General features: G+C 44.1%; 2 long non-coding RNA genes across 2 annotated transcripts; one reads left to right on the forward strand and one right to left on the reverse strand.

Annotated features, from left to right (window-relative positions):
• Nucleotides 1–10,934: 10,934 nt before the first annotated feature.
• LOC132536867 (uncharacterized) lies at nucleotides 10,935–33,263 on the reverse strand. Its single transcript, XR_009548415.1, has 4 exons — nucleotides 33,200–33,263; nucleotides 32,486–32,640; nucleotides 16,256–16,451; nucleotides 10,935–11,798 (listed from the first exon to the last, which is right to left on the reverse strand). It is a non-coding gene; the product is annotated as an uncharacterized LOC132536867 (long non-coding RNA).
• Nucleotides 33,264–33,345: 82 nt separating this feature from the next.
• Nucleotides 33,346–101,068, forward strand: LOC132536866 (uncharacterized). Its single transcript, XR_009548414.1, has 4 exons — nucleotides 33,346–33,593; nucleotides 64,763–64,920; nucleotides 78,702–78,853; nucleotides 100,896–101,068. It is a non-coding gene; the product is annotated as an uncharacterized LOC132536866 (long non-coding RNA).
• The last annotated feature ends 43,111 nt before the right edge of the window (nucleotides 101,069–144,179 follow it).

A 144,179-nucleotide genomic window follows, 5' to 3' on the forward strand; every position in this document is an offset into this window, starting at 1 on the left:
AAAAAAAAAAAAAAAAAGCACAGTACTGTAGAGGAAAAGGATGCAGTTCTTGGCCTTGTGACTTGTTTTTGGCAGACATCAACTTTAATTCAAGAATGGATTGCTTTTACTAGTGTCCTTTGCATTCTATTATCTGTAGTCTGAGGATTGCTTCTCCAGGTTTTAATACTAACAATATTAGTTCAAACCAGGAAAAAAAAAAAAAGAGAAGAAAACTGTATAGTAGATTGTAAGACTTAGTATCTATCGTCCCTCCTGGTATTTTTTTTTTTTTTTTAGCACTTTCCTACTAGTAGGTACTAGTTCTAATTTCTAATCCACACCTCCCCCCAACCCCCAAAAGGGCATCTGCTACTGGGAAATAGACCAGCAGGTAGATAGTCCCTACCCTATTGTTTGTAAGACCCTGGGTTTAATTCATGGTATGACATGGAGGCATTGTGCACAGCTCTAGGGAGAGGTGCATGGGTAGAAGAGTGGTACCCTGGTGTATCTCCCTCTCTTCTCTCTGCCTCCCTACCCCCTCACTCTCTATAGAATTAAAGTTTTGTTCTATGGTAAAGAAGATGGCCATTGAGTGAAGGGCGAATGGGCTGACATCTATCTGGGAGACATATGAAAATTACAACACCGGTCTTGCAAATCAACATTTCATCCATAAGGTGATTTAGTTGGAAGAAAAAGAATACATTGAGCCAGGGAGGCAACATGGTAGTATCAGGGTGTAGTGGTAAGCCTTTGATTCATCCCCCGGGGCCGGAAAGAAAGTGTTTTCTGATTTCTCAATTCATTGTTAGTTTCCAGATGAACATGTGATAAACTATTATAGGGAAATGGATTCATTTAACACATACTGATATTTTTCCTAAGAAAAAAAATTCTATTGTACAAGCAAGAAAACCCAGAGATTAAGCATTTTTCACTTACAAACGTTCTTGAAATCTTTTTTTTTACAAGTTATCAAATATTGTCTTCAATATTTGCTGTGTAGTAGAGATAAATTGTTGGCGAAGTACATATTAGACTAAGAAAAATACTTATTGATATACTGTTATCAAAGAGAGCACAAATGATGACCAACAAATCAAGAAACCAAAACCAGTAAAAACGACTAAATAATAAAACACTTGATAAGACATTATTTTACTTTATCCAGTTGCCTGTATTTGGGACTATGATTTAGTGGCTTAACATCATTAATTACAAGTTAGTTCTAATCGTGAAAACATTGGCAATATTTCTTGTTAGCATCTAACTAAACTAGAGCTATGCAAATATGTTTTGCTGTATCAAAGAATTCTGTTGGGAGTAGAAAGGGTTGTGATTCTGTTACAGAATTAAAACAACAGAAGCTTTGCTTCTTGGGAACAATCAGTAGGAAGTAAATGTCACTGCTCTGAGATTCTAGATTCTCCTGGTCTTTGATATTCTTTTCTCTAGGGCAGTATCTGGGAGATCTGACACATCTAAGGAAATTAGATATTAATATAGGTAAAGTCTATTCTAAGACGAAAGGTAGTATGCAAAGTTCTTTGATTAATCTGTGTAAAATGAGCCATATGTTTCCTATATTTATGATATCTTGGATTGCAGCTTTGCAATGCAGCTCCGGAACTGAGAGTTGAAATAGTTTCACTCATTTAGGAACCAACAGAAACCATATTACTGCCATTTTTTACTTTCCAATATAGGAATGCGTAAAAATTAAAGGATTAAATTGAGCTCTAAAATAGGATAATCAGCATTTGGCACAGAACTTTTAGTCTCAAGGAGATTTCGATCAGTTGAGAGGAGATGTTTAGGGGCCAAATGGTGACTCACCAGGTAGAATGCACACATCACCATGCCCAAGGACCCGAGTTCAAGGCCCTAGCCCCCATCTTCAGGGGCTAAGTTTCATAAGCAGTAGGATACTGCTTCAGGTTTCATCCCTTTCTCTGTCAGTCTCTCTCCCTCTTTATTTCTCTCACTCTTTATCAAAAGAGAAAGAAAGGAGGAAAGATGGAAGAAAGAAAAAGAAAAAGGAGCAAAAATAAATAAATAAATAAATAAATAAACAAATGACTACTAGGAGTTGTAGAATAGGGCAGGCACTGAGCCCCAGTGATAATCCTGGTGCCAGAAAAAAGTAGATGTTCACAGTAGAATAATAAGGTCAAGGTAAGTACAATTTTAATACTTTAAGACAGATGATTTTGCACCACAATTATCTAGGGCTCAAGGCAGTTCTCACCTAAGATCATAAATTCGTTGATATAATAAAGCTTGATAGAGTGAATTATGCCTCAGATATTTTGACATAATTACTGGCCTTAAATTTAGAACACCACCACCGAGGGAGGAATCACAGGCTGTCCCCACCACCCTGCCCCAGAAGCCCAGCATAATTGTGACTGAACCAGAGTTGCAAGCTCTCACCACACACAGGCCTAACTTTGCTTGCTAAGGCACTGGTAGATGTTCAGCGAACTGGATGGATGCAGTAATTAATGGACAGAATTCTGGGTTTAATGTCTGAAAGAACACATGAACCTTCCACCCACTTCCAAAGGTTACTAGAACTGCTTGTTTCTTGAGATAAACCACATGGATCATTAAGAACGTAATTCATATTTTCTATTTCCAGCGGGTGCACTTGACAAGTTATTTTGACTTTAATATCATGTTACACTTGGAATAGCTCTTCTAGACATTCTTTTCATCGTAACGTAGAGTATGCGTGTGCACAGAGACACACAGAGAGACTCAGATATGCACACACACAGGCTCGCGCACACACACACGCAGCAGCTGAGTCTCTTGGAGTCTGCACCCCTATGAATACCTACAGGAGAGTGATTGGCTGTAATGACTTTGGTTAAGTGAATTGTGTTGCTGCCTGGATTAATAAATGACCCAGACAACACAGAGGTGGTATCCTGTTTCCATTTTCCATGAGATCTTTACTTCTTACTTGACATTTTCTATGCCAGTATCTTCTTATTAATTATCCTTTGGGCAACGCTCGGAGAGTCCCCTGCCCCCTTTCTTTGTTAGTGTGACCGCCCCCCAGTGAGAGGGGCCTTGCTACAAGTTACATTTGGTTGACTAAATGGTTTCAGTTGATAAAAAAGGAAAGGAAATCCTAACTCAGAACTTCAAACAAACAGCATTCAATGGCATTAATTCGGCTATAGAAGAGCATCAAGGGCAAGTCAGCCAAGAGTGTGGCTCATTTTAACCCAATGTCTAGCGACACTGTGGATCTCTTCTGCCCTCCTGAACAGAAGCCACCTCTCCTCTCTGATAGCCAGTCATTTGTGAGTCAACAGTCATAGGGAAGCTGGCGTCCATGTACATTTGGCACCTAGGCGTAGTGTTCATTTAGGATACATTTGGTCTTAGTGGTGGGCCTGTATTAGAGCTGAAAGATCTCAAGGGAAACCTAAACTGTCCCTTTTCGTATATTCAGCATGAGGACTGAGTTTGATGTCGGGTTGAGCTTCAGAGGTGAGGAAAGAGGAATATTTATTTGTCTGGAAATGCTCTTCATCGCTCACTATCTCCTGAAGGAAAGAAGTACGGCGACAAGGGGGCCGGGCGGTAGTGCAGCGGTGTGAAGTGCACAGATCCAGTGTGAAATCCCGGTTTGAGTCCCCCGGGGGCTGTGGGGGGGTCGCTTCACAGGCGGTGAAGCAGGTCTGCAGGTGTCTGTCTTTCCCTCCCCCTTGTCTTCCCCTCCTCTCTTCATTTCTCTCTATCCTGTACAACAACATTAACAATAATAATAACAACAACAATGATAAACAACAAGGGCAACAAAAAGGGGGAAAAATGGCCTCCAGGAGCAGTGAATTCTTAGTGCGGGCACCGAGCCCCAGTGATAACCCTGGAGGCAAAAAAAAAAAAAAAAAAAAAAAGAAGTATGATGACAAAACATCAGGTCCGAGCCCCGTGAGCGCTCTGGAGCAACATTTACAAACTGAACTGAAAGCTTTACAATGGTAGCATTTGGATATACTTCAGTTGATGTCTTGAACACATTACTGTACACTCTCCTGTTGCTAACAGTGAGAAATCAGTAGATCTGTGTGATCCAAATTCCAAGAGTGGCGCCAAGGTCAAATTGACAGCATTGGAACGCTGTTTTCAACAACAATGACGGTAACAATAGCTAGTTTTTTATTTTATAGACAGGTAATGGACTGCCCATTCAGCACGAGGAAAGAACGGAGTTATCAAGCCATGAAGTGACCTGAAGCAACCCTGAATTACTAAGTGAAAGAAGGAAATCTAGAAGACCTGGATGTGGTAGGATTCACAATTAATGACACCCTGGAAAAGAAAAGGAAAAAAATGTGGCAACAGGTGGAGACCATTGTTTTCCTAGGGATAGGGAGCAGGGAGAGAGGTGTCAGTGGAGTGGGAGTGTTTTAAGGGCAGTGAAGCTATTCTGTACGATACTATAGTAGTGGGTCCCAGTCATCATGCTCCTGTCAAAACTTATAGGACACACAGCCCAAGAGGTCTTCCCAGTGTTGAGACAGTCACGCTGGGTCAGTGGAGATTCATCAGTGGGAGCCATGGGCCCTCTGCAATGTAGTTTTGCATGGAACGGGAAGTTCAGAGATTCTTGTGCCCTCTGCTCAAATTTGCCTAGAGCTTAAAATCACTCTAACAGGGTTAAGCACAGGTGGCACAAAGCACAAGGACCGGCCTAAGGATTCCGGTTCCAGCCCCGGCTCCCCACCTGCAGGGGAGTCGATTCACAGGCGGTGAAGCAGGTCTGCAGGTGTCTGTCTTTCTCTCCCCCTCTCTGTCTTCCCCTCCTCTCTCCATTTCTCTCTGTCCTATCCAACAGATGACATCAATAACAACAACAATAACTACAACAATAAAAAAGACAACAAGGGCAACAAAAGGGAAGATAAATAAATAAAATAAAAAAGTCTGACAAAGCTTACTTATTAAACAAGTACTTCCTATATTATTCTCAGTGACAACCCTACAGCACTGTTCATGCAAGTCTTACACAGTTTCAGCAACGAGACCTGACAGCAAAGAGTGTTTGTTTAATGGACTTGACACAACTCTGTGGATTTTATTTCTTACCAGTTTGATTTAAAACTCAGGCTTGGTGATCTCACCAATGTGTCCCAGAGCCTCACCTCTCCAGAGCCCTGCCTCAATGAGGAAAGACAGAAACAGGCTGTGGGTATGGATCCACCTGTCAATGCCCATGTCCAATGGAGAAGCAACTACAGTAGAAGCCAGAACTCCCACCTTCTGCACCCCATAAAGAATTTTTTATCCATACTCCCAGAGGGATAAAGAATAAGGAAGTTTCCTATGGAGGGGATGGAACACGGAACTCTGGTGGCGGGAACGGTAAGGAATTGTACCCCTATTATCTTATAATCTTGTTAATCATTATGAAAGTGCTAATAAAAATAAAACTCAAGCTTGCTTCTTTTAATTTCATACCTGATGTACTTTTAGTTTTCCCCTCATCTTACAAGCTTCTTGTGACTGAGTCTCTACGGACAGAAGAGAGTAATCAGTATATAAGGCAAGATAAGCAAAGCATTCCCAATTTGAAAGTGTAAATGGTTATGCAAAGATACTCTCATGCCTGAGGCTCCAAAGTCCCAGGTTCAATCCCCTGCACTACCATAAGCCAGAGCTGGGCAGTGCTCTGGTTAAGAAAAAACAAAACAAAAAAAAAAAAGTAAAAGAAAAGAAAAAAATATATATATCTAAGTTTGGGGGCCAGGTGGTTGCTGCACCTGGTTGAGTGCACATGCTACAGTGAGCAAGGAGCCAGGTTCCAACCTCTAGTCCCCACCCGCAGAAGGAACACTCTGTGAGTGCTAAAGCAGTGTTGCAGGTGTTTCTCTCTTCCCCTCCCCCATTTCACCTTTCTCTCTTGATTTATGGCTGTCTCTGTTCAATAAATAAATAAAATTAACACTTTTTTTAAAAAAAATAAAGGAAACTAAGGTAGGAGATGCTATAGCAAGACAGGAAGAAATCAGTACAAGCTGTGATTTAAAATGTGAAATACTTAGAAATGAGACACTTTAGGATACAGTAATGACTTGGAAATACATTTTTTACAGATGAAATTGCTTTAACAACTAGAGTCAGGAGTGATTTTTTTAAAAATGTATTTCTAGTATTTCCATGCTAGATTTGACCAATATGTGATTGTTTATAGCTTGGTTGTTCAGTGGATCATTTTTTTTTTTCTTTTGGAAAAATGTCTTTTTTAATAGGATGTCTGGAAGAAGTTTAAAGAGAATGTGTTGATACTTAGCTCTTTTATACCAAACATTAGATGTGTTTAAAGTTATTTTGTCAGAATCAGTCTAGCTCTCACCAAGTTTATTTTTGACACAGAAATATACTTCATCTCCACAATTCCTTTATCATCAGGACCTGCCCCTGGTCTGGCTAAGTTACTTTGTAAATCCAGAACTTAATTCCTTTTGAATGTTCCGTTAAGATAAAGTTGCACCTTAAAAATTGAAATAAGTCCAGATGAACATACTAAAACAAACACTTGCCACTTCTCTAAGGCTCCACTGTAGCATGCTCCAGTTCTATCATATTTTAAAATAAACTCAGTTTCTTTGCTTTTGATTAGGTAGTATGACTTCTAACATTAGGTGGTAGAAAGAGTGTGGGCTTTGGAGTCCGAGTCACATTAGTTTGAATCCCAAGCCTCTACTATCATGAGGGACTTGGTCAGTCTCTGTAAACTTGGTATTTTCTCTATAAAAGTGGATCAGTAATAGCTGCTGTCCCAGAGAACTAGGTGAGCCAATCTACATAAGAAGATGGGGTTTATCAGGATATTGTTTATTGGAACAAGTAAAACCACCAGTAGAATTAGTGTTATTCAAGTTCCTTTAACAATACAGCAATATTTTTGATCATTCACATTTTAACCTTTACTTTCTGGCTATCATGATATATTTTTTTAAATCATCTTTTAACACAGGACTTGTTCAGAGACCTCACAGAATACCTCTCAACTCTTCTATTTATGTTTGAACCACGTTGGATTTGCGTATCTTCCTTTGGAGACAGAGACACTCTAAGGGCATTTAACCATGGGGCAGAGGCAGGAGGGAGGAGAACCAAGAAGATTAAACAAGGCAGCCTCTACCCAGATTACTTTCACCCTTTTCCTGATGTGAGTCATTACTGGTCCATGTTTCAATTTTTCATTCCAAGTCTTACTTATTACCCATGGCTTGCAGTTCAATAGCAGGACAATTAGTGTGGGGTTTTTGGTTATTCCCGTTCCTTTACATAATCCTGTCCTCCCTACATCTTGCCAGCAGTGCAAATGATTTCACTACAATAACAGATATTTGGTTACATTTCCAAAGTCATATCCAGTTTTCTGGCATTTTCCTTCTTATTCCCAACATCACCTTCCCCTCTCTGTAACGTCCACTCATTTGTCATTCACAAGAGTTTGAGCTCAACACCCTGCTCTTTCACATTAACCAGATTGTACCATGGATAGACTTCAAATGTTTTGCAGATTTTTCCAGGCAATAGAATAATTTTCTGGGATTCAGTCAGGCATTCCCTCACACATTCTTGTATCTGGTATAGAGAAGGAAACGGGCTAAAAATTCAGCTCGAGTTCTTGCTGCAAGTATTAGTTACAACAAAGACAGAGGGTCAGAAAACCTTGGTAGCTATTGGTTTTTAGCTGTTGATTTCATCTCACAGTTAAAAGAAAAAAATAATGTTCTTGAAATTTATAAATACACGGAGAATCGAATGCAATAAATAATCAGCAAGAATATAGCATGTTGATATCTGGATGCACCTGTTTTCCAATTTAACATTTTTAGATCATTTTTTTTCCCATGGGGGGGATGCTGACTTACAAGGTCACTGTGTTCACTGGTGTAGTTTCATTTCCCCTATGATCGAGATCCTTACACCTCACACCGGCATCTTGTCATCTTCTTTCACCATCATGCACTGTGTCTCTATCTCCCTTTCAGCCCTCTGCAGTGTTCCCCCATAGCTTTACCCTTTATTTCCCCTTCTTGTTTCCTTACTTGCATCCATGAGAGAGGTCATCTATCTGGCATCCATACTTACTATTATTATTATAATTCAACAGTCTACTTACCACTTCTTTCACTTAACATGATTGCTTCAAGTTCCACCCAAGCTGAAGTAAGAGAGATCCCATCGTCTGCTAAAGTTAGGAACCACTCCACTGTGCGTATACACCACACCTTCCTCAACTGATCCTTTGCATCAACATTTAGGTTTTCCCCAAATTCTGGCTATGACAGAGAGCTCTGCGATCAACGGTGCACACAGGTGTGAACAGACCGGAGTCTGAATAAGAGCTTTGTATTCTTTTGAGAGAGCTGTAAGAGAGGAATCGCCATACTGAATGGTAGGTCCATTTTCAGTGTTCTGAGGACCCTCCAGACTGTTTCCCACAGGCACCGGTTAAATGTACATTCCCACCAGCACTGTAGAAACTTTTTTTTTTTTTTTACCACGCTCTCACCAGAACTTTTTGTTTCTGTCCTAAATATATGACATTCTTACAGGTGTGAAGTGGTATCTTATTGCTGTCTTGATGTGTATTTCTCTTGTAATCAGTGAATTTGAGCATGTTTTTGTATGCCTGTTGTCCATCTGATTATCTACTTTGATAAAGAGTTTGATCAGATCTTCTCCATTCTTCTTCTTTTTTTATTTTTATTTTTATTTTATTTTGGTGGTTGTGTAATTCTAAATTGGAGAGAAATTGTTCCCCAAATTTGCAAACCACAGTTGTTTTAAGTTAACTAGGACACTTCTGAAAGACTTGCTAATGACTTAATAGGTTGTAACCACCTGCCTCGAAGATAAACTCAGGAGCTTCACACATTTCAAACCCTGCAAGCCACATCTGTATTCTTTGGAATAAAGTCCAGGCAACTGAAAGGATATTTCTGACTCTCCTCATCTCAACTGGGATAACCCTGATTGAATAATCTTGTGCTTGCAATTTCTTAAGGAAGAAAAAAAAAAAACATATGATTAAAAGACTGTAACTTCTCTATTTTTAATTTCCTATGCCTATCTTCACCCTCCCCTGTTTGAAAGTCTCTTCAGAAAGGTATTAATCATCCTCCAGAGGAATTTACACTGAATTCATTTTGGTCTGTCAATATGGGAAATCTCAACAAGAAATCCTACAAAAGGGCCACAGAAAATAATAGCAAACAAATGCTCAGCAGCAAACAGTTATTGAACACAGCAGAACGTCACGTTCATTTTCAGCCTCAAGGCCTCAAGATCCTTTTAATGGCCTTTGTTGGAAAAGATCAGAAGGCTTTCATGTTACAAAATCTGAAAGGTTGGTAATTGAGGCTTACTCTCCTCTCCCCAGCACACTCCCCCCACTGACCCACTCATCTGAGGATCAGTCTGACTGCAGACACACAGCAGCTAGGTCTGGGTGCTGGTAGAGGAGAAACTTAGGAAGTTGTCTCGCCTTGTGCCAGATGGCACCACAGGACTCCACAAACTGAAATTTTGCTACATGTAAATGTGTTCCAGCCCTTGTTTGCAATGTCCCATCAACTCAAGTCCATACTCTCCTGGATTCAAAATTCGCACCAGTCATTAACGATAACTGGAATTTGGTTTAGTGAAAAGAGAAGTACTGTCTAGAGTCTAAAAATTACATGCTGCTCTTATTGCCACAGGCCCATTAGCCGGGAGACCTCTGACAAAGCTCTTACCATGACTGGACCTCTGTTTCTGATCTATAACAGGAGAATGAGAACATGGCTTGACTGGGAGAGTTGTGAAGTAGATGCTCTGAACATTAGGATGCAGTAGTGGGGCCTGGCAGTGGCACACCCGCAAGGTCACACACATTACCATGCACAAGGAGACAGCTTCTATTTAGCCAGAGGACACTGGAACAGTGATTCAAAGGGACACAGGCACCCCTGTGTTCACAGCTGCATTATTCGCAATAATCAAAGAGAGGAAGCAGACCAAATGCTCATCAACAGGTGACTGGCTAGCGATATTGTGGGATATCTACTCCATGGGATACTACTTGGCAATCAAAACGCATGGTCCTGTTGTGCCTTTTGGGACAAAGCGTATGGAGCAGGAGGTGATGATGCTTAGCAAAATAAGTAAGGAGATGAGAGACAACTGCCAGATGGCTTTATTCATAAGTAGGGTCTAGAGCTCTGATCCACATAAGCTTGAAAGGAAAAAAAAATCAGAAGCAAACAAAGTGTTTCTAAAACTCTGTGAGAACTATAACAGTTATCTTGGGAGGTGGCAGGGAGAGGATACAGAGCTCTGGTGGGGGTGGGGGTGTTGTGGAACTATACACTATAATCTTACAATCAGGCCTTCCAGGAAATTCAGGAAGTACCTATGGAAACTAATGCCAGAGAAGTGCAAAACCTGGGTACAGGAACTCTGGGAGAACATTTCTGGACTTGACTGGAGAGGCTCATGTGGCAGATATGCCCTGGTGAGGGTAAGGCAGGAGGAGAAAGTGTGCATGGCAGCCAAGGGCGGGTAGAAGCGAGGCAGAGAGCTGGAGACGGAGCCAGCAGAGAAGCAACCTGGGAGAATTTGGGATAAGCCAGGAAATAGCAGAATCCAGGGAAATGGAAGAGATACTCTCCACTCTTGCATTGGGAAAATTAATGTCTTTACAGCTCCCAACCTACCCTACTAAAGCACTACACAGAAAACACACACACACACACACACACACACACACACACACACACACCCCACCCCACCCCACCACACACACACACACACACACACACACACACACACACACACACACACACACACCCCACCCCTTCCCACCCCACCCCACCCTACCCCACCCCACCCGACCACACACACACACACACACACACACACTCCTACCTCCACATACAGCACCAGGGAAGTACTCTGGCATTTCCTTCCTTCCTTCCTTCCTCCCTCCCTCCCTTCTTTCTTTTTCTAGCATTGTCTTTCTTTCCTCCTTGTGGCAGTTGGTCCAATCTGCCAGCATTAATACATCAACATAGCAAGTGGCTTCTAGTATTTCTTCACTTAGCACCCTGCAGAATAACCATTGCATACTCTGGACATCCAGGTCAGAAAAAAAGAGAATTGCAGTCTGATCTCTTGGATTCATGGCTTCCAGTGGCATAAGTGATTTCCTTCTTCTCTGCTCCATTGCTTGAATATACAAATACAGCCTGCCCCCCTTTTTCTTTTTGTATATTGATCCCTTACTATATTGGCATTTTGTTTCTAGTAGTTTCTTAGTGAAACCTAGGACTCTCATGTCATCTGCAAATAGAGTTTTATTTCTTTGTTTCAAATTTGTAGACCTTTTATTTCTTTTTATGGTCTAATTACTCTGACTAGGACTTTCAACACTATCTTGAAGAATAATCATGAGAGTGGGTATTCTTGTCTTGTGTTTAAACTTAGAGGAAAAGCTTCAGTTTCTCACCATTGAGTGTGGCGTGAGTTGTGGGTTTTGCTGAACGTGACCCTCACTATATTGATGCAAGTACAAGGAGGTCATTCTCAGTCTATACACAACGTGGGTAAATGTCTACAAAGTCACGCTGAATAAAGTTAATTAAAGAACAACAACAAAGAAGAATCTATGTGGTCTATCCCCACTTAGAGAATCTTCAGAAATACAGATCTGTAGTGACAGAAGGCAGGTCTGTGGTGACAGAGGAGCAGGAAGGGAGGGATTCTTAGTCCTCCAGTGTGTGAGAGGATAAATCTATCTGGAAAAACAAAAACAGATTGGATTTGGGTTGACCTTGAGGCCTTGTATTACAAATTCTCATTCTACTGAATTGAGATGAATGGAGGGTTCAGATCTGTGGCAGCACCCCTATGCTTACACTCTTGGGTGCATAGGCTTCCTGGGACTAGCTCTTTCTGTCATCTCTGAGTTTCCACCCCCTGGCAGAATCTGCCAGCATCTCACAGGAAGCTCTAGTTTTACAGCCCTTTCTCTGTTGAAGAGTTGTAAGTCATCCTTCAAGGTAGCATACCACTGATGTTTTATGGACTGTTGGGATTTTCAAGTAGCAGTTTTCCATACCAGGGCTGTTGAGTTTCTGTCCTGACAAGAACCCCTCTGGTTTTCATCTCAGCACACCAGATAGCAGGGATTGATTATGGCTAATATGTGGGTAGGATGCCAGATGCCAGGACCCTGAAATCCGATGCTTTAAGGGTTGAGCGAAAATAACTTCAGTCACTTCATAGTTTATCTCAAGAATCTGGAGGGACAGCACACAGGACACTTATGAATGGGAGAATATCAGGTGTGCTCCTGGTCAGAACTTAAGGCAGAGTATTGATAAAACCACATCAAAAGGAACAGGAGGATCCAAGATGCTTTTAGGTAAACACAACAAGAACAATGGTTAAAGCACAAATTACTGCCAAGGTAGGGGAGATGTTAAGAATGTGTTAAACCTAAACCCCACACCTATAGGCATCTAATTTTTGATAAAGGGGCCAAAATTATTAAATGGAGGCAGGAGGGTCTCTTCATTAAATGGTGCTGGGGAAAAAATGGGTTGCAAGATGCAGAATGAAACTGAACTACTTTATCTCACCAGAAATGAAATTCAAATCCAAATGGATCAAGGACATGGATATTAAGACCAGAAACTATGAAATACTTAAGAGGAAAATATTGGTGGAACACTTTTCCATCTAAACCTCAAGGACATCCTTGATGATACAAACCCAATTTCAAAGAAGATTAAAACAAAAACAAATCAATGGGATTACATCGAATTGAAAAGCTTCTGCACAGAAAAAGAAACCATCACCCAAATAAAGATATCCCTCACAGAATGGGAGAATATCTTTATATGCCATACATCACAAGAGACTAATAACCAAAATATATAAAGAGCTCACCAAACTTAGCAACAGAAAAGCAAATGACCTCATTCAAAAATGGGCAGAGGATATGAACAGAATATTCACTATAGAAGAGATCCAAAAGGCTAACAAACACGGAAAATTGCTCCAGGTCACTGATTGTCAGAGAAATGCAAGTAAAGACAACAATGAGATACCACCTCGCCCCTGTGAGAATGGCATAATACATCAAAAATGACAGCAGCAACAAATGCTGGAAAGGTTGTGGGGACAAAGGAATCTTCCTGCACTGCTGGTGGGGATGTAAATTGGTCCAACCTCTGTGGAGAGCAGTCTGGAGAACCAGTACAAGGCTAGAAATAGACCTTCCATATGACCCAGTAATTCCTCTCCTACAGATATATCCTAAGGACTCCATAACACCCAACCAAAAAGGTTATGTATGCACCTATACATAACAGCACAATTCATAGCAGCACAATTTGTTGTAGACAAAACCTGGAAGCAAACCAGGTGCCCAACTACAGATGAGTGGCTGAGAAAGCTGCGGTATTTTTATACAATGGAATACTACACAGCTATTAAGAATAATGAACCCACCTTCTCTGACCTGTCCTGGATGGAGCTAGCAGGAATTATGTTAAGTGAGATAAGCTAGAAAGACAAAAATGAGTACAGGATGATCCCACTCATAAACAGAAGTTAAGAAAGAACAACAGAAAGGGGAAATCAAAGCGGAATCTCACTGAGTTTAGAATATGGCACCAAAGTAAAATCTCTGGGTGGAGGGTGAGGGTTGATGTTCAGCTTCATTGGTGGGGGAGGGGAGGGGAGGGGAGGGACAAAGACCTTTGGTGTTGGGAATGGTGTTAATATACACTCTTATTAACTTAGTCTCACAAATAACGATTTAATTAATATGAGGGGGAAAATAGATTGAATGTCTCAAACTTTTTGATGCATAAGCCACAGCTCTGATTATAAATTCCTTCAATCCAAGCACTAAAGACTTCAAACTGGTAATCAGATTGCATTTTAACAGTGGGCTCAGATTGTTAATACATTTCTAATACTGAATTTTTTTTGACATATTAAGTCATCTATAATCTTAGATCAGGAAGAATAGAAGCAACTGGTGGCATTACTTTATAAGATACAGCCATATAATAGTATTAAAGGACATAAATTATGGTGAGGTCTTGTATGATACAGCAAATCCTAACAATGGGATTTTCAAAGTTAATCCAATTGCCAAATAATTTGGTTATAGCAATGACTATTGTCTTCTTAAACCCAAAGACAGCAAGAACCTACCCCATTCTCTACAAAACCCATACTTCCCCCAGTCCTGGAACCTCTGGGGTGGGGCTCACCTTCCTGCATGCTTCTCTCAATTCATACCAATTAATATTGCATCTGCTGATCTCAGCCTCTTCAATGCAACCAGTACCACCTCGACATGTTTCACTTTGGATAGTGTCCAGAGACATCAGGTGTGGAATGTCAACCCTCCAGCTTTACTACTCTGCGAAGGCCTTTCCTAGCTCACAGGACTCTAATTCCATTTAGGGTGGTGTAATTTCTGACAAAGCCTCAGAACCTAGGCCCCTGAGATGGGCTCATGTATACATGTATCCACAAGTTGGGGGAAAATATATACCTTAAAGCAATAGCACACAATAGTTTGCAGTGAGTCAATAAATGAAGCAAGCAAGTAGAAAGACCTAAAAAAGACACCAGAAAGTACCTAATCAAACAGTTTCTACTTAGACCTAGACATCATCCTCACCTACTTCCTATTTCACTTCCCTCAATCGCTCCAAAGCTAACTTTGTCAGACAAATTAAGGATTACAAAAGCTGGATAAGGGTAAGAGACTGACACACTTTAATGATGATGTCAGGCCACCTGGGACCCTAGTCAGGGAATCCTGGAATTCCCACACAGACATAATGGGCCTAGACCTCTAACAGATCCCTCTCTCCACTGACACTGATCATCTCCATCAGGAACAACATAATGGACTCCTCCGTGGGCCCCTATAGGACCTTGCCCTCAATGTGGATCAACAATGGTAGGGACAGCTCCATTCTCTGAAGGGAGAGTGGGCAACATACTCTACCACTCGAAGAAGATGGGTCCTGAAATTAGTGCAGCCTGGAATGTTCCTAGCTATGACCACAGAATGTGAGCTCAGACCTACAGGGATGCAGAGGTTACACAGGCTCCTGTGGTGAATAGGGGACCCAGTCCACATCAATGGGGTTTACAGTTAACAATATTCATACACTTTTCCCGTATTTGGGAGCTACTCTCTGCCCTGATCCAGCTTTCTATTCCCAACTATGACACCATTTCCCCAGACAATACCTTGGGACCACCTGCATGTTAGTTGTCAGACGTAGGCAAAAACTAGGAAAGTCATGGGCCCCTTTGGAATAGACCTAAAATAGACCTACTAGCTTTTCTAAAACGGAGACCCCTAGTCTCCATCTGCAATATTCTTGCCTTTAGATTCATGATTAATCAACAATTTGTTCTGCTTTATATCTTAACTCCTTTTCAGCCAGCAGGTTCCAGTTGCTACCATGATGCCAGCCTGACTTCCCTAATGACCCCACTAATGTGCCCTGGAGCCCTGCTCCAGTAGGGAAAGAGAGAGACAGGCTGGGAGTATGGATCCACCTGTCAACGCCCATGTTCAGCAGAGAAGCAATTACAGAAGCCAGACCTTCCACCTTCTGCATCCCACAATGACCCTGGGTCCATACTCCCAGAGGGATAAAGAACAGGAAAGCTGTCAGGGGAGGGGATGGGATACGGAGTTCTGGTGGTGGGCGTTATGTGGAAAGTACCCCTCTTATCCTATGGTCTTGTCAATATTTACATTTTATAAAGAAATAAGAAAAAATGTTTGAGACAGGAAAAAAAAAGTATGTGTTAAATCTTGATGACAATCGTCTTTGTCTGAATGTCATTAGTCAGGTACAATCCTCTGATGCCTCAAGAAATATTCAAGTCATTCTATTGTGCACAAACTTCAAGCTTTTCAGCAAAGCACCCAGAGGTCAGGGTTACAGAGACGCACTTTGTATAATCTCAAGGCCTGTGGGCTACCAATGAACTCTATTGACACTCTTCACACTTCTGCAGTAACAAAGGGGAGTTGAGACACGAAGGAGACCCTGGAGCCTTAGACACTGGGAACCTGTTAGCAACCCACCAGACATATTTTGTGAACACGGAGTCTTTAGGTAAAAATCAATAGAATTTCTAACAACAGCTATTAAGACATCTGGGATCAGAAGATTTCTTCAACAATTGAGTCTTTACTTACTTGATTCTTCATGGGGGAAGTGGGATGGTGTTCACCAAGCCAACTGCTATGCTCTGAATTCTGTGCCCTTCTTCCTCTCACCTCCAACTTTCTTTGTTGAAATCCTGCTGTCCAGTGTGACACATGAAGGCATGGCCTATGGGAAGTGCTAGTGGTGGTGTGGTGGTCTCCTCAGAAGGGTATCCAGGCTCCAATTCTGTGGGGTTTCAAAACATACGGTCATATCAATAAAATGAATAAAATTTTAGGGGGGGGATAGATAGCATAATGGTTATGCAAAGAGACTCTCATACCTAAGGCTCCAAAGTTCCAGGTTCAATCCCCTGTACTACCATAAGCCAGGGCTGAAGAGTGTTCTGGTAAAAAAATAAGAAGAAGAAGAAAAAGAAAAAGAAGGGGGGTCGGGCAGTGGCGCAATGGGTTAAGCGCATGTGGCACAAAGCGCAAGGACCAGTGTAAGGATGCCGGTTCGAGCCCCCAGCTCCCCACCTGCAGGGGAATCGCTTCACAGGCAGTGACGCAGGTCTGCAGGTGTCTGTCTTTCTCTCCCCCTCTCTGTCTTCCCCTCCTCTCTCCATTTCTCTCTGTCCTATCCAACAACGAACAACATCAACAATGGTAATAATAATAACCACAACGAGGCTGAGGCTACAACAAGGGCAACAAAGGGGGAAAATGGCCTCCAGGAGCGGTGGATTCATGGTGCAGGCACCGAGCCCAACAATAACCCTGGAGGAAAGAAAAAAAACAAAAGAGAAGAAGAAGAAGAAGAAGAAGAAGAAGAAGAAGAAGAAGAAGAAGAAGAAGAAGAAGAAGAAGAAGAAAGGGGAAGGGGAAGGGGGAGGGGAAGGGGAAGGGGAAGGGGAAGGGGAAGGAGAAGGAGAAGAAAATAAAATAAAAAGATAAATTCTTAGAGAATGGGGAGAGAAAATACAGTGCTTTTGCAAAATGTACTATCATGTCTGAGGTGTCTGAGGTTCCAGGTTCAATCCCTGGTACCATAAACCAGAGATGAGTAGAGCTCTGGTCTTTTTTCTTTGCATCTTTCTCTTTGTATCACTCTCTCCCCTATTAAAATAAAATGTATTAAAAAGATAATTAAAAAAAAAAAAGCAAAGCAAAGCGTTTCTAAGCATGGGTGTTCCGTTACAGCATCCTTCCTGGACTTAGACAAGACAACCACTGGCAACACAGGCACATACATCCTTCACTGCTGCACTCTGCTGAGGGCAGCACAGGAGACGGGAGATCCTGCCCGGGGAGCATGGGCATTTTGTTTTCCCTGAGTTTGCACACGTGAAACTGGGATCCATGCGCCGCACTAGTAACACAGGAAAGGTGCTTCACACTGCGCCATGAAGTGGAAGTGGGAGGAGTTTGTTTCAGCAGGCCACTGGAAAGCTGTCCCAGGTGTGCTGTAAGAGGGGGTGTGTGTCTGAAACAAGAGGACTTTTTCATGGAAAACTTTTTTTTTTTTTTAACTTATTCCATGGGCCCTCAGGGAGCCTCTCCCCCACCCAAGCTTTAAGTCTCTAATTTCACTTCTGTATGAATCCTGCTTCAGAAACCAATAAAGGAAGAGTTTAGAAACTGCATGTCTATCATACCTGTTCTGTTGAAATTCTTTTTAGTTATTTATTATTGGATAGAGAGACACAGCTATAAATAGCTGGTTGATACAATCTTTGGTCATTTTCTAAATAAAGACTATATTTAAACTGTTGGATTGAGGGCAAGGTTGAAGAAGGTTACCTATTTTGACTATGATAATTGAGTTAGAAGTATCACCTTGTTGTTATAACTGCTATATTGAGAGAGACATATCACTGCTGTAAATGATCCCTGACCTTTCCTTATTAGTGAGAAGTTCCCGGAAATGTAACTTTTATCTGAAGAGGAATCTAAACAAATACAAAGAGAGGGCAGGGTGTTGTTACATTCCATACACAGCAGGAACACAGAGCTAGCCAGAATCAGCTTCCAAAGGGTGGTTGTCATTGGAGGATTTTTTTTTTCATTTTTCATAATCTCAGTGCGTGTGAATTACTAATTTTTATTAGTGATTTAATAGTATAAGATAACAGGGGTTTAATTTCACACTGTTCCCACCGCCAGAGCTCTGTGTCCCCATTCCCTCCACTGGAGACAGCAGTGGTTCTCCCAAGGTCACAGGTCTAGGTTGACTATTATTTCTTTAACTATATATCATATACCAAGTCATATCTATCACTCTATCTATCTATCTATCTATCTATCTACTTATTATCTATACCTTTTGCCTTCTCTTTCCTTCTAAGTCACACCTACACCTATTACTACTTCAGAATCTCCTTTTTTTTTTTTTCTTCTCTCTCTGGGTCCTGATGGAATTGTTGTTCAGAGCCCTCTGCTCATCTTCCCCTAACATTTCTCCCTCTGTGGGAGTCTGGACTAAACTTCTTTATGGGATGCAGAAGGTGGGAGTTCTATTTTCTGTAATTGCTTCTCCACTGGACATGTGTTGGCAGGTGGATCCATACCCCCAGCCTGTTTCTATCTTTTCCTAGTGGGGCAGGGCTCCGGGGAGGGGAAGCTCCAGGACACATTGGTGAGGTCCTCTGCCTAGGGAAGTCAGCATAGAATTATAGTCACATCTGCGACTTGGTGGCTGTGGCTTGTTAGTGAGCAAAAATCAAGCCACCATCCACTGCAAGGAAGCAAAGATGTTTATTCACGAATTCGAATCCCGGCCGAGTGGTGACTGACAGCAGTCCACCAGCTCGACCCCGAACAGGGCTCAAACCACACAATTTATAGGATTTCTGAATACACTCAGGGAGGGGGAATGCATCACCTTATCAATCTATATACAATAATATGCTATAGAAAACACGGAATCCAATCATTTCAAACCTAGCAAAAAGCAGGATCCACTCAAAGCAAAGCGCGGGCTGATTTCAAGCATTGCAAAACCACACAAACAATAGAACCTAGCCAGGTAGGGTCACCACATCCTCCCGCCATGAGCTGCAACCTTCTGGTAAACAGTTTCCTTGAGCAAAGGTCCTGATAAGCCTTGCCTGTATGTGGGGTCTTGGTAAACAACTAGTGGCTTACTGATTAGGTCCTGTTTTTCTGGGGGAAAGGGTAAGGAATTTTCCATCTTACATGGCTGAGTGAGTTTCTGAAGAAATCCCAGTTGTATTTTGTTGAGTTTTCAGGTGATTTTTCATTATTTTTTCTAGTTTAACATGAGAGCCATCTGAAATAGCTCTGACTCCATATAACAATGATTTTCTCTGAATGTATATGAGCATTTTTACTTCTAATATGAAAATACGCCACTCTTTTGATTCTTGGCCCTGGTCACGTTCTCACTGAAGACCTAGCTGCCCAGCATGGATAGAAGCCAAGACGAAGGACCCAGCTCTAGAAAAAGAAAAAGGCATTGATTATCATGCAGGCTTTACCAGATAGAGATAGATAGGTAGAGAGACAGAGAGAGAGAGAGAGAGAGAGAACTGAGCTCAAGTCCCTCTTGGGTCTGTAAGGTTTTTATATAAGTAAGAAGAGTTGACTTGGAGAGAGAGCTGACTGGTGGGTTCTTTTATATTTAAGTGTTCAGTCTTCCTTGTTGGGGGACTTCTTATTTTAGAAGGCCATTAGGTTCCTAACTTGCTGGTTCTGCACTGACAATTGCACCCCCCAGCCCTGGCTGCCCAAGGTCATCTGAAGGCCTGTGTATGACCTGTCATGCCTGTTACCGAAGGGAAGCAGAATACATGACTGACATTTCCTGCCTGTGCCTCATGTTCTCACGCCTTCACCTTCCAGTAATCCCGTGTCCACGGGCTGATGCACATAAGAGTTATGCCAATTCACTTACTGTGAAGAGGGTAAACTTGAGTCTGGCGCCAGCTACCCTGACACATTAATTGACTTATTTTGAAATTTGGAAGAGTTGGTTGATGGATTAGGATGTCTTGGAGAAATATTGCCTTCCCTTGAGTTGGGTCCACGTGGAGGACTGTTATTGTGGAGATCGTCATTGTCAGCTCCTGTTTCCTCTGCTCATTTTCTGTTTCATGTACAGATGTATTCCCAGGACTTGAAACAGTGCTTGGCACAGTGAACCAAGGAAGGAGTTTCATGGATCTGACATGAAATTAGCAGTGACATCTGGGGGTGAGTAGGTTACGAGTCTCTACTAGGAACATGGAGCTATTAGGGCAGACTGAGCGGTGTCCAGATGGCTGGGAAACAGGTGAATCTGCAGGCCCCAAAAATGGATGGGGGGGAGGGCAGTGTTGCCCTGGGTTGAGTGTATATGTTACCATGCTCAAGGATGCAGGTTCAAGCCCCTGGTCTCCATGGGCCTGGGTTGGGGTGGAGAGCTTCACGAGTGGTAAAACAGTGCTACAGATGTCTCTCTCCTTTTCTATCCCCTTTCTCTCTTGATTTTACTCTGCCTTTATCCAATAAAATGAAAATAAATAATTTTTTTAAAAGGCTTGAGAGGATAGCATAATGCTTAGGCAAAATACATTGCTGCCTGAAGCTCTGAGGTCCGAGGTTCAATTTCCTACACCACCATAAGCCGGAGCTGAGCAGGGCTCTGCTTTCTGTCTGCCTACCTATCTATCCTTCTATCATCTATCTATCTAACCTATCTATCATCTATCTATCTAATCTATCATCATCTATCTATCATCTATCAGTCTATCACCTATCTCTCTCATTAAAAATAAAGATATTTAAAAATTTTTTTATACTTATTTATTTTCCCTTTTGTTCCCCTTGTTTTTTATTGTTGTCGTAGTAGATGTTTTTAAAAGAAAAATGGACCCAGGTGCATTAGAATTGGGGGGTCTCCACCACAGGAGTTGTAGGGAGAAGGGGTGCATGTAGAGGTATTGCATATGAATGGCAGGAAGAGGTATAAATACAAATATTGGATAGAGACAGAGAAAAATTGAGAGGAGAGGGGGAGATAGAAAGGGAGAGAGACAGCTAGACACCTGTAGACCTGCTTCATTCCCTCATGAAGCTATCCCCTTGCAGGTAGGGACCAGGGCCTTGAACTTGGGTCTTTGCACATTGTGATGTGTGCACTTCACCAAGTAAGCCATCAACTGCTGTCCCTATTATTTTATTTTCACGAGAGAGATACCTAGAGTAAGCTAGAGATTAGAGCATTAGAAACCAGAGCAATGCTTATCTATGGGTTAGGATGTCTTGGAGGCCTCTCTCTCTCTCTCTCTCTCTCTCTCTCTCTCTCTCTGGTTGGGTTCACATGGAGTATGATTACTGCTGAGGTCACCCTTGTTATCTCCTGTTTCCTCTGCTCATTTTTTGTTTCATGTACAGATGTACCAGGGATTGAACCCGAGGCCTTGGAACCTCAGACGTGAATGCCTTTTGCATACTCACTATGCTGTCGCTCTAGCTTGGGGAAGCAGTCTTCGGAACTACTTGTCCCTCATTAAGTTGAGCAAGGTTTTGTTCCTGTCATTGACCAACAGTCTCCAGAGTTCTCAGAGTTGGGATTCTTTGTCTCTGAGCACAATAAATCCTTGATACTCCTAGAGATCTTTGCTGTGAAACTTCTTAAGGAATTCCTATTGCCAGTAAGTGCTTAGCTGCCTTTGTTTACTGAGAAAAGCTGACTGCTTTCTCTATCAGAAGAATCTGGTTAAATTCTCAGTCCTCCAGAAAACAAACAAACAAAACCCACAAACAAATAAACAAATGGTTGAATTTTTAATCACAAAAAGCAAGCAGATCTCCAGTGAAGAAAGGTTTCTCCATCTGAGTCCTCTCCACACAGGAGGGGGATATTTTTCTGTATGATCTCTTCTAAATTATACAGCTCAGATTTATCTTCTAAATAAGGAATGCCATGTGTTGCTGGGAGAGCTGGAGGAGGAAGCAGAAGAGAAACAGCTCCGGTCTGCAGAGTGTCTCCAGAATGTTTCTTCAGAGAGAGAGAATATCCCGTTCCAGTGCATACATACCACTTTATCATCTATCAGTTTCTTCAACATGTCTACTTTTTCTTCATAAATATTGGAAATAGAAGAGTTCCCTCCCTGCTTCTTGCAGCTAAATAATTATGCCTGTTTCCAGTCAGGATGGATGCTTTTTACTTATCGGTGGTGCCCAGCCACAATGGCAAATTTTTCTTGTTATGATCATCACCATCAGCAAACATTTGTTCTTTGTGGATTGTTTTCTTCGGAAAATAGGAACGAGTTTGGGAGAAACTGGCATGTGTTTGTGCATTTGCAATAAGGGAACTATAAAACACAGGGCTTTTGAAAGTCATTTTGGTTTTGTTGCCCTATTGTCATTTTTTTAATGAATTAAATATTTATAATACTCCTCAAAGAAAATTAGAAATGAGAGAAGGAGGGAGTGAGAGAAGACTGAAAACTACTGCAGTGAATCCACTGTATGCTACATTTAGGAAGCAAACTAGTGGATCTGACTTTACACAAGATACAATTTACATTGTTTAATTAAGTGTAATTCTATTTCATGCGAAGAGTTGCTTTATTTTCTATCATTTGCTTGTTTGAGTATTTCTTTTTTTGTTTTTTTAAATAGGATTATGGATTTATAGATTTTTAGAATTCATCACTGGTGTCTTGCATGAAAATAAAACTATCACTTGACTGCATACTTGTATGATAGCACTGGTAGGGAATATAATTTATCTCTTTAGTTTTATTTAAGATATTTCAGGGGCTGGAAGATAGTTCACCCAGGACAGTATGTGTCCTTTATGCATGAGACTGGGTTTGAGCCCCAGCACCACAAGGGAGCCCCGTGGACCGTACTCCGATGGGCGTGGGGAAAATAAATAACAACAATAATAAATTTAGAGCCCAGGGACTCCTATAGACTTAGACCTAGGAGCGCAACTAAAAATATAACAGTGTATTTCTATTTCTATGACAATACATACACTAATAGCCAGGTTTTAAATATCCAGAAAAGACAGTTTAGTGAAGAATGTTTATATTACCTACACTGATGCTTAAGTTCCACATCCACCCACCACCCATGCTCTGTGTCCCCATCCTCCCAGCTCCCAAAAATCACCACCAGAGTTCTTAGGAGTTTTAGACAGCTCCCTCCTGTTTTTAAAAAGTGAATTATTTAAAATGTTAAAAAGCTGTGATGAATTCAGTTGTAGCAGACCAAGCGTATTTTTTCTGTTATCACATCATTGCTTCACCATCCCCGGAACTTGCCTGATTGCCATGTTATTTCCTGTGGTGCCAAGGGCTCGCATCTGGGGCCGTGCCTTTGCTCCATCAGGCACTCTACCTGCTGAGCTATCTACAGGTCCCTACTATGTCCTCTTATCTGTCAGTACCTATCTATCATCTGTCTGTTTGTCTATCATTACCTAGCATCTATTTATCTACCTATCTATCATCTATCTATCGACTTATCAATCATCTATCTTCTGTATCATCTACATTCTGTCTGCCTATCATCTATCTTCTATTTATAATCTTTTTGTCTGTCTCTCATCTATTTACCTATTGCCTATCACCTATCATTGTCTATCAATCATCTATCTTCTATATCATCTATCATCTATTTTATTTTTTTAATTAAAAAACATTTTTTATTATTTACTTTCCCTTTTGTTGCCCTTGTTTTATTGCTGTTGTTGACGACGACGTTGTTGTTGTCGTCGTTGGATAGGACAGAGAGAAATGGAGAGAGGAGGGAAGACAGAGAGGGGGAGAGAAAGACAGACACCTGCAGACCTGCTTCACTGCCTATGGCATGACTCCCCTGCAGGTGGGGAGCCGGGGGCTCGAACACGGATCCTTGAGCCAGTCCTTGCGCTTTGCGCCATGTGCGCTTAACCCACTGCACTACCGCCCCACACCCTATCATCTATTTTCTTTTTTTGAATATTCATTTATTTATTCCCTTTCGTTGCCCTTGTTGCTTTTATTGTTGTAGCTATTATTGTTGTTGTTATTGATGTTGTTGCTGTTGAACAGGACAAATGAAAATGGAGACAGGAGAGGATGACAGAGAGGAGGAGAGAAAAATAGACACCTGCAGACCAGCTTCACCGCTTGTGAAGCGACTCCCCTGCAGGTGGGGAGCCACCGGGATCCTTAGGCCAGTCCTTGCACTTTGTGCTGCATGCACTTAACCCGCTGTGCTACCGCCTGACTCCCCTATCATCTATTTCTATTTATCATCTATCTGTCGGTATATCATCTATTTATCTATTACCTATCTGTCATCTGTCCGTCTGTCTGTCTATCTATCTGTTTGTCTACCTATCATCATCTGTTTCTATCATCTGCCTTAAGGGAGAGCTGCTACCATTACATGGGTCTATACTACAGATTCTTCTCATTTTACACATGGGGAAAGAAACATTGGTTCTATACCTGATTGTAACCCATTGCTTTTATCTGCTGAAACATTCACTGTATGAAATCTCCTGGAGCCAAGTGAACTTGCCTTCTTGTTGGGAAGACAGGGGACACAAATAATAAACTGGAGAGCGCTTCTAATGTGATTTGTAGGAAAGAACGCAGTGATGTGGGGATAGGTCAAATGCTTATGTGCCAAGGAAACAGAGCTGGCAAAATATTTGCATGTCCGAACTGTCAAAGCAGTTTTCATAAAATACGTTATAAACCATCATACTGGGTTTTTAATATCAAAAAACTTTCTTTCTCTCTTTCTTTCTTTTGTTTCATTTTAAATTTTCCACCAAGGTTATCTCTGGGGCTTGTCATCTGCATGACAAATCCATCATTCCTAACAGCTATCTTCTCCCCATCCCTTTATTTGATAGGACAAGGAGAAATTGAGAAGGTGGGATGGTCAAGAAGTAGAAAGACAAGAGAGACGTCTACAGACCTGCTTCACCTCTTACGAAGCTTCCCCCCTGCAGATGGGAAGACGGGTCTCAAGCCCAGGCCCTTGTGCACGGTATCATGTGCACTTGGGTGCGCCACCACCCAGTCCCCAGCCACTCTAACTAGACAGACACCAATCTCTTGTGTCTTGAGGACAGAGATTGGTGAGATGTGTGAGTGGGACGTCTGATTTGGCAGCGCAGAGTCATGGCTTTGTACCGTGATAAAAAGCCTCCATATGACACTGAGGAGTTTTCGTTAGCTTTGAGGTTCAGATAGTAGGCTTTGAATTCCACTTAAGTGGCATTTGGAGAAAGCAGCTGGGCAGCTGTTTACTCAGCTGAGGGGCTGTTGTAAAAATAGGAGAGAGAGTTATTATGAGAAGAGTATGTAATTCTTTTTTTAAATGCTATTAATGATTTAATAGTGGTTCAGAAGATCACAAGGGTATAGTTCCACAACGTACCCTCCACCAGTTCTGTGCCCCCAACTTCATTCATATGCGAAGTTTGAAGAACTGAAACATGTCTACTTAGAAAAGCAAAGACACAAAAAGCAAAACCCAGAAGTAAATAAACTGTCTCTAAGACTTTACAAAGACCACAGTGATAACCACTTTGGGAGGGTGAGCGCATAGAATTTTGGTGGCAGGTATGGTGTGAAGCTATAATTTGTCATCTTACAATCTGTAAACCACTATTAATCACAAATTTAAAAAAATGGTTTCATAAAGATTTTTAAACATGTCATATCTCCTTTAGCTTTATTGTTATTCTAGCCACTGTATTTTAATTCTCTACTTATCTCAAATTTCATAACACACAATATGGATTGTTCCAGAGTCAAATTATTTACAGTTTCTACATATTAATTTATTCCATTATATTTCATTTCTTTCTGCATATTGAGTATCAACTTTCTTTAGCCTGAAGAAATCATAGCTGTTTGATGTTTTAGACTTTTTTTGAATGATTCTGTTTCCAATTAATTTTCTCTATTTTTATTTGCCTAATATAATGTTTATTTGCCCTTTACTATTGAGAAGTAGCTTCTGAGGAAAAAAAAATAGCAGTTAACAGCTATCTTGACTTACAAGTTTGTAGATATTTGATTTCAGTCCTGTTAAGAAATCCACTGTCACTCACTGTGGCTGTATTTCTTATCTTTAGCCACTCTAAATGTTTATCTTTAACTCTGACTTTCAGAAGTACATTTAGATGTTGTTTTCTTTGTATCTGTTTTGTTTTAGGTTCATAGAGCTCCTTAATTCTGTTGCTTGATGTCTTTAGTGAACTTTATAAAATTCTTGGCGACCACTTTCCGAAGGGAGGTTGGGTCGGCATACTCTGCAACTCAAGGAAGATGGGTCCTGCAACGGGTGCAGCCTAGAATGTTCCCAGCTGTGACCATGGAATGTGAGCTCAGACCTACAGGGATGAGGAGGTTACACAGGCTCCTGTGATGAATATGGGCCCCAGACCAAATCGATGGGGTTTACTGTTAACAATATTTATATACTTTTCCCATATTTGGGAGCTACTCTATTTCCTGACACAGTTTTCTAGTCCTATTCCCAACTCTGACACCATCTCCCCAGACAGTACCTTTAGCATACCTGCATGTTAGCTGTTGGGCTCATGCTAAAATTAGTGAAGTCATGGGACCGTTGGAATATGACTAAAAATAGACCTATTAGCATTTTCCAAAATGGAGACCCCCAAATCTCATCTGCTGTGGTCTTTACCTTTAGATTCCTGATTACTAAATGGTTTGTTCTGCTTTGTATCTTAATGCATTTTCAACCACCAAGTTGCAGATGCTACCACGCCAACCTGACTTCCCTGGGAAGACAACCTTACCAATGTGTCCTGGAACCCCACCTCTCCAGAGCCCTGCCCCACTAAGGAAAGATAGGGACAGGCTGGGGGTGTGGATCCACCTGGCAACATCCACGTCCATCAAGAAGCAATTACAGAAGCCAGACCTCCCACCTTCTGCTCCCCATAATGATCCTGGGTCCATGCTCACAGAAGGATAAAGAATAGGGAAGTTTCCAATGGAGAGGATGGGATATGGAACCCTGGTGGTAGGAACTGTGTGGAATTGTACCCCTCTTATCCTATGGTCTTGTTGATCATTATTAAATCAATAAAAAAAGAGAAAAAACAAAATTCTTGGGAAATTCTTTCAAATATGCCTATCCTATAACATGATAGATCTTTCATCATGTCCCTTATGTTTCTTACATTCTGTTTTCTTTTTAGCCTCTATTTTTAAATATTTTTATTTATTGAATTTGGGTAAAGACAGAAGGAAATGGGGAGAGAGTGAGTGAGTGAGTGAGTGAGAGATGGAGGGAGGTATGCCTGTAGTATTATTTCACTGCTCCTGAAATGTCCCTGCTACAGTTGGGGGTTGGGGGCTTGAACCCCTTAACCAGGTATGCTACTGTCTGACCACATTACATATTTTGAACTGAATTGTCTCATTTCAGTCACTTTTCTACTGTGTCTAATGTCGTGCTTTGAATTTTATAGAACATACATACCAATTGTAAAATTACAATTTGATAATTTTGTTACAGATTCCTATGTGCATAGCAGCACAATTTTTAAAAAATATTTATTTTATTTATTTATTCCCTTTTGTTGCCCTTGTTGTTTTATTGTTGTAGTTATTATTGTTGTTGTCGTTGTTGGATAGGACAGAGAGAAATGGAGAAAGGAGGGGAAGACAGGAGTAGAGAAAGACAGACACCTGCAGACCTGCTTCACCGCCTGTGAAGTGACTCCCCTGCAGGTGGGGAGCCGGGGTTCGAACCGGGATCCTTACGCCGGTCCTTGTGCTTTGCGCCACCTGCGCTTAACCCGCTGTGCTACAGCCCGACTCCCATAGCAGTACAATTTGTAATAGTTAATACCTGGAAGCAACCCAAGTGTCCGACAACACAATGGAGTACTACTCAGCTATTAAAAATGGCGATTCCACTGTTTTCAGCCCATCTTGGATGGAGCTTGAAGAAATCATGTTGAGTGAAATAAGTCAGAAACAGAAGGATGAATATGGGATGATCTCACTCACAGGCAGAAGTTGAAAAACAAGATCAGAAGAGAAAACACAAGTAGAAACTGAACTGGAGTTGGTATATTGCACCAAAGTAAAAGGCTCAGGGGTGGGTGGGTGGGGGAGAGTACAGGTCCTGGAAAAGGATGACAGAGGACCTAGTGGGGGTTGTACTGTTAGGTGGAAAACTGAGAAATGTTATGCATGTACAAAGTGTTGTATTTACTGTCAACTGTAAAACATTAATCCCCAATAAAGAAATAAAAAAATATGTGCAATTTATTACCTCTGTATTTCTCTGGTTTTACTAGTTTTACTTCTCCTTGGCTAGTTATCATCTTAGAAAATCGTAAGTATGGCAGTTAGCACAGTAGCTAGATATTTGGACTTGATGTGTTAGGTCTCAAGTTTGACCCTTAGCATCCACTATGTTAAAATGCTACTCTGGTTCTCTCTCCTCTGTATTTCATATTAATAAATAAATAAATTTTAAAAAACATATTTGAGGACTAGAAAGAGAACTGTGGGATCCTATTAATACATTTGTCTTTATCTTGGGATTTTTGTCTTTGCAAATCCTGACTATCAACTTTCCTCTCGGAAGTCTTTCATGAGTTGAATCATCCTAAGCTTTTTTTTTTTTTTAAAAAAACAACTTTTAAATATTTTATTTATTTTCCCTTTTGTTGCCTTTGTTGTTTTTTATTGTTATTATAGTTGTTATTGTTGTTATTGATGTTGTCATTGTTGGATAGGACAGAGAGAAATGGAGAGAGGAGGGGAAGACAGAGAGAGGGAGAGAAAGACAGACACCTGCAGACCTGCTTCACTGCCTGTGAAGCGACTCCCCTGTAGGCGGGGAGCCGGGGGCTGGAACCGGGATCCTTAAGCTGGTCCTTCCTCTTCTCGCTATGTGCACTTAACCCACTGCGCTTCCGCCGGACTCCTTCACCCTAAGCTTTTATAGCTGCTTTTTGTGGAAGAGTTTGCTTACCATAGTCAAGTTTACTTTTTTTTTTTTTTGCCTCCAGAGTTATTGCCGAGGCTCAGTGCCTGCACCATGAATCCACTGCTCATGGAGGCCATTTTTTCCCTTTTTGTTACCCTGGTTGTTTTACCATTGTTGTGCTTATTATTATTGTTGTTACTGATGTCATTGTTGTTGGATAGGACAGAGAGATGGAGAGAGGAGGGGAAGACAGAGAGGAGGAGAGAAAGGTAGACACATGCAGACCTGCTTCACCGCCTGTGGCATGACTCCCCTGCAGGTGGGGAGCTGGGGGCTCGAACTGGGATCCTTACGCCGGTCCTTGCGCTTTGCGCCATGTGCGCTTAACCCACTGCGCTACAGCCCAACCCCCCTCAAGTTTACTTTTTAAGGTAATTTGTTGGGCAACAATTTATTGACTTTCTTTCTTTTTTGGTTTTGTTTTAAAATCTTTTCCTTAATTCAACAATTCTACATTCATTGGGTTGTGTCTTTTATGGTACTGAGTTTCAGAGGATGTCAGATTGGATATATTTCCATAAGAATGTCTGCCTCAGTACTGGGGGAGGGGGGGAAACAGACATGATTACTTGATTTGTGCTATACTACAGTAATGTGATTTTTTTTTAGCACTATGTGATTATGTTTCTTATCTGTGTGCTTGCTTCTTGTGTGTCTTGCTCTAGAATGCTAGACTCACAGAAAAGACTGACTGTCCTATTCATTGCTAGTGCCTTCTCTGAGACCAGTGAGCATTATTAGATAAATGATTGCTTGGTAGATGAGTGTAGGAGTCTGTTTTCTGTGTCTGTCTTGTAGAGCTGCTGTGAGAATTAAATGGCATGTGGGAAACACACCACTTGGCACATATGTTTTCCTTCATTTCACTTCTTTGAAAACAATTTCTAAGCAGTGTAATGACCTGATTACTTCACTGACACATGGGAACCGATTTCCCCATTTTATGAAAGAGATATGAATACAAAATCTTTTGTTTCATTTAGTGACTGAGCTAGACTCTTAGGGCTATCAGGGGTCAGGTGGGTCAGGTGGTGGCTCAGCGGGTTAAGAGCACATAGTATGAAGCATCAGGACCGGAAAAAAGATACCGGTTTGAAACCCTCCCCCCATGCTTCACAAGCAGTGAAGTTGGTCTGGAGGTGTCAGTCTTTCTCTCGCTCTCTCTATCCTCCCCTCCTCTTTCAATTTCTCTCTGTCTTACCCAATAAAATGGGAAAAAAAAAATGGCCACCAGAAGCAGTGGATTTGTAGTGCAGGCACTGAGCCCCAGTGATAATCCCAGAGCCAAACAAACAAACAAAAAACAAGAAACAACAACAACAAAAAATCTCAGGGCTTAATGTGACATCCAGACAACATACACAGAGATCATTTTTTTTTCTTTTGATCAGAAGGAAAATCATTAAGCAGAACTTGGACTGGAGTTGGCGTATTGCACCGAAGTGAAAGACTCTGAGGTGGGGGGGGGGGGGCACATCATATTTGGAACATGATGGCAGAGGAGGACCTAGTGGGGGCTGAAGTGTTATGCGGGAAACTGGGAGATGTTATGCATGTACAAACTATCGTGTTTGGGGCCGGGTGACGGTGCACCTGGTTGACCGCATGTTACAGTGTACAAGGAGCCGGGTCCAAGCCCCCAGTCCCCACCTGCAGGGGAGTTGCCTTGCAAGTGGTGATGCAGTCTTGCAGGTGTCTCTCTGTCTCTCCTTCTCTATCACCCCCTTCCCTCTTGATTTCTGGCTGTCTCTATCCAGTAAATAAAATAAAAATAATAAAACAATTTAAATAAATTCTTTGAAAAATCTCCAGCTATTGTGTTTTACTATCGCCTTTATATCATTAATTGCCCAATGAAGAAATTAAAGGCAGGGAGAATAAAAGCAACTGGTGGTGTTCCTTTATAAGATACAGTTTTAAGTAAATAGCATAAAAGGACATAAATTATGGCTAGGTCTTACATTGTTAGGATTTACAGCAAATCCTAACAATGGGATTTTCAAAGTTAATCCAATTACCAAAAGATCTGGTTCTAGCTATAACTATCTATTGGTTTTTATGACCTAAGACAGCAGGAACCCTCCCCTTTCTCTATAAAGGCCATATTTCTCCCAGTCCTGAAACATCTAGTGCGAGGCTCACTTTCCTGCATGCTTCTCCCAATTCAAACAGCACCTGCTGATTGCAACCTCATCAACGCAACCAGTACCACCCCGAGGCATGTTTCACTTCGGACTGCATCCAGAGACATGGAATGTGAACCCAGCAGCTTCATCAATCTGCAGAGACCTTTCCTAGCTCATGGGACTCCTTAAATTCATTTTGGGTGGTCCGCTTCTTAACAAACCTCAAAACCCAGATATAGACCAGGGTCCATGAGATGGGGCGTAAGTACATATATCCAGGAGTTGGGGAAAAAACATATACCTTAATGCAGAAGTGCACAGGAGTCTGCAGTGAGTCGATAAATGTAGCAAGCAAGCAGAAAGACCTAAAAAGACACCATAAAGTACCTAATGAAATAGTTTCTACTTAGACCTAGAAACTATTTGTAGTAGCTCCCATATTTGGGAGCTACTCATTTCCCTGGTCCAGCTTTCTGGTCCTTTTTTCCAACTGTGACACCATCTCCCCAGACAATAGCTTAGGTCATCTTCACATCAGATGTCAGGCGCAGGCAAAAACTAGTCAAGTCATGGGCTCCTTGGAATAGACCTAACATAGACCTAGGAGCTTTTTCCAAAATAGAGACCCCCAAATCTCCATCTGCAATATTCTTGCCTTTAGGTTCATGATTAGTCAACAATTGGTTTCCGTTTTATACCTTAACTCATTTGCAGCCACCAGGTTCCAGATGCTACCATGACGCCGACCAGGCTTCCCTGGACAGACGACCCCACCAATGTGTCCTGGAGCTCTGCTTCCCCAGAGCCCTGCCCCACTAGGGAAAGAGAGAGGCAGGCTGGGAGTATGGATCCACCTGTCAGCACCCATGTTCAGCGGGGAAGCAATGACAGAGGTCAGACCTTCCACCTTCTGCATCCCACAATGACCCTGGGTCCATGCTCCCAGAGGGATACAGAATAGGAAAGCTATCAGGGGAGGGGAGGGGATACGAGTTCTGGTGGTGGGAATTGTGTGGAGTTGTACCCCTCTTATCCTATGGTTTTGTCGGTGTTTCCTTTTTACGAATAAAATTTTAAAAAGCAATGAAAGAAGATGATAGTAATAAAACAAATAAAATACACTAAAAAAACTTCTTGTCGGACTCACACCACGATGCAAGTTAAAGCTGCCTTTGCAACGTCCACCTCCTCACACCTGCGAAAACGGGGAAGCGTCGCTGAGGACACGGAGGGAAAAGGGGCCCCGGAGGTTCACTGCGTGCAAGGTGGAATGCAAAGTGGTGCGCTTCCTATCGAAATGGCCTGGCGAGTCCTTAAAAAAATAAAATGAAATAAAAGAAAAGAAAGTAAAATAAAATAAAATAAACATTAAAATGAAATGAAATGAAATATGGGGTCCAGGCAGTGGCACACTGTGCTGAGTGATCCAGCAGCAGATGCTCGGGGGCCCCAGTCCCCACCACAGGAGGAAGAAAGAAAGGGAGGAAGGGAGAAAGAAAGGTGGTGCACCAAAACAGAGTCAAGAAAGAGAGAAAGAAAAATGGTGCATTTCACCAGAGGAAAGAAAGAAAGAAAGAAAGAAAGAAAGAAAGAAAGAAAGAAAGAAAGAAAGGAAAGAAAGGGTGCACTGCACCAAAGTCTAGAAAGGAAGAAAGGAAGGAAGGAAGAGGGAAGGAAGGAAGGAAGGGAGGGAGGGAGGGAGGGAGGGAGGGAGGGAGGGAGGGAGGAAGGAAGGAAGGAAGGAAGGAAGGAAGGAAGGAAGGAAGGAAGGAAGGAAGGAAGGAAGGAAGGAAGGAAGGAAGGAAGGAAGGAGACAAGGGACGGGGTCCGACCTGCCGGGCGACCGCCGGCCTCCGCTGACCTGAAGATGCGCAGCCTGGTCGCAGCCCGCACAGCCCCTGCGGCTGCAGCCAGGCGACCCCGCGCGCAGGCCCCGCGAGAACACGCGTCACACGCCCAGGCCGCCGCGGGGCCGCACAGCCAGCCCTTCCCGGCACCTCTCCTCGCTGACCCCCGACCCCCGACCCCCGACCCCTGGTCCCGACTTCACTGCGGCGGCCCCGGACACTGGCCACGTGCCTGACGCCTGCCGCCATGGCCGCCATGGCCGCCTTCCTTCGCGCCTGCCCGTGACCTCGGGGTGACCTCGGAGTGACCTCGGAGTGACCTCGGGGCTACCTCGGCCGCGCAGGCGCAGAGAGGTGACCCCGCCGCCACCGCCGCCGCCACCGCCGCCGCCCTCCCGGAGCCCAGAGGTGAGCGGCCGCCGGCTCAAGTGCAGAAGCCTGGGCGGGGGTGGGGGGTGTGGGGGTGGCCGCTCGGCGGCTAGGGCCCCGGACCGGCGGGCCTGAGTGCCCGGGTTCGACCCCCGGCGCTGCCTGTGCCAGAGCTGAGCGCGCCTCGGGCCTCTCTCGAATAGGAAGACGTAAAGCCCCGGAATACGGGGCCCGGGCGGGGTGGCGCAGCGGGTTAAGCGCACGTGGCGCAAAGCACAAGGACCGGCGTGAGGATCCCGGTTCGAACCCCGGCTCCCCACCTGCAGGGGAGTCGCTTCCCAGGCGGTGAAGCAGGTCTGCAGGTGTCTGTCTTTCTCTCCCCCTCTCTGTCTTCCCCTCCTCTCTCCATTTCTCTCTGTCCCAGCCAACAACAACGACAACAATAACAACAATAATAATAACGACAACAAAGGGCAACAAAATGGGGGGGGGGGAAATACAGCCTCTAGGAGCAGTGGATTCATAGTGCAGGGACCGAGCCCCGGAGATAATAACCCTGGAGGAGGCAAAAATTAAAAGTAAAATGAAATATAAGAAAATAATAATAATAATAATAATAATAATAATAAAAACATCCGGGCCAGCAAAAGAAGAAGGCGAAGGGAGAAGGAGAAGGAGGGAAAGAAGAAGAGGAAGGAGAAGAAAGAGGGAAAGAAGAAGAAGAAGGAGGAGAGGAAGGAGGAGGAGAGGAAGAAGAAGGAGGGAGAAGAAGGGAAATGAGGGGAAGAAGAGGAGGAAGAGGAAGAAGAAGGAGGGAGGGGAGGAGGGAAAGAAGGAGAAGAAGGAGAAGAAGAAGGAGGAGGGAAAGAGGAAGGAGAAAAAGAATGGAAAGAAGAGGGAGAAGAAGGAGAGGAAGGAGGAAGAGGGAAAGAAGGAGAAGAGGAAGGAGGAAGAAGAAGAGAAAAAAGAAGAAGAGGGAGAAAAAGGAGGAGGAGGAAAGAAGAAGAGGGAGGAGGAGGAGGAGGAGGAGGAGGAGGAGGGGGAGAAGACGGGAAAGAAGAAGGAGAAGAAGGAGGAGGAGGAGAAGAGAAAGGAGAAGGAGAAGAAGGGAAAGAACAAAGGGAGACAGCCGCAGAGCAGAATGCGGCCAGTCCGGCGCAGGGCACCAGAGGGAGGGGCTCGGGGATGGGGACAATCAGACAGACGGACAGACAGACGTGCAGCTCCCCCGGTGGTGGCGGGAGTGGCGGCGACACGCGGGCTGCTCGTCTCAGCGGCCGGGGACTCGCCGTCGTGGGTGACCTGAGTGAATTTGCTTTTTTAATTAATTACTCATTTTTCATTTTATTTTATTTTACTTTATTTTATTTTATTTTATTTTTTGATCTCCAGCATTATCGCCGGGGGCTCAGTACCTGCGCTATGAATCCACTGCTCCTTCCTGGAGGCTGTATTTCTCCCCCCCCCCCTTTTGTTGCCCTTGTGGTTTTATTGTAATTGTTGTTATGATGATGATCGTTGTCATTGAGGCCGTCGTGGTTGGATAGGACAGAGAGACATGGAGAGAGGAGGGGAAGACAGAGAGGGGGAGAGAAAGACAGACACCTGCAGACCTGCTTCACCGCCTGGGAAGCGACTCCCCTGCAGGTGGGGAGCCGGGGGCTCGAACCGGGATCCCTCTGCCTGTGTGTGAGCAACCTGATTGAATTTTAACAGTGTGCTTAATTTATTATTTTTTTAAATAATATTTTTATTGGGAGTCGGGCGGCAGGCAGCACAGCGGGTTAAGCGCAGGTGGCGCAAAGCACAAGGACCGGCATAAGGATCCCGGTTTGAACCCCGGCTCCTCACCTGCAGGGGAGTCGCTTCACAGGCGGTGAAGCAGGTCTGCAGGTGTCTGTCTTTCTCTCCCCCTCTGTCTTCCCCTTCTCCCTCCATTTCTCTCTGTCCTTCCCAACAACGAACAACATTAACAATGGTAATAATAATGACCACAACGAGGCTGCAACAACAAGGGCAACAAAAGGGGAAAAAATGGCCTCCAGGAGCGGTGGATTCATGGTGCAGGCACCGAGCCCAGCAATAACCCTGGGGGGAAAATATTTAAAAATTAAAATAAATAAATAAATGGAAAAAAATTATTTATTATTGGGTAGAGACAGAGAAATTGAGACGGGGAGAGACAGAGGGAGAGAGAGAGACAGATACAGCTGAGACCCCGTTTCACCACTCCTGAAGCTTTGCCCCCTGCAGGTGGGGACCAGGGGCTTGAACCTGGGTCCTTGCACAATGTAATGTGAGCACTTAACCAGATGTGCCACCACCTGGCCCCGGCTTACTCTGTTAATACAGTTCTAGGACTGACTTTTAAAAAAAGTTTCTTTATTGGGGGGATTAATGGTTAACAGTGGACAGTAAAATACAGTAGTTTGTCCATGTGTAACATTTCCCAGTTTTCCACATAACAGTTCAACCCCCACTAGGTCCTCCTCTGCCATCCTGTTCCAGGACCTGAACCCTCCTCCTACCCCCAGTCTTTGACTTTGGTGCAGGACACCAACTCCAGTCCAAGTTCTGCTTCTGATCTTCTTTCTCTCTCTCTCTCTCTCTCTCTCTCTCTCTCTTTCTCTCTCTCTCTCTCTCTCTCTCTCTTTGCCTCCAGGGTTATCTCTGGGGCTCCTTGCCTGTGCTACAAGTCCACTGCTCCCGGAGGACATTTTTCCCATATTGTTACCTTTGCTGTTGTTATTGTTATTGCTATTGTTGTTGGATAGGACAGAGAGGAATGGAGAGAGGAGGGGAAGACTGAGAGGGGGAGAGAAAGACAGACACCTGCAGACCTGCTGTCTGTGAAGCGACTTCCCTGCAGGTGGGGAGCTGGGGGCTCGAACGGGGATCCTTTGTGTGACATTGTGTTTCATGCCGTGTGTGCTTAAGCCACTTCTCTACCACCAGCCCCCCACCCCATCTTGTTTTTCAACTTCTGTCTGTATGAGTGAGATCATTCCATATTCATCCTTCTCCTTCTGACTTACTTCACGTGATTCCTTCAAACACCATCCGAGATGGGGTGAAGAAGGTGAAGTCACCATTTTTTACAGCCGAGTAGTATTCCATTGTGTATCTAGACCACAGCTGCTCAGCCACTCAGCTGTTGTTGGACACCTGGGTTGCTTCCAGGTTTTGGCTATCACAAATTGTGCTGCTATGAACATATGTGCACACAGATCTTTTTGGATGGGTGTGTTGGGTTCCTTAGGATCTATCCCCAGGAGAGGAATTGCAGGGTCACAGGGCAGGTCCACTTCTAGCCTTCTGAGAGTTCTCCAGACTGTTCTCCACAGAGGTTGGACCCGTTGACACAGTGCAGGAGGGATCCTTTGTCTCCACAACCTCTCTTTTCCACTACGAGTCTCTCTATTTGTATGGTGGTTTCCTTTTGCCATGAGAAACTTTTCAATTTGATGTAGTCCCATTGGTTTATTTATGGTTTTGTTTTCCATGTGCATGAACTTGGGTCACTGAAGAAACCTTGAAAACTGAGATTGAAAAGCGTTCGGCCAATGTGTTGCTCTAAATATTTGATGGCTTCTGGCCTAATATTCAAATCCTTGATCCATTTGGAGTTTACTTTTCTGCATGGTGAAATGGAGAGAGTGGTCTGGTTTCACTCTTCAGTATGTTTCAATCCATTTTCTCCAACAACATTTGTTGAAGAGACTCTCCTTTCTCCATTTTATAATAGTCGATGAAAACTTCCTAGGAAAGATAACAGTGAGATACCACTAAAAAAAAAAAAAAAAAAAACTTCCTAGGGGTATAGCCTAGAGGGAAGGACAGAAGCCCCCCCCCCCAAATTCCAACTATCTTCTTGTGCTTTGTGAGAACTATGGTGGTTATTGGTGGGGAGCATCAAATTTTGGTGGTGGGGCAGGTGTACACACACACACACACACACACACACACACACACACATGTGACACTGCACCTCTGAAATCCTATAATTTTGTAAACCACTATTAAATCACTGTGATAAACATTACAGTGCATGTATTTTCTATATATATATATATATATATTATATAGTATATATGCGTAAAATTAGAGTACAAGAAATAGTTTCAATAGGATTAGAAAATATTTTGATATGTACTATATATGATAAAATTAAAGTAGTGTACATATCCACTTATGTGTGTTTTTATATCTAATTTTCTATGAACATAAACTATGATGTAATTTTCTTGCTGGGAGCTAGAATTTACAGCGTAGAATCTTCTGGGTTCCTCCTGTCTTTTGCGGTTGACCTTTTAATTGAACACACTGCACAACAAAGAATCATTAAAAGGAAAACAAAGGATTTCCAAATCCAATCTATCCTTCTGTAATTTCATTTTCAGGAAGTGGAGAACAAAGATTTGACACAAGGGAATATTGCTTCAAAATATGCTCTTAATTGCTTGCACATGCAAATTTCAGACATTGCCAAGGTTGAGGTACTTTATTTGGATCTCTGTTTAAAGATGCAGTTCTGGAACTCTTCCATGGGCTTTACATAGTCAAAATAATCATAGTCAAAGGGTCTTTATGCACATATTGAAGTTTCATAAAGCACATAAAATCTCTTGAATTCATCTTCAAAGCATTTCAAGCGCCCTATTAACGCTAGTATGACTTTCATGAAAACAGGTGTTGAAGGTTGGTTACATTCACTTTACAGACAATAAACTGGTTGTGGTTAGATAAAAGTTTACATAGAATTTATTGGATATCCAGGAAATACCAGTAAATCCAACAGGCCCTGCACTAGACTTGTCGTACAGCTCGGTCCTTTACGGTCTTCCGTCTAGGACCAGATACAACTGGAGTAGGATGTCTCTCTCCATTTACTTCTCTTCCTTTTAAAAAGGTGAATTTTTAAAAGTACTTTCTATTAGTGATTTAATACTGCCTTACAAAATTATAAGATAACGGTATAACTCCACACCGTTCGCACCACCTGAGTTTAGTGTCCCCATTCCCTCCATTGGAAACCGCAGTGACATGGGTTGACTGTTACTTCTATAATATGGAGGATTTACAGTAGATGAGCATTAAAATTCAGGCTGGATTCAAGACATAACACTCATTTTTTTTTCTCAAGAAGAAAGATACATTCCTTGAAGTGTCATTGTCCGTTGACTAGGAAACTAAGTTCAGTTCTGTGCTGTCAACACAACTCTTGGTGTAAAATATAGACTCCTTTTAGGAGCCAACAGTTTTTTTTTTTTATCCCTATATTTAATTTAAAAACAAAAAAAAAACACACTCATAGATGAGGCAGATAGCTCATTCAGCAGAGTATGCCCTACCGTGTACAGGGCTCTGGGTTTGAACTCCAGCACCTTCTGGGAGCTCCATGGCAGATGGGGCCATGTTGTGTCTCTCATCCTCTCTCTTCTCTCTCAAACAAAGAATGAGAAAAAATTGACTGAGGAGACCCCTTTAAAGTGGCATATTACATGAGGTCCTGGGTTCATCCCCTATTAAAAAAGAAAAAAACAAAACCAAAATAAAAGCATATTGATGGTCTTTGATATTTTTATTGTTATCCTTAGTATCTTAAGCAGAATGATGGAGAATAGAGAGATGAGATGAATAAGCAAACGGAGTCTCCTCTAGAACCTGAGCTGCCCGCCTCTGGTGGAGTCCCTCTTTCCATTGCATCTTTAATCAATCAACTTATTTATTTATTGGCTAGAGATACAGAGAAATTGAGAGGGAAAGGGAAAGTTAGAGAGAATGAAAGATAGACACCTGCATCCCTGCTTCACAACCTTGTACTAGGTGTTGGTGCTGTTGAGTGAAGGCTTCCTGGTGCCTTGTGTAAAGTAAACGGAAGGTCTATGATACAAACAGAGATTCATTGAATGCTTTATTCGGGAACACTGGATCCGAAGCCTCATTTAGGTTATTGGTCTGTTAAATACATCTCAGAGGAATCACAGAGATCAGAGGAGGGAAAAAAATACCTCTTTCTGTAGTAGGATTATCGGTTTGCTTCTGGTAGACCCTAGCACTGCTATTTGAGATTTCTAAGTGACATCTTTTTCCAAAATAGAACTTGTGGAAGTTGAGTGGTAGAGCACCTGGTCAAGCACTCACATTGCAGTGATCTAGGCCCTGGTTCAAACCCTGGGTTCCTGCCTGTAGGGGGAAGGCTTCACGAGTGGTGAAGCAGGGCTGTGGGTATCTCGCTCTCTCTTTCTCTCTCTCCCTTTTTACCTATTTCCTCCTTCCCTCTTAATTTCTCCCTGCCTCTATCCAAAGTATATAAACAACAACAAAAAAGAAGCCTGTGATTTTGATTGTGATGTTTATGCATAGAAGCTATTTGAATCTATCATTTTAGAATTGAAAATTCATATCAGTGCTTATTTGAAAAACTAGCAAGATCACTCCTGTAAATTCCTTCAAAAACAAACAAACAAACAAACAAAAAAACCCTGAGCCGTTAAAAGTCTGGAATAACTGGGTGACTCAGGTTCCTCATGGCTGCATCCTCTGAGAAGCTCCCTCTTGCATTTGGTTCCTGCTGTATACACGGGACAACAATGCATTTTACCCCAAAGAAGTAAGAAAAAACCAGGGGCTGGGTGGTGGTGCACCTGGTTAAGCGCACACAGTACTCAGTGCAAGGACCCACAGAAAGATCCCGGTTCAAGCCCCCGCTCCCCACCTACAGCCTGGTTGTTTCATAACGGTGAAGCAGATCTGCAAGTATCTTTCTGTCTCCCCCATCTCTCTCAGTTTCTGTCTGTCCTCTCCAATAAAATGGGAAAAAAATGGCCACCAGGAGCAGAGGGTTCTTAGTGCTGGCACTGAGCCCCAGGGATAACCCTGGAGGCAGGAGAGGGAGAGAGAGAGAAGTAAGAAAACACCAAGGACTTCAAACTTTTTTAAAGATTCATTTATATATCTATTTATTTTTTGTGAGAGAGCAAGAAGATAGGACACCACCACTCAGCTCTAGTATAAGGTGGTGCCAGGGGTTGAACCTGTAGCCTCTGGGGCCCCAGACATATGAATTAGTCCTCTTAACAGGCCCAGGAATCTTTAGGCTTCAGAGACATTTATGCAGATTCTGAGACTGAGCAGGTGACAAGGACCGTTAGATACGGATGCTGCAGGTTCGTTAAAGGAGTTATTCAATTTGAAGGGGCTCTTTTCTTCCTCCTGTGCGGGTTATGAAAGTGATGGTTCATTTCTACTGAATTCTAAACAAAGGTAGGAAATCGCTACTCAAAGGAAAGGAAACAAGCAGACTCATTGAAGCAAACATAAAGAAAGCTAATCTTCCAACTGGGACTTTGCCCGTTATGGGGGCCTGTGAGCTGGAGTATCGGCTGCTGTCAGCACCACTTCTGTGGAAAAATTGCATCCATGTCATGTAATTGGTTCTGCAGCCTCACTGGAACATGGCGAAGCAAGAAGGCTCATGAGGGGTACTCGGTGGCCGCATGGGCCAGAAGTCGAGACATGATGAAAACCCAAGAAGGGAACTTGAAAAGATAGGGGAAGGTGTGTTGGAAGTGAGTTTACCGAAGGTGTCAGGAGAGGAACGAAACTGTGAGGGTGCTGAGCTGTGAGTAATGCTCTGAGACTGGCTAAGAACCAGTGAGAGTCGTGGCTGGATTCTGGAGCCCTGTTTCCCTTCCACCCACTGTGCTGGGACTAGAACCCCCTGCAGCAGTGACAGACACAGGACCTCCACATTCGTATCTGGGCTCTGGAGAAACACACACCCGTGTTCAGAAATGGACGTTGTTTTTAGCTGCTTCCAGAGGCTCAGAGCCCACTGACAGCCACCTCTCCCAAGCAGTCTTGAGTCTTCTCTTTCCAGATTAAGAATCAAGGTAATTAGCTCTAATCCTCTCTGGCATTATGCTATTCCACTGCAGAATACTGTGCCCCAGGATGGTTCCGTAGCCCCCATGTCCACTTGGTCGATTCCAAATTATATTCCTCCATGAGGATCATTTCTGGAACCATCCGTTTCACCCCAGTTCCATGGCTGCCAGTTCTTAGCAACATCGCCCCGCCAGATATTCGTCGGGATGCGGCATCATCTAAGTTCATTTCCCACATCTACGCTCGACCGGACCTGCCAATATACTTGGATATCTTCGCCCACCCTGTCCAACGCTTGACGTCTCGTCACCCAATCTGGTCCCCTACGCCTACACTGAACTTCTCTGTTCCAGACTCTTGGAAACAGAGTTGGCAGTCAGCTGAGGTCAAGAACAAACACCTCATCACAGACCCCTGCGAGCGTCCACCAGGCTTTGACCTAGCACGCTATGATTGGGCCCGCCTCAATCACTATCGAACAGGCCATGGCCGGTGCGCCGCTATGTTCCACCGCTGGGGAGCCAGAGACGACCCGAACTGCCCCTGCGGCTCCAGACAGACTATGACCCACATAGTCAACGACTGCCACCTCTCCAGATTCAAAGGAGGTCTTGAAACTTGACATCAGGCTCAACCTGACGCTGTTGACTAGCTAGGGCAAACGCTAGAAGAAGAAGCTCTAATCCTAACCCTGGGGCAAGGGAGACAGCATAGTGGTTATGCAAAGAGACTCTCCTGCCTGAGGCTTCAAAGTCCCAGGTTCAACCCTCAGAACCATCACAAACCAGAGCTGAGCAGTGAGTGCTCTGGTAAAAAAAACAAACAAACAAAAAAAAACAAATGCAGAAGCAAATAAAATAAAATAGCCCTTGGGGAGTCTTAACTTGAGGTCCAAGCTTATTTTAGTTGGCCTGTCGGTATCTGTCCTGGGAGGGAAGGTAAACTGTGAAGTATGAGCCCTGGTCAGGTATGAGCTCCTGCAATTGTGGGGGCTTGAAGTCCAAGATGAAGGTGTGAGCAGGACTGAGATCTTCTCAGACCTCTCTCCTGGGGTTGTGGATAGCTAGCTGTCTTCTTGCTGTGTCTCCAGTAGCCTTCACTCTTTGTTCATGTCCTAAGCTCTCCCCCTCATAAGGACATCAGTAATAATGGCTTAGGACTGACTCTGAATTTCTTTATTGAATAAGGACAGCCGGAAATCAAGAGGGAAGGGGGTGATAGAGAGGGAGAGAGGCAGAAACACCTGCAGGACTGCTTCACCACTTGCAAGGTTCTCCCCCTGCAGGTGGGGATGGGGGCTCGAACCCACGACCTTGCGCATTGTAATACATGCGCTCAACCAAGTGCGCCACCACCCGGCCCCTAGGATTTCACATTTAGTATAGTTGAGGAGTAAGTAACCCATTGCATATATATGGTAATGATTTATAGTAGGGTCTTTGAACTTAAAGGAAAAAAGACAGTAAGGGTAAACACAAGGTAGTTATTTATTTGCTTATTTTACCAGAGCCCTGCTCAGCTTAAACTGGCTTAAACTGGTGCTGGAGATTGAACCTAGGAGCTCAGAGCCTCAGGAACCACAGTCTCTCTGCATAACCATTATGCTCTCTCCAGCAGTCTACTTTTTTTTTTTTTTTTTTAATAAAAAGGAGACAGTGACAAAAACCATAGGATCAGAGGGGTACAACTCCACACAATTCCCACCACCTGAGCTCCATATCCCATCCCCTCCCCTGGATAGCTTTCCTGTTCTTTATCCCTCTGGGAGTATGGGCCCAGGAGGACCCTGCTTTTTAACTAGTGATGTTTCGAACTCTAAAAACCTCCTCTCCGAATAAGGGCATATTCTCAGGGGAGGGCTTCAATATATGCATTTCGGGAGACATAATTCAGCACACAGCCTGGCTCATATCAAGGGCATGGAGAGCCAAAGAGCTGATGAAGATCACCACCGGGAAGTGGGTAAAAAAATATCATGACAGTCTAACTCAGCTTTAATCCTAGCGTGGAGTAATCAGGCCTAATTGAAGACAATTCTGTGAAATGTGACCTGAGCAAATTGGCTTTACTATATTTATTTATTTATTTATTTATTTTTACCTGAGCTCAGCTCTGGCTTATGGTGATGTGAGAGATTGAACCTAGGACTTCAGAGCCTCTAGCATGAGGGTCCCTTTGCATAATCAGGGGAGGGACCAGCACCTGTTCTTAGTCCAGCTTTTCCTCTCTAGCTGAGGTTGTGTTGAGTATCCTGAAGAAGTCAGGGCCTTTCATCGTAGAGGCCAGCACATACCCCCCAGCTCCGTAGTCAGAGTTGTTTATTAGCTATCCAGAGGGGTGGAGAAGGTCTGGCTTCTGCCTCTTGTCTTCGTGATACGTGTTGTTTGTGAACTAAAATTGGTAGCTTCTTCACTTTTATCATGCAAATGTCTATTGAGACACTCTCCTGTCCTGATCAAACTTCCTGTCCTGATCAAACACGTGCTAGAAAGGAATTGTGGGCCATGTAGTCTTCCAGCAAGTTGACATAGTTACAAAGCCACCACAAGCCTACTGTCAGCCTTGTGACGATATCCATTTTCTTAAACGATGTGTAAATCTGAGTATTTCACTTCAGCATGAAGACAGTAACAAAGCCATTCTCATGCCTAAATGACTCAACCATCCTATGGACAAAACAGATCACATGCCAGTCTTTGCCCCTCAAAAGGGGGAGCTGAGGGTATTTGTGTCTTTTGTTTTCATTCCTCTCATTCTTCACATACGCCAGAAGATAGCCTGTGGACTGGGGAGACAGCATAATGGTTCTGCAAAAGACTTTCATGCCTGAGGCTCCAGTGTTGGAGGTTTAATCCCCAGCACCATCATAAGCCAGAGCTCAGTAGGGCTCTGGTCTCTCACTTTGTCTTTCTCTCTTATTAAAATAATAATAAAACGAAGATAGCCTGTAACTTAAATTCTGAAGGCCACAGTTAACTAGAATCCACACATTTTATGCTAGAGAATGAGGGGATGAGAGAGGAGGAAGTATACCTATAAATGTTATATGTGCCAAGAGGCATATGCATGCATGTTTATACATATATAACATACAGTTATAGATGACACACATGTATCTACTAATATCAAACAAGGAAAACCTCAGATCCATCGCAGTCCTCATTCTTCAGTGGGTCAGGTATCATACTGTCGCTGGTATCATACTCCCTTTATTCACTGGCTGTTCTATATTTCTGCCCTCTCAGCCAGCCTCATCTCTGGTTGTGGTTCCTAGACTTGCCCAAACCTCCCTTCCTGGATTGTGTGGGCTGTTGGCAGCCCTGCCTGAATTGGGTTGTTGTGGTGGTTTCTCACTGACTGTGGTCATAGGACATGGATGGACCCAACGATGCTTAGAGGATCTTCCCAATTGTAGAAATACTCCTCCTTATCCTCATTCTAGGCTAACATATCTCATCGTCCTTTTGAAAGATTTTTCTAGCTTGACCATGTTTCCTGATTAAAAGCAGGTCTCCTTCTTAAAACCATTCTTCCGTGCAAAAATACCCATGTGTGTTTTTGTGTACACTTATGTGCGTAAATGCTATGTATCTGCACACATATATGACTGTGTTTGCATAACTTTCAAGCAAACCAAATGTTGGACTCAGTATACAATGAAATCCCGTGTTTGGTTTTCCTCATTTACTGCCAGCTTAACTGGAATCACATATGGTTTATATCTCTGTACAGTTAACACCTCCAAGAATATGTCTTACCTTTAAAAAAGTAAAGAAAACCCTGGGAGATTTTCTTAATAACTTTTATATGTGTCCCTACCATGGAAGCCACTCATGCTTAGAACCCTAATTGTCTATGAATATTTTGTCAATATCTATCTGTCTGTATCTACGTACCTATTTATCTACCTATTATCTATCTATCTATCTATCTATCTATCTATATATATATGTATATATATATGTTCAGGGAACTGTAAAATATTAATTTTTCTTAAAGATATTTTTATCATTTATTGACCATAGACAGAGAAATCAAGAGGGAAGGGGGCAACAGAGTGGGAGAGAGGCACGTGCAGCAATTCTCCATAGCCAGGGCCTTGAACCTGTTCTTGTATACAGTCATGTGTGCTTAACCAGGTGCACCACCACCCAGACCCTAAAATATTCACTTTATACATCAACTTGGCTAGGCCACAGTGACTAGATATGTGGACAGACATCCTGGAAATTTCCATCAGGGTGTTTTCGGATGACGTGAGTACTTACTATGGTGGACTTAGAATTAAGCTGATTAACCGCCCCCCCCCCCCCCCCGTAATGTGAGTGGGTCTCATCCCATTAGTTGATAGTTTCATATAAGTCGTGGGTTATGCTCTGCTTTTTCTTTTTCTTCTTCTTTTCTTTTTGATTGTCTCTAACTATCAAATGAAGCAGACTCCGTGTCTGCTTGAGCCAGGCAATGCAAATCATGTTTTGAAGTTATTTATGTGCTTTTAAGAATTTCATGGCACGTCAGCATGTTTCCTCACTCACCTACAGTGTATATGGCTAGAAGCTGTCCTTGTTATGTAGATTCACTGGCTCCATAGATGCTTAACATATTTGCTTCTTGCAGATGGGTGGCCTACGAAGTCAGAAAGGTCCCATTGATCCAAGAATGCATACTTATAGGACAACATTTGTTGGTTGGTTGGTTGGTCGGTTGGTTGAAGTCTTACAGTCACAGAATGAGCAGCTGTCATTAGATCTTCTACGATGTGCAGATGTGCACTGTAGGACAGTGGCTGCCTTGGGCAGGTGAGGCACCCTGTGACTGGGAACTGCTCACAGACAGAAGCCGAGAAATAATAACGGAAGGGGAAACACAAAGCAGAACTTGGGCTGGGTTTGGGGTATTGTACCAAAGGAAAGGGCTCTAGGGATGGTGAGGGCTTTCAGGTCCTGGTTCAGGATGGTGGAGAGGACCTAGGCATAGAGGAGTTGATATGAACAGAATATCCACCAAAGAAGAGATCCAAAAGGCCAACAGCATATGAAAAAACACGCTGTCTATATTTCAGTTTTTCTTTCTTTCTTTCTTTCTTTTTTTTTTTTTGCCTCCAGGGTTATTGCTGGGGCTCAGTGCCTGCACCATGAATCCACTGCTCCTGGAGGCCATTTCCTCCCCTTCCTTTGTTGCCCTTATTGCTGTAGCCTTGTTGTGGTTATTATTGTTGTTGTTGATGTCGGTCATTGTTGGAGAGGACTGAGAGAAATGGTGAGAGAAGGGGAAGACAGAGAGGGGGAGAGAAATGCTAGACACTTGCAGACCTGCTTCACCGCCTGTGAAATGACTCCCTTGCAGGTGGGGAGGCGGAGGCTCGAACCGGGATCCCTATGTCGGTCCTTGCGCTTTGTGCCACATACGCTTAACCCGCTGCCTGACCCCCTGTCTATATTTCTTAATTCTGAAGCCTCTATTATCCTGTGAACATATCTTTTTTCTAATTAGTTTTCACATTTTCCTCTCCTTTTCTTCCAAGTTTTATTTCCTTTTAGTGGTACTTTTTTTTTCTGAGATTTGGCTATAGAGTAGGATATGATAAATTTGACTATCTCTGTACACCCTACTTCTTTATTGGATAGAGACATCCAGAGATTGAGAGGAAGGGGAGATAGGGAGACAGAAAGACACATTCAATAGTGCTTCACCACTTGTGAAACTTTCCCCCTGCAGGTGGGAACAGGGGCTTGGACCTGGGTCCTTGTGCATTATAATATGTGCGCCACCACCCAGCCCCTATACTCCCTACTTCTCATTAGCTTTTATTTCATCTTTATATGCCTTGATATTATGTTATGCAGATTAGAAAATTAAAATATCCATCAGTTTTTCCTGGGTGCATGTGTTTTGCCCCAAATTAAAAAAAAAAAAAAGTTAACGATTTGGATGATCCTTTTAAATAATGGAAACAAGTTTTCTGAAGAAGAATTTGTTTGTACTGGGGAAAGAGAGACAGGCTGGTGGCTAACGGCTGACTAGGTAACATCCATGTCCAGCAGAGAAGCGGTTTTATAAGCCAGATCTCCTTCTTCTGCACCCCATAAAGGATTTTGATCCCTACTCCCAAAGGGACAAATGTTAAGAGAAGAGAACCAAAGAGTACTGGATCCCAATTTCACTTGGACCCTGAACTTTTGTGACAAGGAACCTTTGTTTTTGCACTATTTCTGAGAGGGAAGATAATTTGAAGAACACCTGAGGAAGGCAGGTGCTGTTTCTCTTACCTGAAAAAGAAGAGGAAAAAGAAAAAAACACCTGGAAATTGTAATAGGTATAGGTGTGGCTTAGAAAGGAAGTGAAGGCAGGGCCATACAAGTGAATAAAAATAGGCAAAGGGAGAACTCTTGGCGTTTACATCTGGAGAGAGATGGGGGCGCAGAATTTTAGTTGTAGGAACCGTGTAGAAATATACCCCTATTACCTTATTATTTTATAATCTTATAAAGTACTATTCAATTACTAATTGAAAAAGGTATAAGAGAGAGAGAAGAGAGAGAGAGAGAGAGAGAGAGAAAATAAAGAAGAATTTGTTTGGAAATCTGTACGCCAGGGTCATGGAGGTCCCCCCATTCAATGGCAAAGTTGGCTTGTGAGCACCTACCATGCTCACCTTGTCTGATTGCCCCCTGGCAAGACGCTGCCATGCTTAAGAAGTTTGCCACATTGCAGATACCTTGGAAACCAGACTGGTGCATCCACTGAGTAATTTACCTGTGATGATGATGATGAACTGTCAAACTCATCCTGCTAAATGAATAGCAACCTAGTTCAAGTTCACGATGTCTCTCAAGTCTATGATGACCAACACATCTTCTTTTTGTCATCAAGTTCACAAGAATGTCTGAAATGTTCACATGGGTCCTAACACTGTGTGGTGAAGTGAAACAGTCCTGAATGTGGAGTCGATGGCCTGGATGTTCGCCCTGGAAAATGAAACATTGTCACGATGAACTCTGTCTTGGGCAGTCTAAACATGAAGATTGGAAAATATTTGACCCACAGCGAAAGAACGAGAGTTAATAGCGATTGTCCTAACATGAATTTGATTTCTTTTGAAGTGGCCGCTAATTTTAAAGAATGAAGACCCTAGGACCGCTAGGAATAACTTTGAATTTAATTTAAAACCACCACATGACAGGCTGTCCTGCCAGCTATTGCAATGGAAATTTATTGAATTTTTTTTTCTCCAGAAAGCTTTTATTTATATAGGACATTTTTCAACCATGGGAGATGATTTAGATTGGTTTTATAGGAATATGCATAGCTATTGTTCAATCAGTGGCATTCCTGGTTTTAGTTTTTCTTGTCAATTGTTGATGACAGCATCCAGAAATGGGAGTGTTAGGTTTCTTCAATCCTGAAATTGTCCAGAATCCAGGCTTCTCTGATTTAGTGAATTGAAGGAAGGAAGGCATGTTACAGTCCCAATGGATTTCATTGTGAATCCTGACCCAGTTTAGTTTGGAATTCTTAAATGTTATTTTGTAGACTACTTTTCAACTTTAAGGATCATGGTTGTGTAGTACCTGACAAGTTTTCTTACTAATTTAGTACCTCACAGGAAGAACAGAGTTAGTTGATGGTGTAATTTATTCACCATGAATCATAGTGTTTTGATACCTGGTAATAATTGGCTCATTTTATAAGTTCTTGTTTCTGTTTTATCCTAAAGTGCCAGAGTTGGTAAGTATACGGAGTTGTTTATTTACTAATACAGAGAGGGTTCTAAGATGACTTACTTTGAACATGTATTATCAGGTCTAATTTGCAACTTTCTGATTCAAATGGGAACAATACCAATTGTAGTCTCCTGGCATTTGTCTCTCCCTCTTCTTCACATGGCAAAGAATACATGAAAGGTGGCCTGAGATTGCAAAGGACAAATATCTTAAAACATTTCATGATGGTGGCCAGAGAGGTGACTTTGCATGTGTGAGACTAGCTTTATTCATTTGTTTTTTTAAGATGTTTTTAACCCTTTTTTTTTTTAAATAGGGCAGAGAGAAATTGAGAGGGAAGGGGGATAGAGAGGGAGATAGAGACAGAGAGACCTATAGTACTTGCTTCATTGTTTGTGAAGGTTTCTTCCTGTAGATGGAGACCTGGGGCTTGAACCTGGGTCTTTGCATAGCTTGTACCTGGGTCCTAACACATGCACTTAACCAGATGGGCCATCGCCTGGTCCCTCTGGCTTTATTCTTATGTACTGCATGTGTCAGGAGGATGCTGTGGTTCTCATCCTCTCAATAATATGCAAGCAAATGTCTAATAAAAAGAGGAAATAAGAGTTGGGTACACCTGTTTGAGCCCACACACTTCAGTGCACATGGCCCTGGTTTCAATCCCCTGACCCTCACCTGCAGTGAGGAAGCTTCACCAGTGGTGAGACAGTGCTGCAGGTGTCTCTCTGTCTCCCTCTCTACCTCCTCATTCTATCTCAACTACTCTCTGCCTCTATCCAAAATAATAATAATAATAAAAAGAATGAAAATGCAGTTAGTTTTAATACACTTACCAGGTGAGCCAAGTTATAGTGCTCTCACTAAAGCTAGGATCCGAGGGGGCCTTGTACAGATGGTAGGGTGCACACATTACAGTGTGCAAGGATCCAGGTTCAAACCTCACCGTCATGGGGGTGGGGGGGGGGGAAGCTTCACATTCCTTTATGTGTTTCCTCTCTCAATACAAAAGAATGGAATCCAAAAACTCCAGAAATTCACTGACTAGAAAAAAATAATCAGAAAATGCTTAAGATAATTTAAGAAGTAAGATAGAATCCAGGAGTTATTTAAACCAGTAACCTCTGATGTTATTGGTCTTTAGATGTCCATTGCACTGGGGAGACAACCGCATGCAAACACAATTTTGTTTGTTTTTGTTTGTTTGTTTTTTTTAATAACTGAATTATGGTTTTCAAGCCGACCCAAATTTGGGCAAGTGCTTTTTGTATTGATCTAATCAAGGTCCTCTTAATTGGCAAGGCTAGGACCAGCCCAACGACAATTATATAAATGGTTATATAAACGACAGTTTCATTCAGCCAAATCAGGAAACTGGTTTCTTACAGTGCAAATGTCTATCCCTTGTGACTTTTGAAGCTTCCAAATGCTGCCCTGATGAGCCTTTGATACAGACTCTTGGTCAGTTGTCATTGACTGGGAAACTATTCAGCCAACTGTTGTTTCTGAACCTTGGTAGGATGGAGTACTGAGGATTTGCTTCTCCTGTCAAGTAAATCAGTTGGAGGAAGTAACAAGGGGACTGGACTGACTGCCAAGTTAAGATGCATGAGCTGGTGTAGATTAGGGGCCAGGAGGAAATTCTGGGAGGGGAGATGACAGTCATTTTGTTTCTTCTCCGCAGAATGGCTTTTGGCTCCACCATGTTTTGACCTTACTCGTGTGGATGCTCTTTATGCTTCATATATGTCAGGTGGAGAGGAGAAAATGGCAGGGACCTAGGTTGACGTGCTTCCTCATATTAATCTCAGAAAGTATAATGTCTAACGCTGTGCCTGGAGAAAGATGAGTCCATGACCCTTTCTGTCAGATTTCCTCGTAACAAAGTCCTGAAATCAAGAAGGGGAGCGAGGGATTTTTTTTTTAATCCAGGGAGATGAGAAATTGTACCCATGTGTCAACAACTAGATTATTAACCACTGGCCCCCAATAAAGCTTAAAAAAAAAGATTTCTAAATGTCATTTCGATAATGAAAAAAAATACGATTGTAAACCTGAGTCTAGTTCTGCATTTTATTACCACTTCTCAATGGTCAGTTAAATTCGCACCATTTTTTAAAATAATAGACAGTTCCAAAACTTCACTCAGTTTTTCCCTGGGTTCAGAGAACAAATTGGAGCCAGTACGTGGCCAATATTTTGAATTACATGAACTGTATTGAAGATGGTTCCATTAATTTCTGAAACCCATGTCAGGTAATGGAAAACAAACCTGCATCTCAGTATTGCCTTCCAAAAATGAGATACAGAGGTAGTGATTCCAGTAATTTAGAACAGGACGCTGTAAGATTTTCCTTTTTGGTTATTACAGATCACTGGAGTGTGTGGGGGGGTGTGTGTGTGTCTGTTTTCAATAACTGCTGATATAGCAAAGAGGAGATTGCCTCTTTATTGGGGAAGGGAAACACCATATGTAAGTTTGATGCCAGACTCAATAGTGACCTTCCAAATATTAACAGCCACAGCGGATACCATCTCAGTGTTGGAAAAGGTATTGCATCTGATTAAAATGAAAGTCTGATGCTTAAATTTAGATCTGTGCAGCCCGTGCCCTGGAGGTGTTCACTTTTAGTTGCTCTAAGAAACGTGTTCTCTCTTTATTTCTTTGGTCTGAGTGGAGAGAAATAAAAAAAAAAAAAATGAAGATATAACCAGCACGACATTCAACTGATGACTGGATAAAAAAATGATGGAGCTTATGCTCGATAGAGTATCATGCACCAATAAAAAGGGACGATATTGCACCCTTTGGGATACAGTGGATGGAACTGGAGAAGATGATGCTCAGTGAAGCAAGTAAGGTGGTGAAGACAACTACAGGATGGTTTCACTCATGCAGAATATAGACCATTGAGTATATGAATGGGAAAAAAGACTTAACCTATTTCTAGGACTGTGGAAGAATCATAGTGGTTGTCTGTGAAGGTGGGGATGGGGACACAGACCTTTAGTGATGGGAGTGGTGAAAATATTTAAAAAAAAATAGAACTAGGGAGCTGGGAAGTAGCGCAGCGGGTTAAGTGCAGGTGGCGCAAAGCGCAAGGGCTGGAGTAAGGATCCCGGTTCAAGCCCCCAGCTCCCCATCTGTAGGGGGAGTCACTTCACAGGCGGTGAAGCAGGTCTGCAGGTGTCTATATTTCTCTCCCCCTCTCTGTCTTCCCCTCCTCTCTCCATTTCTCTCTGTCCTATCCAACAACAGCAACTGCTATGACAACAATAACAACTACAAGTACAACAAGGGCAACAACAAAAAAATAGAACTAAAATATTGTGATTCTCAGGAGCATTTCAGGCAAACAAACTACATTTCCCAAAGTCGTAATTGTGTAAGACACATATTACAAAACTTCATTGTTTATGTTTAGGTTATCTGGGGAAAAAAGAAAACAGCCCTTCTTTTGATGTTATGTTATGCTACAGAAAACAAGGCCTATTCCTCTGAATTCAGCTACACCCAGTGAGATCTCGCCTCCAGCACCTATAACCACATTTTCAAAACTCATCTCACTTAACCAGACAGCAGCCAGATACTATTATCCTTTTTGTTATAAGGTATTGTCTTTCCTAGGACTGCAGTTCTTGGATCTCCTCCCAGCTGGCCTGGAGTTCACTTTAGCTTTCTTTGTTGAATCCATGTCATGGTTTTCATCTCTAAACCTCATATATAACCTGTACCCAGACCATGTCTTTTTTTTTCCTTTGTCTTTTCATTCTTTGTTTTTATTGCCACCACTTCCAGCAGCCAGAGGGGAGGGGGAGATAGACAGGGAAAGAGAAAGACCCCTGCTTCACCACTCATGAAGTTTTCTTTCTGCTGGTGGAGAGTAAAGTCTTGAACTTGGGTCCTTGTGCACTGTAATGTGTGTACTCAACTGGGTGTGTCACTGCCAGTCCAATCCCCTACTCTCAGGCCACCCCTTCATCAAGTTACACTATTTTTTTATTTTTTTTTTGCCACCAGGGTTATCCCTGGGACTCAATAAGCAAACCTTTCTTTTCTTTTTTTTAGAGGGAAGAAGGAAGGGGGTGGGAAAGAGTTGGGGGGGAGAGGGAGACTTGTAGCATGACTTCATTGCTAGTGAAGCTTCCTTCCTTTGCAAGTGGGGACCTAGAGCTTAAACCTGGGTTCTTGAGAGCTCTACAGAGCCAACAGTTTGCACTTCCTTTTCTCCTCCTCCTCCTCCTCTTCCTCCTTCCTAATTTTTATGAGATAGAACAGAGAAATTGAGAGTGGACAGGGAGATAGATAGATAGATAGATAGATAGATAGATAGATAGATAGATAGATAGACAGATGACCGATAGATGATAGATAGATGATAGATAGATAGATAGATAGATAGATAGATAGATAGATAGATAGATAGATGGATACCCCTGCAGAGCTGCTTCACTGCTTGTGAAGCAGAATCCCCTGCAGGTGGGGAGCAGGGGCTTTGAACCTGGGTCCTTTTGCTTGGTAATACGTGCTGTCAACAATGTGCACCAACCCCCTGATTTCTACTTTCTACATGACTTTATGGTTGTATCTCAAATTTGTGATTGTGGTCTAGACTTCCAGTATGATTTCTGGACTTTGTACATGAACCTATATATATATATATTACTTCCAGTTCCTCATCTCCACCTGGATGTCCTAGTCTTAAATCTGTTTATTCAGGAATGTGACTTTCTTGGGAAAGGAGACTTTATTTTGCTCATTGTTCTTCCCTGCCTTTGCAACTGTCTGGGGCAGCATATGCTCTCAATTGTGCTGATATGTTTAGCAACTTTGTCAAGCAAAATATGTGCACGGCTTATGATTGAGTTTGTACCCTCAGAAACTAGGTCTTTAAAGAAACTACCTTTGATATTCTTGTGCAAGGAGAATGCTGAAGGCAGCCTTGGATGGATAGAATAGTATTCTGTAGTATTTTGTAGCATTTGGAGGTTATCCACTGAGATGTTCACAGAACTAAATGCTCAGCTTCTCAAAATAGTACTGACTAAAAGCAACACAATTTAACATCCATCCATCTATATAAAATATGCACATAATGACCTGCTTGTGTCAAATAAAAACACATGGTTACAAGCCAACAATACATCTTGGATGTATTCATCTGATCAGAAAGGCATACATTATACACCAGAGAATAATTAATTGCTTGCTAATTGCACGCATGAATGAATGAACTGGAGCGATACAGTGCATGCCTGCTTAGAACTGAGAAGCAGGACTGTTTGTATTTGTGTGTAGAAAGTGCCCCAGAAGGCAAAACTACAGCACCACCCGAGAAGCTTCCTTTTTGCATGGAGCTCCCGTGGAGTGGCTGGCATTGTGACTGTACCGACTGAGTCATCTACCGGTTCCCAAGTGACAAAATTCTTATTTTAAGAAATATGATTCTTGAATTTCCCCCAAAATTGAAAAAAAAATAAAAAGTACTGTTTGATCATTTTGCTCCTCTACCCATAATTCAACATCTTAAGACAGGGAATTTTTTTTTTTTTTTTTTTTTTTTTTACCAAGTTTTGGTTACCTGAATTCGTCTTGACAATATCAGAGGAGTTTTCTTTAGGATTTGCTTTTGTCTTTGTTTTTTAAAATCAGATCACTACTCAACGCTGGCTTATGGTGGTGCCAGGAATAAAGCCCAAGGCCTTGGAACCTTAGGAAATAAAGTCTTTTGCATAACCACTGTGTTATTTTCTTGGCCCCAATACCAGCTTTTTTATTTTCCCCTTTTGTTGCCCTTGGTGTTTTTTAAACATTCTTTCTTAAAAATATTTATTTATTTTCCCTTTTGTTACCCTTGTTGTTTTATTGTTGTAGTTATTATTGTTCTTGATGTCATTGTTGTTGGATAGGTCAGAGATAAATGGAGAGAGGAGGGGAAGACAGAGGGGGAGAGAAAGACAGACACCTGCAGACCTGCTTCACCACCTGTGAAGTGACTCTGGGGGCCGGGGGCTCAAACCACGTGCCTTAGGCCGGTCCTTGAACTTTGCGCCATGTGTGCTTAACCCGCTGTGCTCCTGCCCGACTGTCCATTGCCCTTGTTTTTTATTGTTGTTGTTATAGCTGTTGCTGTTGTTGGACAGGACAGAGACAAATGGAAAGAGGAGGAGAAGACATAGAGGGGGAGAGAAAGATAGACATCTGCAGACCTGCTTCCCTACCTGTGAAGTGACTCCCTTGCAGGTGGAGAGAGGGGACTCAAACCCGGATCCTTGTGCTGGTCCCTTGCACTTTGTGCCACCTGTGCTTAACCCGCTGTGCTACCACCCAACTCCCAGTACCAGCTTCCTCAGGAGAAAACACACACACACACACACACACACACACACACACACACCCCACTAGGAAAGTTGGTGGCAGGGGAATCAGGCTGGAATCAAACCTTATTGTCTCGTGGAACTACTCAGTGTGGGAAAGATAAGCCTCCTGACATCAACTCCCAGTGCTGTCAGAGAGGAGATGTGAAGCTATGTAGTGGGAAAATAAAGCCATTGGTGACCACGTGATGCTGAAAATTATTTTTTTCTAAATAACAATTAACAACGATCCTAAGTGACTGTCAGATGGAACCCTTTGAAAATTCAGTATTATTTTCTCTTGCAAATAAATAAATATCATACTGAAGGCAGCTCTGGTTTTCATCCATAAACAGAATTGAGAACTGATTAAAATAATCTAATGTTATAGAAAGTATAGTTTATATTCTTGTGGTAGAGTCCTAGAGGCATTGAAAACACTGAACAATTAAAATGGTTTCAAAAAAGCCTTAAAAACACACACACACAAAACACAGACACACACTCTTCCACTAGGCTAGTCGAATCCCCTCCTTTATAGTCTGAAGGGTCATATTTTACTCTAGGTCTGTATTTTCTTTTTAAAGAGGGGGGGCATAAATTTCCCAGAGCATCTCATTTTTATTCTTTGGTAGGTAGCATTTTTCCTAATTTTAATGGGATGATATCACTAGCAGTGTTTAAAGACCCAATGGTTTACTGTGGAATTAAATATTTACTTTACTCCTCTTATTTATCTCATCTTGAAACTTAATTTTCCTGAGTTTATTTATTGGCAACTTTCTGAGGGAGTTTGGGAAGAGGAAAGAGAGGAAGGAAGTGGAGATGAAAAATAAGACCTTGAAACTAACTTCTATGAGGAATGTTACAGAGGAGGTGGAATCCAAGAATTCATTCTTTCGTTTATCAGCAAATAGCATTCTCAGCGTCTAACTTTGTTCCTTTTGTGGAGCTCGACAGAAACCATAATGGAAGAAGACAAGGCTTTTGAAAATATCTCTTCTCCACGCTCTTTATGCACCTACATATATTTCCCAGCACTGTTCACCTCTAGATAAGACACAGCTTCATAAAACAGAACCGTCAACAATCACGTGTTCTAGCTCAGCCCCTGATGAACTCAGCCGGAAAAAATAATCTCCCGACGGCTTGGCAGACTAGATATAGAAGCCTCACCAAACTTTCCCCCTTGATCTCCACTCCTCCATTTTTAAAATTAGAATTTTTCCAAGCACTATTTCGAGTCACCATGTGCCACCACTGTGCTGTAGTTGCTGTTTTGGCAAAGAGAATCAAAGAAGCCTAAGTCCTCCCAGGCTGTGGCCCGAGCACATTGTCTGGCTCCACCAGCTGATGTCTCAGAGGAAGAATGCTGACTGCCTGCCTGCTAGGTGAGGGTGCCAGTCAGACAGGGCGCACGATCCTCACTGGAGCTTGAAATCTGGGGACCTCAGGTCCCCTCACACACCCCTTGTCCTTGCTTCCATGCCCTCCCTGTCCTTTGAGCTAGCCCCAGCCTTCTGTGGGTCCTGGGTTGCTGGCAACCACATCCAGCCCCCTGTTGTCCTTACAAGATCAACTTAAGTGTCTCCAGAGGGCATTGTTCTGTTTTCCATTTTATTTATTTATTTGTTGTTATTCTCTTTATTTTTTTAAATTTATTTTTATTAGTGATTTAATATTGATCTACAAAATCGTAAGATAGTAGGAGTATAATCCACTGGGTTCCTGCCACCGGAATTCTGTGTCCCATCCCCTTCACGGGAAGCTGCAGTAGTTTTCCAAGGGTCATGGACTGACTCTCTCTCTATATATAATTTTTTATATTTTTCCCCCAATGGTCCTGCTTTCACTTCCTGCCTAAGTCATCTCCCCACCTATTCCTGCTTCTGGGTGTCTTTCTCTTTTTCCTGTTCTCTCTCAGAGAAACAGTGCCTGGCTTCCTCTGGTGTTTTCCAGATTCTTATCTCTTTCACTGACGGTATAAAAACTAGATGGTAGCAGATGTTTAGGTATATTCCTAAAAGCCCATGTCTTAGTGTTCTTTGCTTGAGCTTGATCAGCTTTACTTTTTAAATCTTTTTTTTTTAATGTTTTTATTTACGTACTATTGGATAGAGACAGAAATTGAGAGGGGGGAGAGGAAGGGTAATAGTCAGAGAGACATCTGCAGCCCTACTTCACCCCTCATAAAGCTTCCCCTCTGCAGGTGGGGACAGGGAGCTTGAACTCTGGTCCTTGTGCATTGCAGTGTGTGCGCTACCACCTGGCCTCATCAGCTTTGCATTTTAAATAAGGTCAGAATGAGCTTTGGATGGTCCAGGCCCTGATTGCCAGGGCTGCTGTACTTCTTTATCGATCGATTTGCTCTCAGTCCTCAGCTCAGGGTCCTGCCCAGTGGATACCCTGAAGTTAAGGCCATGTTTACTTGCTAGAGACAGCTAACCAGAGTCCCCATTGCTGTCCCAAGGTGCTGTATGGGGATGTGTGGGTGAACAACCTTTGCCAGTTGCCATGGCTCCGAGAATCAGCAAATTTTGGGATTGAGAGAAACTCCCCTCAACCACACACCCAGGATCTGAAGAGTTCTGGATGGACACGCACAAAGCACCCTGAACTAGGGCAGTGCCTAGTGTGACCTGCCATCCTTAGCTTTTTCCAGAGCTACACTTTTTGCATTATATCACAAAGGAACAGGAAGGCCAGAGATGTTGCTTTTTAAAAAATTTTATTTAATTTTTATCTTTTTCAGAGAGATGCAGAGAGAGAGAGACACACACAGAGAGAAACACCAGAGCACTGCTCAGCTCTGGTTTATGGTGGTGTGGGGGATTGAACCTGGGACTTAGGAGCCTCAGGCATGAGAGTCTGTTTGCATAAACATTATGCTGTCTCTCCCGCCCAGAGATGTTTCTTTTAAGTAAAACAGACACGGGGGTAACTATCAAGGCACAATTAACAGGTTATTAAACATCAGTACCAAGAGGTTGGAACATATTTTCTTAGTGATGGAAATCATCAGAAATGTAGGTAGAGGTGTTTAAAACTGCCATTGTCTGAATGTCATCATGCCAGGTACATTCCTTTGATGCCATAAGGTATTGAATTTATTGCAGTTATCCCATGCACCATCTCCAGACCCTCAGGGCAGCAGCCAGACATCAGAATCACGGTGACTGTGTGTGGCAGTTCCCCCCCACTACTTGCCTGTGGGCTAGTAAAACCTCTGACATATCCAGACTTTGCTTAGAACAGCATTCTTGTAAGGGACACAGCCTGAAAAACAGGCCTCACAGGTATTATTAGACAAAGGAATGTTCCTGGTAGGCAAACAACACTCAGTTTACAAATAGAGGTGCAAAGAAATCAGTCGGATTTCTCATAGCAAGTATCAGGAAGTTTGGGATCTGAAAACTTCTTCAACAGTGCTATCAGCTCAGCATCCCCTGGCTTGCTTTCTATGTCCCTCCCCACTGTCAGAAAGTGTCTGAAACTATTCCCAGCCTCCTCTGCTTTCACAATGCCCTCTGCGAGCCCTGGGTGATGGTCATGTTTCCATGAGCACAACCATTATTAGTTTGTCCCTTTGTTTATTTATTTTTTTTATAGTCTGTGGGCTTAGGGTTATCTTTAGAAGCAATTTATATGACGTGATCACTCAAAATGTCCTCTTAATTGCTTAGAGAGCAGAGTGTCCAGACACTCCCCAAACATTATGATATTAAAAAAAAAGCCTTTAAGATTTTTTAAAAACCTAAGTCAAATGGAGGTCTTATTCATTTTGTCCTGTGACACCTATTCAAAATTTAGCTTCTATTCAGCTTTCATTTAAAAAAAATGTGATTTTCAGTGATTAAAATCAAGTTAATTTCTGAAAGGAACTTTATCATATATATATATATATGTTGTTATATATGCATATATACATACATATCTGTATGTGCCTTTTCCTATTTCCTTATGTTTTATACATATATTTTCACAGAATCATGTAGAATTTTATAACAGGATTGAGTCAATCATCTGTCACGATTAATTTTGCCACTCTCTCCTGTGACATGCTCTTAACTAAGATCATATCCGTACCTGCCCATATCAAAACAAAGCTTTAGACACTGCCATTCTTCCTGTGAGACAGAATTAATACAGATCTGAGGAAATGCTTGCTTTCAGGTTAAATGTGGGCAGACTGCTTATATGAAAGCATCAGGATAGTTGTTTGTAACTGACTTTACAAATTGAAGCTGCAGTCAGCAGGGTCAGAGTAAATCTTCCTTGGGAGCTGTCAATAACAGCAGTGTTCTAGATTCCAGCCCCCTGACCTAGAGCTTGAGCTCGCAACAGGAATGCAACAGTACAGCTAAATAGCATAGAGATAGATAGATAGATAGATAGATGCTAGGAAAGCTAGATAGATGATGATAGATTAGATAGATGATAGCTAGATAGGTGCTAGATTAGATAGATGATTAAATGGATGGAAGGATAGATAGAAAGGCAGATGGATGATAGATTATATAGATGTTTAGATAGATTAGATGATAGATTAGATGATTAGATGGATTGATAAATGATAGATAGATAGGTGACAGGTTAGATAGAAAGGTAGCTAGTTAGATGATAGCTGGCTAGCTAGATGACAGGTAGGTAGGTAGACAGACAGAGACAGACAGACAGACAGTCAGAGAGGCAGACATGGGGCCCTAGTTCTAGTGAGACTAAACTACCAGGTAGCGGAACTCCCCCTTCCACCACAACTTATTCTCACTAAGTAACTTCCCGAGTTTTAACTTTGGATCTCCAAAAGCAGAAACATGTCCCAAACAAATGGATCTATACCACTTGGAGAACGGTGACCACACTCTGCTCTAAGGTGAACACCACCGCAACAAAACAGGAAGCAATGGCTGGTGCCTGGTGCCTCCTCTTCTCTCAACAAGTGCAGTCAGCTGTCCTGTGGTGCAAGGACACTCCCCTACCTGCCACCCTGTCCTGCCTCATGCTGTCCAGACTTGCTTCCATTCCTGATTGACCACTGCTCCATTGCTGACCCCTTTTTTTGTCCTCACTGTGCCCCCAGTACCCTTTGCAGCGAGGCCACCCTCCAGCTCTGCCACATTTTCTATCCTGACCTTGGCCCATGTCACCCATTGTCTTCCTGTGATTACTGAGTGGCCATTCTTCTACTACAGATGTATACTTCTCCCCAGCAGCCTTCTTTTTTAAAATTTGTGTTTAATTTTTTTCTATTGGGGGTACTAATGATTTATAGTCAGCAGTAAATACAGTGGTTGGTACATGTGTGAACGTTCTCCGTTTTTGCAAATTATTTTCACCCCTAGCCTAGGTCCTCCTCCACCATCAGGCCCCAGGACCTGAAAGCCACCACCACCAACACTACCCCCAGCCAAATCCTTTACTTTGGTGCAATACACCAAACCCAGCCCAAGTTCTGCTTTGTGTTTTCCCTTCTGTTCTTATTTCTCCACTTCTGCCTATCTTCACCCTTCTCTTTCTGGATGATCTCACTTCACATGGTGCCTTCAAGTTCAGTTATCTTATGACATCAAAAGAATGTATGTGGCATGAAGACATTTTAACAGTAACAGTTATAAGCACCCTTACCCTGATGTTTCTCCCCCCCCCCTTAGAAATGTATTCTGATCTCTGTCTATGTGGTAGATAACCACTTGTTATTTGTGCCTTAATAGGCACTCTTGGAAGCTTGAGATGGATAGCACTCACTTATTGTCTGGGCTTGGGATGGCATGTGCGCGCGTGTGCATGTGTGTGTGTGTATGTGTGCATGTGTGTGTGTGTGTGTGTGTGTGTGTGTGTGTGTGTGTTCCCACCTCACCTCTTCTGATCAACTGTATGATGACCAGCTATGGATAGTCTCTGTCCATCCCGGGATGCATCTTGTCTCAGGGCCCTGGAAACTGGCCAAGGTTCTCCACCATTGGGGTGCTGTCAGCCTGCTCCTCATGGGGCCATCTCCTCCTTGAGTCCCTGGCTTTTGATTCTCAGACTCATCATGTGCCCCTTGGCACTGGCTCTGCAGCCCTGGCTCTGGTCCCCAAGGGGAAAGCCTCCCACTGAGCGGCTCTTTGATCTGCTCCCCTGGAGTCAGCTGGCCAGGCAGCCCAGCCTCCACCCCCTGCAGCTCCAGTCCTGCTGCCAGCCCCCCTCAGCTGCTTCTGCTGGCACAACAACCCCTCCTGGCACCGCTCACTCTGCTGGCACCGGCCCACGCCTCTGGCTTTTGTTCTCTGGGAAGGCTTCTGAGTTCCCTCTGACTTCTGGTCAGCTCCCAGATGCCCTGGGAAACCTGAGCTGTAAGCGCATGTCAGCTGCTGCCTGTCCATCAAGGGAGGAGGCTCCCAGGGAGAGGACCTAGGCCAGCACTCTGAGCTGGTCCTCCTAGAGCAGGATCTGGAGGTGGAGGGAGGGCTGAGGGGCCCTGCTCTGGTTTGTGCCAGCTCTCATCATTAAGTGATGAGCCACTGAAAGGTTTGCTGAAAACCCCCGTTCTCAACCACCGCAAGTAGGTTTCAGCAGAACAGTAGTCAGTAAAATGCCTTTATATGGGCGGCCGGGCGGCCGGGCGGTAGCGCAGCGGGTTAAGTGCACGCGGCACAGGGCGCAAGGACCCGCGTAAAGATCCCGGTTCAAGCCCCCAGCTCCCCACCTGCAGGGGAGTCACTTCACAGGTGGTGAAACAGGTCTGCAGGTGTCTGTCTTTCTCTCCCCCTCTCTGTCTTACCCTCCTCTCTCCATTTCTCTCTGTCCTGTCCAACAATGACAACAATAATAGGAACTACAACACCGATAAACAACAAGGGCAACAAAAGGGGAAAAATGGCCTCCAGGAGCAGTGAATTTGAAGTGCAGACACCGAGCCCCAGCAATAAACCCTGGGGGGAAAAATGCCTTTATGTAAACATCCTTTTTTTTTTTCAGTCCCTTCACCCTGCCAGCTCTGCAGGAGCTCTTATTGTCATGCAGATCCATTTGTCAGAGCCTGACTGTGGCTCCTGTGTTTCAGCACAGCCCTCTGTGGCCAAGGATACAGTCATTTTTTTTAACAGTTTTAAAACTTGTAGGCAGGTTTATATCTTACCGCCTTTCAGCCACCAAGTTGCAGATGCTGCCATGATTCCATCCTGACTTCCCTGGGCAGACGACCTCACCCATGTGTCCAGGAACCTCCCCTCTCCAGAACCCTTCCCCACTAGGGACAGACAGAGACAGGCTGGGGGTGCGGATCCACCTGCCAACACCCATATCCAGCAGAGAAGCAATGACTGAAGCCAGAACTCCCACCTTCTGCTCCCCATAAAGAATTTGGGTCCAGACTCACCGGTGGGGGAAATGATAGGGGAAGATCACCAGAGGGCTCTGAACTCCTGCTCCACCATAGCCCTGGAACTCTGGTGACCAGGAACCTTTGATTTTAAGCCATCACTGAGAAGGAAGAGAATCTGGAGAAGACCTAAAGAAGTCAGCCTCTCTTATCTGAGATGAACTGCCCCTGTGGCTCCAGACAGACTATGACCCACATAGTCAACGACTGCCACCTCTCCAGATTCAAAGGAGGTCTCGAAACTTTACATCAGGCTCAACCTGATGCTGTTGACTGGCTACGGAAGAAGGGCAAACGCTAGAAGAAGAATCTGAGATGAGGAAGGGGGAAAGAAAAAAAGACACTTGGAAGTTGTAATAGGTGTAGATGTGGCTTAGAAAATGAAGGCAGGGCTTTAGAAGTGAATAAACATGGAGAAAAAAATAGGATGTTGGGATAACTATGGCAGTTACTGCTGGAAGGGGACACAGAGCTCTGGTGGTGGGAATGGTGTGGAATTGTACCACTGTTATCTTATAATTTTGTAAATCACCAATAAAATAAATAAAAATAAAGCATCTGGGAAGTCGCAGGTCACTCAAACAGGCAGGTCACTCTAGGCCATGGGAGGAAGCAATGCCAGTCATGAAGAATTACCACCTGGAAGTAGATGTCCTCTTGGAGCTCGGGGAGGAAGCTCACCACTTGCTTTTCCTCGGGCTGTTCTCCCCGGCTGTGTGGTGGTAGTTTGTCCTCTATTTTTCTCCACAGACTCGGGTTTGATATTGAGAAGTTGCCAACACTGTCTTTTAAAGACCACTATCTTTTGAGGCAGTGTGGCTGGGAAGGAGGATTTACTAATGGAAAAAAAAGTAACACCTCATTTTCTTGGGTAATAAAATGTTACAAAATAAAAAACACTTGCTTCAGAGGAGAAATTTAATATCACAAAATTGTTGAAAAGTTAATGGTAGTGAAAAGAGGGAAATAGAATTCTTTAAATAAGCACTCTGTTCTATTCCATTCTGTTCTAATGTGAGAGAATGTTGTAGACAGAAGAATACAGAGAGAAGCCAGCTCTGGCTTATGGCAGTGATGGGGCTTGAACTTGGGGCCACGGAGCTTCTAGCATAGTCTTTTGCAGAATCAGTATACTGCCTCTCCATCCTGAAAACAGAATTTGTGGGATACAACTGAAACAGTTCTTAGAGAAAATTTTATAGCATATACATAGTTGCATCAAAATAAATCAAGTATCCAGCTAAACACCTATAAGAAGCAATGAAGTAAATTGAAAAAATATGAATAGAACAGCATAGCTGAAATCAGAAAGTTATAAGTTAGAAAACCAAGGATAAATCTGAATATCATCATTCTTCTTCCTTAATAGCAATATTGAGAGACCATTACCCACTGCACTCAAGAGGAGTGAAAAAAGCACATGCCCCAAATCATAAATCCAAAAGAAAAGAAACCCAAGTATTTTATTTATTTTTATTTTTAATATTTTATCTTATTAATAGTTTGTTAAAAGACTGTAAGATGACAATGTATAGTTCTTCACCACACCTACCACCAGAGTTCCTATCGTAACTCTACCACCTCCCAAAGAGAACCACCAGAGTGAGTGCTCATAGACCTAGAAACAGTTTCTGTCCACAAGCCGCTAGTGTCTGTACTCACCTGTAGCTTAGGTGATCTCCCTCTCTCCCTCCCTCCCTCTTCCTCCCCTCCCTCCCTCCTCCCCTCCTTCCTCCCTTCCTTCACTCCTTTCTCTTCTTTCCCCTCCCCTCTCCTCCCTTCCCTTCCCTTCCCTTCCTCCCTTCCTCCTTCCCTCCCTCCCTGTTTCCTTCCTTCCTTTTATTCTTTTCTTTTTTCTTTTTCTCTTTTAACAGTTGCTTCTTTAACTCAGATCCAGATGTGGCGAGCCTCAGCTGGCAAGCTTTCAGCCTGGCTCCAGCCCTCTCTGAGCAAAGTTATTTACTTCTGGGAATCTCCTCTTCACTTCTTTTCTGTCCAGGAGCCACACATGTCAGCTCTCACCTGTGGCTTGGTAAGTTTCTGAGAGTTTTCAGGTGACTTTCATTGCTTTTCCTAGTTGACCCTGGAGAGCAAAAGTGAATCTGTTGTTACCCCATTATCACACCTCCAGAAGTCCTGAAATTTTAATTTTAGATTTTTTTTGCATGTTAATAACACACACTTATACTAAATTCTTTATTGCTTTCCATAGGTTACTATGTCTTTTAGGATCTACAGATCTAGAATGACATTATTAGTGTTGGGGATAGTGACATAGATGGATTCTCTCTGTCTCTCTCCTTTTCTACCTCTCCCTCTCCCCTCTCAACTTCTGTTTCTCTCCATTAATAAATAAATTGATTTTTAAAAAAATTTTTAAAAGAAAATCTAGAGAGTCAGTCTGGTGTCAGATGGTAGCACAGCCAGTAGGTCACATGTGTTATCACAGTGTACAATGGCCTGATTCAAGCCTCAGGCCCCACCTGCATGGGAGAAGCTTCATAAGGAGTGAAGCAGTGTGTTTCAGATGTCTCTGTCTCTCTCTCTCCTGTTCTCTCTCTCTGTCACACTCTTCTAAAAAATAAAGATATACAACCTTTAAAAAGAAAGAATTATGAATAAAAGGTAACACAGATCTAGTCACTACACAATAACAAAATCCCAAAAGATCAGAGATTAGTTGTAAAAATATGTAAGGGCGTATAAGTTCCAAAAAAGAAAGCATCAGTGAGGTCTTCTGGTTAATGTGAACAGGAACATCTCCTAGAACGTTCAGAATTCAGGGCAGTATAGAAAATGTTGAAACATTTGAGGGCATTAAAGGTTTGTGTGTCAACGTGCGCTATAAGTCAAATAGCAAAGTGGGTGCAATAGTTGCAACTTGTGTTAGAGACGATGACCTTAATAGGCTTTATTTATAGAAGTTATCTAAAATCAGGGGTCGTGGAGTTACAGAAAATGAGTGAAGGGGGCCAGGCGGTAGCACACCTAGTTAAGCACACACATCACAGTGCACAAGAACCCAGGTTCAAGCCCCTGGTCCACACCTGCAGGGGCGAAGTTTCATTGAGTGGTGGAGTAGGTCTGCAGGTGTATCACTGTCTTTTTCCCACTCTTATCTCTTCCCCCTTCTCAATTTCTCTCTGTCTGTATCCAATAATAAATAAAAAATTTAAAAAAGAAAATGAGTTAAAATACAAAGGAAAACCAATATAAATGTCTCTCTGTGTGAAAGATACTCAGGAAAGGAGAAAGCAAAAGACAGCTACACTGTGATGCCCCCCCACACACCTCATTGTCAAAAACTCAGGGAGTTTGCAAGGCTAGTGCTGATGGGAACTAGTCCAGTTTCTCTGGAGGAGAGGTTAGCAGTGCAATGCTAAGCAGTATGACTTATTGATTTACTTTTGGACCCTGCGAAACTCCCACTTCCAAGAATCTGTTCATATAACATGTTGGCAACATTCACAAAGATTTATGCATAAGCCTACTCACTGCAACACCCTTTATAATAACAAAAGATTGGAAATAAACCAAATGATCTGTGGTAAAAAAGAATCGTCATCTGTCAGAAAACGGGGACAGTCCGCAGCTCCAAGAAGTACTAGGAATGGCGCAGTAAAGTACTGCAGAGTTCTCTCCAGGGTCTGTTGTTCAAGGGAAAAAGAGAAAGATGGAGAAAAGAATGCACAGATGAAGGCATTTGCCACCACCAGCCTGGCATTGCGAGAACTACTGAAAGGAGTCCCATAGAAAAAGAACAGAGGAACACAGACTCTGACCAAGGTGTGTTCAGGAGTAGACCAGAACTAACAACACAGAGAGCAGCAGGGAAGGACAGTGAAACAGGACAGAGGAGGGAGGAAATGGGCAGCATAGTTGAGTCGCGTCAAAACAAAACATGGAATGGAAGTCCATAGAAAGTGCAAATAGGGGGAGTCGGGCTGTAGCGCAGCGGGTTAAGTGCAGGTGGCGCAAAGCACAAGGACCGGCATAAGGATCCCGGTTCGAACCCCGGCTCTCCACCTGCAGGGGAGTCACTTCACAGGCGGTGAAGCAGGTCTGCAGGTGTCTGTCTTTCTCTCCCCCTCTCTGTCTCCCCCTCCTCTCTCCATTTCTCTCTGTCCTATCCAACAATGACAACAACAATAATAACTACAACAATAAAACAACAAGGGCAACAAAAGGGAATAAATAAATAAAATTTAAAAAAAAGAGACCATTGGTTAAAAAAAAAAAAAAAAAAAAAGAAAGCGCGAATAAAGCAGCGAGAAAACCACTATAGAAAGCCTCCCATATGGCCTGAGAGTTGGTACAGTGGATAAACTGTTGGGCTTTCAAGTACGAGGTTCCAATTTCAATCCCCCGCAGCACATGTATTAGAGTGGTGTCTGGTTCTCTTTCTCTCTCTCTCTTTCTCTCTCTCTTTCCTCTTATATCTCTCATGAGTAAATAAATGAATAAAAATTCCACATGAAACGACAAGTAGAAGTAAGTGGAACAAAGCAACAAACATATAAAACAACCTCTTAGCAAAAATCAGAATCACTTTTAGTGGGAGTCAGGGGTGAGTGATAAAACTGTGGCCATATGTGCCCTATGTGACCCCCTGTGATCTTATAAATTGTTATTAAATCACTGATAACAATAGGAGGGAAAAAAAGGAAAAGCAGAAAAATGAACACCAAACAGTTATATATGTGTATATATATGTATGTGTGTGTGTGTGTGTGTGTGTGTGTGTGTGTGTGTGTGTATAATCTCTTTATTGGGGGATTAATGTTTTACAGTCGACAAGTAAATACATTTGTACATGCATAGCATTTCTCAGTTTTCCACCTAAACTTACAATCCCCACTAGATCCTCTTAAGATATCTTAATATCAAAAACAAAGCAGTACAAATGAAGCTAATCATCCATCCAGTGAGCAGTGTAACCGCACACGCCCAAGGAAGCTATTCTATGTGACTTTAAGACCCACTCATTGGTAGCACAGCGGGTTAAGCGCATGTGGCGCAAAGCACAAGGACCCGTGTAAGGATCCCACTTCGAGCCCCCGGCTCCCCACCTTCAGGGAAGTCACTGCACAGGTGGTGAAGCAGGTCTACAGGTGTCTATCTTTCCCTCCCCCTCTGTCTTCCCCTCCTCTCTCCATTTCTCTCTGTCCTGTCTAACAACGACGACATCAAGAACAACAAAAATAATAACTACAACAACAAGGGCAACAAAAAGGGAAAATAAATAAATATATGTTAAAAAATACCCAGTCATTTGTATTTTCTCCCTGGAACCCTCATGACAAAAATAACAACAACATGGTTATAAAATCTCTCTTTAGATGTCCTAATTTTGGGGGTCCAGGCAGTGGCTCAGTCGTTAAGCACACATAGTAAGAAGTGCAGAGACCAGGTACAAGGGTCCCAATTTGAGCCCCCGGCTCCCCACCTGCAGGGGAGTTGCTACACAAGCAGTGAAGCAGGTCTGCAGGTGTCTGTCTTTCTCTCCTCCCTCTCTGTCTTCCCCTCCTCTCTCCATTTCTCTCTGTTCTATTCAACAACAGCAACAGCTGTGACAACAATAACAGTTACAACAAGTACAACAAGGGCAACAACAACAACAACAACAAAAAGTATCCTAATTTTGGTAGCTTTTTTGATTTTACTTTACTGATAAATCATAAATACACACACACACACACACACACACACACATATGGATAGAAAACCAAGCTATTTAAAACAAATGAGTTTTAAAAGAAGGTACAGATATAATATGTGACCTGAACAATATCTATATGAACTCAAGAGACATTTTATCTTTCTTAAAAGACACATGTTTCCTATAGCTTTTCCACTGAGGAGGCCAAGCACTCAGCAGTGCAGAACGCCGCTCATGCCAAGATTGTATTCTCTGAATACCATTTTCCACTCATTGGAATGAGGTTCTTGGAGAGTGATTCAGGGTGAGGGTGGAAATGTACCAGATAAATCTGGAACATTTTGTCATACAAGAAGCAAGAAAGCCATTAGAGACCATTGGGGTTGCATTATAAGGGGTCTGGAGCCAACTAGAATCATCCCTCACTGGCTGAACATGGGGCAGCTTCTTCAGTAAGGAGGACAACAGTACAGATGTGTCACAGCAAGTATTAGTTTAGATCTATGAACTGATACAATACTTTTTAAACCCCTTAATGACCTTGGAGCTTATCAGGGAGTTAACTGTTAGGGCAAGTTAACTGACTTAGGAGGGAGACTGTTTGGCCATCTGTCTGTGAGATCAAGGCTTGAACCTTGCCCACACTGCACTGTGGGTGATTTTGTACTGCTGTGTCTTTTCATCCGTCCCCGTCTCTTTATTTTCCTTCTCTTTTTTTTTTCTCTTTTTTTTTCTTGCCTCCAGGGTGATTGCTGGGGCTCAGTGCCTGCACCAGGAATCCACTGCTCCTGGAGGCCATTCCCCCCACCCCCTTTTGTTGCCCTTGTTGTTGCTATTGCTATCATTGCTGGGGCTTGACCTTGGCACTTGGAATCCACCATACCTGGTGGCCATTTCTTGGCTAGGACAGAGAGAATTTGAGAGAGGTGGGGGAGGTGGAGAAGGAGAGAGGAAGACAGGCACTCACAGACCTGCCTCACCACTCGTGAAGCGTCTCCCTTGCAGGTGGAGAGCTGGTGGCTCGAACCTGGATTCTTGCCTTGGTCCTTGTGCATAGGATTCTACGTGCACTTAACCAGGTGCCCCACCGCCCAGTCCTCCATAAAGACTGGCCTTTATAGAATATTGTACACCGAGGCCCCTGTGTTGATATAAACCAATGTTACATCAGTAGAGAAAGCAGTTGTGCTGAAAGACTAGTCAAATTTGAGGAAGCTTTATAATTTAGTTGCTGACTATACTAATGCTCATTTCTTAGCTAATCAGATAATTGTGCTATCGAGGGAAGCTGAGGATGGACAGAGATATTGAAACTCTGAGTCTGAAGTTTCTATAAGTCTAGATTGAGTTCAACATTAAGAAAAAAAAAGAGAGAGAGCAAATCTCCCATGTCTTGGCATTTGGTTTGTCTCTGCTTGAAGTCTTGCAGTCTAGTAGCACTGCACTTAGGTGAGATGATACTTCTCCATTTTTCTCCAAATGATGAAAGTGAAATAATAATAATAATAATAATAATAATAATAATAATACAAATCTCTTCCTTTTGTTACCCTGGTAAGTCCATGAATATGTAAAGTCCTGAAAACATGTTCAGTGGTTTTCATCTTTTCTCCTCCTCTGGTTTTGTTGAATTTTGAGAATGGCCATGGGGACAGGGCAGTTCAATGACTGCAAAGAGGAGGGAGAGCAGGGAGGGGGAGGCCGCTTCCTGTGAGTGGCTCAAGTGGTTGCTGAGTGCTGCTGCTGGTAGGGCTTATCTTCAGGCAGATTCTACCTGGATAATGAGACAAGCACAAAACAACTCAGCATGGAGTGTTTATTATTATGACAGTTACCCTCAGGTAGCCATAGGTGTCTCTGCTTAGAGGGAGATCACAGGAACAAAGATGCATAAAGAAATACAAGCATTGGGAGTCGGGCTGTAGTGCAGCGGGCTAAGCGCAGGTGGCACAAAGCACAAGGACCAGCATAAGGATCCCGGTTCGAACCCCGACTCCTCACCTGCAGGGGAGTTGCTTCACAGGCGGTGAAGCAGGTCTGCAGGTGTCTGTCTTTCTCTCCTCCTCTCTGTCTTCCCCTCCCTCTCTCTATTTCTCTCTGTCCTATCCAACAACAACAACAATAATAACTACAACAATAAAACAAGGGCAACAAAAGGGAATAAATAAATAAAATAAAATAAAAAATACAAGCATTAAGAGACACAGTTAAGACGAGTTTCTGTTTATTAAACAGTATGTCCTGCTTTATACCTTACTACCTTCCAGCCACCAAGTTGCAGACGCTACCATGATGTCATCCTGGCTTCCCTGGGCAGACGACCTCACCAGTGTGTCCTGGGACCTCCCCCTCCCTCTCCAGAGCCCTACCCCACTAGGGAAAGACAGAGACAGGCTGGGGGTGTGGATCCACCTGCCAGCGCCCATGCCCAATGAAGAAGTAATTACGGAAGCCAGACCTCTCTCCCACTTTTTGTATCCCAAGAAGAACTTTGGCCTATACTCCCAGAGGGATAAAGAATACGTAAGTTTCCGGTGGAGGGGATGGGACATGGAAATCTGGTGTTGGGAACTGTATGGAATTATACCCCTGTTATTTTACAATCCATTTTACCATTATTAAGCCACTATTTTAAAAAAAAAAAAGAAGGAAAAGAAAAGAAAAAAAGGGCTTCAAAGAATGTGTAGTTCAGACACCTCCAACTTCTTTTTTGGAGACTGCAGTGTGTGTGTGTGTGTGTGTGTGTGTGTGTGTGTGTGTGTGTGTGTGTGTGTGTGTGTGTGTGTGTGTTGGGAAAGCTTCTTACAAGCTGTGTGTGTGCGTGTGCGTGTGTGTGTGTGTGTATGTGTGTTGGGGAAGCTTCTTCTTACAAGCTCCCCAGAGCAGCTCAGGGAGACTTGGTAATCTTTCAAAGGCAGCTGATATTGTTATCAGCAGGTTTCAGAGCAATACTGAGATTCACTTGTGCCACCTTGAACTTGAGTCCAGGCCCAGAAACTTGAAAGCAATTGCCCAAGCTCTTTGGGGCCAGCTTCCCAGCAGAGCCTGACAGATCTCCAGCACCCAGGAGTGACATTTGGAATGATGAAGTGTTATTTTGCTGTTTCTGCTGCTTTGAACTTTTTATTTGGTCTCCTGGAGTCTGCTCTGTCTCTTTCTTTCCCTTCCCACCCCCCAGCTCTCAGCCCCCCTCCTAGTCATTCATATTGTTTTTTAACAGTTTGTCATGAAGGGAAACCTTAGGATTGGAGGGTCTCTCTCTCTCTCTCTCTCTGTTTTCTCTCATTTTTTAACACCTCTTACTAACAGTGGATCTGTGACTATAATCACTTCCAGAAAGGACTTTACTGGGTGCCAGGAAATTGACTCTGGCTCTTACTATGTGAGTGTAGGGGTGTGTGTGTGGGTGTAGGGGGTTTGCTGCTGCTGCAGCAAAGCCGGCAGTGTTTGCTGGTCTACTGGTCTTTACTTTGGTGCTTCGAATCATGCATCTGATAATACACTTCACTTATTGACTTGCTTTTCGTTTAAGATTTAAGAGCCCAGGACTCGGGACATTCAGGTTCTTCACTCAGCCCACTGAGCAGTGCCTGCAGCTAGTAATAATAACTACAGCTAGCTATTATTATTCTTCCTGTAGATGCTGAGAGATAGTGGGGGAGACAAAGAAACAGAGTGATCCAGGATCAAGCATTGGTCCTGAGTTCAATCCCTGGCAGCACGTGTACCAGAGTGATGTCTGGTTGGGGGGAGAGAGGAGAGGTACCACTCCACTGTTTCTCAAGCTCTCCTCTGCAGGTGGTCCTAGATATCAAACCCAGGCCCTTGAGCATGGTTAATGCATGTACTCAACTGGGTAAGCCATCATCCAGCCCCTGAACCCAATTTAAAAAAAAAAAAAGATTTTATTGGGTGTGTGTGTGGCGGGGAGGATAATGTCTTACAGGATAGTTATTGTCATGTGTACAGCCTCCTTTGTCGTTACGATGACTGTGTTTGCATCATACACAGCACCAACTGAAGTCAGTCTCCACCATCATTCACTGGGTCCCCAGCTTCTTCTCAACTCCTACCAGCTCCCCCGCTGTCACTCTGGCGATAGAACATTTATTTAAAAAAAAAAAGTAAATAAAATAAACTGCAAAACAAGTTTTTGTTGGGGTTATCAAAATGGGGGTTTGTTAGGTACATAGAAAACACAGTGGGAAAATAGTCAGGAGCAAAGGGCTAGCTCGGCGTGCCTTAAATGTAGTTTACCAGGGTGCAACTGCAACCCATGCAGGTCTGGGGAGAACAGAGACCAGACAGGAACGCCACAGACAAAGAACGAGTAGGAAGCGGGGAAAGAGAAGAAGACCGGAAGGGCAAACTCCCACCAGACACTCACTTAGCTTCTCATACCCACAATTCCTGGCAGGTTTGCATACCTCAAATCTGACATCAGCCATATGTTAATTATGTTCGTGTCCCATCAGTCCTCTTGCCCACCAGAAATAAAATAGTGTTCCCAACAAGAAGACAGCTAGTCTCCATTTCACCCCGTGTTTTCCCTTTCTTTCTTTGTTCTTAAGATCCTCCTATGAGCACGGTCATTGGTCATTTGACCTTCTTTTGGCTAATATCACTTAACATGATTTCTTCAGGTTCCTTCCAAAATGTAGCAAGAGAGATTTCATCATTTTTCACAGCCAAGTAGTATTCCTTTTTGCATACAAACCACAACTTTCTTAACCACTCATATAGGTTGGGTATTTGAGCTATGGCAGATAGAGCTATGAATATTGGGATGGGATGCAGGGGTCTGACCCAGAGGCCAATGTGTCTTTTCCCTAGAAATTGTTCTCTTTCTCTGATTCCTGAAGTTCCAAGTCACTTACTCAGAAACAAAAAAACCATATAAATTCCTCCATGTACTCACTGGTTGCTCAGCCATTCTTCTTTATCTAGTATTGACGTCTGCTCTGCACTGTGCTGGGACTTGTAATGACTTTAAGAGATGTTTCCACAGTCATTTCTGTAGGGTATATGACTCTCTTAGGATGGTATAACTTCCATGCATTCAGCATTACAAAGGAATTCTAAGGAAAAATGTAAGTGGGTCTGTGATGGTGGGGTGTGAGTGGGAGGGTAGGAACACTCAGGAAATCCAGAATAAGAGAGAGCCTGATGGGATCCAGTTGGTGGTGCAACCAGTTAAGTGTACACATTATATCATGTGTTAGGACCTGGGTTCGACCCTTCCTGGGTCCTTTTCCTCTCCCTCCCCAGCCCAGGCTGCCAGGAGGTGAAGGGGTGAGGAGGTAAGGATGTGGGATTTTTTTGTATTCTCTTTATTTATAGGATAGAGACAGTCAGAAATCAAGAGGGAAGGGGGAGATAGAGAGGGAGAGAGACAGAGAGACGCCTGCAGCCCTGCTTCACTACTTGCAAAGCTTTCCCCCTGCAGGTGTGCACTGGGGGCTTGGACCCGGCTCCTTGTGCACTGTAACATAAGCACTCAACCAGGTGTGCCCCCATCCTGTTCCCTGGGAATTTTAAAATGTAACTCAGAGCACGCCTTCCACCAGAAGCTACCGTTGACCGTTACTCTCTCTTACTCTTAGCCCTGTCCAACTACAAACAAGACCTACATTCAGAGTGTTTGTCACAGCGGCCTGAATCCATGACCTCTTGCGCACACAAAAGATTCAGGAACAGGGTTCAGGAATCACTCGGTCTCTCGTCCTACTTCCCGCATCCTTCTCTGAAAGATTCTGCTGGAATTAGGGGTGGATTGCTTCAAAAACATGCTCACTCATATATTCCACCAGCGTCCTTTTGAAGTTCAAGGTGCCTCTCTGGAGTCCGCTCTCCCCTCACTCCCCCTCACATGTGGGGGCGTCTTTCCTGTATCTCTGCTCTTTGATGAATGTGTTTTATCTGCCTTTTATCCGGGGGCGCTAGACCCAGGATGAAAGTTGGGAGGTCGGATATCCTGGCACTCAGGAGAAGTAGCCAGCCCTGGGGTTCATTTGAGGTGCATTTTTCTGTGATGAGCATGGCTCTTTTTGTCTGAGCAGGACGGGGAGGTGGGCTAAAAGCCTGAGTGCTTGCTGAATGGCGGAAAGTCCCTTGTGCTGTAGGGGAAAATCAGGGATCCCAGTTCCAGCTTCTGCTGCAGATGGGACAATCTCTTTTTTATGATGATGATGATTTTTTAATTTTAGTTATTTCAAGGTCTATCATGTCAGACAGGAGCATAGCTGTCCCTGTCCTTTTTTGTGGCCCATTAGCCTTGCATGATAGTTTCCCATCCTTTCCCTTTGAGTCTGTGTCTGTCTTGTTGAGTGAGGTGGGATTCCTGCAGACAACGTACGTCTGGGCAGTGTTTTCTGAGCCATCTTCCTACTCTGTGTCTTTTCATGGGTGAATCAGGCCATTGGCATTTATTGACATTACAGAATAAAGATATTTAAAGGCCGTTGTTCTAAACTTTTAAGAGTGTTCTGATCTATGGCATGCTCAAGATGATGTTGTGACTGTTTATAGGAGACCTTTCAGAACTTCTTGCAGGGCAGGCTTGGTGATAGTTGATTCCTTCAGCTGTTGCTTGTCAGAGAAGGTTTGGGTTGAACAGTCTCAGTGAACAGTCAAATAAAACCCAAGCCTTCAACACCAGTCTCCTCACCTCCTTAAACTCTGTGTGGCGTGAGGTGAGAGTCATGGAGCAGCACATCCAAATTAGCAACCGGCAGGCCTTCCAACAGCAGGCCCCTAAGGGCTGGTTACAAGAGAACTGGGTTTCACAACCTGGTGAGACAGGCCATTATCTCTCACATCTCTTCTCTCAGGACTGAGTCTCACACTGACTAGTGTTAGAGCCTTTTCCCTACCCCATAGCCCCACACCCCCAAGTACCTTCTGCACAGTCTGTGGGGTTCAGAAGAGCAGTGATCTGCTCAACATGTGCAGGACAGATGGTGGGAGCAGCGGTCTGCTTGTTGAGCGGCTGCCCTCCTCATGCTGGTCCCCTACTGTCTGGGCAGGAGCAAGGCCATGGAGAGCTGATCTTGGGGGTCAGTTCCCATGATGACTGATGGGGGCCGGCAAGTAGCTTCCTACTCACCTTGAAAATATTCATCACTTTTAATGCTTCCAAGAAGATATTATTTATGATCAGAAATACCAGACAGACTCTTGAATCACCAGAATAGATAATTTCTGCAAATAATGACATTCCAGCCAAAGGACACTTGCGACTTTTTCACCATGCGACAAGGAGAGGCCAGAGTTATGGAGGATACTGACAGAGACTCGGGGACTCCCAGGATACCGAACATGGAATGCTTTCAAAGAGTGTTGCTCTAACAGGTTGGCGTAAGGATTGACTGACCGATGTCCATGTCCAGCAGAGAGCAGCAATTATAGAAGCCAGAACTCCCACCCTCCGCACCACAAAATGAATTTTAGTCCATATTCACAGAGGGAGAAGTGTGAGGGGAAGGTAACCAGAGGGCTCTGAATCCTAGTTCTACTGGGACCCAGAAAATTTGTGAACAGGAGCCTTTGTTTCTGCACCATCACCGAGAGGGAAGAGACTCTGGAAAATACCTACAGAAGTCAGGGGCTGTTTCTCTTATCTGAGAGGGAAGACAAAAAAGGAAGGACAAGTATGGGATGATTTTCACTCCTATGTGGAATATAGAGAGTTGAGGGGATAGATAGCATAATGGTTATGCAAAGAGACTTTCATGTTTGGGGCTTCAAAGTTCCAGCTTCAATCCCTCCCACCCCTGCGCCATCATAAGCCAGAGCTAAAAAGTGCTCAGGTAAAAGAAATAAACAAATAGGATAGAAACACATGAATTTGAAAAAAGAAAAAAAAACGTATATATAGCCAGCTTATAACTATGACCTTAGAAAAACTATGGTGGTTACCATTGGGAGGGGGGAGACACAGACAGAAATTAGGTGGTGGGAGTGGTGTGGGATTATACTTGTATTATCTTGTAAATCACTATGAAATCACTAATGATGATGGTGATGATGATGATAATAATAATAAAAAGAGCACTGCTCTGTGGCCATACCAGACTCCAGCCTCCTACCAGGAAGTGTGTCTGTAATTTAGTCTAGAGGAAGAAAGTCTCTTGTTTGAAGCGCCTGTCCTGGTGTCCTCAGGCTCAGAGTGTTTAACAGAGAGAGATTTGCTTCACTGGAAACCCTGGGGTTTCCTGTTTCCATTATCCACACTTCTCACGGTTGTTGAGACTCAATTGGCCATTGCAGACTTTGGAGAGTGCTCTGGTCAAGGCAGCAAATTGCTCTGCTACTTTGTACCTGGCTCTCCCTCTAGGCCTGCCCCCTGCCACCCCTCAACCACCCCTGGGCAGATGAGATACAGGCACTGACACCCCAGGAGGCTTCTTCACTCTGAGTTCTCACCTCACTTGCCTGTGAGTAGCCAGTTGAGTGACTCTCAGTCACTTATTCAAAAGGTCTCTACTGATGGTCCCTCCATACACACACACACACACACACACACACACACACACACACACACACCTCCCCATAGCTTGTCACAAGGTCCTGCTGAGTGTGAGACTGTGACAGGCCCGGAAGCATCTTTTCCCATAGCCAGGTCATTGGGTTGAGTTTCTGCCAGGTGTTATTTCTCACATAGTCTCTTGTGTCTTCGTCAGCCTCTCCTGGACCCATTTTCCCCATCAGCTCACCTTAGTTCTGTTTTCACTGTGAACTGGTCTCTTTCTTCATTTTATTTTGTAGGGCTGTACCCTGACATTGCAGACTTTGGCAAAAAACCATCCGATATTTGCCTTTACCCACCTGACTTATTTTGCTTTGCATCAGACCCCTCCTGTACCTTTCTTTTGCTGGGGTTGGCAGAATTTCATCTGTTTTATAGCTGCGCAGGATTCCATTGTGTACAGGTAGTACCTCCTCTTTATTAATTGTTGTCCATAAGCACACTGACTGCTTCTACATTGATATGTACATAGGTTAAAATACACGTATCAGACAAAGACAGATGTTGAGAGGGAAGGGAGGGATAGAGATGGAGAGACAGAGAGACACCGCAGCCCTACGACCCTGATGGTGAAGCTTCCCCCCTGCAGGTGGGAACCGGGACTTGAACCTGGGTTCTTTCACGCTGTGACGTTTCTGCTCTGCAGTCACTACCTGGGCCCTGTATCTCTCTCTCTCTCTCTCTGTCTCTCTCTGACAAGAGCAATCTCAGCTCTGGCATGTAATGGTGCAGGGGATTTACGCTGGGACTGCTTGCATGCAAGTCCTCTGTGTGACTGCTGTGTTCCCTCTCAAGTTCACTGCGTCCATGTTTTAGCTGTGGAATACAACACTTCCATAAACATTGGGGTGAATAGACAGTTTTTTGTATTTATGGTTTTGTATCCTACAACTATTATAGATAACTGGAAGTTGGATTGCTGCCATGGTAGTAATAATTGGTAGATCTGGAAGGACTCTCTTATTATGTTTTCCAACATGAGGGCACCAATTTACATATTCAGCATTGTAACACACACACACACACACACACACACACACACACACACACCTTTTGTCTCTGTATCAATACTTTGATGAGATTTCATAATGAGAACTGTTTGCCTAGAGGGTGGTCAGTATACCCAGCAGTGTCTGGTGATGGAGCTGCTTAACAGCAGGGCCAGGGCCACAGGCATCGAAGTTGACAGCTGGTATTGAGCTGGACTCCACGCAGAAGGATGAATATGGGGGGCTCTCACCTGTGGGGAGAAGTGGAGGAATAGAAACAGAAATGGAAACACAAAGCAGAACTTGCGCTAGGTTTGGTGTATTGCACCAAAATAAAAGACTATGTGTTGGGGGGGGAGAGCTGGGTTTTAAGGTCCTGATGCACCACAATGGTGGAGGAGGGCCTAGGCTGCAGGCGAGAGTGTTTTGCAGAAAATAGGAAAAAAAAAAAAAAAGCCATAGCCCTTTTTTGACCTGAAGCTCCAAAATAAATTGCAGCCAAATTCACAGTGTGTCTTTCTTCAGCTGTGTGTGTGTGTGTGTGTATGTACACACAAGTACACACAGGTGCTCAGAAGCATGGGTGATGGTCCCCTCTTTGTAAACAAAACAACCCTGCTGTTGTCTTTTTATGACAGCCTGTGGGGATGCAGGCGTGGACCATCCAGCGTGGCAAACACAGCTGCTCCTCGTCAGTGTTTCCGCTGTCACCGAAGAAGCAAAGGAATGTGAAGCTGGAGAATGTCACTGCTTCTGAGGGTTTGACAGCGGTGCAACCTGCACTGGTGAGGTGAGTGCTGGCCACAGGGGCCTACCTCCCTGTGACTACTTTGTTGTCCATCAATCTTGGGGACCACCACGGGTTGGAAAACAGCTCACATGTCTGAGACTGGAGAATGAGAGTGAGAAGAAGGGGAAGAAAATGATCTGGCTATCACCTCCCCTGAAAAACAGCCTTTAGTGTGGTCCGGGAGGTGGCACAGTGGCTAAGGCACTGTACTCTCAAGCATGAGGTCCTCAGTTCGATCCCCAGCAGCACATGTACCAGAGTGATGTCTGGTTCTTCCTCTCTCCTAATCTTTCTCATTAATAAAAAAAGAAAGAAAGAAAATAAAAGAAAAAGAAGTGGCCTTTAGGGGACTAGAAGGGGAAGAGCCAGTGCTTCTCCCTTCCTGGGCCATGATGTGTTTATGGCTGACGGTGGTTCTTGAAAGCCAGCAGTCACCACTCTCCAAAGGTTTATCTGCTTCCAGGGTGACACATGGTCATGATTGACAAGGAGTGGGTGAGAAGAGAACACCCAGTGTTGCTTTTTAAATTATTTTTGTTATTTTTATTTATTGGATAGAGACAGCCAGAAATCAAGAGGGAAGGGGGTAATGAGAGAGAGAGAGAGAGAGAGAGACCTGCAGACCTGCTTCACCACTTGTGAAGCTTTCCCCCTTGCCGGTGGGGACCAGGGTCTCGAACCTGGGTCCTGCACACTGTAACATATGTGTTCAACCAGGTGCATTGTTCACATACATTTCTCTCCTCCCAAGAGCACAGGTCTATGGTAAATACGCAGGTGGAGAACCTTAGCTAGTTGCCAGGGCCCTGAGATTACATGTTTCCTCAGTAGAAAGAAAGGAACCACAGTCATCCCTATACAGTTGACCAGAAGAGATCACATCACACACATATGACACCCTGAACTGGGACGTGTTAAGTGTGTATCCCCGCCAACCCAAGCTTCAAGGAGTATTTATTTGCAAAACTTATGCACTACATAACATTGTTCAGACAAAGCAACAACAGGTAGTTGGTTATACATTACAGAGACAAAGAGCAAAACACATTTCTCAGGGAGAAAACATCAGGTGCTTCAAACTCATTATCCAAGTGTCATAATGTCACATCTATTCTTTTGATGCCATATGATAATTGGTTTTTTTTTCCAGTTACCCCATGAGCAATCCCCAGACCCTTAGGGCAGCAGCCAGACATCAGAGTTATACTGGTGGCTGTGGCAATCTAACCCACTACTGCCTGTGGGCAGGAATCTCTAAAATATCCAGAATTCGGTTTAGAGCAGAAGTTTGTGGTCATGGGACAGTGCCTGCAATACAGGCCTCATGGTATTTTAGTCAAAGGAAAGTACCCAGTAGACAAATAACAAGCAAAACATATTTTGTGAGCACAAGGCAGTAAGAATTCTAATAACAAGTATCAGGAAGTCGGATGTCAGAAAACTTCTTCAACATGGGTCAGAACACAAGACAGGCCATGCTTCTGTGAGCCATGGCTGCTTCAAAGCCCAGGGAGTGGGAGAAGACAGGCCCCAGGCCCCAGGCCCCAGGGAAGAGAGGAGAGAGGGTGTGCACAGACTCCTGGGGCTTGAAACAGGGTGGGATGGGGAGAGCTTGTGTCCATATGCACCTGGGGTTTCTGCCGAAGCTGTGGTCCCCAAGTTACTTCCTCAGCCAACTCCCTGGTGATCTTGGAGCATTAGTTGCTCCTGCTCTGTTTATTCTTTTTATTTATTTATTTTTTTTCATGGACAAGACTGTGTGTGGCTATATTTGCTTCTGGCTTCCTATTATAGAAATGACATTTTCTGCTTTGGAAAGAGGGGAGGGGAGGATGGTGGCATGTAGAAAAAAAAAGACAACTGTGGACAGGCTAGAGTTGGAGCATAGCAGCTTTCAGAAAATTAGTGTGCGTGAACTGATAGTGTCTAGTTGCTGTCCACAAGTGTGTCCATCTTATGCGTGAATGAAATAACTTGCATGAATGAAACAACACACATACACATAGTCACCTCAGAGCAATAATTAGGCAGCCTTCTTGTTAACAGATCACAATCCTTTGGGGTATTTATATTTCCACATACATACTATATATAATAGTGTATGTAACATTTTATATATATATGTTCTTGCAATCAGTAATTCCTTTTTGTTTACTTAATTTTTATTTTTTACAAGATTGTAAGGTTACAAGATTCTCTTTTATTTTTTTTACAAGATTATACCACACCCACCACTAAAGCTCTGTTTTCCTACCCTCCCACCTCCCAAAGATAATCACCAGAGTTCTCACAAGTCTTAGAAACACTTTGCTTGTTTCTGGGTTGTTTTTTTTTTCTAAAGTTCATGTGTTTCAGTTCTCTAGATTCCATCTGGTAGCTGTCTTTCATCTCTACTTATTTCATTAAGCATCATCACCTCCATTTCCATCCGTTTTGTTTCAAAGGACACAATGTCACCTTGTTGATTGTAGTGTATCATGACATGTATATTGCATAACTTCTTCAGCCAGCCATCTGCTGATGGGCATTTAGGCTGCTTCCACGCTTCAGCTGTTGTGAATAATGCAGCCGTGAACACAGGGTGCACATATCCCTTGGAATTAGTGTTTGAGTGTCCTTTTTTTTTTTTTTTTTTTTTTTTAACTAGAGCACTGCTCAGCTCTGGTTTATGGTAATGCAGGGGATTGAACCTGGGACTTTGGAGCCTCAGGCATGAAAGTATGAGTGTCCTTTGTTTAAGAGTGGTATTGCTGGATCATGAGGTAATTCCATTTTTATTTGAATAGCTCTTTTCTTAAATACTTTTTAATCTTCATTTATTCATTGGATAGACAGCCAGAAATCAAGAGGGAAGGGCAATAGAGAAGGCGAGAGACAGAGAGACACCTGCAGCCCTGCTTCACCACTCACAAAGCTTTCCCCATGCAGGTGGGGACCAGGGGCTTGAACCCAGGTCCTTGCACATTGCAACATGTGTGCTCAACTGGGTGCACCACCACCTGGCTCCTGAATAACTCTATTTTTAGAGATATACAGAAAGGGAGAGAGAGAGAGGGAGAGCAGCAGAGACACACAGAGAAGAGCCACAGCACTGAAGCTCCCTTCAATGCCGTGGGGGCTGGACAGGAACCTGGGTCACACGTGTGCTGAAGCAGTTCTCTACCCCCAAGAGAGCAATCTTGCCAACTCTTATCTTTTTTTTAATAAGTCACAGCAAAAAAAAAAAAAAAAAGCCATAGTCCTTTTTTGACCTGAAGTCCAAAAAAATAAGTTTCAAACAAGTTTACAGTTGTGTCTTTCTTCAGATGTGTGTGTGTGTGTGTGTGTGTGTACGTACACACATGTACACACAGGTGCCCAGAAGTGTGCCCATAACTACTCTGGTCTGGCTGATGGTGATTTTGGGAAACTGAACTGGGACCTCAGTTTTAGATATTGGCATCTACTGTGCAAATGTGCTCTCTTCCCAACCTATCATCAACAACTCTTATCTATGTGAGTTTTCCTTTAGTACTAATGTCCTACTTTGACTTAGCTCTTTCTTCTCAAGGCAGTTCAGAATATTTGAGTAGCAGGCCTTCAGTGTTCTTCACATCAGCAAGATGTGATCATCCACTCAGAAGCCACTAGGCCCATCTTGGTGCAGTACTCACAGCTTTAGAATGAGTCAGCATATCTGTCAAAACTCATGACCATTTGCATTCTCAGGATAAACAATAATTCAGGAAGTCATTATTTTAATCTAATTGATTAATGAGAGGAGTAGGATTTCACTCAGGCACATGTGATGCTGGGGATCAAACTCAGCACCTCATGCTTGAGAGTTCAGCACCTTCTCCACTGTGCCACCTCGCACGCAGACTACAGGAAGTCATTATGTACAAGGCTTAAGCTACTCTTTCCAACCCCGAATGTTTCATGTAATATTTGCTGCCACTTGTATTTTTCACTTTTTTCCATGGCAGTTATTTGAAAGCATTTAATATGCAGCATCACTAAATACTTGTCAGGGTTGCTCACCTGTATTAATGTTGCTTACATGATGCAAACAGACTGAGCGAGTTAAGATAACATCATGCTCCTTGGCGCTTATCGTTCATATCTCTTTATTCCCCCAAATCTCCTTTACTAACCGGAAGTGATTCAAGGGTTTTGAGACTGTTAGCCCTGCTCTCAACGTCACTAGATCTGGGCCCCATCCTCAGATTTCTGATACATCCTCGAAGAACATGACACAGGTTCCCCCTCTGTTTCATTCTTTGCACAGCTTTGATTTCAGTAGTAACTACTTCACAGAATTAAAACGCCAGTGCCTGAGAAGTAATTGATATGCCAGAGGCCATCATGCATGTTAATTACTGTGTTTTTTTTTTTCATCACATTACATGACATGCATTTCCCAATGGTATTTTCTTCAGTTTCCACTAGAAAGTTCAACTAAAGGACATTTCCACTGATTCAGTGACATTCATGAAATTCACCTGGACTATTGGCATATATCTCTTTATTAATGTTTTTTTTTCCTCAGGAGAAGAATTGCAAAATGAATTATTTCTCTAGGTACAAGTACTCTGGATAAAACAAGGTTTTGTTTTGTTTTTCCACCTCATCAATGAATGCAATGTCCTCTTTTGATTGAAAACACACTTGACTTAGTAACTGGCCTCTGTGATTGAAATTGAAACAGGCAAGAGGAGAGAACTTTGCAAGTCAATGTGCTCTGAATCTGAGGTGAATAGGACCCATTTCCAGAGCTTTCTTCGGGCCTTAACATCTTGTTAAGCTGGGAGACAGAAAGATAGAGTTTTAGGAGCAAACAAAAAGTCAAGTGCCTGAAGCCAAGCAGTGCTCATAGCTGGGGCAGTCTTCCAGAGAACACATCAAACTTAGCAATTTAGTACTTGACAGCTGTGGAGAACTTTGAATGGACCTGCACTTATCCTTACATTCTCCACTTAAGAAAAAGAAAAAAAGTTGACTTTAACATTTTTTCCATCATCAAGTTAGTATCTTGTTCCACATCACAAACAGATTTATATTTGAGCCCCTAACCCACCTGTGTATAGTATTTCAGTGAGAAAACAGCTGGGGCTCAAACCCAGGGCCTCATGTATGGTAACATACACACTGTATCAGGTGTGCTACCTCCAGCCCTCCCCCTTTTGAGTTGATTTACAGGTGAGTCTATCTTTAGGTTCTTTTTTTTTTTTTTTTTTTAGTAGGGGATCCACTGTAACAGCTGCCTGTCCTCATAAACACATCTGTATTGGAGATTTCCCATTCCTGTTTCTGAAGATCCCTTCCCAGTGGTTCTGCCTGCTCCCCCGCCCCCCCCCCAAAAAAAAGATGTTTCACACAAATGAACTTGCAAATTGGACTGCCTGGAAATTGCTAGTCTATTTCTTCTGAGTTAGAGCTGGGAACAAAACATCACTCACTGGAGTCTTATTAGTGCAGCAGCAGGGTGGGGAGTGGAGACCTGGAAATTTCTAGGAAAAAAATTATGGTTAATATATATTTTTAATGAGAATGACTTTCTTGGCTCTGTCTGTACTGAGAATATCACCTGAAGGTACAGTCTTTGCAAGAAACCTCAGAAAGAGGAGTGAGAGCCCAGTGCAAACCATGAGCCAGGAAGCTGTATTTCTGGTAAGGTTTTGGAAGATGTGCAGGTTTACACACACACACACACACACACACACACACACACACACACACAGCCACTGGGTGATGGATGGGAAGCGCAGTGTGGGGGGTAGAAGATTCTAAAGTGGGGGCCGGTGGTGGCCCGGTGGTGGCCCGCCTGAGCACACATCACAATGCACTAGGACCCTGGTTCCACTCCCCACCTTACTGTTGCAACTTCCAGGCAGTTCAGTTTGTAGCGTGTGTAAAATCTCTTTTCTCCTCCCAAACCTATTACTCCTGGCCGTTTATGTAATGCTCAAAAGTGATTTTCCTTTCGGCACCAAGGCCTTTGGACTAGAGTTCTACGACACGAGGTCGGCTCACTCAATGTCGTCACCTGCCTTTTCCTTCCTTCATTCCCAAACTCACCCTGAGCGGGGTCTGGATTTCAACAGCCATCTCCCTTTGCGGGTCAGGGGGCTGGCGCCTCTGGGGCTCTCTTCACAAGGAGGAGGTGAGGCTGGACCAGTTTTCAGGGAGGGGTGCTTCCTCCCATCTCTCATAGCTCCCACCTGGCTCAGCCTGCAGAAAAACACAAGAACAAATTCGTGTGTGTGTGTGTGTGTGTGTGTGTGTGTGTGTGTGTGTGTGTTAGCACTAAGCACCAGTTGTACTGTGGGTAGAGGGTTTGAGTACCTGTCTGAATATACCAATTAGAAATCTTTGAGTTGCTCATAGCTATCAGATAAGCAGTACAAAAACCCAAATCCATGCCATCAAAAATTTACATATGTACATTAGGAAAATGCACAGGAATTTGAGTTTGTTATTTTCTCTATGGTCATACTCCTTGATTTTTAGTAAAATTATAGCATCTATATTATAGTATATAGTATAGCGTCTATATTATAGTATGTAGTGTACATATAGTATATAGTACCTATATTAAAAGTATACTATATAGTATAGCATCTATATTGTAGTATATAGTACTTATAGTAAGAGTACAGTATTTATAGTATAGTGTATAGAGTATATAGTATAGTATCTGTACTATAGTAAGAATATAATATCTTCATGATCTCATGTTGAGATATTGTCAAAATGTTATTTCATGGAGTAGTCATCTCACTTCCATGTCTATCAGATCTTTGCTTTTTGTAATCACATGGCATTCCTTTTGTCTTCCTTTCTTCTTTCTTTCCTTCCTTCCTCCTTCCTTCCTTCCTTCCTTCCTTCCTTCCTTCCTTCCTTCCTTTCTTGAAGATGAATGTAATAGAAGATCTGACTTGAAGGACTCGACCTGGAGACCAGCTAGAATAACATCCAGTGGACTGTGTGCCCCGTTCGTGTGTCTAGATAACAGGTAGACAGAGTCGGCTACAAGGATGGCTTCCTAAGCACAGCTGTCAGTGGGGTGAGCTTGGCAGATATGGTGGGGCTGGAAGTCACTGAGGACAGATAATTCACATTCTCTCACAGAGCCAGCCAGACCTGTGTGCCAGGATGATTTGGCAGCGGGGGTGGGGTGGGGGGGTCTCATTCACACGTGTTTTGTTTATTCAGGGGTGGGGGGTCCCATTCCCATTCACACATGTTTTGTTTATTCAGCTCTGTCACAAAAGGGTTCATAACCTTGAAATACAGGGCAGCATCCTTTCCGTACTTAACATGTCAGAAAACACACCCTGGCCTCCCCTCATAGAGCCTCTCACGGGCTTTCACCTGTGCGACCAGCCTATGAGTGCCTCTGCTTCTTCTCCTTCCTCTTCCTCTTCTTTACTCCTCCTCATCCTCTTTTTTTTTTTTTTTTTCTTTTTCTTCTTCTTCTTCTTCATAGTCCAAGCTATTCATAGTGTAATGGGAAAATTATTTTTGGAACAGCTCCGAGTGCTACAGCTCTGAGTGTCACGAATCAAGAGTGGTACAGCTCTGAGTGTTACTGCTCAAGGGTGGTACAGCTTCAGATCTAGCAGAGTCAAAGGGCAAGTCTGAGGCCAAGACCGCGTGGAGGGCAGGAAGATTTTTTTTTTAATTTTTTGACTTTTTTTTTTTAATTGGGGAATTAATGTTTTACATTCAACAGTAAATACAATGGTTTGTACATGCATAACATTCCCCAGTTTCCCATATAACAATACAATCCCCACTAGGTCCTCTGAATCCTTCTTGGACCTGTATTTTCCCCTCCCACCCACCCCAGAGTCTTACTTTGGTGTGATACGCCAATTCCATTTCAGGTTCTACTTATGTTTTCTTTTCTGATCTTGTTTTTCAATCCTAAGACCTTTTACTGAGTGAGATCATGGCAGATCTGATAAATGATTAGGTTTCCAACAAGTCAGAGTTTTTCAGAATTCCCCTCACTGTGGGGCTCGAGAGACTTCCAGTGACTAGTATTTGTTCCCGGAGCTATGGTCAGGACTGCACTTCTTAACTGGTGATTTACAGAACTTAACAATCTTTAGTTTTGTTGTTGTTGTGTGTGTCAGAAATGAAAGAAGGTTCATTTAACTAACTTTTTATTAAGTTTCAGTAATCTCTTGGTTAGTGATGGCACTATTTTGGCTTAAATAAATAGCTAGACTCATCTAAGGTTTATTATTATTATTTTTTAATTTTTATTTTATTTAAATTTTATTTTATTTATTAAGAATGATAATTCTTTTTTTATTTGTTATAGGATAGAGACAGAGGGAAATTGAGAGAGAAAGAGGAGATAGAGAGGAAGAGAGACACCTGCAGACCTGCTTCACCTCCTGTGAAGTGACTCTCCTGCAGGTAGGGAACTGGGGGCTTAAACGGGATCCTTACACTGGTCCTTGTGCTTTGTGCCTCATGCACTTAACCCGCTGCACCACCACCCAACTCCCTTTATTATTATTTTATAATGTTATTTTTATAAATAAATATTTTTAAATTATCTTTAAATGTTGTATAGAGAAATCAAGAGGGAAGGAGGAGATAGAGAGGGAGAGAGACAGAGGCACCTGCAGCCCTGCTTCATCGTTCGTGAAGCTTTCCTCCTGCAGGTGGGGACCAGGGGCTTTGAACCTGGGTCCTTATGCATTGTAGCATGTGCGCTCAACCAGATGTACCACCATCCAACCCCTTAATAGTTATTTTGTATATTTATCTTACCTAATAATTACGATAATAGTTTTCCGTTCCAAACACTCTCTCTTTAGTAATAGGTGAGTTTGACTTTTTGTTGTTATAGTCATCAGATTTCACTGTATAAAAACAAGAACAACAAACTTGAGGGTTTTCAGGATGTTTATATTCCACATAATCATGAGTTCCTCACAAAAATATGTCACCTATAAAGTCCTACCCATACACCCAGAAACCAGAGGGTAAACAATCCTGAATCTTCCACTTTTATTTTACCATTTTACATGCATGGTAGCACACGTGGTGTTTAACTGTTAAAATGGGAAGCTAAGTTATAGTATCGGATGTCTCTTCCTGTATTGGGGAGAGTTTATCTTCTCCAGATGTGTAGCAAACTCTTTCTATGTATGCGTTTTCTGTTTGGTCTGTAACCATGTAATTATCCATACCACAGATGTTAGGTGCTTTTTTATATATAAAGAATCATTGGGTATTAAAATCATCTAAGACAGACACACACAGAGAGCGAGAGCGAGAGAGAGAGAGAGAGAGAGAAAGGTCAAATGTATGTTAGCAGAAAGTAAGAGTGAAATCAAATCTCACACAACCAGCAAGAAACCCAGGCATTGGAAAATGGGCTTACAACAATGATCTTTTCCCATCTAGACTTCTCTTCTTGGGGAAGCCAGGAGGTGAAGAAAAACTTGTTTTCCTCTGTGCCTGATTCTTAGGAGATAAAACACTGAAGTGAGTTGCTTGAGCAAAGCTGAGCAGGCACAGGGAGGAAACTGTACAAATGTCATGAGTTCCTCTGTCCTCAAGGCTGAGAAAGACAGGCAGGCTGAAGCCTTCGTTCATCCAGCTAAGCGAGTTCCAGAAAACGCCTGACTGCATGTTTGTGCTCTGAGCTTGCTCCCAAACCACAGTAGGTTAGCAAGGAGCCAAAGCCCTCAGGGGCTCCATGAGTGGAGGTGGCCTGGAGCTGCATGGAGCTGAGCTCCCTCACACATCTGACTGAGCCTCCGAGTCGCTGTGTGTCTTTGGGTAATGCCTGTAGCTTCTCTGGGGGCTCTGAAATATGTCACTGATTTGAGTTACAGCATTATAAATCTTCCCAGGAACCACAAATCTTCAGAGTCAAAACCTGGGCTTTATTTTCTTTGGGATGAAGCATGCTTCAGAGGCAGCAAAGGAAACAACCTGCACCTCTGCCAATTTGTCTCATCCCAGCTCCACCTGTTAGGATGTCACCTGGTGCAGCCCCGAGGACAGGCAGAACTCGAGACGACTGCTGGGCACGAGCCAGGTTGGAATTGATTTCTCCCAGCACAGGACAAAGAGATTTGGCCTCCAATGGCCAGTGAAACTTCTCTGGCTTCTGCATCCCCTCGGAGGTTCCATGAGGTTTGTCATCGGCCCATGATTGCTGGGTTTCTTTATGAAGATGGCCACTGTGGTTCCCTGCAGGGTTACTCTACAGCTCTTCCAACTAATGCATCTTTCATTAAGGAAAGCACTGTAAACCAGTCACTAGGAAAAACCATGAAAATCACCTGAAAACTCAACATACTACAACCAGGATTTCCTTGGCAGCTCACCAAGCCGCAGGTGAGAGCAGAGTCCGTAGGAGAGAGTCCGTGAGGAGAGAGTCCGTAGCCACATCTCCGGAACAGAAGTCTCTCAGTCATCTGTCTCCCTTGGGGAATTATGATGGTGAATTAAAAAGGAAAGGACTCAGTAAAGGAGGACATAAGGTGAAACTTGCACTGGGGATGGGGTGTTGCAACAAAGCAAAGGACTCTGGGGGGAGGAGGGAGCGGGACAGGGTACAGGGACATTGGGGTCCTGGTAGGTGTGTAGTCACTGTGTCTGCAGACGCTACCATGATTTCATCCTGACTTCCCTGGGCAGACAGCCTCGCCCATGTGTCCTGGAACCTCCCCTCCCCAGAGCCCTGCCCACTCAGGAAAGACAGACAGGCTGCGGGTGTGGATCCACCTGCTAACACCCATGTCCAGCGGAGAAGCAGTTACAGAAGCCAGAACTCCCACCTTCTGTATTCCCAGAGGATCCAGGTGTGGTTTCTCTTATCTGAAACAGAAGTAGTGGAAACTTAAGAAGTCAGATTGTAAAAGTGGTGAGTTTTTAGGTAAAATTTTTTTTCAGAAGTTGTTGCTTTAACACGAGCCAGAAGTGGTGAGCCTCAGTGTTGTAAATAAATCAAAAGGACATTTGCTGCAGCGTGGCACGTAAAGAACTGACTGCAGGCTGTTGGGAACGGGTTTAAACAATTCAAGGCTTTATTAGGGTGATAGGATGTTTAAAAGGCAAATATCTAGGTACTACAAAGTAAGCGGCTCCATTTAAGGTTCCTCACTGTGAACGTGAGGGGAGAAGTCTAGCTAGGAAAACAGGCACAAGTCCAACGTCCGAAACTAAGTTACCCGAGACCACCACGTGAAGAGACCAGGAGCTATACCGACAGAAGAATGCCAAGATGAAGGTGATCCAGTCAAGAGAGAGCGCTCTGCAAGGCCTTGCTTCTAGACATTCTATACTTGTCAGTGGGCTCCGCCCCAGGCTGAGGTCACTGGTGTATTGTCGCTAATTGTCCCAAACTCCTGTTGGGGTCACCACATCTCAGAAGCTAATCTTCCAATTTGGCACCAGCCGTCCCTGAATACAGCTGGGAATTTCTCCCTCACCCCTTTTCTGTCCATGGGCCACATGTGGTGTCTTGTACTCACCTGCTGCTTGGTGAGCTTCTGACGAAATCCTGGTTGTATTAGGTTGAGTTTTCAGGTGATTTTCACAGCTTTTCCTAGTTAACGGGGAGTAAAGTGAGTCTGCTGTTACTCCATAGCCGCATCCCCCGGAACAGAAGTCTCTCAGTCATCTCCCTTGGGGAATTAAGAATTAAATTAATTAAGAATGAATTAAGAATTAAAAAGGAAAGGACTCAGTAAGGGAGGACATAAGGTGAAACTTGCACTGGGGATGGGGTATTGCACCAAAGGAAAGGACTCTGGGGAAGGAGGGAGAGGGACAAGGTGCAGGGACATTGGGGTCCTGATGTGTTCTAGACACCGGTCAAGGAGAGATGAGGGGTTGTGTGTTAAAGACTAGACAGTCAACTATGAACTGCCCCCCATGAAAATATGAAAGGACTGTACAAGCTGTAAAGAATTACATGCACAAAACTCTCTTCTCATCTTGTGGCCCTGTAGTCTAGCATGGGACACATGCTAAGAGGCAAAGTAAATAAATACACAGATAAGCTCATATGCAATTTCAGTGGGAGACATGAATCTAGTGATGAAGCCACAGAACAAATGTGACAACCGAATTTTTTAATTTTTTATTCCTGCCTCCAAATATCTTGAAGAAATAGCTTTCCAAAGATGATAGTGAAAAAACCCATGTTTAATATTTTGGATCATGGCAGTAACAATAATAATAATATAATGGTTAATCGTTCAGTATTCTGAGGCCTTTAAAAAAGGTTTTGTTTATTTATTGGATAGAGACAGAGAAACCAAGAGAGAAGGGGAAGACAGAGAGGGAGGACCTGCAGCACTGCTTCCCTGCTCGTGAAGCTTTCCCTCTGCAGGTGAGAGTCAAGGGCTTGAGCCCAGGTACATGTGCATTGAAACGTGTGCTCAGCCAGGTGCATTGAAACGTGTGCTCAGCCAGGTGCATTGAAACGTGTGCTCAGCCAGGTGCATTGAAACGTGTGCTCAGCCACCATCCAGCCCCTACTCTGAGGTCTTCAATGCATATTTAAATAAAGGTAAACTTAAATTTTCGGGCTCTGGCTTATAGTGATGCTGCGGATTGGTGCTTCAGGCATGAAAGACTCTTTGCATCACCATTATGCTATCTCCCCAGTTCCTTAATGGTGTATTATGAGTCTTTCCCAATGTTATTTGAGCTTTGTAAAGTATAATTCATTATGGCCCTGCTCAGTTTATCTTGTGACCATACACACTAGTGTATCTAACAATAGGTGGAAGAGAGACAACACGATGGTTATGCCAAAGACCTTCATACCCAAGGCTCTGAAATTCCAGGTTCAACTCCACCCCCCACCCCAAACTGCCATCAACCAGAGCTGTGCAATGCTCTGGTAAAAAAAACAAAACAACAATAAATAAAAATAAAAACAAAAGCCAAAACCAATCCAAAACAGAACAATGTATTTAACCCATCCCCCTATGTGGAACATGTAGCTCTCTCCAGTATGCTTGGTATTTTGAAATCATGCTGAATTGATGATGTTCACACACATGCGTTTGCTTCCTTGCCTTTGGAAGGTCTGTGCGTAGTGTTCCAGAGGGAAAGGGTATCTACAAACGGGGAGTCATCCCCACAGAAAAAGACTGTGCGTTTCATTCAGAAAGTGGCTGGGTAGTTAGTTTTGGTCTGTCTTGTGAAGCCAAACTTGACACTCTGATCCTGAGCTCCTTGGAGTGAAAGGCTTTCCAAACACAAATCTTGACTTAGAAGTACGAGTCCCAGAGGGAACTAGTGGGCTCAGCCCACCACGTCTGGTCTTTATTTGCCATTATTCTGATAGGAAGGCCTAGATCTTCTCCAACAGTTGAGTCTATGTCCAGTGATAACTGATATTCACAGAATAATATCGAGGTGTTGCATGACCCTTAATTGGTCATCAAACATCTATGTTAGTAGTTTTGTATTTTTATCTATTTGTTTTATTTATAAAAAGGAAACACTGAAAAAAACCATAGAATAAGAGGGGTACAACTCCACACAATTCCCACCACCAGAACTCCATATCCCATCCCCTCCCCTGATAGCTTTCCTACTCTTTATCCCTCTGGGAGTATGGACTCATTGTGAGGTGCAGAAGGCAGTGGGAGGTCTGGCTTCTGTTATTACTTCCCGGCTGAACACGGGCGTTGTATCTATAATGTGATCTATATGTGCATACACAATGATATCTACATATGCATGAGTATATACAATAAAGTCACAGTTTTCAGAGTCTTAAAAATTCCCATCTCCTTCTGTCTATATGGCACCTTCTGGTCACTGTGAAATAGTCGGTCACAAAAGACCTCTGGTTAAGGGCGGGTTGATGGGAGTCTGCCACATGGCGTAATGACTTGTTGCAGCAGTAGATGCGTCGAAGTCCTCGCTCCTTCTGTGGCCCTTTCTTTTCCCAGAACAAACTTCTTCATTTTACCCACAGCAGTCTGCCTTTGGGTTGAAGTCTTGGCAGGTGGCAATTCCAGCAGAACAGTCTTCCCCTCTAGAGGAGGAAAACATGCACTCTGCTCTAAGAGTAGAGATGTTTACCTGCAGTGTGTCTGCTGGAGGGCAGTTCAAGGAAAGCACCCTGCCCCCTGCACCCTCCTCCCTGCCCCCTGCCCCCTGCCCCCTGCCCCCTGCAGGCAGCCAGGAGCAGGCCTAGGGCAAGCCCAGAAGCCCAGTGTGTCTGCACATCCTGCCCCAGCTCCCTCCTCCCTCCCTGACTGCAAAGGTCACAACATGCAGATGGAGGCAGAGGGGACCCTGGAGACAGAGCCTGAAGTTCATCCCCTGAGGGTCCCACTCTTCCCCAGAAGGGACCAGAGAGCTGGGGGACCAGGAGACAAGCTCCAGGCCTTCATCCATCTCCCTCTCTCTCTCTCTCTCTCTCTCCAGCCCTCCCTCATCTATCACTTAAATAAAATCCTTCAAAAAATATTTGTGAATCCATTGTTGCTCCCTCTTTGAAGTGTTAGAACTGGAATGGATAATTGATCATTAAATCATGTCCAACGCCGTCCCATTAAGTTATGTTGAAATAAGTCAAATCCCCCCAATTCAGTGCTCCTCAACACATGTCATTTTCTAGTTCACTGTCCTGCACACACACTCTCTCTCTGTCTCTCTCTCGTCTCTGTCTCTCTCTGGCCCCTTACTTTAGAACCTATAGTGGCTGGCTTGCATGACTGAGTCCTCTATCTGAGATGGGGAGTCCATGAAACACAGGGCTCTCCCCAGCCCTGTTCTAGTGTCCCCGAGAGCAAGTCAGGGACAGTCTCTTGCTTCTGTCGTACCTTTGCATGGCCTCAGGGTTCATTGCAATGTTGTTCCCCAGTCCAGCTGTCCTCTGGCTGAGCTCAGTCTTTGTAAGCTCTTCCCAGAAGAAGGGGGAGAATTGTCAACAGAACAAACAGATGCAAATGCAAGAGCCTGGGGCCCACTGTTTAGTCTGTGTGCCTGGGGCTCTTTACTTCCAGGTTTGAAATCTGGGAGGCCAGAGTCACCATCTTCAGGTTCTTAGAGCTTTCCCCTCAAGCTAAGTAAACCACCCCCCACCCCCACTCCTTTCCGATTCCCGATGGGAGCTGGGCCAGCAGTCCAGGTGGGAGGGAAAGGTGTCAAAGTGATCCAAAGTGATTGCTGTGGGCATTTGGGGGCTGGAGGCTTTCCTTAAGGGAACAAGAGTTTCCCCCTCCTGCCTCACCTCTCCCTGGGAGGACTGAGCAAGGACACCCCCCCGCAGTAACCATGCTTGCCGCTAGAGGGCAGTGTGCCCATTCCCGGGCCTAGCGTGTGTGGTCTCGGGCTGCAAGACCAAGCTGACAGTGTTGGAGGTTTCTTCCGAGTCATTTCAGAAGGTGCCCACCCCTTCACGTTGCCTGTCACGCCGGCCTCCTTACAGCTTGACAGAGGACAGTGTTCAATCAGATTATTGAGAAGCCCCTCCCTTTTCTGCATGGGAGGCAACTGTTTCAATGCATTTTGAAATTCCCTGGTTTGTTGGTTTGTTTGTTTGTTTTGTTTTTTTTGGTGGGAGAGATCTCTGGAAGCTCTAATGTTCTACTTCTGAATGGCATAATCACGGTCAATCCATAAGCAGCTGTTGGGGAGTGCCAGAGGACAGGGCAGTGGCAGTTAAGGTGATTACATACTGCTGTTGTGTGTCCACAGAACTGAAAACAGATTTTCATTTTTGGTTTTAATTGGATAGAGACTGAGAGGTAAGGGAAGATAGATGATAGATGGATAGACAGACAGACAGACAGACAGACATAAATAGATAAAGAGAAAGGCAAAGAGAAACTCCTGCAGCATTGGTTCACTTCTCCTGAAACTGCCCTCCTGGAGGTGAGGAGTGGGGGCTTGAACCCAGGTCCTTGCACACAGTAAAAGGTGCACCACCACTGGCCCCTAGCAGACCCTCAGTTGCCTGAGATGGAGACTTCTCGTTCCTATCTGTCTATTTATCTGTCTCTGTCTAAATAGTTGTGGCCCTTGGGCCTTGCGTTTGCATGATGCTATAGCTCCCGGGCCGACGTCTTTAATCTTTGTACTCTAAGGGGAAGGGGGCGGAGAAGAGAGACACAGCAGCACAGTGCCATCAGTCATGGAGCTTCCACCAGTGCCATGGCGATCCCATGAGGCGCTAGGGCTCAAGCCTTGAGCCCAGGGCCTTGTGCTTGGTAAGGCATGCACTCTACCGGGTGAGCTGTCTCCCTGCACCAGAGCCGGATCAGTGTCCTACAGCGCCTTACATACTCGCCACCTGTACTTTATGGGACAGGACTTGTGCTTTGATTCTGAGCTCCCCACACTCACCTGATTTCAGCACTGAGAGAGTGTGCCAGCCCAGCTTCCAGCTTCTATTTCCATGATGGAATTCACTTGTTTTCTTTTTCACTTTTATTGCCCACCCCCACCCCCCGTTGCCTATTTTCCTATAATTGGCCTTAGTGATATGGTAAGAATAACTCACCTAGTCGCTCACCCAGTGTGTATGGTGCCCCTGTGTCTATCATGTCTGATGCTCAGACAGTCCCACTGCTGGTCTCCATTCCACAGAGAAGAGGTCTCAATCTTCTACATAAGTAATCTGCTGTAAAAGATTATTTAGGGGGTTCGGGCAGTAGCACAGCGGGTTAAGCACACATGGCACAAAGCTCAAGGACGGGCATAAAGATCCTGGTTCGAGCCCCCGGCTCCCCACCTGAAGGGAGATCGCTTCATGGGTGGCGAAGCAGGTCTGCAGGTATCTGTCTTTCTCTCTGTCTTCCCCTCCTCTCTCCATTCCTCTCTGTCCTAGCCAACAACAGCAGCAATGGCAACCATAACAACAAGGGCAACAAATGGGATAAATGGCCTCCAGGAGCAGTTGATTTGTAGTGCAGGCACCAAGCCCCAGTGATAACCCTGGAGACCATATATATTTAGTATAGGTTCCTAAGGAACATATCTAAAATAGACTTCCCAGCTTTCCTCTACCCTAAGATTCCCTATTCTCATCTTCTCTATTCCTACTTTCTGGTGTCTGTTTCTGTAACAATTTGTCCTGCTTTATACCTTACTGCCTACTAGCCGCCAAATTGCAGACGCTATCATGATGCCATCCTCACTTCCCTGGGCAGATGACCTCAAACATGTGTCCTAGAACCTCACCTCTCCAGAGCCCTGCCCCACTAGGGAAAGACAGAGACAGGCTGGGGGTGTGGATCCACCTGCCATTGTCCATGTCCAGCAGAAAAGCAATTACAGAAGACAGACTTTCCACCTTCTGCACCCCAAAAATAATTTTAGTCCATACTTTCAGGGGGGTAAAAATAGGGAAGTTTCCAGTGGAGGTGATGAGCCACAGGTCTCTGGTGGTAGGAATGGTATGGAATTGTAGCCCTGTGACCTCATAATTTTGTAAAGCAATGTTACGTTTCTTTTTATATTGTTGTTCTTAATTTCTATTTATAAAATGGAAATACTGACAAGACTGTAGGTTAAGAGGGGGCACAACTCCACACAATTCCCACCACCAGAACTCTGTATCCACTCCCCTCCTTTGGAAGCTTTCCTATTCTTTATCCCTCTGGGAGCATGGACTCAGGGTCATTATGGGATGCAGAAGGTGGAAGGTCTGGCTTCTGTAATTGCTTCCCCGCTGAACATGAGTGTTGGCAGGTGGATCCATACTCCCAGCCTGTCTCTCTCTTTCCCTGGTGGGATGGGGTTCTGGGGAAGTGGGGCTCCAGGACACATTGGTGGGGTCATCTGCCCTGGGAAGTCCTGTTGGCATCATGGTAGCATCTGGAACCTGGTGGCTGAGCAGCCTGCTCCTCTGGTCCGGGATGTGTGTGTAAGTATGTAGGGAAGGAAACTTGGGAGGGGCTGTGTTAGATATTCTGTTACTTCCTTTTCTGTCTTTTAAAATTAGTAAGCTAATAGTGATTTACAAGATTATAAGGTAATTGCGGTATAATTCCACACCACTCCAACCAGTAAAGTTTTATGCCCTCCTGCCCAGCAGTAACTATGCATAGTTCTCCTAGGATCCTAGTTATGACTTGAATATACATATATGTATATATGTATATCTGTATACATACATATATTTCTTTTTTTTTTAGCTCATGTGTTCCAGTTCTCTATATTGCATTTAAGAGTGACATCATCTCATAGTTGTCCTTCTGCTTTCCTCTTCTCTCTCAGGTAAGAGCATCAGCACGCTTTAGGAATGCGCTATCAAGTGAAAACACAGACGAAACGTCAGAGGCAGCTCTTTCAGTAATAGCTCCCACGGCATCGGGGCAAATGTTTTATTTTGTCGTGAGTCGAATGCTCAGCAGCAGTCATCAAATGAGACTAAAGAAGCCTGTTTCTCGTGGTGCGACCCTCTAGAGCTCTAGAGCTCGTCTGTTAGTGTGACTGGTACTGACATTTTAGTGAATTCTCTGGTGGAGTATCAATCTGAAGTCTGCTGGGAAATTGTGCAGATGCCGTCACAGCCGCCATGTTGTCCCCTCAGCTTATTGCCAGTTCCCACGAGAGTTAGATGATATTCTCGGAGTGCCTTTCCCAACCAATCCTGTTCCGACTCATCATTCCTGGTTTTTGCCCTATAAAGCCCTCCTACTTCCGCTTCTCTCTCTCTTTCTCTCTCTCTCTCTCTCTCTCTCTCTCTCTCTCTCTCTCTCCCGCTTTTCACCTCGGTGAATGGACTCGGGGAAGGGTGCTGCGTGTAGAGGGAGGCCGCCATTTTTGCTAGCTCCATGGGGCCCGAACCGCTGTGCTCTCACCCAACTCTGAGGTGCCCGCGCGCATAAAGAATTGTGTTCCCTCTCCGCTCCGGATCTCCTCTCTCCCTCCTTCGTGTTGCAGCCTGGCAGAAGTCCATGCCAAGTTTTGTTTGTTTGTTTGTTTTGTTTTTTGACCCAGAGAGTTCAGTTTCATGAAATTAAACTTGAGGGTAAATTCTCAGTTATGTGAATATAAAGAAAGAAATAAAGAAGATAGATGAGCTCTAATGTATACATGTAGATAAGAGATTTCTAAAGAAAATCAAGAGCTGATGGCTTCAAGGTGTTAGCTATCACCCAGGGGAGTGACCTGGGGAAGAATTCAGTCTGCTCCCCAAGGCGTCAAACCAGTGGCCCTCCTTGTAAAGAAAGCAGAAAGCTGCTCAGAAAGCAGCATCCTACACTTGCAGAAAGTCTGGAATACCCTCTCTATCTCTCAGGTCCCCACTCCCCAGATGGAAGAGAGCTAGGCAAGTCTCACACAACCCTGGGCCAGATGATCAAGGGGCTTCTCTATGAGCGTGGATGCAAGAAGTCAGGATACATTAGGCTGAGAAGATAAAAACCTGGGGGGGGGGGGGCGGGGGTCGTGATCAAAGCCCCTAGGTGAAACACAGGCTGGCTCACAGAGCCACAGAAGCCCAGTGCTGAAAGCCCCTGCTGCCTCACAGACTCCATGCTGTGGTGCTTTGCAAAGGCTCCTGAGCAAATGAGGCAGTCCTTCCCTGCAAAGGGAAGTCAGTCTGGATGCCTGGACAGGTTGGGGGGGAGGGGACAGTGACTGTGATTATTTGCTGGCAGAGAGCTGACAAAGCAAAGAACATCTAAGTGATGCTTCCGACCTCTATGAAATTAAATGTTTTTCAGTAAGCCCATGATACTCTTTTATTGTAGGATACAAATAAAAACCATTGAAATGAGTTAATGGTTCTTACTCTCAACAAAGAAAACAGAAAGACAATGTAAGGCGGTGTGTTACACAGGGCTGGCTGAGCACAAGGATTGGGGCCTAGGCGGTAGCACACCAGGTGAGGTGCACATAGTACGAAACGGAAGGACCCGAGCAAGGATCTGGGTTCGAGTCTCTGGCTCCCCACCTACAGGGAAGGTCACTTCATTAGCAGTGACTCGGGTCTGCAGGTGTCTATCTTTCTCTCCTTCTCTCACTCCCCTTCTCTCAATTTCTCTGTCTTATCCGAAAAAAAAAAAATGTCCATAGAAGCAATGGATTCATAGTGCAGGCATCATGCGAGCCCCAGTGATAGCCCTGGAGGAAAAAAAGATAAAACAAAACAAATCATGTTGAAGGACTCAGATTTGAGCCCCTGTTCCCTGTCGGCAAGGGCAGTGTGTGTGTGTGTGTGTGTGTGTGTGTGTGTGTGTGTGTGTGTGTGTGTATAGAGGGGGGGAAGCTTCACACGTAGTGAAGTTGTGCTGCAGGTGTATTGATTTTTCTCTCTCTATCTTTCCCTCCCCTCCAAATTTCTCTCTATGCTATCAAATAAAATAGAAAGGAAAAGATAAAAGGAATGAGAAACATGGCCTATGGAAAGGTTGGATTCAGAGTGTCACCAGGCCCCAGTGATCAGTGGCAATAAAAAATTGTTTTAGAAAGTGACTCTGTGATGTGTTTGCTCCCATGAGTCCCTTCACACCTGGCTCTTTGGACTGTCTCTGTACATACTGCATGTACACCATTTTAAGTAACATGAATGCAGATTACTTTCTAGGTTAGTAGTGTACATCTTTATACAGTGCATGTATCTTTAATTCCCGGCAGAGCTGGGTCCTCCCTTATGCAAGATTTTAGTACTTCTGGGCCCACTGGTTCATCCTTTTTATGTCAGAGAGAGAGAGAGAGAGAGACAGAGACAGAGAGACAGAGACATCACTGTGCCAGAGCTTTCTCTGTCATATGGATAGGTGTTCACATCCTCGACCTGCTGAGCTGTCTTCTGGCCTCAGTTTGTTTGTTTGTTTATTGTTTTATAGTGTCGTTGCTGGAGCTTGAAGCTTCAACAACGAATTCACCACTCCTGGCAGTTATTATTATTTTTTACTTCTTTATTAGATGTGATAGGAAGAAATGGAGATGGGAAGGGGAGAGAGATGAGAGACGCCTGAATCACATGCTTCTCTGCACTGGAAGATTCCTTCCAGCAGGTGGGGAGCAGGGTCTGGAACCTAGGTCCTTGTACATGATAACGTGTGCTCTTAACCAGATGGGTCACTGGCTAATACCCCTCCTCCCAGAGTTTTTTAAATCACTTTATGGGGGGGGGCAATAGTTTATAGTATAATTATTGACACACGGGTAGATTTTCTCATCTCCCTGTGATAACTGTCTGCAAAACACACTCCACCCTCCATGCAGGTCTTTTTCCACCTCCGTCCCTGCCCTCTCCCTCCTTCCCCAGAGTCCTTTGCTCTGGTGCAATACACCACACCCAGGCCAAGTTTCCTTTGTGTTTTCCTTTCCTTTCTTGGTTTCTTGAGTTCCCCTGTGAGAGCATCCAGAGCCAGATCTTAATTGATTTACTTATTAACGGGACCAGAGCACAGCTCAGCCCAGCGGAAGGTGGTGCCAGCAGCCAGACCTGGAGCCCCGGGGAGCTCAGGCACGCAGGTCTGGTGATTCCAGCTGTACATCTCCCGCTTCCAGGACAGTTTGGTGTCCAAACAGACATGTTCTGAAATGATCAGGCCTCCGCTTCCACCTATAATGCTTGTCACCAAAGCAAGCTGAGTTCTTCTACAGTGGTATTTCAAAGTTTGTGATTGACGGTTCTTCAAAATGAATCTCCCTTAAAGAGATGCCAGAAGTGGAGTTGGCGAGATTGCTCAATGGATAGCGCACCTGCTCTGTCAGGAGAAGAAACCGGACTCACGCCTGGCCACCACTGCACTGGAGGAAGTCCCAGGGCTGTGATGTGTTTCCTGTTTCCTCTCCCTCTCCCTCTCCCTCTTCCTCTCTTTCTCCTTCCTCATCTCTTTGTCTCCTCATCTCTCTCTGTCTTTTAAGATTTTAGTTTGATAGGTCTGAGAGAAACTGAGGTGGAAAGAGGATGTAATAGGAGAGAGAGAGAGAGACCTGCAGGACTGTTTTACCACTTGTGAAGCTTCCCCTCTGCAGGTGGGGACTGGGGACTTGAACCCAGGTCACCATTTGCACGATTACACATGCACTTAAATAGGTATGCCACCACTCAGTCTCTCTCTCTCTCTTTCTCTCTCTGGAAAAGTAGGCCCACAATAGTGAGGCCCTGGTGATGACAATAAATAAGTGAAAGATGCCAAAAGCAGAAGTGGAAACGCCGGAGACGTGAGGCTGCCCCGGCGCCTTGGAATCTATACTTCCTAACTGTACCATAGACTAACCATCAACTGCAGACTAAATAAATCCCACGTGCTACGCCAATTTGTGATATTTTTACTTTTATTTGCACGCTACTGTGATTTAAAAAAAAAAAAAAAACAGAAACAGAAAGCCATCTAAAGTGATGTATGGAGTGAGTAGTAACGCTGTGTCACATATCATGCCAGAGGACAAACACTAGCACCCGGGGGGGGGGGGGCGAGGGAGGGCTCACCACACTTCTAATTAAAAGAAGCTTTGCTGTTCATGTTTATGGAAATGAAATGAAACTGCCCCACAGTCAGCTCTGCAGTGTACATTCCAGAGCCAGTGGCAGTTTCCCTAAAAGGTCGCCAGCCATTCACTGAGAGTTGCCGGGATGGTTGCTTTCGTGTGGTGTGTGACCATGTATCTTCCTCCTCATGTCCTGTGTGTGTGGTGTGTGACCATGTATCTTCCCCTCATGTCCTGTGTGTGTGTGGTGTGTGACCATGTATCTTCCCTTCATGTCCTGCATATGTGGTGTGTGACCATGTATCTTCCCCTCATGTCCTGTGTGTGTGGTGTGTGACCATGTATCTTCCCCTCATGTCCTGTGTGTGTGTGTGGTGTGTGACCATGGATCTTCCCCTCATGTCCTGTGTGTGTGTGGTGTGTGACCATGTATCTTCCCCTCATGTCCTGTGTGTGTGTGGTGTGTGACCATGTATCTTCCCCCTCATGTCCTGTGTGTGTGTGGTGTGTGACCATGTATCTTCCCTTCATGTCCTGCATATGTGGTGTGTGACCATGTATCTTCCCCCTCATGTCCTGTGTGTGTGTGTGGTGTGTGACCATGTATCTTCCCCCTCATGTCCTGCGTGTGTGTGTGTGGTGTGTGACCATGTATCTTCCCCCTCATGTCCTGCGTGTGTGTGGTGTGTGACCATGTATCTTCCCCCTCATGTCCTGCGTGTGTGTGTGTGGTGTGTGACCATGTATCTTCCCCCTCATGTCCTGTGTGTGTGTCTGGTGTGTGACCATGTATCTTCCCCCTCATGTCCTGTGTGTGTGTGGTGTGTGACCATGTATCTTCCCCCTCATGTCCTGCGTGTGTGTGTGGTGTGTGACCATGTATCTTCCCCCTCATGTCCTGTGTGTGTGTGGTGTGTGACCATGTATCTTCCCCCTCATGTCCTGCGTGTGTGTGTGGTGTGTGACCATGTATCTTCCCCCTCATGTCCTTTGTTTGTGGTGTGTGACCATGTATCTTCCCCTCATGTCCTGTGTGTGTGGTGTGTGACCATGTATCTTCCCCTCATGTCCTGTGTGTGTGGTGTGTGACCATGTATCTTCCCCTCATGTCCTGTGTGTGTGTGTGGTGTGTGACCATGTATCTTCCCCCTCATGTCCTGTGTGTGTGTGGTGTGTGACCATGTATCTTCCCCTCATGTCCTGTGTGTGTGTGGTGTGTGACCATGTATCTTCCCCTCATGTCCTGTGTGTGTGTGGTGTGTGACCATGTATCTTCCCTTCATGTCCTGCATATGTGGTGTGTGACCATGTATCTTCCCCCTCATGTCCTGCGTGTGTGTGGTGTGTGACCATGTATCTTCCCCCTCATGTCCTGTGTGTGTGTGGTGTGTGACCATGTATCTTCCCCCTCATGTCCTGCGTGTGTGTGTGGTGTGTGACCATGTATCTTCCCCCTCATGTCCTGTGTGTGTGTGGTGTGTGACCATGTATCTTCCCCCTCATGTCCTGTGTGTGTGTCTGGTGTGTGACCATGTATCTTCCCCCTCATGTCCTGTGTGTGTGGTGTGTGACCATGTATCTTCCCCTCATGTCCTGTGTGTGTGGTGTGTGACCATGTATCTTCCCCTCATGTCCTGTGTGTGTGTGTGGTGTGTGACCATGTATCTTCCCCCTCATGTCCTGTGTGTGTGTGGTGTGTGACCATGTATCTTCCCCTCATGTCCTGTGTGTGTGTGGTGTGTGACCATGTATCTTCCCCTCATGTCCTGTGTGTGTGGTGTGTGACCATGTATCTTACCCCTCATGTCCTGTGTGTGTGTGGTGTGTGACCATGTATCTTCCCCCTCATGTCCTGCGTGTGTGTGTGGTGTGTGACCATGTATCTTCCCCCTCATGTCCTGCGTGTGTGTGTGGTGTGTGACCATGTATCTTCCCCCTCATGTCCTGTGTGTGCGTGGTGTGTGACCATGTATCTTCCCCCTCATGTCCTGTGTGTGTGTGGTGTGTGACCATGTATCTTCCCCTCATGTCCTGTGTGTGTGTGGTGTGTGACCATGTATCTTCCTCCTCATGTCCTGTGTGTGTGGTGTGTGACCATGTATCTTCCCCCTCATGTCCTGTGTGTGTGGTGTGTGACCATGTGTCTTCCCCCTCATGTCCTGTGTGTGTGTGGTATGTGACCATGTGTCTTCTCCCTCATGTCCTGTGCGTGTGGTGTGTGACCATGTATCTTCCCCTCATGTCCTGTGCGTGTGAGAAACCTAAAAGAGAAGAGAGTTTCCTTTGGGAGAGATATGAAAACTATGGAAGAAGAGTACAGTGGGATTCCTCATGACAACAAGAAACTAGTAATTAGGGAGAGAAACATGGACAGGAGTATCATAAGATCTCTTTTTTTTTTTTGAATGATCTTTATTGGATAGAGACAGTTAGAAATCAAGAGGGAAGAGGAGAGACAGAGAGGGAGAGAGGCAGAGACACACCTGCAGCCCTGCTTCACCACTCGTGAAGCTTTCCCCCTGCAGGTGGGGACCGGGGGCTCAAACCTGGGTTTTGTGCACTGTAACGTGTGCACTCAACCAGGTGCGCCACCACCTAGCCCCATCATCATAAGATTTCTTTTTAAAATATCTTTATTTTATTTTATTTTTTGGAAGGTGACAGAAATTGAGAGGGAAGGGGAAGATAGGGAGAAAGACAGAGAGACACCTGCAGCCCTGCTTCACCACTTCTCACACATCGTGACATGTGTGCTCAACTAGGCACACCATTGCCCGGCCTAGAAGTTTCCTAAGATTTCACAAGTATTTGTACTGGAATAGCAGGGAGGAGAGAGGAACTGGAGGGCTTCCTGCAAGAGGATGATGGGATTGGAGGTGAAGGCAGGTGATGGGGTGATGAGGAGAGTTGGGAAGTAATTAATGACACTGAGCTCCTGGCCTTTGCCTATTCCTTCTTCTCAGGGTTGCTGGGATTTGACGGTTTCCCATAAGGAGCCAGTTTTATGTCATTTCTGATAGTAACTTTTCTTTAATATTTTATTTATTTATTATTGGATAGATACAGAGAAAAAAATGAAAGGAGAGAGGGGACATAGAGGAAAAGAGACAGAAAGACATATGCAGCCCTGCTTCACCACTCCTGAAGCTTCCCCTGCAGGTGGGGTCCAGAGTCTTGAACCTGGGTCCTTGCACTATCATGTGTGTGTTCAACCAGGTGTGTCACCGCCTGACCCCAGAGTTTTTCTTTTCTATTCTTTCCTATCCTTTCCTTTCCTTTTCTTTCCTTTCCTTTTTCTTGTCTTAATCACCACCAGGGTTATCTCTGGGGCTTGGCACCAGCACTAGCGATACACTGGGGTGGGGACTGTTTTTTTCTTTTCTTTTTTTCCCCCAAATATCTATTTTATCTGATAGGACAGAGAGAAATTGAAAGGGGAAAGTTATAGAGAGGGGGGGGCGCAGAGAGGGCGGTGAGACACCTGCAGACCTGCTTTGCTGCTTGTGAAGTTTCTCTCCTGCAGGTGGGCAGCAGGAGCTTGAACCCGGGTCCTCACACATGGTGAGGTGTGTGCTCAACCAGGTGCACCACCACCCGGCTTCCTAAATAAACTGTCCTTAAAGACTCCTATTGTGATTAAACTGGATGCCTTTGGTTCAGAGTTTTAAGGAGACCATTTGAATACTTGCTACTGGGCAACAACATTTGATAAGAGTATTTTAAATCCTGTTGTGATTATAATAACTGGCTCTAAGCAGAACAAACAAACAAACAAACAAGGTGAGTCGGTGGTGACTGGACTCTGCCTCCAGTAAGATCTAAAGAGGACAGAGCAGGGTGTGCACTGGACAGACAGATTCACATCTGGCTGGAGGGTGGAGGGTCTCCACAGGCCCTGGGGGGCGTAGAGGAGGAGGAGTCCTGGCTGCAAGGTGAACCGCTCGCTGCTCCCACATCTCTTCTCACTCCAGCAGTCCACACCAAACACTGCCTTCCAGAAGACCAGGACCCAGTCACAATCCCAACAGGGTTCCTCTTCTGCCTCGGCGACCATACTGGACGCGAGTTTAGGAAGCAGGGGAGTACCTGGCTTCTTTTACTTTGTCTTCTTTGGGCTCCTGAGTGCCTGCTCTTGGGGTGACGCTCTGCTCTGCTCCAGATGTGGGTCAGGAGGGCTCACACCCCCTCCTCGTCCTGAATTCCTCTCACCAGCTGAGAAACGTGGAGAGCAAGAGGACACAAGGAAGCCGTGCTTCTGAGCTTTGTCTCGCCATCCTAAGAAGACATTGTGGATTGCAGTCCTTACTGTTACTGTGAGACAGTGTTCTGGATTCAATTGTTGTTCTGAGGAGACATTCCAGATTTGATAACTGCAAATAACACTTCCCCCTTACCCCCCATAAAACCATGTTGACTCTCACAAGGATGCCCTGGCTCTTCCACTGAGGAAAAATGTGATGCTCAGAATACAGGACCCTGGGCGGAGAGTAGCTAGCACAATGGTTATACAAAGAGACGCTTGTGGCTGAGGCTCCAAAGTTCCAAGTTCAATCCCCCACACCACCATCAACCAGAGCTGAGCAGTGCTCTGGTTAAAAAATAAATATATAGGGAGTCAGGCAGCACAAAGCACAAGGACTGGCCTAAGGATACCGGTTCGAGCCCCGGCTCCCCACCTGCAGCGTGAAGCAGGTCTGCAGGTGTCTGTCTTTCTCTCCCCCCTCTGTCTTCCCCTCCTGTCTCCATTTCTCTCTGTCCTGCCCAACAACGACAATATCAGTAACAACAACAATAACTACAATAACAAACAAACAAGGGCAACAAAAGGGAAAATAAGTAAATAAAAGAATAGGGGACCTCATAACAAAAGTGCAAGATAAGGAGTCAAGACTCTGCTCACAGCCTGTGCCTGAGTGGCTCTGGGGCTTGGTGACCCTAGTGGTAAAGTGGTTCCACCAGTTATCCTTGCGGATAGAGACTGAGTGGAAAGATGAAAATGTACTGGCCGGAACCTGGAAGCAACCCAGTCGTCCAACCACAGATGTGACTGAGAAAGTTGTGGTCTCTGTACATAATGGAATATCACTCAGTGGTTAAACATGGTGAAGTCACCTTCACCTTGTTTTGGATGGAGCTTGAAGAAGTCTGGTGAAGTGACATCAATCAGAAAGAGACGGGTGAATATGGGATGATCTCACTCATACACAGAAGTTGGGAAATAAGAGCAGAAAGGGAAACACAAAGCAGAACTTGGACTGGGTTTGGTGTCTTGCACCAAAGTAAAGACTGGGGTGGGAGTGGGGGGCTCTCAGGTCCTGGTGTATGATGGCTTAGGGGGACCTGGATTGGAGGGGCGAGAGTGTTTTGCAGAAAATGGAGAAATTTGATCCATATGTCGACAACTATATTCATGGTAATTAAATGAACCCCCCTCAATAAAAAGAAATAAAGCAAAAATATTACTTCCATGACATTTGAGTTTTTTTCCTGAAAATGATAGTTTTAACCAGTGTGCAGCTGCTGCTCTGTGTTTTATAAAGTGTGTTTTGCACTGCGGTTAAGCCCAATTTTAAGACGCTCTTGTTGGAATTTGTGGGCAAAGAATGTGGTGATTAAAGCCTGGTCTGCAGAGAGAAAAGTGAGGGCACTTCAGTTTAACATCGTCCCTGTGCCTCACCTCTCTAATGTCATGGACGACAAAGAAAATCAGGTCTCATCCAGAAAGACAAGCCCATCCTCACCTGCGTAACACCTGCTTCTGTTTGGATGCAGGGACAGCTGGAAGACTACAGCGAACCGGCTCAATGATTTTTCCACTCTTGGAAGTAGAATAATCCTCCCTAACCAAAACCCCCGATTTTTCACTCATTTAGGTAGATCGTTTCTACACCAAAAGGGGGAAAAAAATATCCGTTCGATCCAGAGACGAAGTGGGAAGTGCCAGAGGGTGCCCAGATTCTTTGGTCTGGCAGACATTTAAAACTGACTCTAGCCAGGGACTTCATCTCTTTTTCCATTCCCCTTTCTCGTCCTTGGCACACCACCGCCCTCTGCTATCTGAAAACAAGACACATTCCTTCCTCTCCCAGAGAGTCAAGGCCTGTTTGAGCCACAAGTAGAAACCCGGCCACTGCTTCCAGAAGCGTTAACTCCAGTCTCCTGCATTTGCAGAAGCCCATTAGACTCAGGTGCCACTGGACCTGGGCAGGGAAAGTTTGTGGGGAAGGACATGTGTGACCCAGTGTTTCTTCAGCTGACAGCGGTGGGACCGGGGTGGGGAGGTTCTTTTTTCTGCCCCACTGGGGACCCAGAGCAGATGTGTTCAACCTGTGAATGGAGCAGTGTGGCCTGGGGCCAGTTGTGTGCTGGTGGATGTGCGTCTTCTCCTTGGAGATGGGCAGCATCTCTCTGGGATGAAGACTTTGGTCTTCTGGACAAGGACTTCACCCAACCTTGACTTCATTCTTGTATCTAGGTCTCAAATAACCAGAGGACAGGTGTGCCTGTGTGTGTATGTCGGTGTTCCTTTAAAAAATTATTAGTGGGAGGATTGGGATACAGTCCTTTGGTGGTGGGAATGGTGTTGATGTACACTTCTATTAGCTACATGTAGAAAAATATATATATTAGTGGGGAGTCGGGCGGTAGCGCAGCAGGTTCAGCACATGTGGTGCAAAGCGCAAGGACCAGCTTAAGGATCCCGGTTCGAGCCCCCGGCTCCCCACCTGCAGGGGAGTCGCTTCCCAGGCGGTGAAGCAGGTCTGCAGGTGTCTGTCTTTCTCTCCCCCTCTCCGTCTTCCCGTCCTCTCTCCATTTCTCTCTGTCCTCTCCAACAATGATGACATCCATAACAACAACAATAATAACTACAACAATTAAAAAAAAAAAACAAGGGCAACAAAAGGGAATAAATAAATATTTAAAAAATATTAGTGGTTTTAAGGATGTAATTAATATTATGATATGATATAATATAGGTATAATTCAACACTGTCCCCACCACTAGAGTTCTGTGTCCCCAGGAAAAGAAGACAAGCAGGAGGGAATGAAGAGGCAAAAGACGAAAAGACTGTACTTCTGCAAAACCCTTGCTCACGTAATCTCATACCCACAGTCCCCTGTGAATTTACGTCTCTTGTGTGCTCACGATGGCAGCTATCTGGGCCCACTTGGCCCAGCCTCCCTTACATTTACAGGCAAAAGCAAGTTAATCCTAACATACATCTATATGTACAGCTACATAGGTATTTTTTGCCCATTTTTATTCACTTCTACGGCCCTGCCTTCGCAGTTATTAAGAGGTACTAGAGTATTTTCTCACTAAATGGTCATTCTGTTTCAAGGGTATGGGGCAGGGGGTGGTGGCGAATTAATTTCTTTGGGCAAAGTGTAAGCCCAGATGGCAACGCGCGTGGTTTTGTTCCTCATAGTCTGGCTCCACTCTGCTGGTCCTTAAACAAGAGCCCTTGTCTGGGGAAGGGTTGGGGTGGGGAAGTGACCACACTCCTCACATCTTCACAGACCAAATGCTGAAGGTGGGAACTTTGCTGTGAGATCAAATTCATTTTCTCGACTACAGGGCAAGTCTGACCCTGTTCACCAGAGTCCCTATGGCCACAGAAACACCACCGTAGAGTTTGATTGACTTTCCTGCTGCCACAAGTGTACAGTTTTCAGTCCTCTTGATTTCCTACATGTCTCCTTGGGGTTTCACGTAAGAACCTGTGGTTTCTACAGCTCTGAACAGCAATCTCTAGCTCCCTTTCTTTTTAAAAAATTTTTTTATTATCCTTATTTATTGGATAGAGACATCCAGAAATCAAGAGGGTGACAGAGAGGGAGAGAGACAGAGAGATACCTGCAGCACTGCTTCACCACTCGCAAAGCTTTCCTCCTGCAGGTGGGGACCAGGGGCTTGAACCTGGGTCTTTGCGCATTGTAATACATGCGCTCAACCAGGTGCGCCACCACCTGGCCCCACTAGCTCCCTTTCTTTTTTTTTTTTTTTTTAATTTTTATTTATTTATTCCCTTTTGTTGCCCTTGTTGTTTTATTGTTGTAGTTATTATTGTTGTTGTTGTTGGATAGGACAGAGAGAAATGGAGAGAGGAGGGGAAGACAGAGAGGAGGAGAGAAAGATAGACACCTGCAGACCTGCTTCACCGCCTGTGAAGCAACTCCCCTGCAGGTGGGGAGCCGGGGTTCGAACCGGGATCTTTATGCCGGTCCTTGTGCTTTGCGCCACGTGCGCTTAACCAGCTGCGCTACAGCCCGACTCCCACTAGCTCCCTTTCTTAAGCTACCCGGATCCTGAATGCTTATGGGTAGACCCTTTATATCTTCCTCATGGATTTGAAATGATTGCAGATATGGCCCCTGCAGGAAACCTCCTGAATCTCTCCCTCCCTCCCTGTTCCTGTCCCTGCACAATTGCCAACCTTCATATATTGATGTTCCTTTATTTGCCAGAAATCCTAGCTGTTCTCTGATGAAATTTGTTGAGGTGTTCTATTGTAATGTTTGTTTTCTCGATGGGGGTGACCCAACTTCTTGAGACTAGGTCATGGAAATAAGAGTTTTAATATCGTTTAACACTATTGAGGATGTTCAAATAATCTTGGAACTTTCCCTTTATTATCATGTATCTGGATTTCATATCTTTTCCCCAGATTGGTAGGGGTAAACAGATTTAGAATTTCAAAAAATTTTTTAAAAGTAGATAAAATAAGCCTAAGTTTGTCCTCTTGTTCCCATCAAATAAGGTTTACATGGCCATTTAATAGGAAAGTACTCTAGTGCCTTTTAAGTCAACCTTGACAGTGAAATGAAGAGAGATCTCTGATAATCTAAAGCTATCTCCCCCATTATCAGAAGGTATAGTTAAGTAAATCTAGTTTATACAGGATCCAGTATATTGTTTTTCTGACTGTGTTGATTTGTCTCTTTGAACTCAGTTCACATTTGGGAGATTTTCTTACCTTTGTGAAAGGATAATTTAAAAAAAAAAAAAAGTGATTCGATGATTATTTAACCTCACACAAAAATGTGGAGTTGACGATTTTGTGACCATGCTTGAATCAATTTTGAAATATAATCTATTTCTAAATGAAATGAGGTTCAGGGACACTTTGACAACCAGCAGAAGAAACATCAGTCAGGCTTGTGGGTGTGGCCTGGAGCTTGTACTACCATCACTTTATCTTCTCTGCTCAATGCAGATTTTTTTTCTCCTTATATGAAAACCACCATTACGTAGAAAGCTAGCATATGTGTACCATATGCTTTCATATCTCTGGGGTTATTGCCAGCAGAGTACACACAGCATATTTATAATAAGGTAAATGGGTCATTGCCACACTAATTCTATTTACAAAGTCTGCTAAAAGGCTCAACCTATATAACATTAAAGGACATGGGAAAGGATATATATATTATTTTTTACCCAGTGAAAATCTGATTTCCCATAATTATTCCTATGTTTTAGTGTTTTCCATTGAGACGCTTTGTTCTCTGAGGCAGAGAACTTCAACTTAGTGTTTTCCTGCAGACTTGAAGGAGATTGCAAAAGGCGTCAAACAGGAAATGTATCGTCTATACTTTCTACTTCTCCTGAGACCTTATGAACACAGACATACCAGGGAAAAACCAGCAGAGCAGCTCAGTGAGGAGAAGATATCAGAGTAGACACTGCTGAGTCTAATAATCTTAATAAGTTTGCAGCATTCCTGAGTTCTTCAGTCTTTTGTCCAAGAAAGCAAACTTCATGTGGGATTGTATCAAAATCACATGGTTCCAATCACCACGAAAATGTTTTGTCATTACTTCCTGGAGGATCTGCAGAAACAGGGATATTTATACATGTAAGTATCAGGATTTTCCAAAACTGGCCTCTTTTGGAAGGCCAATCTATGGCTACATCTAATTAACATGAGAATAACAGAAAGTTCTATATAGCAAGAGATCTCAGAGAGTCAGTCAGTCGAAATCAGCATCCTACTTGTACACTCTAGCAAAAACCTACCTTCTGTCTAGGACTGGTTGTTGTTTTTTTTCATTTATTTATTTTTTTGTTAGCCTCTAGGGTTATAGCTGGGGCTCAGTGCCTGCACTATGAATCCACTGCTCCCAGAGGCTTTGTCATTGTTGTGGTTATTATTGTTGTTGTTATTGCTGTCATTGTTATTGGATAGGACAGAGAGAAATCCAGAGAGGAGGGGAAGACAGAGAGGGGGAGAGAAAGACAGACACCTGCAGACCTGCTTCACTCCCCATGAAGAGACCTCCCTGCAGGTGGGGAGCCCAGGGCTCGAACCAGGATCCTTATGCCAGTCCTTGTGCTTCATGCCATGTGCTTTTAACCCGCTGCGCTACCGCCTGGCCCCTGGGCTGGTCTTTATAAAAAGTTGGTATGGAGACAGCATAATGGTTATGCAAAGGACTTCCATTCCTGAGACTGAGCAGTCCTAGGTTCAGTCCCAGGCACCACCATAAAAGATTTATTACAAGGCTATTAGGACCTGCCGGGTGTGAAGTTTAGTCTTAACAGACTGAAAGCTATGGTGAAGGAAAAGAAAATGAAGAGAGAAAAAAGGAGGGAAACAGGAGAAGCCAGGACAAGAGAGAAAGGCAAAGGACTCTGAGGAAGGGAGGGAAAGGAGGTGGGTCGAGGGGGCTTGGGACCCTGGTGTATGGCAGTGGGAAGGACCTGAGCTGGGGGTGGCAGTACTCTGTAGAGACTTCTCACTGGGAGATGAGGAAGTGTCCCCAAGTGTCCACAGTTGTACCCTGAGCTGTTAACCCTCCAACACAATGATCTGGAAAACAGCGACAACAGAGGCCGAGAGAGAGTGAGAAAGGGTAGAGGCATCTGACCAATAAAACGGGTCTTTAAATGTAGCCAAGCTTGAGTCTGGAAACCAGTCAGAGCATAGGTTCTTAGAACTACCAGTAGAAGGAAACCATTAAATGTCCCTGCTCAGCACTATTTGATGTCCCCAATGAAACAAATTGCCATTAAGAACCTCTTGTCTTGGGGCTGGGTGGTGGTGCACCTGGTAGAGCGCACATGTTACAGGGCGCAAGGAGGGCCCAGGTTCACAGCCCCGCCCCACCTGTAAGGAGAAAGCTTTGTGAGTGGTGAAGCAGTGTTGCAGGCGTCTCTCTGTCTCTCTCCCTCTCTATTCCCCCCTCCCCTCTTGATTTCTGGCTGTCTCTATCCAATAAATAAAAATAATTTTAAAATTAATAGTTAATAAAAATAATTTTAAAAATATTTTTAAAAAGAAAATCTTGTCTCTCTCATTGTTGGGTAAAAACTTTTCTACTTGAGGCTGTGCAATGAAAGCTAAGTCACACAACTGCATCTTGCCAAAAATATTTTATCAATTTATTTGTTCTTCTTTTGATTGGTGAACTTAATATTTTATGTTTTGGGTGTTTTGCTTGTTTTTTTTGTTTGTTTTTTGTTACTGTGTTCCAGGATCCAAGTTTCTTTCAATACTAGATTTTGTGTCATAAAATTTCAGAATATGCATACACACACGCACATACACACACACACACACACACACAGCTTAGTTGTGTGAATCTAGCATCCTGATAACAGCATGTCCTTAACTTAGCACATGGGGAAGGTTTTAGAGCACCATGGGTGTATTTTGTTTTGTTTTTAGAGCACTGCTCAGCTAGGGCTTATGATGGTGCTGGGGACTGAACACAGGACCTCTGGTGCCTCAGGTATAAAAGCCTTTTTCATCATGATTATGCTATCTCCCCAGCCCTGCCAGTACTTCTGTTTAAACATACTCATTTCTCCCCATATCTTCTTGTGGTTTGTTGTATTGTTGTTATTTGAGAAGTTCATTATATTTAAATGTATCCAGGACAGGGTCTGTGAATAGACTCCAAATGACGTTTTAAAAGCTGTTTCACTGAGAATTTGTACTCCCTTTGCTTAAGACTGTAACGTGTTCACTGCAGCCCTCTCAGCATCCTCTACTTAACTTTATTAGTGTTTGCTGTCCATTTTTTTTGTTTGTTTTTGTTTGTGAGTTTTCACTTGTAGCTGGACAGTGGCTGGCAAAATTGTCAGGGTAAGGAGGCATGGTTTTGCCCTCATGTGACTTGATTGGTCAGTATTTTTTCTTATATGAATTTTACTTTTGGCGTATTTAATATCCCATAGCCAGTGGGGTTAGATACCATAATAATTATACAAAAAGACACTCATGCCTGAGCCTCCAAAGTCCCAGGATCAATCTCCCTCATAGCCAAACCTATCCTTACCTAGATTCCCCCCCATCTTTTCTTACAGGTTTTGTTTGTTTGCTTTGAAGTTACTGGATCTCATGAATGTTAGCTGCCAGGCCAACTTTTTTTTTAATTTTTTTTTTTTACTATTTTTATTTTACACAGAGAGCTAGAGATAGAAATAGAGATAGAGATAGAAGAGGCAGAGAGACACCACAGCATCACAGTGTCTCTCTACCATCCATCAAGTTTTCCCCCTTGGCTGTGCTGCTCTCATATTGTGCTGGGGTTTGAACCCAGCACCTTGGCCATGGTTCACTGAGCTGTTGTTTCTAACCAGGTGAGCTGGCTTCTGGTCCACTAGGGTTTTACATCAAGTCTTTTGCAACACCATTATGCAAAACCACTCCACTCATACAGATCTTTTCAGAGAGTCTGATTCGGACTCTGTGGATTTTTTGTTGTTTTATTACTTTGAATTCCATTGATTCCTGAATTGATTCCCCCCCCTTTTTTATGTTTGTTTATTGGATTTTGGTCATTCCCTTCTCATCAGATGATTTCTTGCTAAGGCAGCTTACATGATTATTGTCACTATATCTTACTACTTCCCTAACACATCTACTTGATGCTATAATTTCCCCCTTTTAGCACTGTTTTCACAGCATTATACAATCCTGTCACGTTCTGCTTTCATTTGGTTTAAAATGCTTTGTTCAAAAAGTTTGTTAAGTTTGGGAGTGACTCTCTCCCCTAATCCAGCTTGCTAGCCCTATTCTCAACTCTGACACAATCTTCCCAGACAATACTTTTCAGTTCACCTCCATGTTAGCTATCAAGCGCAAACAAAAATTACTAAAGTCATGGGCCCCTAGGAACATACCTAAAATAGACTTCATTACTTCTTTCCACCCTAATGTCCCTGTTGTCATCTGCTCTATTCCTCCTGTATGGTTTCTTTCTATTAAAAATTTTGTCCTGCTTTATATCTTACCACCTTTCAGCCACCAAGTTGCAGACACTACTATGATTCCATCCTGACTTCCCTGGGCAGACGACCTCACCCATGTGTCCTGGAACCCCACCTCCCCAGAGCCCTGCCCCACTAGGGAAAGAGAGAGACAGGCTGGGGGTGTGGATTCACCTACCAACACCCATGTCCAGCGGAGAAGCAACTACAGAAGCCAGAACTCCCACCTTCTGCTCCCCATAAAGAATTTTGGTCCATACTCCCAAAGTATTAAGTATTAATTATTCCATAATAAGTGAAGATGATTAAAGAGCTCTGAACTCTGATTCCATCAGGAACCAGAGAGGGCAGAGGGGGAATAAAAGAATGACACTCAGTAGTATTAGGTGTAAGTGTGCTTAGAAAGGAAGAGAAGGCAGAAGCATAGGAAAAAAAATGGGCAAATATATATAAATATAGATAATTATAGAAATAGGGGTCAACCCATATCTGTGACCTTGGGAGAACTACTGCCATTTCCAGTGAAGGGAATGAGGAACTCTGGTGGTAGGAATGGTATAGCATTACACCCATTATATTATAATTTTGTAAATCAATATTAAATCACTAATACTATTTTTTAAAATCTTGATAAGTTTTAGGTTGAGACTTCTTCCTTGACTCACCTATTATGCAAAATTGCGTTGTTTAATCACCAACCATTGTGGAGCTTTTTAGGGATTTTTTTTTTTTTTTTTTTTACTGATTTCTTTCTAGTTTAATTTTCTTGTAGTCAGGGAACATGTTTGCAATGTTTGTGAAGGAACGTTTGCTTTACGGTCCAGAATGTGGTCGGTCTTGATGAACACTCCATGTGAGTTTGACAAGAATGTGGATGGAACACTCTCTCCATGTCAGCCCAGTCAAACTATCTACTAACACTGCGGTTTATTTCTGTGATATCTGTATGGATTCCCTGTCTGCTCTGTCAATTGCTGAGACAAGGGTTCAAACTTCCAGCTGTTGCCAGGACCCTATGAGCATCTTATCAGCTCTCCTCTCTAAAGAACACCCAGTAACTGTGTCGTGGTCCATGTGTGTATCATGTGATTCATACCCAGTTGAAAGAATAAGTAAATACATAAAATAATAATGACAATTAAAAATAAAATCTCATGGTGGGGAGGGGGGAGGCAGGAGCGCAGTGGGTTAAGAGCACGTGGCAGGAAGTGCAAGGACCAGCACAAGGATCCCAGTGCGATCCCCCAGCTCCCCATCTGCAGGGAGGTCTCTTCATGGGCAGTGAAGCAGGTCTGCAGGTGTCTCTCTTTCTCTCCCCATCTCTGTCTTCCCCTCCTCTCTCGATTTCTTTCTGTCCTATCCAATAACAATGACAGCAATAACAACAACAATAATAACTACAACAACGATAAAGCCTCCAGGAGCAGTGGATTCATGGTGCAGGCACCAAGCCCCAGCAATAACCCTGGAGGCAAAAAATTAATTAATTAATTAATTAATTAAGTGAAATTTCATAGCCAAATAGCATAGTCACCAAGATTTTTTTCCATCTTTTCTTTTGGAAGCCTTATGAATTTACTTTGTTGTTGTTTAGCCTTTTGGGTCTCTTCTTTGGTGAATATTCTGTTTAAGTGTGCTTCTTAAAGTCCTAGGAGTGTGATCTTCTGCTGAGGTTCAGCCATTTGGTCACCTTCAGTCCATCCTATTCCCCGGATGCTGGGCATTGTGGCTGGCATGTGGCAGACACCTGCCCTCCTGGTGGGGTGGTGGGAGTGGTGGTGGGTGAGGCAGTTCTGGGACAAGGGTCATTCTGGACTCAGCACTGAGTTTGCAGCGGGCAAATCTAGCCTGCGGTGGATAAACTGGACCTTCCCAGAGCAGCTCTTAAGTGTAGTTATCTTGGATGTTGGGTGATATTGAGAAACTATTTTTTGTCCCTTAAAAACACCCAGAGCCTCTCCACCCCTCCCCATTCTCCCTGCTCTTTTTCAGTGGAAGAAATACCCATAGAAGCTTACCAGTAAAATTTATTTTCAAAGCCAGCTATTTTTTTTTTCTGTTAATCGGAGGAGAAACAGCTATTTGTGACCGGTCATCTGTTTAGAATAGATTCTTCAATACATATACACGTTTCACATTCTGAGAGGGTGCAAATCATTAGTGGCTTGTACTTTCAGAGGGGCCTTTGTTTGCTTAACTATGAGGGAATAGAGTGTGATTTCCTTGATGTTCTTGGTCATTGTGAGTTCAGATTTCAAGTTCTTACCCTGTAATAAATCTTATCGGCATCAGCACTGAGAAACTGCTATCAGGAAAATGCCCCATTCTCCTAAGTCTTGGGCTTTTTATCTCTGAATCTATAGTTTCTAGATATTGACGGTCTGTCTGTCTGCTTTTATGCTTATAGAATCAACGATTCCTCTGATCTCAGTGCTAGGTGTGTGTGTGTGTGTGTGTGTGTGTGTGTGTGTGTGTGTGTGTAAGGGATGGCGGGATGGGAGGATGCCAGATGAGTGTGAAATAAAGCAATTCTTGTAGCTTGTAAGTAAAGCTAGCAGGGGAAGGGAGGAGAAATCCAGCAAAATGTCTGACAACAGCACAGCAGGAACCTGGAAGAATTTCCCTGCATATGCAACTGGTAGCCCCCCAAAAGGGAACAGGGAGACAAAAGAAGCTTTCTCATTATTATTGATTCCCCCCACCTTTGCTTCCTTTGTATAGGAAACTGGGATTGTTGCTTCACTGACAAGCATTGCACTAGCCCTGTTCTCTGTTGTGTGAAAGAACAGGACAATACACACACACACACACACACACACACTCACACACATACACACACTCACACACACACTCACACACATACACACACTCACACACACTCACACACACACATACACTCACACACACACACACACACACACACATACACACACACACACATACACACACACACACACACACACACACACACACACACACACACCAGGACTGAACAGGAGGTGGTGGCTTAATACTTCAGAACATCCGGGCATTTTTCTATCAGCATAGTTTAACTTCCCTTTTTTCTTAAGCATGGAGGGTTGTTTTTTTTTTTTTAAAGGATTTCAGGCCTGAGAGAAGACACCTCTGTTTTTATGGCGATCACTGGCTTTTGTCCAAATGTCATGTAAGGAATTTATTAATACTGCTACAGTGCTTTGGAGGACTGTGGAATGCACATTCTAGGTGATTTTTCGCCCCCTGGCTCTGTGGGGGCAAGGCAAGCAGGGAGCAGAGAGGGTGGTGTGATGGGATTCTGCTCTCTGCAGGGGGAGGGGAGTTTTCTTTCTGACTCTCTTTCTTCCTGCTGAGACTCTGGTTCAGAACCAGACATCAGAACATATTAAGTCACCGGTTTTTACAGGGGCTGCTCTTACCTTTTCCCAGTGACTGAGAAAGAGTTTAGAAGGAGTGCCAAGAATGTTATTATTGTATTGTTATAGCAATAAAAAGGTAGACACAAATCTATTCTAACTAATTATTATCTTTAGACACTCTTTGGATAAGTTTTCATCAGATATTTTACGATTTATCATCAGTAACTTCCCTCTGAAATACATGCCAATCTTGCTGTCCTTGAAGACACTTTGGAATATTATCCTGTCCCCTATACTTTCTGGAAGGGACAGGAAGATTGTTGGAGCTGCTTAATCAAAGACACTGATATATCGCTGTTGGTTTTGTAACAAGAACCTGCTTCCTGCATTTGTTGGAGTTTTTTTTTTTTTTTCTTTAATTGAAATTCACTCTGCCTTTGGCTTCTTCAGTGCACAGTGGATTCTAGATGTGCTGATTACTTTACCCATGGTCTCTCAGCTCCTAACCCTCTTTCTCTCTTTCTTCCTTTCTCTCTCTTTTTTTAAAAATTTTATTTATTTTGTTTTAGTAAGAGAGATACCAGGAGCACTGCTCAACTCTGGCTTATGATGGTGCTAAATCTGGGACCTCAGGACCTCAGGCATGAAAAGTTGTTTGCATAACTGTTATGTCTCCCAATAATTCTCCCAATATCCACAACTATTTCTTTTTACCCCTTTTTATTTCTAAGCATTATTTCTTTTTTGCTTTCTCAATTTCCCCCTTTTATTTCTGACTTAATATTGATGTATAAAATTATAAGATAACATGGGTACAGCTCTGCACCATTCCCACCCCCAGAGCTCTGTGTCCCATTCCCTCCATTGGAAACTGCAGTGGTTCTCCCAAGGTCACAGATGTGGGTTGACTATTATTTCTACAGCCATCTATATATTTATATATTTGCCCACACTGTTCCTTGTGGCCACTTTTCCCATTTTATTGGATAGGATAGAGAGCAGCTGAAAGAGGAGGCAGAGAGAGAGACGAGAGAGAGAGAGAGAGAGAGACCTGCTTGGCCATTTGCAAAGCGTCCCCCCTGGAGTTGGGGAGCCAGGGGCTTGGGTCCTTGTGCTTAGTACTACGTGCACTTAACCAGGTACACCACCACCTAGACTCCAAAACTTAACTTTAAAAAATATATTTATTTATTTATTCTTATTATATTATTGTTATTGAATCTCTATTTATTGTTATTTATTGTTAATTATGATAAATCTAGAGAGACAGAAGTAGGGAGAGAAATGTGTGTGTGTGTGTGTGTGTGTGTGTGTGTATGTGTGTGAGAGAGAGAGAGAGAGACCCAATTAGTGTGTGCTCGTTTGTAGCACTCTCTTTATCACTTATATCTAAGTCGTTTCTTGAGATAATGGGGCACCTGGTTCTCTCCCCCTTGTCACAGTCCAGGGGCATGTCCATGCTGGAAGGTCCAGCTTTCAGAAAAGGCAGCACCAGAGTCAGCATTGGAAGCCCGTCCTGAAGACTCCACGACAGACTGGAGATGTTTTTAATGAATGCCAGTCCTTGGAGGGGTGTGCAGGGTACCACTGAAAAATCTACAAGGAACAGAGGAATTCTAGTTCCAAAAATCAAACACCCCCATTTCACTTCCCCTTCTGAGGTTCAGTTAGAAATAGAGTACTTGGCTTCTGCCTCCACCTGGGTGCTGTCACACACACACACACACACACACACACACACACACACACACACACACACACACTGTTTGAACAGCTGCAGGATCCCTCCAGTGGTGGCTGGAGACAGGGGGAGGCTGTGACTCCTGGCTGGGACTCCCCTGAGTTGGAAAAGTGATCATAAGGCTGGACAAGGGGGTGAGGAGGGCCTGAACATGTGGGGTCTTGGTGCAACTGAAAATTCAAAGCCAGACTTTCTCTTTCCAGGACAATCCAGGGACAAAAGACAGCACAGACACCAGGGAAAAAGAGTCCATTTAAAAATGTTTGAACTATCTCCAGCTCTATATATTTGCCCATTATTTCCCCCACGGTCCTGCCTTCTCTTCCTTTCTAAGTCACACCTACATCTATTACTATTTCTGAATGTCCTTCCTTTAATTTTATTCAATAGGACAGAGAGAAATTAAGAGGAGAAGGGGAAGATAGGGAGAGAGAGGGGCTGGGTGGTGGTGCACCTGGTTAAGCTCAGACATAACAGGGCGCAAGGACCCGGGTTCAAGCCCCTTATCTCCAGCTGTGGGAGAAAACTTCACAAGTGGTGAAATAGGGCTGCAGGTGTCTCTCTCTCTCTCTCCCTCTCCCCTCTCAATTTCTCTCTGTCCTATGAAACAAAATAAAGTTAAAAAATAAAATAAAAAAACATTGCAAAATAATAGAGAGAGAGGAGAGACAGAGAGACACCAGCAGCTCTGCAGAAGTGTCTCCCCTGTAGATGGCAGCAGGAGGCTCCAGCTCAGGTGGCTACACAGGGTACTATATGTGCTTAGCCAGGTGTGCCACCACTCGGCCCCTAAAATAAAGGATTCTTAGAAGCTTCTGAGCCTTCCTTGGCATACGAGGGAATCATTGAATCTCTGGAGCTCTTCACCCTACATATGAGTGAGATGAGCTGGACTGGTACATTTCAAACACAAGTTACCAGCCACCCACTATGGCTATAGAAACAAACAAACAAACAAACAGAAAAATTTCAGCAAACTACACTGGAAAAAAAAAAAGACATCTGGTTTTAAGAATCTTATTTCCTCACTGAATCTTCCAGGAGATGAATTTGTTACAAATGTGTGCTTACGTAACTAATCATCTTGTTATATGGTATTGATATGATCAATTACATTTGAAAGATAGCTTAGCCACATAGCTCTGGCTTGAAAGCTAGTGATGGAAACTTGCTTTCTGACAGGAAGAGCACAGGTCTCTGCTTGAGGATGGTGGGGAAGCCGTGCCCTCCGCACACTGGACAGCATTCTGCTTTCAGCGTCACACATGTCCGTGCCCACCAAGCACATCACTGAGACGTGTGAAAAGAACACTAGGGGCTGGATGGCGGCACACCAGTTAAGCACATATAGTACTGAGCACAAGGACCCACACGAGGATCTGGGTTTAAACCCCTGGCTCCCCACCTGTGGGGTGGGGAGGGGGGGTGTCACTTCACAAGTAGTGAAGCTGGTCTGCAGGTGTTTAATCTCTCTATCTCTCCCCATCCTCTCTCAATTTCTCTCTGTCCTGTTCAGTAAAATGGAAAGAAGGGCCTCCAGGAGCAGTGGATTCATAGTGCCGGCACTGAGCCCCAGCGATAACCCTGGAGGCAAAAAGAAAAGCAAGAAACTAGTGGGATTTGAACTCAGGGTGTTCAATGTAGAGACATGTGATGAGTCATTTATTTTCATTTGTAAAGAGTGAGATATCTGCTTCATGTGTCCGAGGCAGAGAGACAACAAGAGCACTGCTTTGGCATATGAGGTGCTGGGGCTAGAAACTGGAACCTCCTGCACTCAAGTCCTGTGCTCAGCCCACTGAGCCTCCTCCCTGGCATGTATGTATATGTTTATGTATATGCATATGTTTATGTATATGCATATGCTTATGTATATGCATATGCTTATGTATATGCATATGTATATGCATATGTATATGCTTATGCATGTGTATGTGCATGTGTATGTGCATGTGCATGTGTATATGTATATGTGTATGTATTCTTCCCCAGAGCATAAATCTGAATAACGGTCAACAAAACCCATCATTCTGGATAAGTCTTGTCAGAAAAAGGGATCAGCCGAAGACAAGATCCAACCAAGTTTATAACTTGGGCTAGTAGAATGAGCATGCCCCAAATCTATGATGATTTCCGATATGAACTATGAAGCCAATAAGTGTCTGTCTATAGTTTGTGGGGAGGGGGGAATCAGCATGGAGCTTGAGACAGAACGCATGATTAACTATGACCTTATTTCAGACATACCGCAGCTTCATAACTCTTGCTGGGCGGAGGGGGGGGGAAGAGCTCTCTGTTTTTGATTTCCCCAGCCTAAGAATGCTATTGTTCTGTTAATGAAGCAAAGCAATTCTTGGTTTCAAAGGAGTTAAAAAAAAATTCCCAGTGATTTTGCATAGGAACTGGGATGTTTCTCCTTTCTTGCTCTCCCCTCCCTGGAGACACTTAATGATAACCAAATGTCCCTGGAGCTTGGGATACATGTGAAATGTACCCAAAACATTTTGCCTAGAAAGAAATAAACGTGACCACCTTTGAGGGATATGAAGAAGACCCCTGCCAATAGCTGAGGTTGATTGATGATGGTGATGCCTGTGAATTTATTCTCAGGGCAACCACTGAGCAGGAAAGCAGCTCAGGACCAACTTCTGATTTGTACTGCTCACCAGAGAAGTCACAAAAGGCGACAAAAAATGAGATATGTTCTTTGTTGTGAAGGCGTTCCCTTGTGTGCTTTCTATACAATTTCTTTTTACCAGTTCCTTAATGTGACCATTTACACAGGGCATGTCCGAGGTTTGAGCCCCCAGTCCCCACCTGCAGGAGGAAAGCTTCATGAAGCAGGTCTGCAGGTGTGTCTCTGTGTCTTTCCCTCTCTATCATTCCCTTCCTTCTTTATTTATTGGCTTTACCCAATAAATAACAACAATAAAAAAAGAGCCTAGTAGGTTTTAGAGTTAATAGATTTACTAAGCAGAAGGAGACTGCCCCTCCCACATCATTTCATTCCTTTGTCAATATTTTAGTGAATTCTCTATATGTAGAGAAAAAAAATTATCTGTTGGTTTTCTGAAAATTTGTAGACTTTCAATCTCCTTTTTCTTAGAAGAAGGAAAAAAGTTTTTTACAAAGCACTGCTCAGCTCTGGCTATGGTGGTACCGGGGATTGAATCTATGACTTCAGAATCTCAGGCACGAGACTTTTGCCTGACTATTATGCTATGTCTCCTTCCCTGAAGGTGTCTTTTGAGAATGTAGTTCTTGGGGTCAGGTGGTGGTGTGACTGGTTAAGTGCGCTGTTACCATGAGCAAGGTCCCAGATTCGAGCCCCCAGTCCCCACCTGCAGGAGGAAAGCTTCATGAAGCAGGTCTGCAGGTGTGTCTCTGTGTCTTTCCCTCTCTATCATTCCCTTCCTTCTTTATTTATTGGCTTTACCCAATAAATAACGACAATAATAAAAGAGCCCAGTAGGTTTTAGAGTTAATAGATTTACTAAGCAGAAGGAGACTGCCCCTCCCACATCATTTCATTCCTTTGTCAATATTTTAGTGAATTCTCTATATGTAGAGAAAAAAATTATCTGTTGGTTTTCTGAAAATTTGTAGACTTTCAATCTCCTTTTTCTTAGAAGAAGGAAAAAAGTTTTTTACAAAGCACTGCTCAGCTCTGGCTATGGTGGTACCGGGGATTGAACCTATGACTTCAGAACCTCAGGCATGAGACTTTTGCCTGACTATTATGCTATGTCTCCTTCCCTGAAGGTGTCTTTTGAGAATGTAGTTCTTGGGGTCAGGTGGTGGTGTGACTGGTTAAGTGCGCTGTTACCATGAGCAAGGTCCCAGATTCGAGCCCCCAGTCCCCACCTGCAGGGGGAAAGCTTTGCGAGTGATGAAGGAGGTCTGCAGGTGTCTCTCTTCCTATCTCCTCCTACACTCTTGATTTCTGCTGTCTCTATCCAATAGATAAGACAAATAGAAAAAGAGAGAATGCATCTCTCTTCCTATCATGTCTCTGACATATAAAGTTACTTGTAAGAGCCCTACAAATCATTTCATTCTTCCTTCCTTGCACCAAAACCTAAGTGTGATCCAGCAGATTAAAAATCTTCCCATTTGGCACGGAGCCCACACAGTGGTGTTCCAAATGACATTTCTCCTGGAAGCTGCCAGCCTTGGATGATCAGCCATCCATTCCATGACAGGGTGCGTAACTCACTGCTGCGAGAAGCCTTCTCTCAGGAAACTCTTATGGTCTCTGTCTCAAGTTCCAGGGGCCCATGGTCCTCAGGCCCTGCAACGTTCCATCACGGGCCATCTTTCAGAAATGACCCAGGATGTCTTGGATACGGAGACGGTCTATTTCATCAGCATGTTGACAAACTCCACCTCCCAGCCAGAGATTCTTGCTAGCTTATGTCATTCTATGGAGTTGAGGAAAGTTGAGTTCATCTCATCAACTGTTCCATCTGCTTTTCAGAAAGGCCTTGTTCACTCTGTTTGTTGCTCTGACTCACACATAGTGTCACTTTGCATGGGTTTTCTGTAGCTTGGCCATGTGCAGTTCTCAAATCTTTTTTTTTCCATTTTATTAGAGAGGAAAGAGAGAAATTGAGAAAGGAGGGGGAGAGAGAGGGAGAGAAAGACATCTGCAGCCCTGCTTCACCGTTTGTGGAGCTTCCCCCTATTTATTTATTCCTTTTTACTGTCCTCGTTGTTTTATTGTTGTAGTTAGTATTGTTGTTGTGATTGATGTCATCGTTGTTGGATAGGACAGAGAGAAATGGAGAGAGGAGGGAAAGACAGAGAGAGGGAGAGAAAGGCAGACACCTGCGGACCTGGTTCATCACTTGTGAAGCGACTCCCCTGTAGGTGGGGATCTGAGGGCTAGAACTGGGATCCTTATGCAGGTCCTTGCACTTTATGCCACGTGCGCTTAACCTGCTGTGCTACTGCCCGACTCCCAGTCCTCAAATCTTATGCGACTATTTGTTTCACTCATCCTTAAAAACTCGTTTAAAGGGGAGTCAGACGGTAGCACAGCAGGCTAAACCCACGTGGCGCAAAGCGCAAGGACCAGCGTAAGGATCCTGGTTCGAACCCCCAGCTCCTCACCTGCAGGGGCATCGCTTCACAGGCAGTGAAGCAGGTCTGCAGGTGTCTGTCTTTCTCTCCTCCTCTATGTCTTCCCCTCCTCTCTTCGTTTCTCTCTGTCCTATCTAACAACAACTATAATAATAATAACTGCAACAATAATAAAAACAACAAGAGCAACAAAAGGGAAATTAAATAAATAAAATAAAAAAACTCATTTAAAAGAGTAATGTGGGTATAAAAATCAGTCACTCTCAAAGCATGAAGCCAACCTTTCCTTTTTGATGAGCTGTGTACAAAGATTCAGCGTGGTGGTGGCCACCTGGCTAAGTGCTCACATTACAATGCATAAGGACTCAGGTTCAAGTCCCTGGTGCCCTGCTTGTAGGGGGAAAGCTTCAGGAGTGGTGAAGCAGGTTTGCAGATGTCTCTCTGTCTCTTTCCTCTCTCACCTCCTCCTCCCCTCTCAGTTTCTCTCTGTTTCTGACCAATAATTAATAAAAATAATTTTTAAAAAAGTCAGTAAAAGATATTTAAAAAAATTCAACATGGTTTAGTTTGTAGATATGTGCTCTTAGAATCATCTCTGTGGCTTGGCACAATTGTGCTGAAGAAGGCTCAGCCCATCTCGCTCTCTAAACTTGTCATTAGGGCTGGGTGACCGCCCACCTTGCAAGCACATGCATTTCTCTGTGTGAAGCCCTGGCTCTGAGCTCCTAGCACCACATGGAAACATAGTGGACAGCTGTGGAGAAACTCCATGGATGGTGAATTAGGGCAGGGATAGCTCCTCTGTCTATCTCTCTCTGTCTGTCATCCCCAGCCACGCCACCTCCTGCCAAAAAAAAAAAAAAAAAAAAAAAGACAATGAAAAATAGGGCTGGAGTGGCTTTTCATCAATATGATATATATCTGAATCCCCAGACTCATTTCCCAGTGCCACATAATTTTTTAAAAGTATGATTTATTAGATAAATAATAATAATTTACAAGGCAGTGACCCCTCTGAAGTTTTGAATTATGATAAAAAAGGGGGGGCTGTGGATTGTGTTTAAGAAACCCCTGATCGGCAGTTTCAAGACTGAGATGGAAAAAGAAGCAAGGGGCCGGGTGGTGGCGCACCTGGTTGAGCGCACATGTGACAATGCACAGGGACCCAGGTTCGAGCTCCTGATCCCCACCTGCAGGGGGAAAGCTTTGGGAGTGGTGAAGCAGGGGTGCAGGCGTCTGTCCCTCCCCCTCTCCATCTCCCCCTTCCCTCTTGCTTTCTGGCTGTCTCTATCCAATAAATAAATAAAGGAAGAGAGTAAAAAATTTTTTAAAAATGCAGAAATAAGTGAAGCAAAAAGGAGAATGGGGATCCAACGGAACAATACTTTTTCCTGAAATTATGAAAATAGATAAGAAAATTAGTCATTTACCTTCCTAACCTAAGCATATTCCTTGTGGTCAGAAGCATTCTGCTATATGCATGGAGTACTCATTTTTACCGGAGAAGTTTGGATTGAGATCACTTTTCTCCCATCTTTTCAGATTTTATACCCATGAATCAGGAGAATGCTTTGTCTGTACCTGCCTTTGTCTGTGGAATGGCTTATGACATGATAGTTATCAGGGCCTTTGAAACCTTTGGACAGAAAGGTCATAGTGTTGCCTCTTTTGAACAGAGGCTCTTGGGGTCAGGCATGGGAGCACCTGGTTAAGCACAGACACAACAGGCCACAAAGACCCAGGTTCAGGCCCCTGGTCCTCACCTGCAGGGGGAAAGCCTCACAAGTGGTGAAGCAGGGCTGCAGGTGTCTCTCTGTGTCTCTCTCCCTCTCTATCTTCCCCTCTCAATTTCTTTCCTGTCCCTATTCAGTAATAAACAAATAAAAATATTTTAACAACAACAAGAACAGAAGCTCACTATGTGTGTCTTGCTTATAACTACAGTTTCCAGCTGCTGGTTCACCTCTATAAAAACATTTTTCTTCCTGCTGGAATTAGAGGGTCATGCCAGGCACCTGCCCCAGCTGAAAAGATGCTTGCTGAAAAGTCTTCTCAGCTGTCCATAAGAACGCCAGCTCCTGAGGCGACAAAGCTATTGGCCAATTAATGGTGTTAATGGTGTTTTACTGTGAACATATATGCTACCTTCTTATAGGAGAAAAGATCCTTCTGGGGGGGAGGGAGAAAAGTACTTTGACATTAGTCAATATTTACATACCTTCTTAGAATGCTTGCTCTTGTTTTTACGTTTTATTTGTTTTCGATAGAGAAAGAGAGAACTTGAGAGAGAAGGGGGAGATAGCTAGAGGGAGAGAGATTCCTGCAGTATTATTTCACTGCTCCTGAAATGTCCTTGCTACAGTTGGGGAGATGGGGGCTTGAACCCTGGTCCTTGCACACCATAATGTATGCTCTTGACTAGGTGTGCCACTGTCTGGCCACACTACGTATTTTCAACTGAATTGTCTCATTTTCACTAGCTTTTCTACTGTGTCTAATATTTGGTGTTTCAAATTTTATAGATTGTATTCATCAGTTCTAAAATCGTAATTTGATCGTTTTGTTACAGATTCCACCTTTCTGGTGAATTTCCTCTTGTTGTCACTGAAGTTTGTATTTTTATCATTAAAAAAAAAAGTTTTATGATCTTTTCAATTTACTGAATATAGACAGAAATCTAGCAGAAAGGGGGAGATAGAGAGGGAGAGAGACAGAGACACACTTGCAGCCCTGCTTCACCACTGGCAAAGCTTTGCCCCCTGCAGGTGGGGGCTGGGGGCTCAAACCCAGATCCTTGGGCATTGTAATGTGTGTGCTCAGCCAGATGTGCCACCACCCGGCCCTGTCACTTAATTTTAAAAAACATTTCAAATATATTTAGTCTTAGACTTTGATAACACTAGTACTCAGTCATCAATAACTTTATATTTTGTGTTTATTTTTATCTTGGGTTATGGTTATTTCTTCCTGTCTCCTAACATCCATGGTGATTTTAAATTAAATACTGGGTTGGTGGAAGAGTCATGGGGTATTGCTTCTTTGTTTTCTTATGAATATAAAAAACATTATCACTTTTCTGACAGTCCAATCATCCATGGGCTTTATAATACATATATCAATAGATCATTTTACATCGGTTGTTGTTTAAGGTATGCTGTCAGGTCAGGAAAACTTGGACATGGGGCACAGAATTGTGAGGATGTGAAGAATTCTCGCATTTTAGACATGGGCCAGTTTAGCTACTGCGTGTGTGAAAGAAAGTCGCTGTGTGCTGTTGTTAAAGACTCCATTCATAATCTTTTTCTTTAAATATTTTCTTTATTATTTATTGGACAGAGATAGAGAGAGGTTGAGAGGGAAGAGGGAAACTGAGAGAGAGAGAGACAGAGATGACAGAGAGATACCTGCAGCCCTGCTTCGCTGCTTGCAAAGCTTTCCCCCTACAGGTAAGAAACGGGGGCTTGAACCCTGGTCCTTGCACATGGTAACAGGTGCACCACCACCTTTCCCCTCCTATTCAAAATCCTAAAACTCAAGCACGGGATAGTTTTAAATAGCAATGGAGTCCTACCTAGCTTCTAACAGATGGCCGTGCACATTTATCCAAAGGCTGTGCTTTATCTAGACTTCCTTTACCATGCTCCCCTAAAAGCCTTGCAGGATTTCTAAATATTATGCAAAGTTGACTTTGAGCACCCTGACCCCTGACTGTGTGTCAACAAAAATAATTCTCATGATGGCACATAGCACACGCACCAACGAGAGAGTTTTCTCCCAAGCGAGGACAAACCATCGCAGGATATACATGGAGAAGGGCCCACTGGGGGATCTACAAGGCTCTGGGGGGCACGTGTGAGAGAGGCCAGTTGTAGCAGCTTCCCTCTCCTCCCTCCCCCCACCTCAGGTCACCCAGGCTCACTTCCTCTGCAACAATCCCATCCAGTTCAATCAGGAAGAAAAAGCTCTTTCATGCAGATCCCTGCTTCCTCTCCTCTGAAGCCCGGCGTCTCAAGCTGGCTCTGGGGTGAGTATTTCTGTGCTGGGCTGCCTCCTCCTCCTGCACCAGGCCGCTGGGAGGCAGGTCAAACAGCAGGTTCCAGGTTCCAGGAGGGCAGACGAGGAGGAAAGGAAACTAAAGTAGCACTTGCAGAAGCTCGGAGAGAAAAGCAGCACGTGGTGGTGGTGGTGGTGGTGGTGGTGGTGGAGGAGGAGGAGGAGGAGGAGGAGGAGGAGGAGGAGGAGGGGGAGGGGGAGGGGGAGGGGGAGGGGAGGGGGAGGGGAGGAGGAGGAGGAGGAGGGAGGAGGAGGAGGAGGAGTGAGGTGACATCTGAAAGAGAGTGAGAGACCCACCTATGGTGAAGAGGGAAGTGGAGAGCCTCTGTGGTTACACTTGTGAACAAGCACAAGCAGGAAAGCTGCCTTTGTGAAGAGAGCACCTGGGGTGGAGGGAGCGCCTGCAAGTAACTAAGTTTGATTATGTGTACAGCACTGAGGCTCCAAAGTCCCAGGTTCAATCCCCAGCACTGCCATCAGCCAGAGCTGAGAAGTGCCCTGGTAATACATCTGTCGTCTGTCCATCTGCCTGCCTATCTATCTATCTATCTATCTATCTATCTATCTATCATCTATCTATCTATCTATCTATCTATCTATCTATCTTCCTAAGCAGTGAAGCCCTAGCTGTGGTCTCTTTCTCTCCGATTGTGTCTATCTCTTTCTATCTGAAAGTCCACCCAAGGACCGGGTGGTGGTTAAGGACCTGCATTCAAGCCCCCTCAGCATTCCCACCTGCCAGGGGCTGGGGCGGAGGGGAGAATCTCATGAGTGATGAAGCAGGGCTGCATCTCTCCAAATTATTCCTTTCCTTCTTAATTTCTCACTGTCCTATCAACTAAAACCATAAATATTAAAAATTAAAAATAGATAAACAAAATATATAGGCTTAAAAAACAAGTCTACTTGGAGTCAGGCTAAGGAGATAGCATACTGGTTCTGCTAAAAGATTTTCATGCCTTAGACTCTGGGTCCCAGGTTCAATTTCCAGCAACACCATCAGCCAGAGCTGAACAGGGCTCTGGTAATAAACAAACAAATAAATAAGTCTATTTCCCAGTGAAACCCTAGCAGAGACAAAATGAAACCAAACAAACAAACAAAAAGAAAAGCAAGAGAAATCCAGTGAGTAAATTGGGGTGTGGTAGGGTGATAGGGAGGCCCTGAAGGTCCGTCATGACCTACCAAGGCCCCTGTGAGATACCTCCAGCCTCCAGCATTGGTACAGTTGTCATGATGTACACAAGACAAAGCAAAACGACCCTAGTCTCTCGCATAAGATTTCTCTCAGTGGCATGCACCCAGTAATAGAAACATAACTGCTCTTGATATGTATAACTTAAAGGCCGATTATTTTTAAACAGAGGGCTTGAAAAGCCTTGAAAACGTTTACTGAATGAATGGTGTCAGCTACTTTTTCAGTTAAAATAATATTCGACAGGTCAGCAAGGAGACATCAAAGATTTTGTTTTTTTTTAAAAAGCCAGACAATTTGGTACAACTCAGAGAGCAGAAGCAGAAACATCAAAGCCCAGGGACTGTGTACATTGGACAAAGCACGAGGCCTTTCTGCTCTGTAACACGCTGACATACCTTCTGTGGTGTGGTTAGACCTCTTGAGGGAGTGCCAACCACTCTCTCTTTTCTTTTCTTTTGATTTTATTTCATGTCACTTTATCTTATTTTATTTTAGAGCTGCCTGGTTCTCACTGCGGCTGTGTGCCAGCACTATGCATCCACCACTCCTAGTGGCCATTTTTTTCTTTTCTTTCTTTTTTTTTTTTATTGGATAAGACAGATTGAGAAGGAAGGGGAAGAGAGAGCAAATGAGAGAGAGAGAGAGGAAAAGAAACGCCTGCAGCCCTGCTTCACCACTCATGAAGCCTCCCTGCCTCTGCAGGTGGAGAGCAGGGGCTTGAACCTGGCTTCTTGAGCTTGGTAATATATGTGCTTAACGGGGTGCAGTATCGCTCAGAGTCCCCTGCCCCCCCCCCCCAGCCACTCTCTTTCCACGCACATTGTCACATGAAAGACACTTTCAAGTCCTTTGGGATAAAAGAAAAGTTACTGTTGGACTCAGTGGCTTGGACAAGAGAAGTTTCTACTGAGAAAGCCAGTCAAGGCCTGATACAGTGTAGGCTGTTGATAGAGGATATTTCTTCTTGGCTTAAATTGCCTTTGGAGGGCTGGGTGGTGGCACACCTGATTGAGCACACATGTTACAATGTGCAAGGACCTGGGTTCAAGCCCCCGGTCCTCACCTGCAGGGGGAAAGCTTCCAGAATGGTGAAGCCGGGCTGCAAGTGTCTCTCTGTCTCTGTCTCTCTCATTCTCCCTCTATATTGCCCCCTTCTCTCTTGATTTCTGGCTGTCTCTAATCAATCAATAAATAAAGGTTACTTATTTTTTGATTTTATTAGTGACTTAATATTGAGTTACAAAATGGCATGTCAACAGGAGTATAAATCCACTCCATTCCCACCACCAGGGTTCTGAATCTTCAGTCTCCCCACTGCAAGCCACCGCAGTTCCCCCAAGGTTGGAGACATGGGCCAACCATCATCTCTACAACTCTGTCCACATTATACATAGTTGTCCCCTTTCTCTTCCTGATCCAATCCACACTTCCCCTCCAAGCCACTCATGACAACATTCCTACCCCATATGTCCCTCTCCTTCTCCTCTTCTCTCTCCAGGTCCTGATGGAGCTGGAGTTCAAAGCCCTCTTATCTTGTCCTATCACTTCTCCCCTTCTGGAAGTATAGCTTAAGGTTATTGGGGGGGGGCCTCAGAAGGTAGGGATAATTAAAAATTTTAAATTGCCTTTGGGAGTCAGGATGTAAGGATTCCTGGAGCAACCTGTCCTCTACTGTCCCCCTCAGCTCTGTGAGTCCTGAACTCATTGCTCAGGTTCTGGCAACTGGTAAGTGAGTGTGTGTCCCCTAACAATCTCATGATGGTGTGGCGTGTTCAGTAGCTACCTCCCTGCCGAGTCATTTATCATTGGATTTCATATTTCCCCCCCTATAGTTTCAGCAAGTTCTCAGAAGAGTTCTTTCTTTTTCTCTTTCCTGCATGCAGGAAAGACAGGTAGGGTTGTTTCTGACAGTGCTGATCCTGGGAGGCTCTGTAGGAAGGCTGCTGGAGCAGAATGACTTCAGAGCCTGGGATGGCTTAAGGGACAGAGTCCCTTCCGCTGTCCTTTAACAGGCTCCTCCTGAGCTCAGTTTCAGAAGTCAAGTTAGTCTTTGACTCAACAGCGTCATGCAGACTGCGGACGGGGAGGCCTGATCCTTGGACCTGGGTGGCTGTGGATGGCCACACCACCTCTGTCCCTTACCAGTGGAGATGGGGCGGGGGACGTGGAGGAACTCTCTCACATTTCCTGGGCACTAGCCTTCTATCAGATGGGAGCAAGGACCCCAAGTCTTAGAGGCCTGTCGTTGGAACTACAGTGATTACATCGTGCTTTTCTGTAAAGTCTGAGCACTGAGCAGAGTACCAGTTCTCCCTCTCCACCTTCAGAATCCATGAGCACTGATGGGAAAAGCTTTCCGTGAGCCAGGGAGCCAGGAAGAGGCAGACACAGGCTGATGAGACATCATGTCCATGTCTATTTTTGTCATTTTGTGACCTGTCAGAATGTTAGAATCGGAACAGGTGAATGAGGGGATTATGTGGTCTCCCTCTTCTCTGTTCCCCTTACGTCCTGATCTCCGCACCCCCACCCCCAGTCCCAGAGCTTGAAAAGCAAGTGTGGGCAGAGATTCCTCAGACCAACCTGCCCCGGGACCGGAATCCGGATCCTTTTTCCCACCACCCACCAGAAGACAAAGCTGGGCTTCCTCTTCACACCCCGTCTGCCTCCACCCACCCCCCCCCCTTATAGCCTGCCTCCAGGACCATTCTCTCTCTCCCTCTCTCTCTCTCTCTCTGTCTCCTTCTCCTTTGATCCGCAGCTTCCCAAGGCCTTTGACCGGTAGCTTTTCCTCTGGCTTTGATCGCTTTTACATTGACAGTTGTCAATCTCACTGACAGTGGATAGCTGAGTAGTTATGTCATGCCTTTGCTTGGAGCCCAGATGTTCACCCGGGACCTTAACAGCCAGTGTGTGAGTACTTCGAGGTACTGAGTCAGGCCCTCTGGGATGTGTCCCAACGCCTGCCAGCAGTCCCCTCCCCCATGGTTCCTGTACACAGAACACCCTAAAGTGTCACCCACCTCAGTGCCTTTGCCTGTGACCTCCTTTTAACACCCCCAGTCAACACCACCTTCTCTGAGACCCAATCAGAGTCTCCTGCATTATCAACACCTCTCCTGACCTTCATACCCAGACAAGGGCTAATGGCTCCCTTCCCTGTACCCCAGAATGGCCTGTGATTCCCTAGGACAGCACTCACCTGCTGGGAATACTGGGCTACCTGATGATTACGCATGGTTAAAGTCAGTGAACTAAGGGGGGGGGTCATGTGATGTGCAGAAATCATTTTAGCGTTAGCATATGATGTGACAACGGGCTATAATAATGCCAGATCAGAAAAGGTTATGTAAGAGGCTTCTCCTGGGAGCATTAGTCTCCTGGGATCCACTTTCCTGAGATCTTCTTTCTTGGGTGCACTTGCTTGGAAGCTGATGGCTGGAGAATGGACTTTTGACAGAACCTAACCCACCCTGCCATGTGGCTAATGTTAGGCCTTGTCCTCTTTCATCTGTTCAGAGTTTTGAAGGATTCTGGTTTTTTTTCCTTCTCTTTATGATTTTGCAAATAATAATAATAATGTTGGTCAGAACGAGTCACAGAGTCACTAAAAATATGTTTGTGTTGCTGTAGATATGATGACAATACTGGATCCTGGAAGAGGCTCAGATTTTACTCCGATATTTCAGAACATATATAGAGAAACCCTGGCTTCAGTTCCATCTGGGTTTAGAAAGTTCATGGTGATCTCTTAGTGGTGATGACACTTCCTCTGGAGTCAGGGGCTGCACCCAGCCTTCTGCTCAGAGTAACATTCCAGGACTCAAGGATGAAATTCAAGAGAGAGAGGGCTGGTGTTGCTCCCTCTGGTGTTTGTATGTTCAGTCAGTGATCACAAACTGACTCTTTTTTTCTGAGTTCATCCCAGTATCACCTGGGAGAACCTGGATGGAACTGGGGAAACTCCATGGATGGGGGACGGGGCCTTGGTGTATCTCCTCTCCCCTTAAAAATAGAGTAGAGTGCGGCCTGATGGGGCCTGATAGGACCTGATGGTGGGGCTGATGGGGCCTGATGGACAGAAAGATCCTGATAGTTCCTGATGGGGTCTGATGGGCATTGCCAGACTAGGCCTGACAGGGCCTGACTGATGAAGTGTAAAGGGGACTGCAGGACAGGGCCTAACTGGGCTGACAGAGAGGGCCTGGTGGACAGGGCCTGACGGGGTTTGACTGGGCCTTACTGGCAGGGCCTGACAGATGGGGATGATGGGGCTGTATGGGACCTGAGAAGGCCTGATGGTTGGGGCCTGACTGTCAGGGCATGATGAAGCCTGATTGTCAGGACCTGACAGGAAACTTACTGACAGGGCATGACAAGGCCTGATGGCACCTGACAGATGGGGCCGGACGGGGCCTGACAGGGCCTGACGGGGCTTGGTAGATGGGGTTTGATGGGGCTGGATGGGGCCTGATGGGGCATGATGGGGCATGATGGGCCTGATGGGGCCACCATGACGTACAGGACCTGACAGTGCCTGCCGGGGCCTAAAAAACAGGACCTGATGGGGCCTGACAGGATCTGATGGAGTCTGATGGACGGGGCCTAATGGACTGGGCCTGATGGGGTCTGGGATATGCTGGGGCCAGACAGTACCTACCTGACAGGGCCTGAAAGGGCTTGACGGATGGGGCCTGAAGGGGTCTGTGGGACAGGGCCTGACAGTGCCTGACTGGGCCTCTTACAAAGGACCTGATAAGCCCTGATGGGACCTGACGGGTCTGATGGACAGGGCCTAAGGGATGGGGACTGACAGGATCTTATGGATGGAGCCAGATGGGGCCTGATAAATAGGACCTGATGGGGTCTGACGGGGTCTGACGGACAGGACCTGACGAGGCTGGATGGGGCCTGACAGGCCCTGACTGACAGGACCTGACAGACAGGGCCTGACATGGCATGATGGACATGGCCTGACAGGGCCTGACTGACAGGGTCTGACAAACAGGGACTGACATGGCATGATGGACATGGCCTGACAGGGCCTGACTGAAAGGACCTGATGGTGCCTGACGCAGGGGGCCTGCCCTATGGTGCCTGACAGTGCTTGATGGAAAGGGCCTGACAGGGCCTGAGGAACAGTGCCTGATGGGGCCTGATAAACAGGGCCTCATGTGGATCCTGATGGGGTCTGATTGGCAGGGACTGACAGGGCCTGATGCACGAGGTCTGCCAGACGGGGCCTGAGGGAGCCTGATGGTGTCTTCTGGACAGAGCCTGACAGGGTCTGCTGGACAGGGCCTGATGGGGCCTGAGTTAGCCTGGTGGGGGCTGCATGATGGACGCAGTCTGATGGGGCCTGCCAGACAGGATCTGCATGACAGAGCCTTACCGGGCCTAACAGGGCCTGATGCATAGGGCCTGAGGAACAGGCCTGAGGGGGCCTGACAAATGGGGCCTGACAGGAACTGATGGAGCCTGACAGGGCCTGACTGCAGCACAGTTTCCAGCCTGAAAGAGCCACTGGGGGAGCAGTTCTGTAACCACCCGGTGGACACAGGGCCCATAGGGGGGCTCCCCTCGCTGCATGCCGGACGCCATGCTGTACTAGCTACAAAGCCACTTTTGAACACCTGCAGGTGACTTTGAGCTGACCTTGACCTGGTGCACTGGGACCTGCAGGGAGGTGGACCCAGTGCCCCACAGCTCTTCCGGAGCCCAGAGGTGAGTGACCACCCAGCATTTGCAGTCCCTGGGCCGCATCCCCTGACAAGAGACTATAGAAGTTAAGAGTACGTAACTGAGCTGGGAAGGTAGGTCAGTGGCTAGGGCGCAGGACTGGCAGGCCTGAGGGCCCAGGTTTGACCCCTGGCACTGCCAGAGCTGAGTGGGCCTCAGGTCTCTCAGAAATAAAAATCAGAGCCAGCAATAAGGTTAAAAAGAAAAAAGTAAAATAGATTTTTTAAAAAGTTAGAAAGAAGAACAGAAAGGGAGACACAAAACAGAAACTGAGTTTAGAGTATTGCATCACAGTAAAAAAAAACTGTGGGGAGGGGTGGGTAGATATTTCAGCCCCACTATGGAGGGTGGGGTAAGGACACAGACCTTTAGTAGCAGGAGTGGCATTAATATAAACTCCTGTTAACTTATAGTCTTATAATCACTAATCAATATGAGCGGGGGTAAAATAGATTGAATGTCTCAAGACCTTTGGTTCATAGACCCCAGTTCTTAGTATATCAATCTAAGCCTTCAATCTAAGCCCTTAAGGTCTCAAATTGGTAACTGGGTTGAATTTTAACAGTGGGCTTAGATTGTTAATACGTTTCTAATACTGACTTTTTTTTTTTTAAATATTAAACCACCTGTAATCTTAGACCAGAGAGACCAGAAGCAACTGGTCTTTTCAGTATACAAGATGTAGCTAAGTGTAAACAGCATTAAATGACACAAAGGTCTTGTATGATACAGAAAATCCTCACCAATAATTTTCAAAGTAGATTAAGTTCCCAAATAACTTGGTTATAATAATAAGTATCTATTGCCTTCATAAACTCTAAGATAGCAGGAACCTTACCCCTTCTCTGTTAAGCCCATCTTTCTCCCAGTCTTGGAACCTCTGGGGCTTTGCTCATTTTACTTCATGCTTCTGATCCGTACAATTTGCATCAGCCAATCTCAACCAAATCAATGCAACCAGTGCTACCTTGGCAAGTTTCATTTCAGATTGTGTCCAGAGACGTCGGGCATGGGGTATAAACCCTTCATCTCCATTACTCTGCCACCATTGCCGACACCAATCTGACTGCCCTGGGCAGACAACCCCACCCATGTGTCCTGGAACCTCCCCTCCTCAGACCCCTACCCCACTTGGCAAGGACAGAAATACATTGGGAGTGTGGATCCACCTGTCAACACCCATGTTCAGTAAAGAAACAATTATAGAAGCCAGAACTCCCACCTTCTGCTCCCCATAAAGATCTTTGGTCCATACTTCCAGAGGGCATAAAGAATAGGAAAACTTCCAATGGAGGGGATGGAATATGGAACTCTGGTGGTGGGAATTGTGTGGAATTATATCCCTCTTATCCTACAGTCTTGTCGATCATTATTACACCAATTTTTAAAAAGAAAGGGAAACATAAATAAGTGAATAAATAGATAAAGCAGATCATTGACCCTTGGAGACTGCCCATGCATGCCAAGAGCCTGGGGTTATTTCTAGGACCTTGACATACACTTAGTCACATCTTCCACCCCAGGCCTTTGCTTCCTCCCCCCTTTCCTGCTTTCAGGTGGAAGCAGGAGGTAGGTGAGTGCTCTCCAGTCCCAGAGAGGGAAGCATGCTTCCTTGGAGAGACTCTTAGAACTTCCTTGGATGACTTCATGCCAGACTTTGCTCCACACACAACACTTTAGACCTGAGCTCTGTGCTGTTTGCTTGACACTCTCTTGGTCCAGGCCAAGAAGCCAAAGAGCCCGTTCCGCATCCTCCCTCAGCAATGGTGACCATGTGTATCAATCAAAGAACAACTGCTAAGCGAGGAGGTAAAGGTCTCCGGCTCTGCACAGTTGCACGGGGCTGAGCTTCTTATCACAGGCACCAAAAGAGGCCTGTGCAGACCCCAGCAGGTTTCCAGATGACCCGGCGCATCACTGGGTGTTGCAATAACATGAAAAGAAGCCTTGCTCTGCGTTGGCTGGTCTGAACATGGACCTCTTGCTCTCCAGAGATAAATATAGGAGCCTCATCAGGTTACTAAGCTGCCATTGAACTTGGGCCTCAAAGGAAAGCCCTCACTCACCATGCCTGCCAGGCCTGTCTTCAAAGGCTGTCACAAATAGAGACAGTGAATCACAACCGCACCTGCCCCCACCTTTATCAACTTCCCTCTGTTGACTTCTCTTTGCCTTTGGAAAGTGCTATCAGCTGATTTCATCAGAGCCCAATGAAGATAACAGGGCAGGGCCCTGACTCCTGATCTACCTTATTGTCGACGCGTCTGTGTTTTCTGAAATCTCGAGTTCATCTAGCAGCATGGGGGCTCTTGGAAATGCTTCTGTCTTAGGGGTTAAGAAGGCAATAGATAGTTATTTCTATAACCAGATTATTTGGCAATTGGGTTAATTTTGAAAATCCTATTGTTAGGATTTGCGGTATCTTATCTACAGTGGACATCGAATGCCTTGAACTGAGTAGATGACTATCTGACCTTTCTTTCCTCAGACTCTCGGGAGTGTGTGGAGCTCTAGACTTGGTTTCACTGTTATATTAAACGTCTCTTGGAGTGCTCTCAATCTGCCATTTGAAGTCATGCTGAAAACCTAATCTTTTCCTTTGTTTAAAATTGAAAATGGGATTTTTCGGGAGCTTGAGATGCTCATTAAAATAGCTTTTGGAGGGCTTATCTGCTGACAGCCTCCTTGCCTTCAATTTCTTCTCTCCTTTATCAGATATTGCAAGGCTGGGTTTCTTCAAAACAAATGTTCAAATGTGCTTTGTGACCGATCTATGGTACACCCAGCTGCCTAATTCTTATTAATGTTACCAGATCTGAATGAAGTCGAAAGACAAACCTAGTACTCATATGAATTCAAAATATAATTTCTGCTTACTGTATTTGATAGTAACATTTTAAAAGCTATTTTGGGGGGCTGGGCAGTGGTGCACACGGTTAAACGCATATAGTACTAAGTGCAAGGACCCACACAAGAATCCTATACATATTTTGTTAGATGCATGCCTAAACATCATTGATGCTGGCGTAAATGGTTCTACTGTTTCAAATCAAAGTTGATCAACTGGCAGTCTCAATTTCAGAAGTACAACATCACACCTTCACGTGTGAGTACTTCATCTGCTGGTCATTATGCCAGGTCCCCTGCATTGCTCGATGCTGTGGTCTATTTACATAATCACTGTTTTGCCTGAGACCCGCCCTGCTTGCAGGGTACTGGTTTAATCCCCACTGGTTAGAACCTTCCCAACAGCTGCGATGGAAGCTTGCTACCTTTGCGCTCTTTTTCTCTCCACCCCCTCTCCTAGCCATTTCCTTTTCCCACTTGTCACTTCTGGCTAAAGAGATGTATAAAAGGCATTTTTCTCTGATCAGTAACAAAAATTACATTGCATTCCCGCTCAGCCACGTGTTCCAGAGTCTCTCTCTCCGGCGGCACTAGCCCGGCATTCACCCATCCATCCACCCACCTCAGACTGTCAGTGCCACCTCTCACCTCCTCACCACCATAGTTTTCAGTCTGAGAGTTTGTTCTGTTCTGTATTGCTGGTTTGTATGCTGTTTTTTTTTTTTTGTCTTGCATATCTGAGTGAAACCATTCTGTAATTGTCAAAAAGGTATGATAATATCATTTTTAATAGCCAAGTTAGTATTCAATTGAATGACTCTATCTATCCATCATCTATCTAATCTATCATCTATCTGTGTATGTATATACAAATATATATCCCATAGATTCCATGTTTTTGTAATTGTGAGTTAGACTGTTATACACTTCTTAGACACTTTTAAAAATTATTTAATTTTAATTTTTATTTATTTATTGACCTGATAGAGATGGCAGAATTGAGAGGAGGGGGGGGAGATGAAGAGGGAGCGAGTCATAGAGACATCTGCAGCACTGTTTCACCACTGGTGAAGCTTTCCCCCTGCAGGTGGGGACCAGGGACTTGAACCTGGATCCTTATGTGTTGTAACATGTGCACTAAACCAAGTATGGAAGGAGCCAGGTTCTATCCCCCAGTTGTTTCTATCAAAACAACCTCTCTATTCACTCCCAGTCGGCTTTTCCTGTTCGTCTGGTCGAAAGCAATTTCTGTGTCCACAGTTCAAAATACTAATTGTACAAACCAACTTCTAGAAAACTCAGTGGATGCAGGTGTGTGTGGGGGTAGGGGGTAGGATAAACTTTTGGTGATGTGTATCAGTCTGCTACGGCCAGCTGAGACAAAAGTCTTTTTTTTTTTTTTTAAGAGAGAAACCTCTGAGAACTATTTTTAAAAATCTATTTATTAATGGATAGAGACAGAGAGAAATTGAGAGGGGAGGGAGAGATAGAGAGGGATAGAGACAGAGAGACACCTGCAGCCCTGCCTCACCACTGGTGAAGCTTTCCCTCTGCAGGTGGGGACCAGGGACTCAAACCCAGGTCCTTGTGCACTGTAATGTGTGCGCTGCTGAATGGAACCTCAGATAAAAGCCTTTCCAAATAATTTGTCTTTCCTGGGAGCTGAGAAGCTTTACATTTTTCTCTTCTGATAGGATTCAGTTATCTACAGAGATACTTATAATATACATGCCCAGAGGTCCTTTTGTCAGCCTTGTAGATAGATTTAGAAAAACGTTATCAGCCCCCCCATCTTCCCAAATCGTGCACAAGATCAGCCAGTAAACATTTATTTTTATCAAGTGTGCCTCAGGGATAAGATATCTTATAGCTGCAAATAGGAGGCCTGACTGCTGGTGCAGCACCTCTCAGTTTGACGGATATTCTTGCTCCTATCATCTGTTAATACTCGCCTTAAAAGCTAAGGCGCCTCGTGAGCCTCAAGTTGAAATCTGGCTCTTCCAAGAGGCACTGAGTCACTTGGAGGGGGTCTGTTTCGGATCACTGGTGTTGTAAAGTGTAGCACACTTCCTAATCCTGTTTTGATAAGCGGTCTGTCATTCCACACATAGCTATCTCCAGTAGATCCTCCGTGCTGCCTCCTCCAAACACAGATCCGCGGCTCCAGACGTGGTTTGTGCAGAGCTCAGACCAGTTCCTCCCTGTCCACCCTCTGACTCTCCTGTCCCTACAGCTAATTCCAACCTCCCTCCTCCAAAATTTGGCGCCCCTAGCTCTTCCTAAAACTCTCATGCCTCACTCTGGAGGGAAAACTGTCAGCTTTGCACTTCCTGAAATTTGAAAGGAGCTGTTTTCCTGCCCTACCCCGGGGGGTGGGGGTGGGGGGTCTTGAATTCCTAGTTGGGATAATACAAGCTTTGGGTATCCTTTGCTTGCTATTTCTTACTTATTTTATTTATTTATTTATTTTTATTTCTCCTTTGTGTGCGACTGGTTGAATGAGGTTAGTTGTTGGGAGGGAACTAGAGATTGAAAGAATAAAATGTAATCATCTGTATTGTTCTGATCACTGAATTCTACCATGAATTTACACATCAAGCCAACTCTTAATTTGCTGTAAAATGTACAATAAGTCTCTCCTTTCTAATTATTTATTTGAGTCAGTGTAGTGAATTTTTTTCTCCTAGTTTAAGATAACTTCTTTTCTATTAAAGTTCTGAGGCTAGAATGACCATATGTTAAGTGTCAGATTTCTATATGCTGTTCAAGATTGAACTTACCTTTAGGTATGAAGACAACTAACATTTCATTTCTTTTTCTAAATTTTATTTTTTTTAAAAAAATTATTAGTGATTTCATAATGATTAACAAGATTGAAACATAAGAGGGGTACATTTCCACACAATTCCTACCACCAGAACTCTGTATCTCATCCCCTCCCCTGATAGCTTCCCTATTCTTTATCCGTCTGGGAGTATGGACCCAGGTCATTATGGGGAGCAGAAGGTGGAAGGTCTGGCTTCTGTAATTGCTTCTCTGCTGGACATGGGCGTTGACAGGTGGATCCTGTTTTTGTCTTTTCCCTAGCAGGGTAGGGTTCTGGGGAGATGAGACTTTGGGACACATTGGTGAGGTCATCTTATTTATTTTGTATAGAGGCAGAGAGGAATTGAAAAGGAAGGAGGAGAGAGAGAGAGGGAGAGGGTGAGGGAGGGAGAGGAGAGAGAGAGAGACAGAGGAGAGAGAGAGGAGAGAGAGAGAGGGGGAGAGGGTAAGGGAGGGAGAGGAGAGAGAGAGAGACAGAGGAGAGAGAGAGGAGAGAGAGAGAGAAAGAGTCCTGCAGCATTGTTTTACCGTGAAGCTTCCACCCTGTGCTCCCTATGAGAAATCTGACCCCCCTAACATTTTCTTTCTAACAAGTAAACAGATAGATGAGCAAATCAAAGAATTAGAATAACCAAGGTTGGTTATCTGACTTCCAACTTTAGGATCCAAGCCGACACAGTAGTTTGTAGCCAGAAAACACTTGTAAATTTTTTAATGGTGACAAGCTAAAACATTAAGAGTTATACCTAACCTGACTTGGCCCTGTACTTAGAGGATACAGACATAAATACACAGGCATACATACACATATAAATCTACATATACAAATTTGAATTTAGAAATCTGTCATTTGATATTTGCACTGTGTTTCTCTTTGTCACAGCAAGTTTTGCATTATTTTAAGCGTTTGACCAAGACCCCTTAGATCTTCTTTATAGAAGGCAGTTGTATTTCAGGAATTAAGAGTTGCTTTCTTTTCTTTAATCAATTTTTTATCAGGGAGATTGATGGTTTACAATAAATACAGTTGTTGGTACATGTGTAAAATTTCTCAATTTTCTGCACAACACTCTCCCTCCCCAGCCTAGATCCTCCTCCACCATCAGGCAACAAGACTTGAACCCCACCTCCCCCCACTGTCCTTTACTTTGGTGCAATACACAAGAGTCAGGGTTATTATTCTTATCATCATTATTCTTTATTTACTCATTTATTGCCACCAGGAGCATGGTGCCAGTGCTACAAATCCACTACTCTGAGTAACCATTTTTTTCCTCTTCCTATTTTATTTGACAGGACAGAGAGAAATTAAGAGGGAAGGGAGACAGGGAGAAAGAGAAAGAGACCTGCAAAGACACGTGCAGGCCTGCTTCACCACTCATGAAATTTCCCCTCTGCAGCTGGATCACACCCAAGTCCTTGCACAGGCTGCTATGTGCCCTTAACTGGGTGCACCCCTGCATTACCCTCCAAAAGACGTTTTCTTGTTGCTAGTTTCAGGATAGGAACTCCACCATATTATGAGTATCATGTCATCATCCAAAAGGAATCCTTTTGTTAGGGTTCCTCTGACAAAAAAAAAAAAAAAAAAAAAAAAGACTTGGTTTTCTTGTCTTATTTGCTAAAGGGAAGTGTTATCAAAACTAAACGTCTGTCAGTTTTGACCTGATAGGAAAATCCAGGCATCTCTGGAGGAAGCTTGTGCTTGCTGGGAGGAGATCAGGGGGTCTTGGGATGAGGGATAAATAAATAAGGGAAGGAGCTTGTTCTCATGTGTAAGTGACCCAGTCAGTGACTGTCAAGGCCGACACTATGTGATAAAAAGAATCAGAAGAATATTCTGCCAAGTGCAGAACCCTCTCTGAAAAGGTGGGCTCCAAGTTTGGAACCAATTTCCAACTTTTCTTTATCGAGCTTCATCTCGGCATTTTCTGTTCTTTAGAAGTCTTCTCCGAGACACTTCACTGAAGGGTTGAAATGTCTTGTAGTCACTGAAGAATGGTAACATCTGCAGCAGCTGGGGGGGAGGAACATGACTTGATGAGAAAGAACAGAATAAATGTCCGAGGACAGATTTGATTCAGCAGGTATCTCTCTCTCCACTGCATTATCTGCTGGTAGAAAATGGACCGTGGCCAGGACACCCTCACACAGTAGCGACTGACCTTATGTGAAAGGAGGTTGGGGGGGGGGGCAGCTCTTCTGGAAGCAGTTTCCTTGCTACTGAAAAGGAAAAATAAAATTAATCTGGCAAGTACCCAGGGAAGATGGTGGCCTTTGTGTGGTCAGAATTGGATAAATCAAGCAGAGCTGATTCCTCAGGAAGAAGCAGAAAGGCAAGATGTGAGTTAGAACTAACCACAAAGGAGCATAACAAATATTCCTCTCCCACCACGTCCAGTACTGTGGTTGATGTGGGTTTTTTCACAGCCCAGAACAATGGGTCCAGTTTGTCAGGTGACGTGCAGGAGCCTTAGGCAGAGTGGTAAATCCCTTCTTTTGTACCCAAGGTGCAGCCACTAGTCATCATTAAGGAGATAAAGCCGGGTTGGGTAGGAGGGAGGATTTAGGACCTTCATCTTAAATCCAATGCAAAGTCCATGATCTCTAAAGTCTCGCGCTCAAGCAGGACCAGCTGTTTGGAAAGGAATTAAAGTGAACGAGGAGATTGAAGACCCACAGATGAGAAGCCTGGCCTCTCTCACCGGCATCCAGCGTACCAGGAAGGGCATGTCCAGAGGAGAAAGTTCCACTTCAGGAGCTGCTGAGTTGCTCCCTACTTTAAATCTTGTCTTATCTTCCCTTTTGCTAAGGCTGCTGCAGAGACTCTGTTGCCATGCAGATAACGTTTCCATGTCAGGAGAGCTTTAAGTGTTGTT

This window comes from Erinaceus europaeus, chromosome 2, assembly GCF_950295315.1.
Source record: "Erinaceus europaeus chromosome 2, mEriEur2.1, whole genome shotgun sequence".
NCBI classification, from domain to species: domain Eukaryota; kingdom Metazoa; phylum Chordata; class Mammalia; order Eulipotyphla; family Erinaceidae; genus Erinaceus; species Erinaceus europaeus.